The 144179-nt window shown below is 34.6% G+C and overlaps 3 protein-coding genes and 1 long non-coding RNA gene across 6 annotated transcripts in view; 3 read left to right on the top strand and 1 right to left on the bottom strand.

The window, feature by feature from the left end:
• The window catches only part of LOC136035247 (peroxisome biogenesis factor 2-like), a 140630-nt gene extending 120400 nt beyond the window's left edge, over positions 1 to 20230 (top strand). For both annotated transcript variants that reach the window (XM_065716907.1, XM_065716909.1), the window contains 3 exons: positions 6284 to 6676; positions 14630 to 14803; positions 20074 to 20230. In XM_065716907.1, the coding sequence (XP_065572979.1) occupies positions 6284 to 6676; positions 14630 to 14803; positions 20074 to 20133 (627 nt within the window). In that variant the 3' untranslated portion in view covers positions 20134 to 20230. The remainder of the gene's footprint in view (positions 1 to 6283; positions 6677 to 14629; positions 14804 to 20073) is intronic.
• Positions 20231 to 24360: 4130 nt separating this feature from the next.
• Positions 24361 to 91524, bottom strand: LOC136035250 (uncharacterized). 2 transcript variants are annotated; one of them, XR_010619378.1, is made up of 4 exons: positions 91465 to 91524; positions 67941 to 68016; positions 28876 to 29076; positions 24361 to 24518 (listed from the first exon to the last, which is right to left on the bottom strand). It is a non-coding gene; the product is annotated as an uncharacterized LOC136035250 (long non-coding RNA). The 2 variants fall into 2 exon arrangements; XR_010619377.1 differs by lacking the exon at positions 24361 to 24518 and having other exon boundaries at positions 26410 to 29076.
• LOC136035248 (uncharacterized) lies at positions 35618 to 58747 on the top strand. The gene is made up of 4 exons (XM_065716912.1): positions 35618 to 35776; positions 41464 to 41532; positions 54259 to 54432; positions 58482 to 58747. Exons 1-4 carry the CDS (start codon positions 35681 to 35683, stop codon positions 58506 to 58508), a joined length of 366 nt encoding a protein of 121 aa, XP_065572984.1. The 5' UTR covers positions 35618 to 35680; the 3' UTR covers positions 58509 to 58747.
• Positions 91525 to 131166: 39642 nt separating the features above from the next.
• On the top strand, positions 131167 to 132759 carry LOC136035881 (GPI transamidase component PIG-T-like). The gene has a single exon (XM_065717838.1). The coding sequence runs from the start codon at positions 131167 to 131169 to the stop codon at positions 132757 to 132759; it is 1593 nt and encodes a 530-aa protein (XP_065573910.1).
• The last annotated feature ends 11420 nt before the right edge of the window (positions 132760 to 144179 follow it).

Raw genomic sequence — 144179 nt, 5'->3', positions numbered from 1 at the left:
TGTCCCGGTCGTCACTTGTGTCCCGGTATCCCAGTCTGTAATTTATCTTTGAGTGTCCCGGTCGTCATTTATATTCCCTGTGTCCCGGTGTCCCGGTCGTCATTTGTGTCCCGGTGTCCCGGTCTGTAATTTCTCTTTGAGTGTCCCGGTCGTCATTTGTGTCCCGGTTTCCTGGTCTTTAGTGTCATCTTATAATGACGTCATATACAAAGCCTTATATACGTATAATGACGTCATATGCAAACCCACAAACAAACAAACATGCATATATACAACTTTTTTAGTTTTTTCTTTTTATTGATTTGTTTTCTTTTTTAGTTTTTTCTTTTTTACAGGCCATGAAGCCCTCTTGGGTCTTTGTGGCTGAATTTATGTGCGTATTTGTTGTACGACTTTTCTGTTGAAGAACATATTTTACCTTTAGACAGTAAGAGAGTATATATTCTAAAAAAAAAATCTCATTTCAGATTCACGTCCGTAAGACTTTATCAGGCACAGATAGACTAAGAGAAAAATTAAATAAAATAATATAAATAGTTTCATGCATAAAAACAAAAATATATGTCAACAAACTATAAATATGTAAGGTATGTGTAATGTATAATATATGATATACATTAAATTATAGAATATACATAAAATGGGCTACATAAAATATTAATGTAAAATACAAAATTTATAAATGTAAATAAATAGAATAAGTCAAATGTGTGAACAATAAAAAATAATGAAAAAGAACAGAAATGGGACTAAATAGTTAACACATACAAGAAAAAATCAGAAATTGATTTAAAATAGAAGTTCTGGAAAAGGGTGGAAAATGAATAAAAAAAACAAAAAAAAAAAAAACAGAAGAAACTTATCGGGAAATCTATAGTTGTCATAAGAAAACTACAGTTGTCGTATGGTACTAGCTTTAACAATTCCAATGTTGTGAAAATGACTGCAAAAAGCCTTTTTCTTTGCATTGAAAATTTCTCGTGCTGACAACGAACTAAAGACATTGACCGGAAATGTCTGACATGACCTTTTTATGTTATTGCCTTTTCACATTTCTTTGTCTTAAAAGATGTTTCTTAGATGTTTCTTATTAATAAGAGTAGTTCGGCCAAATATTTCTAGGTAAGCGAGGAAAAGATTTCAAATAAAAAAATACTGCAGATGTTGGACAAATATGACGATGAACCGTAGGATGTAGTCTTTTTTCGCTAACTTTGAATTAAAATTAACTTGATGGGAGTGGTTAAAAGCATTGAGAGCTGTGGCTAATCAGAGTGAAACACAGACAGGTAGTTTCTGTGAAAGACAAAGCTGGCATAATTTCTTCAGAATTGTATAAAAATGATTCACTTCACTTCAAAATAACTTTAGAATTAATAGAACTAACACATCTGGGTGGCAACGGGAGCTAGCAACCTAGTAAAAGACGATCCAGTACTAAATATGATAACTCATAACTGCTAAAAATAGAGTCAGATAAAAACAAAAAGTACACAATCGGAACCGCCTTTGCCCAAACCCCTTATATAGAAAACTTACTGTCCCTTGGCTTTGACTGCAAGGCAAAATATATTGGCTTGAAAATCAGAAAAGTGGCTTAAACCCCGATATTCTGCATATATAGCATCTTTTTCTATTTCTTTCTTTTCAGAATCAAAATCAATTTGGTGAAACTGGTAGATAGGCATAACATGAGAGTAATAGAATAGTAGAATACAATAACAAAAACACAATAACAGGTAACAAAATGACAAAAAACAACTAGATCTACGTTGCATGGGCAAAGTGAGGTGTTGCGGCAACCTTTGTTCGGCTTCGCCGAGTAAAGTGTCGCAAGAGAAGCACATTGGTTTTGTTTCCTCACTTCGATCAAACACCGAAGTTGTTCGATCTGTAAGGATCTTAAAATAAATACTAGGTACACCAACTCGCAAAAGTTGAAAAACCCCTCATTGTAACTAGCAAAAGTTGCAAACCCCTTATCGCGTAAGATAGCACTAGTGTAGCCTAACAGCTGATTATTACTTACAAGTCCCCTATATGTCCTACCACTGGAACTAAATTGGTCTTGCCATCAAATACACCAGAAACAAATAATAAGTACACCAACTAGCAAAATTTGTGAACTCGTCATTGCCGAAGATGATTATGAGCTAACAGCCGACTGTTGCTTAAGACCCCCTTATATGTCTCACAATTGGTATCGGCCTATTTTTGGTTTCAGTATGTACCTTACCACTGAAGTTGTCAACCCCTTTAAACTTTCAACCTGGTATATCTCATGAAGGAGTTTTTCTACCAAAAAATGGATGACTTATACTTTGACCAGCTCAACAAGAGCTATCGAGTACCGTCAAAAAATCTATCTGTCTTAGTTCAAAAGTTGACTTTTTGCTGTAGGCCAAGTTTCTAACGTCATCACTTAGAAAGGGGAAAAGGATAAACTCTAATTTCCTTAGCAATGAGAGAACTTTTAAAGTTTGGGAGGTACATCTGATACCATTTTTGTATCAGCCTATTTTTGGTTTCAATGTGTACCTTGCTTCTGAAGTTATCAATCCCTTTGAACTTTCAAACTGATATATCTCATAAAGGAATTTTTCTACCTAAAAATGTATGATATATACTTTGATCAGCTCATCAAGAGATATCGATGTCTGTAAAAAAAAAAAAATCTATCTGTCTTAGTTCAAAAGTTGACTTTTTTCTGTACGCCAAGTTTCTACCGTCATCACTTAGAAAGGAGCAAAGGATAAACTCTAATTTCCTTAGCAATGAGAGAACTTTTAAAGTTTGAGAGGCACATCTGATACCATTTTTATACCGCAATCCCAAGTGCAAAAGCCCGAATGATAAACTCAGCTGAAATCACGAACAGAAATGGGTAGAAACAATAGATTTTTGGCCCCAGACAAGAGCTATACGAAGTTTTCCAAAATGCAAAGTCAGATTCATCAATCTGGCCTAAGATCCACACTTTTCGTAAAAACCGCAGAGGCTAGACCCTTGCCACTTTCTAGAAATAAGCTGAAATCGGGGTGATTTCCATAGGTACAGTGATGACAGTGGTCAAATATGGCACTGAAGCATGGGCGCTCCGACAAGTGGAAGAAAATTTACTAGATGTTTTCCGGAGAACTTGCCTACGGATTGTTCTGGGTACCCGGCTGACTGAACATATTTTAAACAGTAGGCTGTAGAAAATTGTGGTTGAATCCTGCTCTCTAGGTTATAACGAAAGAAATGTTGAGATGGCTAGGACACGTTCTGCGGATGAAGGATGAAAGATTGTCGAAGATTGTCCTTTTCGGCCAACCGTCTCGGGCTAAACGGAAAGCAGGCCGTCCTCATCTGGGGTGGAATGATGTCATAAAGAAAGATTTAAACGAAATCGGAACTTCCTGAGAGGCTGTAAAGAGGGAGGCTTTGAATAGATTCGGATGGAGGATGAGTATGCTTAGCTGTCTTGGCCGCAGGCGGCTCGGTGCTGCGGTGAGTTGTTAGCAGTAGTAGTAGCAGTTTTTTTAAAATGTATCTGAGAACTGGTATCAATATTGCCAATAGTTGATGGTAGGACTTTTCTTGGGATAAACAAATTTGTACCTCATATTAATATTTGTTTTTAATTTGTATTTACTGTTTACAATTTTGTTTACATTTTGAGGTTATTTTTTTGCCACCTAAATTTATATTTATTTGTTTGAGAAATGGGAGTCGTTTTTTGTCAACCGGAATCGTTTTTAGTATTTTTGTGCATTATGAAAACGTTTTGCAAATCATTTGTATAATCAAAGAGCTCTATGAATCTTTGGTAAACATTGAATTTTTTTGGACAATGTTTTGGTATACCAATCACCATACCCAATCCATTTAAGAGCTTTAAGTTCGTATGAAGCTTAAAACTAATTATATAATGCCTCCCAGTCGAACCTTCACTACCTCTTCCACATCCCCTTGTCAAGACGTTTTTGAAAGAAAGGATGGATGGAATGCTGACTGTTGAGTCCTTCAATTGGTTCCAGTGGTTTGTGACTTCTTGAGATAATACATTAACGGTTTCTCATTCCGAAGCCTATCTTAGACAGCTTCTTAGATTGTCTTGTTTTGGAAGAAAGGGGAAAAAGAGGACACCTCTAGCTACTCATACAAACAGTTATTGTACTTGTTGTTCATGCCAGGGGACTGTAGATTTCCTGTGGTTTTTAGCAATAAAGATTTTAATGATGTACTTTTTGTTCCGATCCAACGACAATTTCTTAGTCTATTTCAGTCTACTTCTGGAGATTCTCATAAATTTGTTTTTAAATAACATTTTTCTATTAAGACTTACCGATATAATAGTTACCATTCCTGATGGAGTTGTGGCATTTTCGTTACTAGCCAATTTTGGTAAAACACTTTTTTTTTGTTTTGGTTACTATGGGCCGTGGTTCGTTATTTACTAGGTTGCAGCTGCTGCTTTAAGAATAACGGCTGGTGGTGCTATAACTGCCGCTTAAGATCGTAGAATTTTCTTCTTGAATGTGTTAGGTCAGCATCATATGGCTACGCATGCATCTGCAGACGAGAATAGGTGGTTTAAGTTAGCTCCTAGAATAAAACCAATTATGCAGCCAATCCTGGGGAATTCACGTGCTTAGTTGTTTTCTAGTATACATTTTGTGTATACATATTTGTAGTATACATGTATACATATTACTAGTATACGACGACCCTCATGTTTTGCCGATATGAAGCAGGGCACACGCCAAAAACTATTTAGAGCTTTTTACGATTCTATGAATATTCTTACCTCTCGACTTCTGATAATTCGTTAGCACAGTCCAAAACTGGAATTGACAAATATCAGCTTCAAAATAACAACCACACGGCACACTGATTGTTGAGCTTTTCCTCGATGACAGGATACCCAGCATCAGGAAAAGGCAAGGTGCAAAAAGTATGATAAGGCACAAACGAAAGATATTAGGTGGGCAAAGCCAGAGTGAAACAAGGACGGATTTTTTAAAATATTACGGCTAGAAACTTGTCGTTCTTTCTATTGGCTTAAAATATTACACAGGAGAAGCAATCACCTAAAATTGAAGCTTTTTTCTCTTTATTTGTATATGATATGACACAGAAGAACCAATTATCGTTTTAAAGTTATGCTACTTTACTCCCTGATGTTTCTCTTTCTGATAACCTGGCAGCATCCTTAATCGCTCATATTCTTTCTATACCGAATCCCAGCTTTGTAGCCGAAGCAGCAACTGAACAGACCAGACCCGAACAGGCCAGACAATGGAAAGAAGTGTATCCAGTCATACGCTGCTACTATAGAGTATCTATGGATGGATAAGGGAAAAAGGAAGATGAATAAACTGGCTTAGAATGTTGCGGATGAAAACCAATCAAATTCCGAATGATATTTGACCTCCCTTTCCGACGCTTACGGAATAACATGACTAATGCACGGAAGTACGTCATAATTGTAAATCAAATGAATTCAAGCATACTTTTTACCACAAAACCATTGGTATATAATCTCCCCATTTCTCTTACTATTCTTTAATTATTTTTTAGTTTATTTTTATTTTATCATAAGTTAGTAATTTATTACCTACTTTAAATTTATTAACTGCGCCCTCTACTTTACTTTCAGAAAATAAAATTTTAAAATTGATCATTGATTAGCCTATAACTGTTAAATTATTCATTTGGATTTTTTCGCCCTTAAACTTTCTGTGCCCAAGTCAAGTACCCCCTCTGTTTCCCTTGTAACAGCCACTGTACGTATCCCATCGTACGTATGCCTGTATCCCATCTAACCCGACAGCCATTATCTGGAGCTTCTTGGAAAATTTTCTTATACAATTTGTTTTAAATCTAACTCTAAATAATTTTTAAAGCCAATAGCTATGAAATAACATCCCACATACCCAAATAAAATGTGTAGGTTTCTTTGATTATATGCAAGATTATAATTATTCTAAAATATTATTAGCTTTCATTGAAACAATATCCTCCTGCATAAATTTTTATATCGAGGGAGGGGAAAGAGTACGACCCTGCAGTTTTAAAAAAATGTCATATTTAGCCGAATCTTACAACATTTTTTGTATATCCCGGGAGAAGGCAGGGCGTTCTTACCCGTTGGGCACCATTGATCTTATAATTCTTTTTTTTTATTTACGGATGAAAGTACTTAAGTTACAAATGGAAAGTTACGAATGAAAGTGTCTTTTCATTGAGTTTTATCCTTCTTTGTTGTTCTTCCTTTCTTACTGATCTTTATTTTTAGGGAACGTTATGGAACCGTTTCAGCTCAGTTGGACAAAGTCTGCTTGGAATCCATTATGGAACAAATACTAGAATAGGACCTATTATAGTTGGAGCAATATATACCCTTGGACCGTATGTAATAGAAAGGAGGAACATATTTTGGAAGCTGACCAATTCTTTTGTAAAAGAGCCTAGGGCCAGTAATATAGCATCCAAAATCCCTTGGCGGAAAATAGAAGCAATTATTAACTTTTCAAAACTGTTGAATTTGGTCGTCTTTCTTTATGAAGGTAAATACCCAAGTTTATTGGCGCGAATTTTGAAATGGAGACATTATCCTGATGACGAAGAGGCTGTAAGAGAAGTTAGCTACGAGTATATGGTCAGAGAAATGCTGTGGAATTCTTTTGCAGTTAGTATTAATGTTTCTATATTTGCCTAACCAAAAACCCAACTTTGCAAATCAACCGGTAAATGAGCTCTGCGGTATATACTTATTACAGCTTACAAGGGGCCTTACAGAGGCGATATATAAACAATTGGAAAGACAGGATAAATTACGTTCGATCACAATCTCATCTCCAAAACTTTCGGCAGGTCTCCAAGTGTTTCTGAACTTAAACCAAGACAAGAAGTAAATGTATGAAAGAAATGGGTATTATGTGAATTTTTTGATTAAATGAAACCTGGCGGTAAAAATGACCTGATAGTTACAGAAATCTACTGCCCCCATCCCCAAACGTTTTGGCTAGGGTTTTCTTCTATTACGGCATCTTCGACAAGCAAGTATTCTTATGGTCTCTATATAGAATACATTGTAATATAGCAGTAAGTGACTTTATAATTATAAGATGTAATTATAATCATGATAACTATTACTTTAAAGTAATGTTATGTTTTATTTATAAAAGCGTCGTAAAGGCTCTACAGTTACATCACCTTTTAATAATATCAAAACAAAAATAAACATTACAGATACATTCACAATGAGTCTTAACGCAAATTTGTGCGTCTCGAACGACTGTAAAAAATTTCAACTCTTGATACTTTTTTCAACTTTCCCATGGAAATTTCTTTGAGTCCTCTTCTTACTAAGCTTTAAATCGAGAACTGTAAATAAACAGGGAAGTCCCACATAATGCAGCACAACTTAACCTACTTCGCATGCCAATACTATCTACTATAAATATTTTATAAGAACTATCTATAAATTTCTATCCATAATATTAGAAGTCGAAGGTGCTAGTCGCAATGAAATGATGACAAGAGTACCCAATGTTAGAAATTGCATCCCTATGAATGTTGGCTACCCCTCGAATGGGATGATTATGTTGGGAAGATAAGTAATATCATTGAGAACAAGAGGAAAGAATCACATTGAGAATCACTCCGGAAAATTACTAAAGAAAACGTTAGTAAAAAGTTAATGGAAATCGTGATCTAATTTATGTTTCAGGAAACTCCCAGCCAGCAAGAGACTCCTCCGACATTTTGGTTAGAATATGACATACCTTCTTACACGGACACGAATCTGTCTTTTCCTCTTAGATAAAGTAAATTTTACAGTTATATTAGGGACAATCTTGAACAAGCGTGCCTTATGACTAATAAATTAAAGACAATGATTTGAATCAGCATGTGAAAACAGTGAGATAACTGTTTTATTATTATGTTTTTGAAAATAAATGTGTTCGGGAATATGAAATAGCTGGTGATATAATTGAACATTTTTGGACATTATGGAGCACAGGCAAACACCCAGGCACGCAGACGGAGAGACAATCAGACACACAGGTACACAGACACATGGGCATACACACATGCACAGAAACACAATAGCAGAAAATCCTAGTCGGGTCACAGGTCGTAATGCAGTACTCCGCAAGATTTTATATAGTAAGACATATTATGGTTCACTTTTTAGTGATAACAGTCGATTTCTTCATGTTCCTCATTCAATAATAAAAATGAATATTTAAATATAACTCCACAAGAGGATGAGTTCAAGCCAATAAATTCAGTGTTATATACTCCAATCATCTTGGAAGCTATCGATGTAGTACCTAGAATAAACATAGAATATAGCGTAACTGAATTCTTCAATGTAAGATAAGGCAACTACGTGAGAATATAGAATATAGGATGTAAAATATAGCGGTTGCTTCTGATAACAGGTTTATCACGACTAAGTATTGCCTTGATATCCACTGTGTGAAAAACCTAACCTCGTCTTCAGGACAGTGATAAGCTCCATTAAATTTGGGACATTTAAACTCATCTAAATAGAAAGCAGCTAAAACACTCAAAATTTATGAGTTAGCTCAGTTTGCTGTACTCAAAAGTACTTTTATTAAATTTTTGATACTCAGCAACTAAAATACTTGGAGCTGACCCACTAGCTGAGTTTGTTGTAGTTACAAGTGCTTTTATTAGATTTTCTTATGTGCAGTCAGCACCTAAAAGACATGAAAATTACCCACTAGCTGAGTTTGTTGTATTCAAAATTGGTTTATTTAATTTTAGATATGCGGTTGGTAACTAAAATACTTGGAATTTATCAACTAGCTGAGTTTATTATTCTTGAAAAGTACTTTTACTCGTTCTTTTACTCATTTTTTACTCATTCAGAAACTATTGTGTCTCTCTGCCTGTGTATGTTTGTGGTCGTGTGCCTCTGTGCCTGTACAACTGTGTGCCTCAGTGGCTGTGTGCCTCCGTGTTTGTTTGTTTGTCTGTGTGGAGTTTTGTCTGTGTATCCACTCTACAATGTCCAAAAATGTTCAATCATCACCAACTCTTTTTTTATTTCGAGACACTTTTGTTTTCAGAAATATAATAATAACATAGTTATCTCAGTATTTTCACGCCCTGATTCAATTCATTGTCTTTAATATATTTAACGCTTGTATTTAAAGTATCTTGTAGTCTAAGTATATCTGTAGTCCTGAAGTATATTTGTTCAAGATTGTCCCTAGTATAATTGTGATATTCACTGCATCGAAAAAGAAAAGGTAAACTCGTGTTCATGTAAGAAGGTATATCGTATTCTATTCAAAGTGTCAAAGAGTCTTCCTGGCTGGGATTTTATTGAAATACTTCCCATAGCTAGGCTCCAGAATAGTTCTGTTGCGTAAATCTTATTCGGAATCCCAATAAGTTCCGCATAATTTATTACTAAAATATCGTTCAAATATCTTTTATTATTTTAAAAAATTAATATTTTAAATCACTTGGCTTATTTTTATTAATCATACACTCATATTCTAATTGGTTTAAAAATACGTCCGCTATAAATAGATTGGCATTAACCCCCATGTATCTATATATATATATATATATGTATATATATATAGATATTTCTATATATCTGGCACTCTTTTCTATTATAAGCGTTTATTTTTAAGGAAACCAAATTAGATAACAGGAAAGATTTCTTAATAATAATTTTTAATTTTCCAAATACTAAATTAAGAGGTAAATTTGTACTTAATGTAGGGAAATCAAATGAGTCCACTCTTTTTTAGCTGAAACTACCGCCAGAGATTCAATTACTTGTAATGAATTATAAACTCTCCAATATGGATTAAAATTAGAACTTTTTAATTTCATTACAATAAGTTTTAAATTTATTTCTAATTTCCCCTAAAATAAAAGGCAGGTTAGTCGCCCCAATTCTTGTTGGGCACCTAGCTGCCCCAGCAATCAAGCGTAATTTAGGGGGAATCTGCCAATATAAGAAAGGGAAATTTTTATCATTAACACTAATTTTAATATTAAATGTTTTAAAAATTATATTTTCCATTTCTTCAATTAAACTATTATCCTCTGAATGAATCTTTTCATACATGTTCGTTTTTAGTAGCTCCTTTGATAAAATATCGCAATAGAGTCTCTGACAAATTATGGGAAAATTATAATTAGCATTATCAGCTGATACAGTTACAAATTCATTCTGTGTATTAGAGTTAGCTCGTTTTTATATTAGCGTTATGAAAACTTAAATCTTTATTAAGGTTATTTGCATTAATGTATATCTTATTACTTGCTCTATTTATAATCAAACTCTTCCAATTCCGAGAACTATCTTTATTAAATTTCTCTTTTTTTTACACCACTTCACAATAATTAAATCTAAATCATTATTTAACCCATTAAGAATATTTGATGGCTTTAAATGATTGGAAAGACGGAATTTAGCTTCCATTGTCATTACAATCTGTAGCACAAGTTCCATTTTATTTATTTGTTTTTCATTAATACGATACATAAAGTAAATATGGCGGAGTAAGAATAAATAAAAAACACAAAGAGAAAAACAAATAAACACACAAAATCAACGAAGGAAACGGATAAGACTTTTGTGAGAGGATAGGCGTGCAGAAGCTGTACTGGCAAGTTTTCTGTGTAGAATCTCCAAATTTAAAGTTATACCAGGAAATGAAAAGTTGCTAACAAGAATCCGGTTTTTTGTCAAAAGTGGAAGATAGTTTATCCGGATTCTTTTTCAAATTACCATTATTAAGAACGGGAAAAGATCTGAAGCATAAAGGACAGAATGATCACAGAAAGTAGAATAAAGTTTGGCCAGACACGTCTATTATACTTCCCTCTGTTTGCACCGATCTTTGCACAGCCAATCTGGATCTTCCTACTTATATCCCTAACTGTACGCTGACGTAAGCTCGAAAGATTGTTAGTAATGGAGATACCAAGCCAACGAATACAATCAACAAGAGGGATAATGAAGTTATTACATTGAAGGGTAGTAGCAGTAGTACAATTATAGGGAAGAAACTCACATTTATCTATATTAAGTGAAAGTCAAATATCAGAGAAAGCATCAGAAACTATAGAGACCATTTGGGAAAGACCCTTTTCAGAACGGCTAGTCAGAAGCAAGTCGTCAGCATGCGCAAGATAAGAAACATCCGCAAGACCAGAAGGGTATGTACATGAAATCTTAGCCAACACACTAGAAATCATATCTTAAAAAGTGTTCAGGACAGAACACCGCCCTACCAAACTCCTCTTCGTACCCTTACAATAGTGTTGGGTGCAGATCTTAATTGAAACCTATGAAACAATATAACAGAAAAATTGACCCCAGAATTACACAGAGAAAAAAGGAGCTGAATATGGACCACACAGTGAAGCGCTTTCGAAAGATCCAAAGCACAAATATAAAGACCATTGCCCTTAGAAGAATTATCAGCCAGTAGAGAAGACAGAATCTTATGCGCATGCTGACAACCTACTCCATCTCGAAAACCAAATTGGTTCTCACCCTCATTAATATTTTTAGTCAGAAAAGGTAGAAGGATATACTCAAGAACCTTGCTAACATTACAAGAAACAATAATAGGTCGATAGAAGGAACAATCAGTCTGTGACTTTCCCTTTTTTAAAATTGACGAAACAGAGCCGCACAGAAAACTCTTAGGCACGCTTGAAGCACATAGGCACATTTGAAAAAGAAGCTGGGGTTGAAATATATTCATTGAATCAGATTATCTATTGAATCAGATTTTAAACTTTTCACAGCATCAGTTACGGAAGAAAAAGAAATGGGCACTATATGGCGTTGCGAAAGCGTTGTACTAAAGAGGGGGGTAAGAAGGCGAGTATATACAGAACGCACTGAATAGTTAATCACCAAAAAAATGTAAGCATAATGTTTATACCAAGTTGAAGGTGGAAGGCCGTTACTTGGCAAAGTAAAATCATTTAACTTGTCGGAATTGATTCTTCATTATTATTGCCAAATCTCCTGTTATAATATGTTCATAAGTTGGATAAACAAATCAAAAAAATTTCCTGCAATTTTAAACGGGCTTCCAGCTACTATCCTTGATAAATATTTTAAATATTAAATTATAGTTAATAATCATTTGCCCAATTTTTTTTTAGAACATATGCGTTATGATCGAATTATTCTTATAATTCAAATTACTAGGAAGGGCGAGTTTCATTTCCCGCTGGTTTAAAATCCCAGGTAGATTAATATCTCACATTTTTTTACTACTAAAATTTAATAGATAAATATAGTCTCTTCTTCGTATTAACAATCTTATCAGACTTCTTATAATTTTCAACAACTTTTGTTTTAGCCAAAATACAAATTGCATCGTAAATTAATTTTGTTTTTGAATTGCAAGTTGTATTATTTTTCACGATCCAAAATATTTTTATCAATCCAATCCTTGATAACTTAACTTTTAAACTTTTTATTATACTAGTCACATGATTTGACTCAAATAGCCAAAACTTGTTGGGACAAATCTACCAAATATTTATTTAAATCTATATGATTTTTCTATTATTTTTCCTATTCCCTCTTGATCGATTTTTACGTTTAATGGGATGATTAAAAGAGGGATGATTCATTAAGACATTAATACAATTAATAACAGCATTAGACGTGTCTCCATATTTAGCTCTTCGATCATTCAGCCTAAAAGGATAACCTGTACCAAGAGCATGGATCCAATAATCTTCATTTTTACGCAATTTCTTATTTTTCTCTTCTTTAAATAGGTTATTAAAGTCCAAATTTCCTAAAACTGTAATAAAATAGCTAAAGAGCAATTTACAGGGCCGAACTAGATAATTATAAGTTTTTTTTCCGTTAATTCCGGGTATGTCCAGGAAATCTCATACACAAATTGTTATTACATTCCCCCACATATGTAACGCTATGTCCGATCTCTCTGCAAGAATAACTCCCTGTATGGTGGCATAATCTTCTTCTTATAAGTTATCTGTCTAGTTTAGTCATATTTTTTCTTGCTATTTATGTGTCTTTTGTGTTCTCTCTTTGCTTTTTCTTTCCTCTATAGTGTTATCTTTGTGGGTTAAAAATAAATGATGATCATGATGAATGTGGAACATGAGCGGCGGTCTATACTGTGTTTGTAAATATTTCTAGTTATCAATGCAGCTTTACTTCGTCTGTTCTACTGATCTGTTAGTCTATTTTATTATACTGTTTTTCTTTTGTTATATTAGCTTCGTTGTGCTTGCTATTGTTGAGTTACATGTACTTTTGTTTTGCTTTGTTTGCTAATTTTTTTTTCTCTGTACTCTACTGTTTATACTTTTGTATGTTTGTGGGTAATAAATATTATTATTATCATTATTATTATTATTATTATTATTATTATTATTATTATTATTATTATTATTATTATTATTATTATTATTATTATTATTATTATTATTATTATTATTATTATTATTATTATTATCATATTGTAAATTTAATTGTATACTAAATGCTAAGATAAGACATTTATCCTCATACATCAAATTGGTTTGAAATTTAGTGCGCTAACTTCTTAGGAAATGTTTACTGTGGCTATTCAGCTAGTTGATATTTCTTGATTGTTTTGTTGTTGGAAAAGCAAACAAAGGGAAAGAATATTAGGTAGTGATAACTGTTCTGAATGTTAGGAATCACCATATGTTGGAATTTTAGATGTTAGTTTCATATAGCAATGTTAAATAGCAAAAGTATATTGGATGACAATAATTATCCTAAATATGAGGAATCACCGGTGTTGAATGCAAAGATAGGGATTACTTTATAGGAAATTTTGTTGAAAGATAGTGTGTTTACTTTTAGGTAGTTTTCACTGCAGTTTTCCCACTAGTTGATATTTTTTCGTTATTTCGCTAGTGACAAGCAAACAAAAGCCAAAGAATACTAACCATCAATAATTATACTTGATATGAGGAATCACCGTGTAATGAATGATAAGATAGGAATCCATGTTTTTGATATTTCGTTAAAATATTTTTTTCAATATTAGGAAATTTTGACTGCATTTATGTCAATAGTTGATACTTCTTGGCTGTTTCATTGTTAGAAAAGTGGAAAATTCAAAGATTATTGGATAGCAATTACTAAACTTAACATGAGTTATTACCATATGCTAGAACATTAGATAGCAATTTTCAATAGAAAATTTAGATGACAATATTGGATATTAAATAAATATTTAATTGCAATAGTTGTGATGAATCGGAAGAATATTAGTTTGTTAAATGTCAAATTTTTCGTCGAAGTATAATATGGTTTACTCTTTAGGAACTTTTGACTGTAGTTATTCCATTATTTGATATTTCATGACTTTTTTACTTTTGTAAAAGTCAAGAAAGGCAGATGATAATAGATAGCAGTAGTTGTGCTGATTTTGACGAATCACCGTATGTTGGAATATTGGATAGCAATTTTAGATGATAATATTGAATAGAAAAATAAAGCTGTGAAAAATTGTGTCTAAATGTGAAAAATTTTCTTATGCTGAATGTTAAGATTGGAATCATTGTACATGAAATTTTGTTAAAATTTATTTTCATCTCTTAGGAACTCCTGACTGCGGTTATTCCACTAGTTGACATTTCTTGGTTATTTCGCTGTTGGAAAAGGAAGGAAAGGCAAAGAATATTAGATAGCAATAGTTGTGCTGAATGTGAGGAAGAAATTATCCTCCCAACAAAAGCTGAATGTGGTCACTTCTTCTGCCACTACTGTCTAAGTGTGAGTATGTTTAGAAATAGATTAAAAGTTATAAAATATCTGACTTAAACTTCATGCAGGAAGTACCAGGAAAATTACCGGATGGGAAGAGATTGGCTGCTATGAAAGAAAGAAAAACGACATAAAATAATAACGATTTTGAAAAAAGATACTTATTCATGCAAGTGAATTTTTGTATTTTTTTGTTGTTTGGTGGAATAATTCTTTGGGCTAAAAATATAAGAAACGTGAATAATGTTTTCTTCAAGAGGAGGGATTTTTTGAAATTATCAGACAACCCACTACTAAAATAAAAACTAACATTAATGTAAGAAATATGACATAAACTGGTCAAAAAATGATTTTCGAAAAATTAAACGCAATTATACGAAACATTGTCTCTGGGATGAAACCGAATTCGGGAGAGCTGTGTTCTTCAGTCAAACTTCATACCCTCTGAAATAGTCATACCCTCTGAATTCAGTCATACCCTCTGAAATAGCACCAGCCTACTAAATTTTCTGACTTAAATTTCCTGGTAAATTTTCTGACTTAAATTTCGCGTGAGGGGGCATCAGAAGATTTTCATCAAAAGAAGGGATCGTATGCTCTGAATGAAAGAAGAACGATAAAAACTATATGAAGGTTTTAGGTAAACAAATAACAAACAGACCAAAGGTACGACTTCTGTAAGATTTCGTATTTTATAAGACTTGAATTTTGTCCTAACTCTTTAAAAATGACTCTTGAATCACAAAAGACGTTTAATTAGAATAAATAGTTCTTTTAAAAGTTATGAAAAAAACTTTAGCGTAAAGAACCAGGTACGCAATATTGTCTGTTTGTTTTAAGTTTTAATGTTGCTCCTTACTTTTAGTTAAAAGAATTGCTTTTTTAAATTTAATTTCCGATAGTTTTTGAAATAATGCTGGAAATTTTTGCTCCCCCTACATGGAAAATTCCCTTCCACCGTGAACAATATCTTCACAGAAAGATCCTTCGACGTAACTTGTTTGTTGTTTTTGTAATGCCTAGAGTAAGTCGAGCAAGTAAGCAGGCAGCAATTATAATGCCTAGAGGACAAGTGAAGAACCTAGACAATCAACCGTGACAAGGCCAACAAGATCTGACCGAATCTGACTAATTCAACCAGCTAAGGTAAAGAGTATTGAAAAAAGTCAAAATTAATTATAGACGAAAATGAAAAACAATGAAATATACAGTCAGAATACTTGTTCCAGCAAAAATTACACCGAGTCATACACAAAACTGAACAACAAAGTAATATTCGGCTCTAAGGTAGTTTTTTTGGTCGCCGAAAAAATCGAATCGGTCGAAGGAGATTTTTAGCAGCTCGAAATGTTTTTTGATTCGGTGAGTAAGACTTTGGAGAATGGATCCACAGAATCAGGCTCGCGAAGGCGATTTCAAGCATTCGCCTTTACCCTTCTCTATATGTAATGCTTGAATGACCAGAGCCAGATTTAAAGCTTTAATACTTCTAGGCCGAAACATTTTTGCCGTTCCGTTTTCACGAGATTTTGGGGAAATCCACCAAAAATTGTGGGGTAGTCGAAGCACAGGGTAACAGTCAAAACAAAGTGAATATCAAAGAAATATGCGGTTAAAATACATGGTGTGTGTACATGTCCCATAATTCGCAAATCTTTCCCCAGTAATAGGTTAAATTGTATGTAGAGGCAGAACACCATCATGGGAGGATCTTTAATGGGAGGATAACTGCGACAGCGTATAAGATCCAGATTTATGGACAAAGGCATCTGCAAAGGACTGCCTTGACCCTTTCAGGGTACCTGCAATACTGGGGACCCTGTGGTCAACTCTGCCCCCACTTTAGGAATGGCACCTCTCGAGGAAATTATAGCCTAGTAAATGACACAGCACTCACACAGGATCCTGATTAATGGACAATTCTTCTGGGCTTGTTGTGTTTTGGTGGCATGTTTGGGCTGAAAAATCTCTTCCTAGCTAATGTATCTACTATGGGTACCTCTCTGTAGTAGCACCAGTTCTAAGCCGGATTTAGTGCTTCGGTGTAGACTTGAGAATATGTATTGATCCCCGTTGTACACTGCTATCCGGTACCATTGCTTTTCCTAAGGCCAAAATAGTTCCAATGATTAAAAAAGTATGAAAATTGGAATTTGGAATGTTGCGATGTTAAAAATAATTATTGTATCGAGATTTGGATTGACTAATTCAGACGATTCAAACTCGATTTATAAGATTTTCATAAATTCATATCTCAGGGTTAGGAAGCATGAAATTAGGTGATATAGAATTTATTTACTTAGACTGGAAGGATGGGGCACATAGACCGGGAGTAGGGCTCATGATGAATAGAGAAGCTGTAATTTGTGTTTAAATTGGGAAGGTGTTAATAATTGAATATGTATCGCTCATTTTATGACAAAAAAGTTCAGGGTATCAGTTATAATAGTATATGCCCCTGTAGACCCGACTGACGCAGATACTTGTGACTCAGACCAATTTTTATTTAGAGCTACAGGAGCAAATAGACAGGGTCCCAGGCAGAAATTTTGTGTTTTTATTAGAAGATTTTAACGCCCAGGGAGGTAGAAATAGGGATAGATGGTATCTTTGCGTTGGTGAATTTGATGTAGGAAAAGAAAACATTAGTGTCTACAGACTGCTGCAATTTTGTAGGTATAAAAATCTAGTTATATCCAATGGTTGTTTCGTCTTAAAATGGCCCATTATTTAACATGGAATTTACTTGATGGTAAGACAGCAAATTTTATTGATCATATTATTGTAAACCGAAGACTGACAGGATCAATATAAAATACCAGGGTATATAGGAGTGCTGTTACTCATGTTAAAAGTAAAGATCACCATCTGGTAGTGTTTAGGGTTAATTGAGAGCTGAAATTTCGTAAGGGTAACTATCTCCCGGGAAGTTGTGATATTGGTAGACTCCAGAATGAAAAATTGGGAGAAAGTTTCCAGAAACAGTTGAATACTAAACTGGAGAGTAGAATTTGACAATATGGATGATGGATGGAATAATTTTTGGAAAACAATTTTTGAAGTTGCTGATCGTTTCTTAGGGAAGAAAGCTAGGAGTGCAGCTAGGAATATTAGTGAAAAAGCTTTATAATTAATTGACTGGAGAAGGGGCTCGTACAAGAATTATCCGAGTGATAGATCGTATAAAAACAAAAGAAATGTAAAGAAAGTGGAGAAAGCATTCAAGTATTAACTAAGGAGGTGTGAAATGGAGGACATGGATAAAACTGCAGGGGGTCTGGAAGATACAGGTAGACGGCATAATAGTAAACTATTTTACTGGCATGTTAGTAAATTGAGAGAGAGGAGTCAAGCCGGACTTGTTCCATTTTAAGATAATGACTGGGGTACAAATAGTGATAAGGAAATAGTTAAATAAAGATGGGCAGAATACTAAGAGACTACAAAACCGAGATAGAGTTGCAAAAAAATATAGAAGAAAATTAAAAAGTTTGCAATAGCTTTGATGTGAAGGAAGATTTGTTTTGTGGGGAAGAAATAGTGACAAATCTAAGAACATTAAAAAATAGTAAGGCTCCTAGTGATGATATTGTGGTAAAGGATTTTATTAAATATGGTGGCTCTGAGGTTGTTTGAAGATTATGATTATGACTTTTGAAAAAGGGTAAGTGCCTAGCCATCTTGGAAAACCTTAATTAAACCACTGTATAAGAAAGGTGATACGACTGAGTGTGATAGTTATCGAGGCATTATTCTGGTATCTGTATTTAGCAAATTACTCAGTAATATGATACTTTTTAGAATGAGAGATCGTATAGACAAAGTTATAAGAGAAGAACAGTGCGCTTTTAGAAAAGACAGAGGATTTCTCAAACAATATTTTACTCTTAGGTTAATATTTGAGAAGTGCCTGAGGTATCAAAAACCTTTGGTCCTCAGTTTTATAGATTATGAGCAAGCGTTCGATTCTATTGATATGAGAGCTTTAGCGAAGATATTATCTTTGTATGGTATACCCGACAATGCATTAAAGTGATTAGTGCTATGTAAGTTTTAAGGAGGTTCCTGGTCCGACTACTGCGCCAGCTCAGGTGATTTTCCGAGACGCTGGTTCATTATATACATATGTAAATTCAAAAGACCTTTTCAATGACCTAGGTTTTTGCAAATTTAAATATAGATGATATAGTAGACTAAACAGTCTACAAGAGTAGATGTAATTGACAGATCTTGCGGTGTCAATAAAGTTACTAAAGCTACCCAAAAAATAAGAGGCCCTTTTTTCAGTTGACTTTGTTGACCTTATTGCAGTTTAACATAATCTAACTTTATTTAACTGTTTTAAGACCGTAAGAAAGTGTAGCCAATAGCAGAAGGCTTATGATATATTTTAGATGGGCGGCTAGAAACTAATAGATCGATGGGTAAGTTATGGAACCCACACATATGTAAAATAATTTTAATAGTGTTGACTAGTTTAATATATTGTTGGTTAGAAGAATTAAGATTAGACTTTCAAAATATTGTGGTTAATAGACTATAAAAATCCTTTAAACCCCTTTCATATAAGAAAAGGCACTAAATTAGTAAAAGGAAAAAAAGGAAGATGGCTTTCTCGGTTTCATGTCTGATTAATTCATGCTATTTACTGATGAAATTTCTTTGAAGTCAAACTTAGTACGGGGAAAAAAGAAGGTGAATAATGCAAAGTAGGCAAACTAAACAAAACATAAAGGAAATAACAGTATGAAGTAAAAGTGTATGAAGGGAAAAACGTTTTGCCATGAAATTTTGTCGAAAACTTTAATAATGCCGTGAAGCATAAGTTTACTTGAGAATGACAAAAGCAATGTCCTACTGACTTTAAAAATATTGCCATTTTTTTGAAAATATTGCAGAATAATGCAAATTTATGCTATCGAAAAAAGTATCGTTGATGGACACAATCTGTCCCTATACTTGTTCATCAACATTTTTAATGAACCATTCGTTAATCAGAAATGGTCCAAAGACCTCACCAAAAGAATAGCCTGAAGGTATGCTCCAGTTGATTGGTCGATTTGGACAGCGTTGCATGAATTGTTTTGTTTATACCAAAATGAGTAGCCTGAAGGGATGCTCTAGTTTGGAGGTTAATTCTAACAGTGCTGTGTGGATTGTTTTGTTCAATCTAATTTTTGATGTGATTATTTCAGTTTCTGGAAGTGACAAAAAAATCATACGAGTTGAAAACATGTCTTTTATTTGATATTATTAACTAACCTGCATTTATTTTTCAGGCAAATACAAAGAAAAATCTGGATTACATATGCCCAATATGTAGCAGAAAAACCACTTAAATGTGTACCCGCTCGAACCCCGGAGCAATCCAGTTCAGTTTTATTATTCAAGCTGTTATTTTGTAATTTATTTTTAGAAATAAATTTTACTGATTAATTGGTTAAACATTTTATATTAAAGAAATGCATGATAGACATCAGCATATATTTTTTTAAAGCTAGTTTCGACCCTTTTCAAGTCTAGCATTTTCATTCAAGTGAAAAAAGAATTATTTTTATCGACTAAGAAGTTACTATGCAGAAAAAAAAACATCAGAGCTATAAAGGAATGCATTTTTTTGGTACTTATCAGTTATTCATAAAACACCCAAGAAGTGAAGTTAGTTTAATCCTAATTAAATAAAACAAAACATAATAATAAGTTAATACTTTAGAAACAAAATTATGGAAACCTAACTTAACCCAGCTTAACTTGACCCAACCTAATCTGACTTAAACTGTTCCCCCCCTAATGTAAAAATATATTGCCCAAATTATACAAGTCTAATACATTCTGTGTAAGTCCAATGCATTGGGTCATCTGTCACTTGTTTTTGTAGCTATGAAACCGGTTTTCTGAAGTGCAGCCTGAGTGTAATTCACCCACAAATGTATTTTGGGTGATGCATTAACTTGCATATGTTTTAAGTACTAAAATTTACTGTTCAAATGTTTTAAAAGACAATTGGTAAATATATGCTATTACCAACTTCATTTCTGTATCTTCCTCTTACATAGTATAATTTCCGTTTGTTTGAAGTTTTAACAAGGATCTTTAAATTTATCTGAAAGAAATTCTTTCTCGAAATTCATTTTTTTCAAGTATTATTTAGGTATAAGGGTGAAAATTAGGCAGAAGGGTGAAGATTCTAACAAGCACCCAAATTATTCAGATAGGAAAGTAAACGTCTTAGCAATGGTTTTGAATATTTCGTCAACCAGTTTATTGGCAACAAGCAAGGAGTGGCTCGGTCCAATAGTAAACACAACCCTAAAAAACAGAATAACCGAAACCCTAAATTGATCACAAACAATAACTAAAGCAGTAACTGAACAGTAACCGAAACTCTTAAGTGATGTTAATGAAAATCTGACCATCAGATTTGGCACATTTGAAACCCCCCCCCCCCCAGTGGAGGGTTTAAGCTCCTATCTATCCAATTGTGGGATTATGTATTTTCTACCAGACGAAAAATCACATATGCGTGTTGTAGTTTTCAATGTCTTTTGGTGGCGCCACCGCACGATACAACGGTATCAACGGCATGAAAGAAAACTGTTGTATTTAGAGTCTTCAATTTACTTACTTTTAAAACAACTATTACTACCCCTAACAACTCACCGCAGTACTAAGCCACCTGAGGCCAACACAACTTTTTATATATTATGAAGCAAGTGGAAAAATTTTGATACTGTCTTTTTCCACGGTTGGATTGATAGAACCTTTTACGTCTAAGTTGAGCCCTGTAATACTAGTCAATTTGGGAGAACCGCAACTCTTACGTCGTTTTATAAATTCTGTTAATTTATTGAACACATTTGAGTTAGTTATACTTACTGTAGCACCAGAAGCGACAAGTGCTTTAAAAAATTATTTGCAACACTAAAATCATTGAATATCGGTAGCCTTCCATTATTATGGATGCTTAAAAAATGTAGCATTATTGGGCGGGACATATAAAAAATTTTGCCACCGAATTTTGGTGGCTTGATTTATTTCCCTGCGGATTGATTGGACAATTAGACCCCTATTAGGAATGTCTATTGGTTAGATTTTCCTCCAGTAAGCGTGGCTGCCAATTGCTTTGATTTCGGAGAATTGTATTCTTAGTTCTGACGGCTCGCGTTGCTTGTTCATTTCGTGTCATCGGGTTGAGATTTCTGCTATTATTTGCTATACCAGTATTAAATCTTGTAGTGTGTACTGTCCTTGCACTGTATTAATATACGCTGGGTTGGAAATTTTGGTTAAGGTTGTGATAGTTTCTTTGGGTAGATAGTGGAGGTGGGTATATAAAGAGGTTGGCTAGGGAAACTTTGGGAGTTATAGGGAAGGTTTCTATAGATTCTCATGTCATAGCCACTGTTATCAATCAGACATCCACTTTAACTTTGAATGTATTCCACTTTAACTATGCGATGGAACAGGGAAGGGTTTACATTAGCTCTACTATCGAGAATAAAATGATTAAGTTTAACGATAATCTGATAGATGGTCTTGGCTTTAAACGGAATATAATCAATGGTATAAGTAGTGAAACAATCAGTGGCATAGAACTTGTTATTTTTGCCGACTATCCACCCGGCCTCTCGTCGGACAAGTGTATATTTCTTTATGCATCATTTGTCGAGACGTCGAGAGTCGGTAATACCAATATCCCCCTACTGCATGTTCTCGAACGAAAAACCACTCACGAAAACATCATCACTACAACATCAAGCATCTTCTATACATTCCAGTAAACACTTCGTATTTGAAACTCTGTCAGTTAACAATAAGAAGTGAATTGGGCTATCTTTTAGCATTAACAAAAGGTTCTGTTGTGATCACATGCCATTTTCGACCCATTCAGTGAGATGGCTAATAGAAAAAAATACTTTTGTTTTTTCAGACATTGATTGCTATGTTGTTACTCTTGGACCACGACAATTGGGTCATGGATTGAACTATGTCATTGTCAAGAAATCCAACAATGAAAAACCAAGTGCTCCCGAAGGGTTGTCCTGTGAAAATTCAGTTCAAATCAATTTGTTTAGACAAATAAGTGTCTACATAAATAGAACGTTGGTGAGCACTAGCAATAATGTATCAAACTATGCAATTTATATAGAATTTATTTTGATAACTCTAAAGTCCTATAAGAAATGGAGGGGTTTAGCCATTATATATATATATATATATATATATATATATATATATATATATATATATATATATATATATATATATATATATATATATATATATATATATATATATATATTGTATATATATAACGGACACTGACACTGCCAGAATACTTGGAGAGATTGGAACTAAAGATCTACACTTGGTTGGGAAAATAAATATACGAAAACAACAGGTTTTGAGTTCTGTTGCTTAGGCAATTGAAGAATTAAGGGCTGGTAAAAACAATATCAAACCACTCGTTCCGAATACAATAACTAATCAACGACATATTCCTGTTAGTTCATGGACCTACACCGTTTTGTTATTTATCAATGGTCAAATTCCTTCAAAACTCACTTTGACTTCTGTAAAAAGTTTTAGTGCAATAGAATCATGGGCAAATTCTCCACACAAATTTGAAATGTTTGGTCTTTCATCTCTTGCATGTAAAGTAAATAAATCATACCCCCATCCTTGATACCATTAGAAAGCGACGATGGATGTATTGGGGGCACATGGTGCGAATGGGTGATGGAAGGCTGCCTCATGACATATGGTGTTGGATACCCCTCGGCCTCCGGAAGTCAGGGAGACCCAAAATGACAGTTGGCAGGATGTTAGAGAAGGAGGCGAAGCTGGCGAGGTCTTCGATGGAGGAGCTTTGGTCGAAGGCTCAGGACAGGTCGTCTTGGCGAACCACTGTTGCTGCCTTATGCGCCCTCAGGCGTGGAAGGACCTAAGTCTAAGTAAGTAATAACCGATGCAATGTATACAAAAACTTACTGAATCATTGTATTGGATTTGTTTGGTACTCAAGATACGAGTATTGTCTGACTCGGCACACTACTTTTACAGTGCACCTTTGCTTAGGTGTTGAGTATGAGATAGTAGAGTATAGGATAATCTCGTTAAATAAATTTGAATCCTATTGGAAATTAACCCTGATGGTGTTCAGATTTTATTGACCATATTAAACAGCTAACAATAAAATTAATAGTAGTCAATCATTTGTAAAGACAGGATATTGGCTACGCGTATTTAAACAGTGGAAAATATTGAATTTTTGTTCCTCTTGGCCTGCCGTACGCATTCTAAACGCCTCACATCACAAATTTTGATTAAAGTGGAAAACCTATTATTCAAAATCTGATATGAGCACAAGATTTGTCAACGAGAATCCGTGGTTTCCCTGCGCTATTATATTTTATTTTTCTATGTCATAGATACAGTTATAGTGAATTTCTTAACTTTTACGTAGACTATCCTTGATTGAACGACTTTCTAGTTGAAAATACTCTTTCCTACCTGTATAATATAAATTCCAGTGCCCTAAGAGTGAAATACTTCAAAAATGTTTGTGAATTTGTTTACTAATAAGTCTTTTTTGTACAAAAAAGCTATCATTCTTTAGATTTCTTCTTCTATGTGAATGGATACATCAGTAATGGTAAGTGGTGGTATATCGTCAGGATTCCGCTTGTACTCATCTTGGAATGTAAAATTAGGGTCAAATTTTCTAAAATATATTGTAGCTTCATTTTTATTCTATTTCTATGTAAAGTAAATAATACTATTTTGATTCATATTCTAAAATTCACGGGTTCTAATTTGCTTTTTGAGCAATGTCAAACATGACGTTCTCATATGAAAATCACTTTCTGTAACAAAAATAAAAGTCAATAGGCTTATTATCAGAGTAACCAGTATTTTCACAGAGATTTCGTAAAAGCCAGACTCTCTTATTATTCCAGCAATTATAGCAATCTATTGTAAGAATCACAAACGTCTTCAACAAAAGAATTACAGTCTTTAATTTTCACTGTATATCATCTATATAATTTATATGGATTGCATCATCTAAAATTTTCATCATAGTCATCTACAATAGCACAGTTCTCACAGGATGATCAGCTGCCTAATGTATACAAAAATATTGAACATATGTAAAAAAAATTTTCAGTGTTCACTGTCTCACTTCAAAAATGAAACTGACTTGCAATCCATAAAATGAATTTATTCTAGGAGGAGGAGTAATCGAGTGATACCACGAAACTTATTTGACTTATTTTTTTGGCCATGTGAAATTTCTGTCATAAACGAGTTTTTATGTAGTTTTCACAACCAAATCCACAACATCATTTTGTTTTTCAATTAGTATGTCAGTAAATTGAGTAAATACATCTGGCTCACGACGTAAAAGTTTCATACAATAGTCAAAAGATGAGAAACCATTTTTCATTGTTTCGTTAAGCATTCTTTGAGAAAGTATTTTTTCTGGAGGTAACTCTTGAAAATCATCATTTTTCAAAACATTTTTCCAAAGTCACTAGATTTTGTATGATTTTGTGTTTCTAAAATCCAGTCATTTTTAATCTTGACACTCTCACTACCAATTATAGGCTAACAAAGAATGGATTGTAACAAAGATTTTTCCTGCCTTCTTATCGCTAGTAAAATATTTAACAACAAAAACATTTTCAAAATGTAAGAAACTAACTCTTTTTTTATATTGATCCAGATCATCATCTTCAATATATTACACTAATACATTTAATCCGTCTTGTAATCTTACTATATGCATAATATTCTCTTTTGCGGCAAAACACAACCGTTCTTCCAAATCGGATTCGCACAATGGTATTACACATCTTGCAAACATATCGTCCCATTCTGGGGTTAGCCGACAACCCTTTGTAATTTCTATTGCTACGTCAGGTAATCTAGGTTTCATTTTACCATTGCTAGGGCCTTCAATATCTAATAGAGTAAAAGCATCCACTGTTAAAGAATATGCCAAGAACAATACCCTTAATGTTGACACACTAAACTCTTTTTCAGTACAGAAACAAGTGAGTCATAATATCAAAGAAGTCACTTGTCATTGACCTTTAAAACCTGTCTTTGGTAGATTATAAAGGTCTCCCAGAACAAAAACCAGTCAAGGGAGATTTTGTCATTTTCATGTTTGAATGTTTTACCAAGATATGTTTTCTTACAACCAGGACCTCTCTGTTTGACTAGTGGAACCTGAGCTGTAACAAGTCACGCAATATTACATAAAAAACCCTTACATCTTGAGGAAATTAAAAAAAGTGCCGGGACCAGGACTGGAAGGGATAGTGCTCCGCTTGAGTAGATTGAGATCTAAGTGCTGATAAATGAGGTTCACTAATAAAATCCATCTAATAAATATTTATTCTTCGTTTGAAGCAAATAAAAATTATGCAAGAATTCTAGCTTATTACGGATTATCTAGCCAAATTAATAGAGCAATGGTTCAAGGAAATTGTTTCATTGTTCAGATATTCTCAACATAGAAAAATTTTGATTACAATTATCTTACACAATCTGTTTCATCAGAGCAAATGTATACAAATGTAACTCTACGATTACATTGTGCACAAAGTTGTTCGTAGCTCAAAATTCCTCATAACTTTAAACTGAAAAATTTTATCCGGGCCAATCTAAATTTTGGCTTTGCGCTTACAATCAGGCGACGAGTATAGGAAAAGTATGAGCCTGGCTACGAGTATAGGAAAAGTACAGGTATATTATAATCAACCTGAATCATTACACACCTGAACGACCTGACTTACTACGCTTAGTTAGTAATATGTTTGATCGTGAAATAGCTATATATCCTCCAGAGGTACCTCCAGAGGCGCTCAGGGCGTCCAAGAAGAGTCTTCGGTCGTCTCTGAAACTTGCGGCTGTGAAGATGTCTTCACACTCTGGCTGTATTGAGGCGTGAATATGCCGCAGGTCGTTATTGTGGGTACGACGGAGTGTATTTTTGGGTCTTCCTCTGTGTCAGGTACCTTCGGGTAACCAGAAAAAAAGTAGACTTGGGAATTCTGGAATCGTCCATGCGCAGCACGTGTCCGAGGTAGCTCCACCTGCGCCTTCGTGTGGTCTCGATGAGGGACGGGTGACCTGTGATGTTTCTAATGTGCTCGTTCGTTACCTTATGGGTCCAATGGATGCCGAGAAGTCTACGTAAGCACATGTTTTCAAACGACTGAATTCTCCTCTCTTTTTCTTGGTTGAGATGCCATGTTTCAGATTCATAGATGAGTACGGGCAGGACGTTGCTGTTGAACAGGCGGAGCTTAAGCCGGAGAGAGAAATTATTCAATCTCCAAACTTTTTTGAGTCTGTTTAAGGTGCTGCTGGCCTGTCCAACTAGGGCGATGACTTCTTTGGCTGTGGATCCCGTGTTGTCGATGGTGCTGTCAAGATATTTGAAATGGAGCACTTGTTCCACGTCGTCATCACCACATTTGATGTTCATAGGTGAACCGCTAGTTGCCATGCCTTTGGTTTTATTGGCGTTGATATTGAATCCAAAACCTTCTGCTTTTTGTTGGACGCTCGAGAGCAGTGCTTGAAGCTGTGATTTACAGGTTTCGAGGATGGCAATATCGTCAGCAAAATCTAGGTCACTCAGCAGGCGATTATTTAGGCGTAGCCCAGTTGAGTCGACGCTCCTCAGCACGAAATCGATGACGATTGCGAACAGTAGCGGGGATAGCACACACCCTTATTTCACCTTGGAGAGGATTGGAAATATTCCTGAATTTCCTTCTGCTGTCTTCACACAACAGGATGTATCTTCATATATCGCCATGATGAGATTTACTATGATATCAGGGATACCATAGTAGCGAAGGACCTTCCAGAGTGACTGGCGGTCTAATGAATAACGTGATGAATACGTGAGTAGTGAATTAATTTTTATTAAATATTTTCTAGTAGGAAATGAATATCCCGAAAATATGATTTTCCAAATAATTGAAAGAAGGAAAAAAAGTTAATAGAACCTGTAATATTAAAAGAAAATGGGACAATTCAAAAAACAAATTACATAACTTTGCCTTATATCCCAGTGTTATCGCAGAAATTAAGGAGAGAATTAAATGAAACATAATATAAAAACAGCTTTTAAATCAGGACAAACTGTAAGCTCGTGGCTAAGTAATGGAAAAGATAAGGTTTCAAGAAATATGCAAAAGGGGGTATACACAATTCCATGCTCTTGCGGTAATTTTATGTAGGTAGAACACAGCATATTTTCAAAAATAGGCTACAGCTACACAAAAATGCCATAGATTGTTCGTTAAGACATAATAAAAAACCTGAAACATTTGAATCCGCTGTGGCGGAACACGTGTATATTTTTCTACACGTGTATATTTTTCGACACGTGTATATTTCCTCGTATCAATATTTTATTTAATCAGACAATGATTGTTGATATGTCTGTAGGACTTTTATAAAGTTCCCAAGAAATTATAGAAATAGAAAATGTTATCTATGGGGGTATTAGTATTAAAAGAGATGAAGGGGATTTTGAGATAAATTCAATTTATAATAGTTTAATTAAAGACCGGTTAAAAACTTCAACGAGTAGTGATTTACATAATTATGATAAAAACAAGTGAAAATATTGCGAAACAAAGTCAAAGTAAGGTCAATAACTGTGAGAAGTCAACGGACTGCAGCTAAACTAGCAAATGAAAAAATTCATTCAATTTATAATTAATAAATTTATTCCATTAAACTGTAAAACTTCTTGAGGGGTGGTGGACCTTGGGTTTGGTGACCCTCTTTTGTTTTTTTAAAGTAAATATAATTTTCTCTTTTAATAGATTCCCATTTATACACCAATTTTTGCAGAGGAAAGAAATCATGGTTTCATTATAAACATTTGCTTTGGTGTTTGTAATTTTGTTTCCGTTGATAAAGGCTCCTGGACGTGGGGCTGAAATATTCGGATTATTTTTATTTTCTTAGTTAAAGTATAGTTTTGTCTTTATATTTTATTTTTTGTTCACTGCTTTGTCGAAATTAAAACCTGTTTTCTCTTTGCTTACTTTTTCATTGATCTAATAACTGATTTTGTTTCTATTCGTAAAAAAATCCTTTCTATTGACACAAATCGCATGAAATATTTACAAGCACCAAACTTTCCCAAAGCACTTGACCTTTGGGTGCTACAAAATACTCTGGGTGCTCTTGTCCTTTGGGTGCTCTTGTTGCTCCGTGGAAAGATTCCATCGTTGAGTCTGACAAAACTAAAAAAAGGAAACTTTCATTCATTTTGAATACACAGAATAATACGGATACAGTTTTTACTTTATTGTATTTGCTACATATACTACCATATTTATCTATATAATATTACCCTATATTAATCTATATTAAATATTTAATAATTGAATATATGCTTATTATCAATCCGGTTAATCTAGATTTATTTAGAATAATCTATTTAATATAGATTTACAGAATTGTAACTATGCCAATATTTTATCTACATTTACTCTGTATTAACAATTACTCTATATTACATATCGAGTGATAGCATTACTTTATTGTTTTTACAAGAACAGCTGTTTTTTCTCCATTAAAAATACAGACTAGTACTAGATTTAGTAGTAAGTTTTTTTTTGTATTAGAAAATGTACAAGGTTTCCCAAAGCACAGGTACATTTTAAAAGAATGAATGTAACAGGCAACAGTAAATAATAACCATCAAACAGTTGGTGGTTTAAGAACTGATGTAAGGAGTGACCCGGCTCAATAGTAGCCAAAACTCTGAATTTTGACACCAGTATTTTTGATACCAACAGAATTTTGAGCTACATCAAAAGAATTACGTTTTAGTGCTGATTTTAAACATTTAGGTTTCATCGACTTTAGTCTTACCCATCAAAAGTTAAGAGCCTGTGAAAATTTGCCTTATTTCAGAAAATAGGGGGAAACACCCAATAAAAGTCATAGAGTCTTAAAAAAAATCACACCATCAGATTCAGCGTATCAGAGAACACTAGTGTAGGAGTTTCAAGCTCCTATCTACAAAAATGTGGAATTTTGTATTTTTTGCCAGAAGGCAGAACACGGATGCGTGTTTATTTGTTTGTTTGTTTTTTTTTCCCAGGGGTGGCCGTATTAAGCCAGTGGTCCTGGAATGCTGCGATAGGGCTCATTGTAATGGAAATGAAAAGTTCTAGCGTCCTTTTAAAGTGACTAAAAAATTGGAGGGCACCTAGGCCCCCTCCCACGTTAATTATTTTCCCAACGTCAACGGATCAAAATTCTGAGATACCCATTTTATTCAACATAGTCGAAAAACCTTATAACTATGTCTTTGGGTCATTCTTGGGTGATTCATGGGTCATTCTTGAGGAATTGGGACAAAATTTATGCTTTAGTGTAAAGAGCGAGGTACCGACAAGGGGGTGAACTCCCTCATATACGTAATAAAAAAATAAAAATACAGAAGTTCGTTACATAAGTTAACTCGCAAGTTACGTATATCTTTTACTAATAAAACGTTCGGGAAAAATTAAAAGTCTTAGTTGCCTTTTTAAGTAATCAAAACATTGGAGGGCAACTAGGCCTCCTTCCCCGCTCCTTTTTTCTCAAAATCATTTGGTCAAAAAAATAAATATACAAATTTCGTTTTAATTATTCATCTGCGGAGAGCCAAAATAAAAACACGCATTAATTCAAAAACGTTCAGAAATTAAATTAAAAAAACAAGTTCTTTTTAACTGAAAGCAAGGAGCGACATTAAAACTTAAAACGAACAGAAATTACTTCGTAGCCTATATGAAAGGGGCTGCTCCCTCTTCAACGCCCCGCTCTTTACGCTAAAGTTTTTTACTGTTTCAAAAAGTAGAGTTGAGAGAAAGAGCCAAACTTTAGCGTAAAGAGCGTGGTGCTGAAGAGGGAGCAGCCCGTTCAAACCGCCTGATATTCAGAATAATTTCTTTTCACTTTAAGTTTAAGGCTGATCCTTATTTTTTAGTTTTTTTGTTTGTATGAGGAATAAATTAACATAGCTAGAACTGTGACCTTGATTATGTAGCGGGTATTATGTAGCGGGTATTGATTATGTAGCGGGTATCCAATATCAACAGTGTTTAATTTTAATCGGGTAGTATAATTTTAAAGTCGATTTCGACTAAATCGGGAAGCATTTATATTTCTATCAGAAATACTGAGTCTATTGATTTGAAAAATCTAGTATTACTTAATTCAAAACCAAATACACAGAATTTATACGGAATTTATAATTTGCTTCAAACGAAAAATAAATACTTATCAGCTCAAAATTATTAGTAAACTTCATTTATTCTAGAAATTTCAAAAGTAAATATTTATCTGCTGAAATTTATTTGTAAACCTCATTTATTGTAGAAATTTTCATTAATTTGGTGAGATCATCAATAATAAGCTGGAATTCCAGCGAAATTTCGTATTTGGTTCAAACAAAAAATAAATATTTATGAGCTGAAAGTTATTGGCAAACCTCATTTATTCTAGGAATTTCCTAAGTAAATATTTATCTACTGAAAGTTGCTTGTTTAGGTGCAATTGTTCTAATACAGAAAAATCAAATATTTATCAGCTGAAAGCGACTCGTCAAGCTATCACTTATGACCTATCTTATAAAGTAAATTAATTTAAAAACACATTATCCACAAAATTGGTTTTTTAAAGAAAAGTGACGAGCTCAATGAAACCAAAAATGAGCAAAAATGAAGTCAAATAATAGTCCAAGCATAAAACTACCAAAATTCACCAACAAGAAATATATATAATTCAAAACGAAAGATTAAATAAAAAAACTAGTTTTTTTTAACTGAAAGTAAGGAGCGACATTAAAACTTAAAACCAACAGAAATTACTCCGTGTATGAAAGGGGATGTTCCCTTCTCAACGCCCCGCTCTTTACGCTAAAGTTTGACTCTTTCTCTCAATTCTACTTTATTAAACAGCAAAAAAACTGTCAGAGCAAAAAATATCAGAGTAAAAATCAAAATGATCAGAAATTAATATGAGTAGGGCTGACAACTCCCATGTCTTCTCAAGACCAGAACATAAAATGCAGTTTACGGGAAAAAACTAATTTATGTGGATTCACGGTTTAATAGACAAATACTAACATTTATTCCTTAGAGCTTTAATATTTTTATTTATTAAACGTGAAAAATGAAAACATTAATAAATTTTTTCAGTAAAGTGCAAATTATGTTCTAGTCTAGAGAAGGCATGGGGGTTGTCAGTCCTGCTCATGTCAATTTGTGCTTGTTTGAGTTGGATTTTGGTTGTGTATTGTAATTTTTGTTAGAGATATTATTTATTTATTGATTATGATTTGTGGCATATTCACTCTTGGACGATTACTTTACTTTATGTCTGCTCGCGTTAGGTTTATTTAACCTCTTCATTTTTCTTTAAAAAATAAATTTTGTACGAACTTTTCTATCCTTGTAATTGAGCTCATATCTTTTTCTAAAAACTTATTTTGTGGAAAAGGTTTTTTTAAATTAGTTTCTGTTCGTTTTTTTCACATATTCTATTTCAAGGAAAAAGAAAATAACGCTTTATATTTTCTTGGTTCTCGGACAGCTCATAGTAACGGATCTGGTAAGAAATCTGGTATAGTAACCGAAACTTTACAAAACGAAATTTTGATACCAATAGATACATAAAAAAAATTGGCTTATTATTTTAATTTTAAATATACAAGATTCAAAGGTTTAGTATTGCTTATCAAAAGCTTCTAGGCTCAGAAAAAGGGTAAAATAACCCCCCAAAATCAAGAAATCTTAATGAAAGTCAAACCATTCGATTCAATGTATCAGACAACCCTATTGTAGAAGTTTCAAGCTCTTATTCACAAAATTGTGAAATTTTCCAATTTTTTACTAGAAGGAAAATGACAGATTTGTGTTCATTTGTCTGTTGTTTTCTTCCTACCATAGGCGATCGTTTGGAAAATTGAGGAGAAAATTGGGAAAAGATGCATTCAAACTTAAATTATAATTTCTAGGGCTCTTTTTAAATGACCAAAACGTTGGAGAGTAAGAAGTCCCTCTCCCTCGCCCCCCCATTTTCTCTAAATCTGTTTGATCAAAACTTTGTGATAGCAATTTTGTCCAACATAATTGAAAGATCCGTTAGCTTCACCCTTAGGGGGCAATATGACCTCCCCCCCACAGTCCGTGGAGAAAGGCTTTTAAGCTTTGAAATTTGACCATTGTTTGCATATAGTATTTGTTATCATAAAGTATAAAAACTTTTTTCAAGGGGAGGGGGGAGTGTTTTGGACTTCAAGTGGGTTTCCATGGGAAGAAAAATCTCTATGGTTGAACTTTCCAAGGAAATCTTACACTGGGAGGATTTGACCGAGTTCTTACACGAAATAACTTTATTTGTCTCACTTTCTCTTTACCAACTAAATTTTACATGTGGAGATGTTTAGGAGGAAATGTCTGGGGCAAATTTTCAGCGGCCTCAGAAGCAAAAGTTATAATTATTCCTTAATAGAAACGTACGAAGTGAGGAATAATGAGGAGGGAACGGGAATGATGGTTTTGGTTAAAAACCGCCCTTTATAAAGTAAGCTTAGAACACACGTGGCTTTTTTCGGTGCGCATTTGTAAAGAAAACGGCACCGATTTGAGCTTGAAAAATTTTCTAGTTCTCGGTGTTGATTTACAAAATAGTGCAGAATTTCATCGTGGTCATAAAAGAAGAACTACTCAATTTTTTTCCTCTCTTAAGTAGGAAAATCGAAAGATCTGAATTATAAGAATGATTGTTAAATATTTAATCATGGAAGAACTTCATAATTTAATAATGAAATAATTATGAATTTATCAAAAGTTCTTAATGAAATAAATATTTAGAAATACGAAAACTTTAATAATGAAAAGACTGAAAAATAATACTAAAATAACTAAAAAATAAGTCGAGATGAATCATGCAAACATTGATAACCTGCAACTGACTAGTGATATCCATTATTTTTAATTTAGAAAATTAATTTTAATTTAATTTAGGCTTTTTTTCTATCGCTATCGTTTGACCACTAGGCTATTGAAATCAGCCTCCGGAAAAAGCTACGTGTGTTTTAAGATTTAGCCATTTAAAGTCTGCAGCAGTATCTTTTGGTCTAAAGAAGACAACCTGTTCTGTGGGGCTAGTTTTAGACTGCTAGTTTCTTAGACTTCTTCTGATTGAATGTCAACAGTCATAGCCTTGAATGTAACTTTTAGAGCTTTTTAAAAACAAGTTTTAAAGTTTCCAAAAAATTCACTGCTGCATCATTTTTTAGAAGGTTTTTAGAATGAAACCACTATACCAAATCAGTAATTTTCACTCCAATTTTGAATCTGATTTTTAAAATTAATATACACACTAAACTTAATTTTTAAGAAATTTGGCTTTTATCATATTTACGGTTTTGCTGACGATTAAAGGAAAAATCAATGTCAAATGTCGGATGCTGCGCCAAAAATGCAACATTGAACGTTTTGTTATCATTACTTTTGGTAAAACCATGCACGTGACATTACTGTACCTTGAAAGATGAGTACTAAATGCTTGAAAAATGTATATTATGTAAAAAAAAAAAACATTATCTTGCATACAATGTGTTGAAACGTATATTCTCTAAGACATTGTTGACATCCATTTATATTGGGTCAATTTTTGTTTTCAGTGAGATTTTAGATTTTTTTTCTTTATAGATTTCGGGAAATATCACACCCCTTGATAGTTTTGGCTAGTTTCATAGATAGTTATTGTGTTGTCTTTGGAGCAATAATTATAGTAAATTTGAATTTTAATTTTTGCTCTATTCTTCGGCAAGAAAAGACTTTATTTTTCAATCAATGCTAATTACACTTTATTAAGTTTACCAGACACCCAGGCAATAACAAATAATGCAGAACATCTGACGCATCTTTGTATTGTAGGGACAATATGAAATACTAGCTCATAAAATAAGTTATCACAAGAGTTGCAACCTAAATGCTATTCTGAAATTTTATTTAAGAAAATACCGTATTTTAAAATCCTCCTGTTGAAATAAAAATCATTTGTAGACAATACTTTGAAATATGAGCTATTGTAATAGACATGTTTGAATCTTTACCATCAAAGAGCCTGGCAGGACTAGTAATCTCCAGTCCTCTATCCCCAATTGCTTTATCGTCTCGTGTCCATTTTCTTCTTTAAAGATTTTAATTCTAAAGTTCGTTCCTGGATTGAGTACATGTTTTACTAAGCAAACAAATTTCAGATGAACATAGGTTCTTGGTCCAAATAGCCAATACCTTAGGGTGGGGGAAGAGATGGAATAACAATTTCAGAGGGATGTATAAGATAATTTTCAATCCCAAATGTCCATACATATGCAATTTTCTGTATATCTCAATAGAACTATTTGCAGGGTCTTTAGATGGTTTGATTGAAGGGTGATGGTATAAAAGACACTTTCCAATAACTATTTTAATAGTGACTTTAAAGTCCATATTTTCATACATTTGGAATTTTTCAATGTCTTATTAGCCTTGATAGGGTCTTAAGAGGGGAATCACTTCTATTCCCCTGTGGTTACATAGACTAAAAAGGAATCAAACTCTCATATAGCTATGAACGTTCACATTTACTTTTTATTTTGTAGGGTTTGTTTGCTCATGTATATTGTTTAGTTTGTTTTTAAGAGGCCCATAATTATGTTACATCTCTGTTAGTTTTGGACATAAATTCTTTATCTTCAAATTTATTATCTTTTCCTTATCGAGTTTGTTATCTTTCTTTTAGTATAGAAAGCGACAGCTTTCACTGAAAAAGGTTAATGACTTTCACATCTTAAACATGAAAGGGAAACATTTTGTTGTACTATTTGCTGTTTTTGCATGTGTCTTAGCACATGTAGCAGAATTAAGAAGTGCTGCTCGCATTGAGAAGGAGGTAAATAAGGATTATTTTACTTTTTGTAAACCTGATATTAATTTAGCAAGGATTTGTAAATAAAATTAGGGCATCATAAGTAAAAAAAGCATTTATAGCAAAATTATAACTTTACTAATGTTATCTACAATTACTTTTATAATGTTTGTAATCTATATTAATTTTTTCAATTCCTTTTTTCATTCATGTTACATTTGAACACTCTACCAGGAGAACTTTCTTTTAGTATTTTACACTTAGTTATGTCTATTCTAGATTAAAATTTTGAAGGTAACTTGCGAGATTAATATAAAAATTGAAGGGTTCTAACGAAATGTTCTGCAATTGCTATTTAAAATTAGTTTATATAATTCTTACACGAAGGTCTTCTCAAGAAGAGAGTCTTTTTGCCGTGTGACGTTATAAAATTTAAAAATGTGTTTTTAAAGTTAAGGCTCTGAATAAATATTATCAAACTCATGCCCTGTATAGGGTGTTTTTTCAGGCAGTAAATTCCCAGTTTGCCAAGTTAAAAAATATAGAGCCGTTTAAAAAAATTATGCACATACATAAAATTCATTGAGCCTGGCTGCTTCGCCATCTGGCCCTGGCCATATGGCAGGCTTGTATGTATTGATTTTACTTCTTTATGTCTTCTAACCGCAAACAATGTGTATCATTTTTTACATTCATTTTTTCTCTTGTGTCAAATTATAAGGCATCAAATAAGCATAAACAATTGAGTAAGAAATTATTCTGTAAATTCAATCCCTTTACCCTACTTATTCTTTAGAAACGCTAAAATAGCACTTTCCTTATTCAATTTTAAGGCCGTAATTAAGTGAACTAGAAAACATCGAGGTTCCAAATCAAAGTTAGGGTAGCCTTATGTCTCTCAATTCTCTAAAGACCGTCGATTGTCAAAAACCCTTCAAATAGCACTTAGTCATTGGCCGAAAAAGCAGATTAATTATACCAGCTTGTCAATATGGTCTCTAGGGGTGTTATCGGTGATCTGAAACGATTCTTTCTGGCAAAAAAGCTGAAAATATTCTATGGGACTGTTCGAAAACAGGCAATACATCGAAAAATTATTGCAATCATCTGGCAGGTTACTGTCTTCTGCTCATGATAGTTCCGATTTTGTTCTAAAAGCAATATCCTTCATAGAGTACACTTGTGAAAAAGAGCGAGACATTTTCTAAGTTTTCTAAGCAATTAGAGGAAATAGAGCAAAATCCAAGCAAACATTTTGCAGCATCTTCAAGAAGCTACAGCCTGATATTAAAAGCGGTATCCTCTATCAATGAATACTTGAGTACTTTTTAAATATATATTTTCTATTTTAACATGGGATTTTCGAGTTCCATCGGTTCACTTAATCACGGGCTTAATTTTCTGAAGCGTCTAAAGTCTCTTATAGCATAAATATCGTGTTATTCTTTAGTTTTTAAATCACGTTTTGTTGGCAATTCAATGTGATTTTTGCCGTGTCTTTTTTCATGTCTTTTTCCTTAGCTATTCAGAGTCATCCAACCCCCTCGTATAAAAAATCTTTTAATTAATTCTTTCCAGAGAATTTCTTCCCTGTGGAAAAAACCTCTCAGATGACAATATTCCCTTCACTCCCCTATAAAAATTCCTGTAAATATCCCAATAACGAACAAAATATGAGAACAGAGGAAAAATTACATAGTTTGCGGCTTTTTTCTCGAGAAATACGGGTGGTAAAGTTATCCCCAAAAGTATCTTAAATACGCTGAATCAAATGCTCAAAATTGTTGGCGCCTCCTAGCAAAAGCCTAGGAAGGAGCTATTTGACATTCTGTGTTTTTGTCACTTGAAAACGGCAATAGTTGTAAAGTTATCACCCATTTAAAAAAAAGAAAAAAGGAGAAAACATATCAAATTAAGACACATCCGTGATCTTTGTTTGGCTGAAAAATGTAAATTCTACACGTTTGTAGATATTAACTTTAATATTTAACTGTGGGGTTCAGTAATACACTGAATTAAACGGTGTGATTTTCCTTAAAATCAGTTGACTTTTTGGGGTGTTTTTGCCTCTTGTCCAAATCTATCGAATTTTCTTAGGCTCGTAACTTCTGATTGGCAATTAAATAAAAAACAAGTTTTTTGAAATGAAAGTAAGGAGCGACATTAAAACTTAAAATGAACAGAAATTACTCCGTATATGAAAGGGGCTTTTCCTCCTCGACACCCCGCTCTTTACGCTAATGTTTTTTATTGTTTTAAAAAGTAGAGTTAGGAGAAAGAATCAAACTTTAGCGCAAGGAACGGGGTGTTGAGGAGGAAAAGCCCCTTTCATATACGGAGTAATTTCTGTTCGTTTTAAGTTTTAATGTCGCTCCTTACTTTCATTTCAAAAGACTTGTTTTTTTATTTAATTTCTGAAAGTTTTGAATTAATGCATGTCTGACTTTGGCTCAAGGGGTGGGGAAGGAGGCCTAGTTGCCCTCCAATTTTTCGGTTACTTAAAAAGGTAACTAGAACTTTTAATTTTTAACGAACGTTTTTATTAGTAAAAAATATACGTAACTTAAGAATTAACTTCCGTAACAAACTTTTATATTCTTATATTTTTGATTATATATATGAGGGAGTTTGTCTCCTCGTTAATACCTAGCTCTTCACACTAAATCTTAAGTTTTGTCCCAATTCTTTAAGAATGACCCCTGAATCAGAAAGGCCGTAGAATAAATAGTTGAAATTACTAAAAATAATTTAGCATAAAGAGCGAAGTATTTATCTTCTCCTAAATACCTCGCTCTTTATGCTAAAGTATTTTTTGAACCCCTCATATGCGTAATAATCTCTGTTCGTTTTAAGTTTTAATGCTTCTCCTTACTTTCAATTTAAAAAACTTTTTCATGTTTATATTTTCATTGTTTTTTTTAATAGTAATGCTAGAAAATCCTGCGCCCTTTCATTGAATTTCTCTTCCCCCATGAAATATTCCTCCAAGGAAAGATCCTCTCATATAGCCCCCTCCCCTGAACCCCACATCCAAACCAAAAAAATCCCCCTGAAAACGTCGGTACACTTCCCAATAACCATTACTGTATGTAAACATTGGTCAAAGTTTGTAACTTGCAGATCTCCCCCAGGGACTGTGGGGGGGGGTAAGTCATCCCCAAAGACATAGTTATTATGGTTTTCGACTATGCGGAACAAAATGGCTATCTCAAAAATTTTATCCGTTGACTTTGGGAAAAAAATGAGCGTGGGAGGGGGCCTAGGTGCCCTCCAATTTTTTTGGTCACTTAAAAAGGGCACTAGAACTTTTCATTTCCGTTAGAATGAGCCCTCTTGTAACACTCTAGGACCACTTGGTTGATAAGATAACCCCTGGAAAAAAAAAATAAAAATAAACACGCACCCGTGATTTGTCTTCTGGCAAAAAATACGAAATCCCACGTTTTTTTAGATTGGACCTTGAAATTTTTTCTATAGGGTTCTCTGATACGCTGAATGCGATGGTGTGATCCTATGACTTTTAGGGGGTGTTTCCCCCTATTTTCCAAAATAAGGCAAATTTTCTCAGGCTCGTAACTTTTGATGACAAAGACTAAATTTGATGAAACTTATATATTTAAAATCAGCATAAAAATCCGATTCTTTTGAATCGGATTTTTAGAGTTTCGTTTTTTAGAGTTTCGTTTACTATTGAGCCGGGTCGCTCCTTACTACAGTTTGTTACCAGGAACTGTTTGATATTAAACTTAATGAATTTTATCATATTTAGATTCAGCTCAAAAAGCTAGTTCATTTCACGTATTTAATGTTCTCTATTCTCTTTCGTTGTGAGTGGTAGCTGTATGAAGATTAAATAAAAAAAAAATAATTTTTTTTAGCTGAAAGTAAGGAGCGACATTAAAACTTAAAACGAACAGAAATTACTCCGTATATGAAATGAGTTGTCCCCTCCGCAATCCCTCGCTCTTTACGCTAAAGCTTTTAATTTTTTTTTAAAAGTAGAATTGTGGCAAAGAGTCAAACTTTAGCGTAAAGAGCGAGGGATTGCGGAGGGGACAACTCATTTCATATACGGAGTAATTTCTGTTCGTTTTAAGTTTTAATGTCGCTCCTTACTTTCAGCTAAAAAAATTAATTTTTTTTTATTTAATTTCTGAACGTTTTTGAATTAATGGATGTTTGGTTTTGGCTCTCCGCACATAAATTATTAAAATGAAATTTGTATAATAATTCTTTTTTCTTTGCTAAATGGCTTTCTCTTAGTTTTGATCAGACGATTTTGAGAAATAAGGGGTGGAGAAGGAGGCCTAGTTGCCCTCCAATTTTTCGGTTACTTAAAAAGGCAACTAGAACTTTTAATATTTAACGAACGTTTTTATTAGTAAAAAATATACGTAACTTAACAATTAACTTACGTAACAAACTTTCATAAACTTATATTTTTAATATGTATACGAGGGGGTTTGTACCCTCGTTAATACCTCGCTCTTTACACTAAATCGTAAGTTTTGTCCTAATTCTTTAAGAATGACCCCTGAATCAGAAAGGCCGTAGAATAAATAGTTTAAATTACTAAAAATACTTTAGCATAAAGAGCAAGGTATTTATCTCCTCCTAAATACCTCACTCTTTATGCTAAAGTATTTTTAGAACCCCTCATATGCGGAATAATCTCTGTTCGTTTTAAGTTTCAATGCTACTTCTTCCTTTCATTTGAAAAAACGTTTTCATGTTTATTTTTCATTGTTTTCTTATAGTAATGCTTGAGAATCCTGCGCCCTTTTCATTGAATTTTTCTTTCCCCATGACAGATTCCTCCAAGGAAAGATCCTCCAACATAGCCCCCTCTCCTCAGCCCCACCCCCAAGCAAAATAAAATCCCCCTGAAAACGTCTGTACACTTCCCAATAACCATTACTATATGTAAACACTGGTCAAAGTTTGTAACTTGCAGCCCCTCCCCCAGGGATTGTGGGGGAGTAAGTCATCCCCAAAGACATAGTTTTTATGGTTTTCGACTATGTTGAACAAAATGGCTGTCTCAAAATTTTGATCCGTTGACTTTGGGAAAAAATGAGCGTGGGAGGGGGCCTAGATGCCCTCCAATTTTTTTGGTCACTTAAAAAGGGCACTAGAACTTTTCATTTCCGTTAGAATGAGCCCTCTTGCAACATTCTAGGACCACTTGGTCGATACGATGACCCCTGGGGAAAAGAAAAAAAAACAAAAAAAAAAAAAAAAAAAAAAACAAACAAATAAACACGCACCCGTGATTTGTCTTTTGGCAAAAAATAGAAAATTCCACATTTTTGTAGATAAGAGCTTGAAACTTCTACAGTAGGGTTCTCTGATACGCTGAATCTGATGGTGTCATTTTCATTAAGATCCTACTACTTTTAGGGGGTGTTTCCCCCTATTTTCCTAAATAAGGCAAATTTTCTCAGGCTCGTAACTTCTGATGGGTAACACTAAACTTTTTAAAACTTATATATTTAAAATCAGCATTAAAATGCGATTCTTTTGATGTAGCTATTGATATCAAAATTCAATTTTTTAGAGTTTTGGTTACTATTGAGCCGGGTCGCTCCTTACTACAGTTCGTTACCACGAACTGTTTGATTGCAAACCATAAATTTAATAGGAGTATAAGGCTTATATACAATTTTATTCAGGCTGAATTCTGAACTAAACTAAATAATTTTTATTTTTAGAATGATCCTGATTTGCTGAATGAGGAATTGGCGCCTTCTTCTGGTAAATACGGTTGCAGTTGGTGTGCGGTATTATCTTTTTTCTTATAGACTTTTACGCTTCATTTTATCCAGCAAAACGAGAAAGAACAATTTTTTTAATATTTTAAAACAGGCAAAAATGAGTAGCATGGGACCTCTATTGTCACCAAACGATATGAAGTTAATTGAATATCGGTCCCTATGGGTAGCGTCTTGGTATCAAGGGTATGAGTAGCGACGTTACAAGGAGGCGAATAGCCTGCTGAGTTTTAGAAAGGGAGAATGATGTTTGTTATTGATTATATTTATTGGTTCTAAGAACACAGCGAGAATAAAACTCGACTAATGGGTTTCAGGCACACGTAATGGATGAATAGGATCTATCAAACCACGTCATGATACATACACATTTCTTCTCAAACCAATCTCACATATTTATGCATCCAATATTTAGCCAGTGCTAAAGATATGAACTATGAATATTAAGAGAGTCCTATTTTTACTATGCTAATTGAACACCGCAAGTCTCTTAAGTTTCTTAATTTAATATACGACCTATCAAAATTTGTCAGGCACGTAGCATCAACACGTAATGGATAAATAGGAGCTATCAAAGCAAATAATAATACATACACACTTATTCTCAAACCAACCTGACATAACCATACATTCAATATTTAGCCAGTGCTAGAGATAAGAGCTATGAATATTAAGAGACCCGTTTTTACTATACTAATTGAACACCGCACGTTTCTTTAGATCTGACGTCTTTGTTTACCACAATCTATCGGGAATTTTGGCTTTAGTTGTGTTTATCTGAAATTCCTCCCTTTATTATATATAGTATAGTATAGTACAGTACCAAAGACACAAAAAAACCTACATGGACACAAAAAAAAAATTAAAAAAACAAATAAAACGAGATATACAAATATAATTAACAAAATACAAATGCAACTAAAGGATCCAATTTAAGCTTTTCATAAAAAATTCAAGCACAGAAAACCATTCAAAAACACTAGTACAGCCCAACATAAACGAAGTCGTCACATAATACTCACGATGTGTAATATTTTCACGAACAAACCAAGCCATATTCTTTTTATTAAGATAACACCCATTTTCTCGGTGTTTTGTCCACCCAAGGGTAATCCCCCTTATCCACTCGAAAAATTTCCTAGTAATTCACAATTTTTGATAGCCTCCTACTTCTTAAGGAATAATTTCCCAAATCACCTTTAATAACTAAGATATTAAACCTCACACTTAAACTTAGCGTCCTTCTATAATGACCCCCAAACTTATCACTTATCAGACCCCCAAACTTCTGCTGCATACTCCATTACCGACCTAATCTTAGTCTTAAACACCAAATTCCGTAACTTAATATTTTCAAGACCTACTGGCCTGAAGGGACTTCTTAGAACCATTCCTATTACCCTATCCCCCTTTTTTCATATAATTTTACACGCTTACCCCATTTACCCTCCTTTGTTAACCTACATCCCAAATCAATAAACTTATTTTTAACAGCTAAATTGACTATATATCAAATCCAACTGTTGGGTTTTAAAGAACTAAGGGGCTGTTGGCTTATTTTTGTTAGGGACTATTGACTATTTGAAACGATTATTCATAAAACAAGACAATGCACCCATTACACCATTTTCTATAGCATTGAACATTTTTATCAACGCCAAAAGATTGGAGAATTGTGTTTTCATTTGACAAAAATTGGAAATATGCAAGAAATTCATGGTGAAAAATCTAAATAATTTGAATATGTTTGCAACAAAATTGAAAAGAATTACCCTATTTACTTAAAAGAACTGAAAAGAACTAATTTACACGAACAAAACTTTGAAAATTTTGCCGATGTTTTTCGCTATTAAAATACAGAAAACATTAGGAAAACTCGGCTTAATTTGAATAAAGCTACTCACTCAAAGATCGTCTAAACTAACTAATGCTTTCACTAAGGATTCCCAGATTTTTAAATTGTTGAGTGCAGACAAATATTTAGAATATTTTATGTGCACAATTTTGTCTTTTCCAAATTTAGTTCTCGTAGCTAAGCTTTGTTCCTTTCTTTTCCTGAGTTTATATTTTTTTTTCGTAAGGTTTTTTACACTTTCTGTAAAGTTATTTTTGCAGATATCCCTTTTTCTAAGGTAAAACACACTCATATAATTTTGCAAATGCTGTTAAATAGCTTTCTATTTTATTATTACAGTTTTAAACTGTCGACCTATTTTTTCATCATTGGAAGCTTCCCTCATTGTCAAGTTTTGTGAAGAGATAACAGAAAATTACAGCTTTAATTGATTTCATTGCTATTATTTGGTTTTGCTATAGAACTTGAGTGAATATCTATTTTCGTTGATGTCTTCCCACTAGGTTCAGTCTTGTCAAAAGTCTTCAAAGTTACCTGTGTTTCCAGTAAGAATTTCATTATATTTCACATTTGTTTGACGAAAACATAAAATTTAAAAGTTGCCCAAGTTTGTTGCTGCTGTTTCATTTGTGCTGTAAACTTTCAAATTTATTGTTTTTAAATGTAAAATATTTCTTTATTTACAAGTTTTCTTGTATGAAAACAGTTTTCCATTGTTTTCAGTCTTCTGTTGTTTTTATTTACAAATGCTGAGTTCTAAGGGATTTTTGGTCTTGTGGAGTGTTTTTTTCCAGTTTCAGATAGGCCCTAGAGTTTTAAAAATAATAAAAAATAACTTCATTGTATCAAATTTTGTCCAACGAAATTACATATTTGGATTTTCACTGAGACTTTCCCCTTTTTTAATATTTGTTGTAAATCTTTGAAATGTATTATTTTCAGATGAAATTTTTTTACCATTTTAAATTTTCGTTAAGGAAAAATATAATTCGCTAATTTTAGCCAATGTTTCTTAATGCTTTTCCAATTCTGGTCTAGGGACTTAAATGCTTTTAATTGAAGTTTTCCAAGTTTAACGGTAAAATCTTGCAATATATAAAATTTCCTCAGCCCAAAATATTTCTAAATTTTAACAGAATTTTCACTTTTTTGCAGTTTTGTCATAAAGTTTAAGAACTTACTGTTTTTAGACGGGAAAATGTTCAAGATTTTCGAATTTCCTCAACCCATAACTCAGTTTCCCTATTTTCATAAATGGTTTTTGCTTTAATTTAGTATTTTGGGGCTAGTTTTATATCCGCAAGATTCTTTCAGTTAAAAGCCATTTTCTAGAATCTGTAATCTGCTGTATTCATAAACACTAATTTTCAATTCCCGTCCTTCCCTTCTGAATAAATAAATAAAGATAAAAGAAATATTAAAATAAGTAACATTACAAAAAAAAGTTATGGGCGCTTTTCCAAAGTGAGATTTTTATGTGGAAACGTTTCAAAATGATTTTTTGTATAGGAGTAAATTTGAATAATGTAAGAATGTTAAGTTTATCAATTATTTTACTAGTAATTATTCAATTTCATATGAATAGAAATAGTACTATTCACCCTTTTAGTACTTTAAGAAAGTAATTTTTATTGATATGCAGACTTTCTAAGCCTTAGGTGGGCATCATGATCATTCCCAGCTGACAGATATACTCTGACGTCAAAAGCTTAGAATGGTTTACTTACTAGGGAGAAGGGTATATTTGAGACTAAAATTCCTAAAAATAAAGACTCGCCCAGTTAAAAGCTATTTTCGAGAATATTTAATCTGCTGTATCCATAAACACTAACTTACAATTCCAGTCCCTCCTCTCTGCATAAAAAAGGCCTCTTTGTTATATTAATACCAAAAAGAAAGTAAAACAATCATACAAGAAAGGCTTTTTACATAAATCAATACAAGAAAAGCTTTTCCATATATTTAGGGGGAAAGTAACTACTACTACTTCTAGCAATTCACTGCAGTACCAAGCCACCTGTGGCCAACACAGCTACGCACGATCCTCCTCTATCCAAGCCTATTCGAAGCCTCCCCATTTACACCCTCCCAAGAAGTTTCAATATCCTTTAAATCTTTCTTTATGACATCCTCCCACCCAAACCGCAGAGGAAGTGCTTTCCGTTTAACCCTAAACAATCTGCCGAAACGGACAATATTCGGCAGTCTGACATCCTTCATCCTCTGAACGTGCCCTAGCCATCTCAACCTTTCTCTCATTATAGCGCTAGAAAGCAAGACTGAACCACACTTTTCGTGCTGTTATTTTTTAAAATATGGTCAGTCAGCCGGGTATCCAGAGCAATCCGTAAGCAATTTCTCTGGAAAACATCTAGCAAATTTTCATCCACTTTTCGGAGCACCTAGAAAGCAATAGCGCTAGAAAGCAAGACTGAACCACACTTTTCGTACAGCCTACTTTTTAAAATACGGTCAGTCAGCCGAGTATCCAGAACAATTCGTAAGCGATTTCTCTGGAAAACATCTAGTAAATTTTCATCCGCTTTTTGGAGGACCCATGCTTCAGAGCAATATTTGACCAGTATCATCGCTGTAGCTTCCAAAATTCTAATTGTGTTTCGAGAGCAACACTTTGGTTTTGTCGCAGTTTTTTTTTCTATGCCGCCGATGTCGGCTTATTCCTGGAAACTGGTAAGGGTCTAACCTCTGCGGTTTTTACGGAAAGTATGGACCTCAGGCCGGATTGATGAATATGGCATTACATTTTGAAAAGCTCCGCAGAACTCTTGCCTGGGGCAAAAAAGGATGGTTTTTGCTTGTCCACGAGCCAGAACCTATGTTGTGCGAAGTGAAGTGGAGTTATATAGCCTATGTCAGAGAGGAGTATCTGAAGCTGTGCAGCCGAGCTTTCGTTTCATCAAACCATGTTTCTGCTTTCGAGTGGAAAGCTCCGATCTAGCAGGCAAGCAGGCAGGCACCACTTTCAAATTGAAGATGGACTAAAATCCATAAGTATTAAATATATGCGGCAGTTACCTGGCCCCACAGACAATATATCTTCTTTGAGTGATAAATAGAAAAAATTACAGAAGCAAAAAAGCGGTATTTTCCCACGGGTCTGAAAGTGCTGCCGTGATTTTCGCTGGGTTTTGAACTAAGACGGATAGAATTTTTTCTGACGGCAATAGATAGCTCTTGATGAGCTGAACAAAGTATATGTCATCCATTTTTTGAAACAAAAATTCCTTTATGAGATATACTAGTTTGAAAGTTTCAAGGGGTTGACAACTTCAGTAGTAGGGTACACACTGAAACCAAAAATAAGCTGATACCTATTGTGAGACATGTATGGGACTTGTAAGGAAAGGTCAGCTGTTAGCTCATAATCATCTTCGGCAGTTAGGGGTTTGCAAATTTTGCTATTTGATGTACCTATTATTTGTTTCCAGTGTATTTGATGATAAGACCGAGTTGGTTCCAGTAATAAGACATGTAGGGGACTTGTAAGTAATAATCGTCTGTTAGGCTACAATCATCTTTAGTGAAGCGGGGTTTGTAACTTTTGCTAGTTGGTGTAGCCTACCCATGCTCACTGTAACCTAAAATTAAGTGTTTACGCAACGGGTACAAACGATAACGTAAAACAACAAGGCAGTTTCATAATAATTAATAGAGTGTCATCTATGGTATTTTGATCCTGAAAAGTTACGGATAGCTTTATAATACCAACTAGATTATATAAGATATTGTTCCAAGTCTTGCCGTCACGATGTCTACGATTGAAAAGAATAAAGTTCAACTGGCTGCAAAGTCAATTTAGTCCCTTCTTTCGATATTCTTTTGTTATTGTTGTTTTTTCAACGCTGAGGAATAGCCTTTGATCATGTGATTACTGATCGCGCTCTTCTTTGAACATAACGTTTTAAAACCTTCGATAGGCCTTGATAGACAACTTCAGCGTTTAACTGATAGCAAAGAAACAAAACCAAAGTGTTGCTCTCGCAACACTTTATTCGGCAAAGCCGGACAAAGGTTGCCGCAATGCTTCACGTTGCTCAGGCAACGTAGGTCTAGTCTTATCTTGGTTTGAAGACATATCTTTCTGTTCTTACAAACTTTTTTTAGCTGTAAAAAATCAGCCTGAGACTCGGCTATCCTACTTTTAACATCATCATTGGTCCCGCAATGATGCTCCCAAGAGACGTGAAGCTGTCCACCTAATAAATCTCTTCGTTACCGAACGTCACCTTTTCATCTTCATTAATTCTTAGCTCCTTAGTTACTTCATTTTCTTAACATTTATCTTTTACCTGTGAAAAACACCCTGAGCAATCTTTTCGTTACCCAACGTCGCTTTTTCATCTTCACTTATTCCCTTCCTTATTGACTTAGTCTTCTTAACATTTATTTTCAAACCTTATTTTCAACTTACAGAACGTCTAAAAGTTCATTCATTTTGCTCACACTTTTATCTAAGAGGCTTAAATCCTCACCATAATCTAATTCTAGGCCTTTTGAGAGGAAATAGAGGGTAAGGACCCTATAATGAAGATAATAAAATAGTAAAAATTTAGTAATTCAATGGGTAACAATCAGGCACACAGGACCTTACAGCTAAAAGATGCAGCTGTAATTTTGGAAACTCTGACACAATGACAACATTTCCCTTCTTTTTTACACAATTGAATTAGGGAAAAAGAAATAGGAAAATCTATAATATTAAATACAAAATTAGACAAAACAAGTTTTTTAACTTAAAGTAAGGAACAACATTAAAACTTAAACTGAACACAAATTTTTACGCATCGGAAGGAGTTGCCTCCTCCTTAATACCTTGTTCTTTACACTAAAATCTATTAGTTCTTTAAAAAGAGCTTATCATTGTTCTAATTAAACGACCTTTGTATTTCAGGGGTTCCAGTGGCTCAAATGGGAAATTTTCACAAGCTGAACTTAACGGGAAGAATTTTTAAAAATATATTTTCTGGGGGGACTACATATATTCTCACAGATATAGTTTGGAATATTCGGTATTGCACAGACGAAACAACTGTTAAAAAGGTCACTATAGCTATGTCTTGAACAATGTCAGAAAAATTAATAAATTAAACTATATATCTGATATATAAAGATATTAATTGCTAAAAGTTTATTAGTTCAAGATTTTATTTCTCTGTATTTTTGTTTTATTTTCACGTTCTAATAAGTGCAAAGCAAAAAATTTGTAATATAACTCGATTTCATTAAATCTCCAATAATGCAGTAGGCTCAAAACTTTTACAGTTAGCGAAGGGGGGTAGTGGCAAAACTCTCTCACATGACAGTCATACTTAAAATGAGGTTAAAATACTTACATCGCACAACATACTTAATTAGTTTTGGCAACATACAAATCAAAGTTATCCTCTTCCTCTTAAGTCCCAAATGAAATGATTTAAAGAATCAAGGAGGCACACTCGTGCCTCTATAAAGAGGCGACACACGACAATGTTAAGCGATCTTCGGTTCCAGTGGTCGCAGAGGGATGGGGAGGGATGCATTTCGTAGCCCGAGCTCCAACTAAGAAACCTGCAAAATTTCATCCCCCTCCAACTTTTCCTTCATGGGGAAAATCTGGCCGAAAGTTTCGACTCGTCAACCCCAGCCCCCCTTTAACGTTGTCCGATCGGGCTGAAATTCACAAGTTAAGGTCCCCTAGGGCCCAGGAGCTTCTCCGCGAAATTTCAGCTCGATCCGATAACTCCTTCCCTGTTTTCCAGAAACCACGCATAGCCACTTAAAATTCATTTACTTTTTTTTCCTAGACGCCTACAGGTCACATCCGACATCGGATCTGGGTGTACGAAGACTCATTCGATGCGGAATTCTCCGAGTAATTTTCCTGGAAAGTTTCGTAGGAAAATCTTAACCCCCCGAAAGTTTCGACCCTCCAACCCCCCCCCCTTTTAACGTTGTCCGATCGGGCAACTTGTGAAATTCACAAGTTAAGGTCCCCTACGGCCCAGGAGCTTATCCGAGAAATTTCAGCTCGATCCGATAACTCGTTCCCTGTTTTCCAGAAACCACGCATTAGCTACTTAATTAACGGATTTCTCTCCATAAGAGCCCATGTTAATTTGAAATTTTTAAAAGTTATTGAGAAGTTATATTTACACACATGCAAGTGTTTAGCTTAGTCGGTAGAGCGTGGGACTCTTAATCCTCGGGTCAAGGGTTCAAGTCCCTTACGGGCGGTTTTTTTTCACAACATCAAAAAAATTTTGATAACACCTGGACATCTTATCATTTGAGAGATAACAGAATATTAGCATCTTATGAGCAAAAGAAACATTTCGGTCATTCTATCTATTTTTTTTCTATTTTATACAATGATTTAAAAGCGGGGGGGGGGGGTTCCTCTCCTAATTCCTGTACGAGGAGTACAGGAATTATTAAATTACATCCACCATGGATTGTAGAAAAACGTACAGAATTAATATGAAAAAAAATTAAACCTGTACAAAAGAGTCTTTAAAAGCGGGGGGTTTGCCTCTCCTAATAGTCTTCTTATAGTCCTAACGGCAGCCACCCAAGTTCCTCTCCTAATTCCTGTACGAGGAGTACAGGAATTATTAAATTACATCCACCATGGATTGTAGAAAAACGTACAGAAATAATATGAAAAAAACTTCGTTTTCTTAAAGAGTTAAAGAGGCTGCGTCCCAAAGTCGAACCTTAAAACGTACAGGAATTAGAAGAGGCAGTTGGGGGGCTGCCGCCCCCCAAACCCCCAGCTTTTAAAGACTCTTTTGTACAGTTTTTTTTTGTGGGGGGACTTCATTGTTACTAATTACTAGTTTCGGCGCAATGGTTCTCCTGTCCTCTTGTGTTTAACATTTTTCGAAGTTATTCCATTATTCATTCATTTCAATTATTTTTTAATTAAAAGAGGGCCCTTCCGAAGCCAAGAGCGGGGGGTTAGCAAAAAAACAAAAAACCTGTACAAAAGAGTCTTTAAAAGCTGGGGGTTTGGGGGGCGGCAGCCCCCCAACTGCCTCTTCTAATTCCTGTACGTTTTAAGGTTCGACTTTGGGACGCAGCCTCTTTAACTCTTTAAGAAAACGAAGTTTTTTTCATATTATTTCACACTTAGGAACACCTCTGTTATATATATTGAATCTTTTTTTCTCGGTTAATTCAATCGCTGTAAACGATCCAATTTTGTCCATTTGTGCCGGATTGTTCGAAAAGACCAAGGGTATTAACTTTTTGTGCAATGCTAGGGTATTAAGCTTTTATGCAAAATATAACATAACTGGAATACTATAAGAGATTTTTAAATATTTAAATGAATATATATATATATATATATATATATATATATATATATATATATATATATATATATATATATATATATATATATATATATATATATATATATATTTTGAAATACGGAATTTTAATAAGCTTGCAACTACGGCAATCAAAAACAAACACAAATTCATAAAAAAAAATTCATGAAAAAAAAAGTTTTTCAGGAAAAAGCATAGGCCATATTAAACGTAAGATAAGATAAGATTTTATTTCAAAAAAGCGGCAATCACCTTCCCAAAAGGGCCAAATTCGCACTTTAGTGTCAGTACAAAATTATAGAATTGCAATAAATAAAAAGTCAATCGATAAAAACTCGTAAAGTTAAAACAAGAAAAAACAAAATTAAACAAAAGTCTATCTGACAAGCGTTACAAAGTACGCAATTGAAAAATAAACACTAAAACTCTAAGATAAAGGTAGAGTGAGAAGGGGGGGGGGTATTGATTTAAAATTTCAACTATGTGAGGGATGAACGTTCTTCTTTATCTTTCAGTGGAAACTCTTATTGGGGCAAGAAGGGGGATTTTTCTTAAACCAAAGTGTGGGGGTCGAGTTTGGTGGGTAAATGATCACTAGGGAAAAGAGAAGTAGTACGAGGGCTATGCACGACATTATGGGCAAAACGTAAGGAAATTTGTGCTCTCCTTTCCTTAAGGGTGACTAGATTTGTTCTCCAAAGAAGGGCACTTTATGTAAGGCACTTTACCCTCATCGAAGATAATTCTTGGGCACCTTTTCTTAACTGCCTCTATTATTTCTGACAATTCATTGGAGATGCCAGGAGGCCAAGAAAAAGAAACAAAACGTATAATAATTCAAATTTAAAACGACCAGAAATTACTATTAAAAAATAAATGGAACCAGAAACGAAGAAATACAAAATGAATAATAATAGCAAAAAGACATACCACAGGTACTAATATTAAAGAATAAATAGATTTTGAAACGAGTAAAACTTAAATTAAATAAGCAAATCGAGATTAAAACTAAAGAAAGTCTTTTTACTATTGAAGTATAAATGAAACCAAAAACGAACAGAAACTAGATAAAGGATCATAGCAAACAAATGTACAACATGTACTAATATGAATGAATTAATCTATATTAAAACGAGTAAACTTTAACTTGTATGCTAATCTAGCTTAAATCGAACAAAAATCACTACAAACAACAGTTTGGGCACTGCCTCCTTCCCTAAGTGTAAAAGTCTAAAACCTAATTTGTCATTGGTACTTCACTGAAAAGAAATTAAATAACAAATATTTTACTTTCATACTTATTACAACATTATGAATAAAAATAAAGTTACAGTAGAAGCAAAATTTTGAACTAATCAGCTTTCAGCAGTTAATGACATAAAAAAAAAAAATCTGCTTGATTTTATTAGTCCTTTTCAAGACCGTTCAAGACTAATATCCTCTTCACTACAAACAAAAGTCAGGCTAATCCCCTATTCCCTAATTTTAAGAGTCTAAAACCTACTGCGATATTGACACTTCACCTAAAACTAATTATATTACAAACATTTCCTTTTCCCGATATTACAGCATAGGAAATGAAAAAAAAAATACAGAAAAATCCTATTTGAACTGATGATCTTTCAATAATTAATATCATAATATGTCAAAAATTGAGTTTGATTTTATTAATTCTTTTCAAGACTAATATTGTCTTCACTGCAAACAAGAGTCAGGCCACTGCCCCCTTTTCTAACTATATGAGTCTAAAACCTAGTGCATCATTGGCACTTCATTGAAAACGAACTATACTACAAATATTTTTTTTCCAGGTATTGCAGCATTGGAAATGGAAATAAAATTATAGAGAAATAGTACTGTGAACTGAGTATATTTAAAGCATGAATAGCATTATGTATCAAATGTTCAGTTTGGTATTATTAGCTCTTTCCAAGTCTGTTCAAGACACATATAGCTTTAAGTAAAGAACAGATGACGACCCCTCGTCTACGTAATATTTGCTTATCGTTTTAAGATTTAATATTGATCGTTATACTTGTATGGTATACCAGACAAACACAATAAAATGATTAGGGGTATGTACGAGATTCACACTGCTGGGGTTAACTTTGAAATTGAGGATAGTAAATAGTTCTGCATCAAATTTGGAGTGAGGTACGGTTGTGTTCTATTCTTTTTAATACGGATAGTTTTGACAGACTCCATTTTAAGTAGAACAGGAGAGGTAATGGGGAAAACCAGAATCAAATAGGGAGGACAAAATTCATGAACTTAGATTATGCTAATGATTTATGCATTTTATATGAAAATGTGAGCCAAATTACTGAACTCTTAGATAATATGCAAGTTTAGGATGCTGCAATAGGCTTGGAAATTAATGTTAAGAAGACTAAGTTCCTAAGGCTAAGAATAAGTGAAGATGAAAAGATGGTGTAGGATAACGAAAACATCGATTAAGTTAAAATTGTTTTACTGCCAATTATTTTTGATCTCGAATGTCCAAGGACTCTTCTGAAATTATTCATTATAATGAAACTAATAAAACAGTGACATATATTCATTGATCGAAATATTACATTTTTTTAGTGTTTAGCCAAATTTACGCAATTTCACTTCTCTTACAGCTAGACCCGAGAAAAAAACACAAAAATATCGTTCTCACAAATTAGGATAAAAAAATAAATTAACTTTTCAGGCGGTGTCACTTAACTACCTATGACTAAAAAAAAGTTAAATAGTCGAGTTTGGAGTCATTTGAATTCTGGTTGGAAAAGATTGATTTTGGTAGTATAGAGAAAAAGGATAGTTTGATTTTATATACGTTAAAAGTAGTGGAAGGCAAATTTTCCAGAAGACTTTCTGATTTGTATTTCAATTCCTGTCTGTTTTTACATCTTTTGGTAAATTATAGACTTGATTATTGAAAGTTGATTTTCGATGAAATTACATAAAAAGGAAATCTAAACATTCTGCAATACATTCGGTATGATTCTGTATGACAGGAAAGTAGTTACGAGACTCAGCAATTTATTGTGATATTCGGGAGCCGACTTTGTTGGAGTCGTTATAATTAGTTTATTATTTATCACGCTTAAAAGATAAGCAACTTACGTCTCTTCACAAAGCAATTCTTTCCACTTTTTGCTTTGGAAAACGAATTTTCCTTTGACGTGTCCTTTTCATCTACACTGCATCGTAAGCATAAACATGAATAAAAATTACTTTTTAGGATAATTACACTTCTTAAGCTTTGTCTACAATGTGCTCATGAGATATTGAAGATTTTGAAGATATTGAAGATATTGAAGATATTCACATTGAAGATTTCTGCTCAATTGGTAGAAACACTATAAGATAAAAGGAAGCAAAGATATGAAACTATCACACTTTGTCTACTATTTAAACGTTAGAAAATTTTTCAGAAGAATCCACAATAGCAGCAGATCTACCATTTATTTTTTGTTTATCAGGGCCTGGAACGGCCCATTTTTCTAACGGAAAACTATGAAATGACCTATTCCTATTTAATAATCTGTCTCTTTTCAGGGAGTGTGTTGTTTTAACCGATTTTGCTGTGGGATCAGTTGTACTTGCCGCAGTAATCCAGATGGATGTAATTGCCCAACATGGCCAAAACAGCTTATCCAAATGGTTTCAGATCAAAATGGATTGTCCAGCAAGAATTCACAAGTGTTGGTTGAACCCGAAAGCCCTTTCAAAGTAAAAAATAAAGTTTTCTAAAATATATTTTAAAATCAAATTTAGAGTTTTGACAGCTACATTTTGATATTTATATTTCTTTACTGCTACAACTACTAGCAATTGGCCGCATTACCAAACTGCCTAAATCCAGCAAACCTACGCACGCTCCTTTGCAATCCTGATTCATTAAAAGTCTCCCTCTTTATGCCCTCCAAGGAAGCTCCTATTTCTCTTAAACTTTTCTTTACCCTATGTTTCCAGCCCAATCTCAGACGACCTGCTTTCCACTTAGCCTTAGATGGTTGGCCGAAAGGACAATCTTCGACAATCTGTCATCCTTGATCCGCAGAATGTGTTTTAATCATTTCAACCTTTCTCTCTTTCTCGCTTCAACCTTTGCACTTTATTAAAAAAAAAAATCAATTAAATGTGCATTGTCAGTTTAACATCCATGTACTGATATTTATTCCTTAAAATGTTAATAATATTTTATTTATTAAAGTAATTAAAGTAAAAAAGTTTAAATTTTTTTTTTCAGTATAGTGCGAATTATATTCTTGCCTTGGGAAGGGATAGGGGTTTTGAGCCCTTCTAATTTGAATTCCTGTTTGTTTTGAGTTTATCTTGGTTGTTTATTGTAATTTTTTTCGTTCTGGTTTTTATTTATTCATAATTACTGACTTGTGGTAGTTTTACGCTTGGTAGATTATTTGATTTTATTTTAACTTATTTAAAACTTAATTTGCGGAAAAAGTTTTTTTTAACTAATTTATGTTCGTTTGATATTTACATAGTCTTTTCAGGTAAAAAGAACAGATTAGATTAAATCTTTTTTTATTTTCTTTGAAAATTTATAGTTTGACCTGCTATTTGTAGGCTGGAGAAAATTTTTCAACAACTTTTAACAACATAAATAATTTTTTTAGACCACACTGCTTTTCCATTTACGAAAATTAAGTAAATAGAAAATGGGTTTTAATTACGACAAAGCAGTGAACAAAAAATTAAATATTAAAACAAAACTACACTTTAACTAAAAACTAAAAATAATCCAAATATTTCAGCCCCATATCTGGAAGCCTTTCTCAACGGAAAAGAATTACAAACGAAAAAAAGAAAAAAAACATAACACAAAAAAACCAAGACAACTACACACGAAAAAACAAATAAAAAACCATAAATAAATAAGATAATTTTGTTTATAATGTTTGTTCTTATTTATTTATTGTTTTTTTCGTGTGTTTAGTTTTTTTGTGCTATGTTTTTAAAAAACATTTTTTCTTATTTTTTGTCGTTTGTAATTTTTTTTTATTGTAAAATAAAAGTTCCTGGACGTGGGGCTGAAATATTCGGATAATTTTTATTTTTTTAGTTAAAGTGTAGTTTTGTTTTATATTTTATTCACTGCTTTGTCGAAATTAAAACCCGTTTTCTCTTTGCTTAGTTTTTTAACAACATACACCCTTTGAAAAGTGCAAATACAAGTAGCAGTTTTTAATTTAGTTTTTATGCCTCCTCTAGTTGACCTGAAAAAAAACTTGATGCCGTTTGCAAAAAAATGTATGTCTGCTCTTTGAGAGCTTGAATACACTTACATTTTTTTGATTTAGTTAAAGTAAGAGCAAAACTAGTAATAGAAGTATCCTCAAAATTGGAACACAATACCCTCAGTCGTTCTTGGGATTTTGTTGATATGTCTTGTTGGCAATCAGCATGTAAACGTAAATTTGATTTCATTTTACGGCAATATTTAGTTTTTAAACATAATGGGTAAATTGCATAGCTATGGGGGGTTAACCCACGCAATAGCTCTAGAGATACAGCTACAAGACCGTTCAGCTGACCAGGATATCTTAAGATATCTTAAATTTTGATGGGAAGTGCTTAGAAAATTATGAGACAAAGAGGAAGGCTGATTGCCTTACAATCATTTTTTAATCTTAAAAAGGGTGCTAGAACTTCGAATTTCCAATCAAATTACGTGCTTTAAAATATCAATGATATTACTTGCTATGATAAAGCAGCACCGCCAATAATGTTGCTTATATGCCCTGTTAATATTTGTATGGGTATACTTTTTCGTTTCATTGACCCCCCCCCAATCGTCTCAACTTAATGCCGTGAGTGTCATTAGTTACAGTAAACGTAGAAATAATATCAAAAGTTTATAAATATTGACTTCTGGCTCGGTCGAAATCTGTCACAACTTAACCTGAAAGGTCTAACTTAGTAATTTAAATCTTTATTGTGATAAAGGTTTAGTAACAATCTACATGATCATAGTTCGTTTTGATTTAGTTCAGCATCCGCCTAAATATTTCTCGAAATTTTCACCTTAATGTCCTTGCCTTTTGTAGTAGCAATAGTTGTAGTAAGATTAGTAGCAGTATGCAAACAGCATCTTGTTTTTTTTTTTTTTTTTTTTTTTTTTTTTTTTTTTTTTTTTTTTTTTTTTTTTTTTTTTTTTTTTTTTTTAATATCCCTTTCAACCTGATGAGACTTTCCAACATCTTTGATGAAATCTTTAACTTAATACTATCAACCGGTCCAAAAGCATTATTGATACGTCCTCTTGACAACCTATATAGGCATAGTGTATTCGAATTCGATAGTGTATTTTAACGCCGTTATAATATTGCCCAAAACTTTCGCCTTGTTAGATTTATTAGTAGTAGTAGTAGCACCAGTAGTTATAAAAGCAGTAGTGGGAATAAAGTTAACAGTAGTAGTCTTATCTTTAGTAGCAGTAATAGTAGTAGCAGTAATATTAATAGTTGCAGTAGTAGTAATTGTACTAATAGAAGCAGTAGTACTATGATGTAAATATTGTCTTTTGGTTAGTTCAACATCACCCACAGCATGATTCTAAATTTTGTTTTAACACATGAAACTGTACCTAAGATGTTGCTTCTTCAAAAATGTGTAGTGTCATTTGCGTTTGTTAAATACAATTTGTATTTCAAGAGCTCGCTTTAATTTTTTTGAAAATCGAAAAAAAAACACTCCAATATTCATCAAGATTACTGGAAAGAACTAATCAAAAAGTAAACAAACGTTTAATATGTAATGATATTAATTTATGGAAATCTCAGCGATTTAAATTTTAACCATTTTGTTTCAATGCCATAACTATAAAGTTTTGGTTAAAACACATCTTTTTTTAGTGGAGCACGAATATCACAACATATTTTTGAATGTTTAGAGTTAGGAGGGGGTATCAAAGCTCCTGTTTGTACCAATTTCTGTTCATTTTAAGTTTAATTTGAGTAACTGTTTTAATTTTTTTTCTCTATTTTAGATTTACTTTTCATCTATGTCAATACCTTTTGCCTGTGCATATAGAAAAACTATATGCCTTACAATATTTTGTGAATTAGGGCCTCCTGTGATTTTTAAAATCTCTAATTGGGAATTCAACCTACTTAACAGCAAACAATCATCTAAGTTTCACCCGCCTATTATATTTCTCCATCAGCCTAATGCCTAAGTAAACTCTTCATGCAGAACAGGAGGGAAGAACTAGCCATTACTGAAAACGTATAATTACACTTGGAAAAACGCTCAAGTATAATAATGTAGACAATTTCAAACAAAAAATTACTGTTTTTTCATAATGTTTCTCTTGGGCTTATATTTCCACAATCTGGCTGTGCGACCAAGCGCACTTGTCTCTCCTCCTTCAGTTCCTAGGTCCAGTTCTAAAAGTTGATATGGACACCATAGACTGTTCCTAGTCTAATAATGTTAATTCCGGAGTTTTAACCGCACTTTTTTAATTTTGGCAGTAACTAAAAAGAGAAAAACAAACAGAAAAGTGCGGTGAACAGGAATCAAAAATTAATTGTTCATTGTTGATGACTCAGCAATATTTAGAAAAGAATTTGGGTTTTATGAGGTCAATTCTAGAATTCCAATACAAATTTTGAGTAAAACATCCATTCTCTTATTTTTTGACGCGATTTGTTGAGACTAATTGTGAGTAAAACAGGTTTTCAGTTCTTTTGGCTTTCGAGGGTTGTTAAAAGGATCCAAGATTTTGCGGATTTTAATAATTTTTTTTTTTTCAGATTGAGGAATTATCTAAACCCAATTAAAATTTCATCCTCTAGAGCTTCTGTCAAGAATGGTGACAATTCTTTCATTTGTTCATCAATGTAGTCAATGTTTTCGTGTTCCTGTCTACTGATATATTTCGCAGTTTTCAACCGTAAAAAAAATTAGGTGAGAATGAGGATATTTGTGGTCAACTACTTATTCTTTGTTTGTCTTTGAAGCGTATATGATTTTTTACTTTTGGTTAGTGTCTTTGAAATTAAATAAACTATCTACATCACTCGCGTTTTTTTATACTTTTTGTGGCTATTAAAACCTATATTTTCTTTTCCCTAGCATAATTTGAAATGACTCTTTCCCAAAATATTCTTTAAATCTATTATAAAGTTAAGTACTAATAAAATGCCATGCATGGGCTAGTACCCAACCAAGATAGGGAACCAATTATTAATTCGTGTTGACAAAAAAAAAATATATATAAAATATCTCAATGGATGGACATTCGTGGGGTCTGGCTTATTCTCTGGCTTAATCCCCTCTCCAAACATCTCCCTCCTTAAAAATTTAACCGGGAAAAACCCTTCTAGGAAAAAATTCGCGGGGGTAACCCTAATAAAAATTCTCCTCAATGAAAACTTCCAGCAGAAAACTTTCCCCGCGGAAAATTAACCCCAAGAAATTCTCGCTAAATATAAAATTGAGCAGCCATAGGAAAAATAAGATGATAAAGAGAACAAATAAAATGTTGAATTATCATAGGCAGCGCAATTGCGCTGCCTAAGTAAAGAGCGATGTGGGCACAATATGTTATTATTATTTTACTTTTTTTTTGATTTTAGACCAGGGCACTTTATATCGAAGGTGTTGTCGTAAAAGCTTCGAAAAATGCTTTTTCGATTAGGAATTGAAAGGGCTGGTACCATTTTCAATAGTTAAAAGTGATTGGAAGGAAACTATACCCATCCCACGCCAACCATTTCCCCAAACACATCCAATCCAAATTTTTAGATAGTAATTCTGTTCAACATAGTTGAAAGGTCCGGAAATTATGTATTCGAGGATGACAACCACCCTATAATCATCAGGTCAACGGTTGTAAGTTATGTCCTGGGGCATATAAGCCCTATATAGAAAGGGTGATCATATAAACTTTGGAGGGGACCTAATGGATTGATAATCAGAAGTTTAGTGCCCCTTTTTGAGATTCAAAGTGATGGAAGGGTTGATAACCCCCCACACCTTGTATTTTCCGAAATACATATGAAATAAATTTTGAGATGGCCACTTGTCGTAAAAACTTTGAAAAAGTTCATTCTATTGGAAATTAAAGGGCCAGTGCCCTTTTTAATAGTCCAAAGTGATTGGAGGGCAACTAACCTCCCTTCCACACCCACCATTTTCCCAGACATATCCAACCAAAATTTTAAGATTATCATGTTGTAAAAAGTAAATGAAACGTCGAGAAATTATGTCTTTGAGGATGACAACATTCCCTCGAAGATCCCTTAGGGCATGGGTTGTAAGTTATACCCTGGGGACATATAAGGTATATGAAGAAAAAGCTATCGGGTAAACTTCGGAAGGGACTACTTGGATTGGCAATTAGAGGCTCTAGTGCCATCCTTAAGACACAGAGTGATCGTTGAGTGTATACCCCCCTCTTCCCATATACATCTCTTAATTTCCCGAAATATATCTGAGAGAAATTTTGAAATTCTTGTAGAATCTTCGAAAAGAGCTCATTCAATAGGAAATTGAAAGGGATAATACCCTTTTTAATAGTCAAAAGTGGCTAGAGGGACAGTAAACTCTCCTCCCACGCTCACAATCTCCCCAAAAGCATAGATTCAAAAATTTGGATGGGAATTTTGTTCAATGTAATTGAAAGGTCCGGAAATTATGTCTTTGAAGATGACAACCGCCCAAAGCCCTCACGGCCAGGGTTGTAAGTTACGCCCTGAGGGCATATAAGGTATATATATATATATATATATATATATATATATATATATATATATATATATATATATATATATATATATATATATAGAAAGGGTGATCGTATAATTCCCTTATATAAAGTTACAGTGCTCTTTTTAATAGTCTAAAGTGGTTAGAGGGACACTAACATCTCCTCCCACACTCACAATTTCTCCAAAAACATCCAATCAAAAAGTTGAGGAAGCCATTTTGTTCAACGTAACCGAAAGGTTCGAAAATTATGTCTTTGAAGAGGACAACCGCCCAAAGCCCTCACAGCCAGGGTTGTAAGTTACGCCCTGAGGGCATATAAGCTATATATATATATATAGAAATGGTGATCGTATAATCCCCTCATAGAAAGGTACAGTGCTCTTTTTAATAGTCTAAAGTGGTTAGAGGGACACTAACATCTCCTCCCACGCTCACAATTTCTCCAAAAGCATCCAATCAAAAAGTTGAGAAAGCCATTTTGTTCAACGTAATTGAAAGGTCCGAAAATTATGTCTTTGCAGATGACAACCGCCCAAAGCCCTCACAGCCAGGGTTGTAAGTTACGCCCTGAGGGCGTATAAGCTATATATATATATATATATATATATATATATATATATATATATATATATATATATATATATATATATATATATATATATATATATAGAAAGGGTGATCGTATAATCCCGTTATAGAAAGGTACAGTGCTCTTTTTAATAGTCTAAAGTGGTTCCGGACACTAACATATCCTCCCACGCTCACAATTTCTCCAAAAACATCCAATCAAAAAGTTGAGAAAGCCATTTTGTTCAACGTAATTGAAAGGTCCGAAAATTATGTCTTTGAAGAGGACAACCGCCCAAAGCCCTCACAGCCAGGGTTGTAAGTTACGCCCTGAGGGCATATAAGCTATATATATATATATATATAGAAAGGGTGATCGTATAATCCCCTTATAGAAAGGTACAGTGCTCTTTTTAATAGTCTAAAGTGGTTAGAGGGACACTAACATCTCCTCCCACACTCACAATTTCTCCAAAAACATCCAATCAAAAAGTTGAGGAAGCCATTTTGTTCAACGTAACCGAAAGGTTCGAAAATTATGTCTTTGAAGAGGACAACCGCCCAAAGCCCTCACAGCCAGGGTTGTAAGTTACGCCCTGAGGGCATATAAGCTATATATATATATATATATAGAAATGGTGATCGTATAATCCCCTCATAGAAAGGTACAGTGCTCTTTTTAATAGTCTAAAGTGGTTAGAGGGACACTAACATCTCCTCCCACGCTCACAATTTCTCCAAAAGCATCCAATCAAAAAGTTGAGAAAGCCATTTTGTTCAACGTAATTGAAAGGTCCGAAAATTATGTCTTTGCAGATGACAACCGCCCAAGGCCCTCACAGCCAGGGTTGTAAGTTACCCCCTGAGGGCATATAAGCTATATATATATATATATATATATATATATATATATATATATATATATATATATATATATATATACATATAGAAAGGGTGATCGTATAATCCCCTTATAGAAAGGTATAGAAAGGCCCAAAGCCCTCACAGCCAGGGTTGTAAGTTACGCCCTGAGGGCATATAAGCTATATATATATATATATAGAAAGGGTGATCGTATAATCCCCTTATAGAAAGGTACAGTGCTCTTTTTAATAGTCTAAAGTGGTTAGAGGGACACTAACATCTCCTCCCACGCTCACAATTTCTCCAAAAACATCCAATCAAAAAGTTGAGAAAGCCATTTTGTTCAACGTAATTGAAAGGTCCGAAAATTATGTCTTTGAAGAGGACAACCGCCCAAAGCCCTCACAGCCAGGGTTGTAAGTTACGCCCTGAGGGCATATAAGCTATATATTTATATATATATATATAGAAAGGGTGATTGTATAATCCCCTTATAGAAAGGTACAGTGCTCTTTTTAATAGTCTAAAGTGGTTAGAGGGACACTAACATCTCCTCCCACGCTCACAATTTCTCCAAAAAGATCCAATCAAAAAGTTGAGAAAGCCATTTTGTTCAACGTAATTGAAAGGTCCGAAAATTATGTCTTCGAAGAGGACAACCGCCCAAAGCCCTCGGAGCAAGGGTTGTAAGTTATGATCTGCTGGCATTTAAGGTATATATAGAAATGGCGATTGTATAGACTTCAGAGGGGGCTCATTAGATTGCTAATCCGAAGTTCTAGTGCCCTTTTTAAGATTCGTAGTAATTCATAGTAATTCCTCTCCAACATGCCTCGTGTTTCCCTGAAATGTATCTGATAGAAAATTTGATACGACAATTTATTGTCGTAGTGACTTCGAAAAGAGCTCATTCGATTGAAACTTGAAAGGCTAGTACTATTTTCAATAGTCGAAAAGGATTGGAGGGCAAGTAACCCCCTTCTCTCGCCCACCATTTCTCCAAACGTATCCAATCAAAATTTGGGGATGGGTACTTTGTTCAATGTAATTGAAAGGTCCAGAAATAAAGATCCTGGATATAGGTCCAGTATGACAACCCTCCACAACCCTCAGGGGAAAACTTGTAAGTCATACCCTGGGGCTTAGTAATGTTTATATATAAAGGGTCATCACATAAACTTTGAATGGGGATCACTGTATTGATAAACAGTAATTCTAGTGTCTTTTTTATATTGAAAATAATCAAAGGGTTGATACCCCCCACCCCTAAAAAACCTCTCATTTTCCCGATATGCATCTCATAGAAATTTTGAGATGACCATTTGTTATCTTAGAAACTTTGAAAAAGGTTCATTCGATTTGAAATTGAAAGCGCTAGTGCTCGTTTTATTAGTCAAAGGTGATTGGAGGGCAACAAACTTTCCCACACCCACCAATTCCCAAAACATATCTAATCAAAATTTTGAGAGAGATATTTTGTTCCGCATAGTTGAAAGATCTGGAAAGTATAGCTTTGGCAATCCCCATAACTTCTCAAGACCAGAACATAATTTGCACTTTACTGAAAAAATGGCTGTGGATTGTCAGTTTAGTGTGCATATACTGATATAATTCCTTGAAGCTTTAATAATTTTATTTCTTAAAATTAAAATGTCAAAACATTTTAAATGTATTTTCTCGTTTAATGTCGTAGGATGAACGTATTGGAAGAGCTTTTGAGTTTTCAACGGGAGAGTGAACGTAAAACAGATATTTTTGTTTATAAGAAAACAAGACACAAAAGTTTGTTCTGAAATAAGATTAATAACTGATAAATATACATTATAGCTATTATAGATATCAAGCTATTATATTAAGAAATTGGTTCTTTGATGATCTATATTACTGATATTTTGAGATAGTCATTTGTTCGTAAGCAGTCCGAAGATCACATAGCAAGGCCTTTGGGGTTGACAAAATCCCAAAGTCTGGGGGCCAGGGATGTTTGTTATGCCCAGGGGGCATATAAGCTTTTTTTTATGGAAGGCGTGGCTATTTGAACTTCACAGGAAGCTTTTTTAATTGGAAATGTGAAGTTCCACTTCCCCTTTCAGAGTCAATATTTGATGTAGGACGACTATCGCCCCTCTCCCTTACAACTTTTTTTCCCAAACACATCCAATCAAAATTGTGAGATAGTTATTTTGTTCACACTAGTCCAAAGAGTTTTAACAATTGCTTCAAGATGTACACAGGTAGTATGGCATTAATTACTCCTATTAGAACATCATTTGCAAAACCATATTAGAACATTATTTGCATAGCTGGTTCACCGAGCAATTAGATCTGGTCATAGACCTTCCCCATTAGCAAAGTACAAGAGATACATATTTTGTATACTTATAGGAGTACATATTCTGCTCGTGCTCGTTAAGGCAGGACGGACTCGCAAAGAATCTTCCTATACCTCCCATGTTAAACATTTGGAGTTTGCCTGACGTTCCTGAATTAGTGATTTTGGCGGTTTTTATGTCAATAGAAGTAAAAAAATCTGGTGAATATTTTGGCATCATCAAATTTTAAAGCCGACAATTATTTTTTTTGTAATTCCAAAATAATTATAAAACCTGTTTCGGGTTTGCTATGCTTGACATTGTTGTTGTGGGGTATCAAAAAATAGAGCAAAAAATTTTCTATTCATCAATAAGAAACTTTTTTCTATAATATATACCTCCTGGCTGCAGTCCCTTCAAATACTTTACATATTTTTGTTCCGAAATCAAAATTTCCCCTCAAAAGGTTAGATTGAGCTGTAATCGGAACATCTAAGACTGCAAAAATTACACCAAGGGGCTAACCACTCGGATTGTTCAGGAGCGATTCAGTCAAGCATTATTTAGTTGTAACCTGTTTAAACAGTCTAGAGAAGAAGTAAGGTGCAGACACCAAACTGCCGGTTAATAAATATATAAAAAAATTGTATTGTATAGACAATTAAGGATAAGCTGCGTCTAACCCTAGAGATAAATTGAACACAGCACAAGGGCCGAATAAGAAGCAAAGATTTTATTTTAAAAAGATTGATCTATCGTTTTGGTTTAATTAAAATAAATTCAGGACAAATTTATGTATTGTAGTATAAGTAAAATTTTGCATAATCTTCGTACTGAAATAAGAATTAAAAATATATAAAACAAGCTAATTAATAACTAATGAATGAAACAAAATAACTAATGAACGAAACAAAATGTCCCCAGAATATTTAAATTTGTTATAGCAAGACCCGAGTCTTGCTGTAGAACTACCAAAGCAAACTACAAAAGCAGTCAATGACCAGTCTCAAGTCCAAGGCCTTTCCAAGAAACAATGCAACCCCTTGGTAAATAAACCCCAATAAAAATTACCCATACTAAAGCAGTCAAATGACCAGTCTCAAGTCCAAGGCCTTTCCAAAAAACAATTCAACCCCTTAGTAAGTGAATCCCGATAAAAATGGTCAAAGCCCTAATAAAATTCTTATATAGTTCTTATTATTGACCACAGTAACATGGGAAAAAAAGAAATATGCGAGGGCTCCATTTGCCAAATGTGAAAAGTTGAAATTTAATTATCGGGCTAGAGGCAGACCGCGTTTACCAAAATATTTGTTAGAAGACTTAACGGAAGCTTCGGTTCACGACGAATCAAGTTCCGAAGGATTTGGAACAAATTCCCCTTTTGTGTTGAAAGTTATCACTTCTGGAAGAAATTTGGGTTCAGACCATCTAAAAGGCTCACGCTGGATTGTGGATCTGCCTTAACTTTTTGAGAATTATGAAAAGCTCGTGATTCGCCACATGTAAGTTTTTTCTTTGTCTTTCATTTTACGTCATTGATTTACTGCTATCAAAATTATTAGGATGGGGAATTATCCTGGGTTGCAATTAATACAACTTGTACCTTATTAATTCTTGACAATTGTCTTTTCTGCTATAGAGAAAGAATGTTCGATAACTTTTAAAGATATTTTCATCCCAAAACAACAGAACGCTCCGACGGTATCTACTTAGGTTGGTTTAATTTCACTATTGTTGGTTTTACCAACAATTTAAAGCTTATATAGAACAATCGGCAGTTGTTTCGCTATTTCTTTAGCAATCTCATCTTCGTACTCAAGTTCTGGCTCTTCTCTTGTCATATTTCACGGGTTATCTATCACATTTTTTTCAAATTACGGTTTAGACAAGACAAGATTTATTTCTACAAAACGGCTATCACAAGCCCAAAAGGGCCAAATTCACACTTTAGTGTCAATAAAAAAAAAAATGGTGAATGCCAATCAGTAATAAATATCAAACCAGTTTAAACTCATAAAATTGCAATCAGTAAAAAAGTCAAACCATAAAAAGTCGTAAATTAAAACCGGGAAAACAAATTTAAACAAAATGACAATTTAGTTTACCTTGCAAGAATTGTAAAGTTTGCAGTTGCAAAATAAGCATTAAAACTACAAGTTACAAGTGGAGTGATAAGAGGGTTAGTAATTTAAAACTTCAAATATGTGAAGGATGAACGTTCTTCTATATCTTTTAGTGGAAACTCTTATTGGGGCAAGAAGGGGGATTTTTGTTGAATTAGAACGTGGGGCAGTGGCGAATGCAGGAGGCACCCTCCCCCTGATATAGTAGTAGATTTGTGGTTGGGACCGCTTGCTCTGGTTCTCTTAGGGACGAATTTTTTTTTATTTGGTTTTTAATAGTCGAGATTTTAGTAAGTTTTTAATTATTAAGGCTGTTTCTTTTTGCAAACAAGTTTGAAACAAGGTTTCAGTTACTTTTTACAGTCTCTATTAGATTTTTATTAATGACACATATCCCCAAAAAGTATTTAATTAAATTTAAGACTATCAAGGGGATCTGTCCGTATTACCACAAATGCCAACTGGGAGATTTCATTCGCAAGAAGGGGAGATTTAAAATTCAGACCAATCCGCTGCTAATAGCAACAATAAGAAAGCATTATATTTCTATTTCTTTGTTCTATTTTTCCTGCTACACCATCAAACGAACTGTTACTTAATGTTTAATCAACAATTAGTTCCAAAGAATGTATGATACCAAAATATGGTACTAATTTTTTTTTTTTGACAATACAAAGTTTAAGTAACTCGCTATAGTCGCCAGAAGTGCGAATGCTAAAAATTATGCAGAAAAGATTAAATATACTATTTTTTTGTAGAGGGTGAACAACCTTTTAATTATGTTTTATGGCGAGGTGTTTCTTATAAACTTACTTTTTTTGTATCAATATTTCTAATTGACTTTAATTTCAATAGAACTCATCAGATTTTATATTAAATTAAAGTCCATGTCCACTACCCACCCACGACTTAGAAATTGTTGCAGTTCCCTTTAAATTGCTGGTATTTGTTTGTCCACAAGTTTATCGGATTAATCTTTCATGTACACCCCCCCAAAAAAAAAAAAAATCCTAGATCCGCCCCTGACGTGGTGGGTGGGTAAATATTGATTAGGGAAAAGAGAAGTAGTACAAGGGTTATGCACGATATTGTTGGCAAAATAATAAGGAAATTTTTACTTTCATTTTCTTAACGGTGACTAGATTTGCTCTCCGAAGAAGGGAAATGTAAGGCCCTTTACCCTGTTTGAAAATAATTCTTAGACACGTTTTTTGAACTGCCTCTATTCTGTCCCACAATTCATTGGACATGCCAGAATGGCAAACAGAAAAACAGAAAAAAACACGAAAAAAAATGTATTAATCCAAAAACGTTCAGAAATAAAATGAAAAAAAACAAGTTTTTTAACTGAAAGTAAGGAGCGACATTAAAACTTAGAACAAGCAGAAATTACTCTGTATATTAAAAGGTTTTCTCCCTTCTCAACGCTCTGCTCCTTACGCTAAAGTTTTTTACTGTTTTAAAAAGCAAACTTGAGAAAAAGAGTCAAACTTTAGCGTAAAGAGCAAGGTGTTGAGGGAGGAAAAGCCCCTTTGATATACGGATTAATTTCTGTTCGTTAATTTTGCTCCTTACTTTCAGTTAAAAAACTTCTTTTTATCATTTTATTTCCAACATAAAGTGAACTTACCAGTAGAGGTAATTTCGAACAGTTCGTGGCAACGAAATGTAGTAAGGAGCGACCCGGCTCAATAGTAACCAAAGCTCTAAAAAACAGAATTTTGATATCAAGAGTTACATCTCAAGAATCGCACTTTTATGCCGATTTTAAATATGTGAGTTTCATCATCAAGTTTAGTCTTACCCATCAAAAGTTACGAGCCTGAGAAAATTTACCTTATTTTTGAAAATGGGGGAACCCCCCTAAAAGTCATTTAATCTTAAAGAAAATAACACCATCAGATTCAGCGTATCACAGAACCTGATTGTACAAGTTTCAAGCTCCTATCTACAAGAATGTAGAATTTTGTATATTTTGCCAAAACACAAATCCCAGATGCGTGTTTATTTATTTAATTCTTTTTTCCAAGGGTGATTGTACCGACCCAGTGGTCCAAGAATCTTGCGAGAGGGCTCATTCGAACGGAAATGAAAAGTTCTAGCGCCCTTTCTAAAAGACCAAACAAATTGGAGGGCACCTAGGCCCCCTCCCATGCTCATTTTTTCCAAACGTCGTCCGATCAAAATCCTGATATAGCCATTTTATTCAGCATAGTTGAAAAACCTTATAACTATGTCTTTCAGGACAACTTACTCCCCCAAAGTCCCCATGGGAGAAGCTGCAAGTTAAAAACTTTGACCAGTATTTGCACATAGTAATGATTGTTGGGAAGTGTACAGACGTTTTAGTGGGATTTTTTGGTTGGAAGGAGGGGTTGAGAAGAGGGGGTTATGTGGGGGAAATTTTCCACGGAGGAATTTGTCATGGGGAGGAAACATTTCCATGAATGGGAGGGGGCAGGATTTTCTAGCATCATTTAAAAAACAATGAAAAAATAAATATGAAAAAGTGTTTTCAACTGAAAGTAAGGACCAGCGGTAAAACTTAAAACGAACAAAAAATATTACACATATAAGGGGTTCATTTCCTCCTAATCTCTCACTCTTTACGCTAAAGTATTTTTTAGTAATTTCAACTATTTATTCTACGGTCTTTGTGATTCAGGGGTCATTCTTAAGGATTTAGGACAAAATTTAAGCTTTGGTGTAATGAGCGAGGTATTGACAAGTGGGCGAGCCCCCCTTATATACGTAATAGATACCTGCGAATATAGAAGTTCGTTAGGTAAGCTACTTCGTAAGTTACGTATATCTTTACTAATGAAAACCATCGTAAAATACTAAGCTCTAGTTGCCTTTTTAAGAACAAAAATTGGAGAGCAGCTGGGCCTCCTTCCCCGCTCATTTTTCTCAAAATCGTTCGATCAAAACTATGAGAAAGCCGTTTAACCAAAAAAATAAAAATTCAAATTTCGTTTTAATTATTCATCTGCACAGAGCCGAAATCAAAACATGGATTAACTAAAAAACGTCCAGAAATTAAATAAAAAACGAATTTTTTTAAATGAAAGGAAGGAGTAACATTAAAACTTAAAACGAACAGAAATTACCCAGTATATGAAAGGGCTGTTCCCTCCTCAACGCCCCGCTCTTTACGCTAAAGTTTTTACAGTATTAAACAGTAGAGTTGAGAGAAAGAGTCAAACTTTAGGGTAAAGAGTGGGGTGTTTAGGAGGAAACAGCCTCTTTCACATACGGGATAATTTCTGTTCGTTCTAAGTTTTATTGTTGCTTCTTACTTTCATTAAAAATACTTGTTTGTTTATCTAATCATTAAAAAGTACGGATAAAGGTTCTGAAAGAATGTCTGCAAAGGTTTTAAAGGATTTGAGATACAAACTAGCCAATTTGATCCTCCTAACTCATAAAAGCATATTGGTATTTTTAATCGTACTAATAAGAACTTAGTGGATTACTCGAATAAAAATCTAAATGATAGTTGAGATGCAACTGAACTTGGGGCACGGATTTTTACTTTGAATTTGATTTTAGGGAGTCAAGTGAGACTTAATTTTTCTTGGAATTTGGTTAGTAATTTCCCTTGGAATTTGGTAAATCGACACGGGTCTATTTATAGGGCATTTCCTGTCATGCCCCAAAAGATTTTGTAAGGTTTTGAAATACTTGGCTTTCCTGATTGGTAGTTCCAGGACAGTTTTTGGCTTGGTTACATACATAAATAAAATTGGGTGGTTTAATCTACAATGAAATACAACAAACTTTCGGTTAGATCGTATAATTTCCACTTCTCACCCATTTCTAGCTATATTTTATATTTTCTTCCATATTTTAATTACCCTATATCGCTCACTGCTCTACATACTACCTATCCTTTTTGAAGCTATAGCACTTTCCTTTCTACCAAAACAATAAAATCGCTACTTTACTATTTTACTTCCTCACAACCAATTAGCATTTTATTTACAGGCCAAGACATCAGTTTGGTTTCAAATATGATGTTTTCTAAAGAATATAGAGCTGGATTGCGCTCAAGACTCATCTTCAAATGCGAATCATGTCATGAGGAAGCCAAAATTCACACAGAAAAACCCCTTGCTCCTCGAAGGCTTACAAAAAAAGACTCAACAAAAACCGTAGTCAAAAAACGGAAAGGGACTGATTTTGATAGTGTGAATACTATCAATAAGAAACAAAAAACAGAAACAGGAACAGTAAGTGTCAACAAAGAGGTAGTGGTTGGTGCAATAAATGGTGGAATGACTCACGCCCAGGTTCAAGAACTTTTCTCTACCATTGGAATAAATACCCCGTCTTAAAAAGTCTTTACGAAATTTGAGAAAGAAATTTGCGTAGAATTGGAAAAAGTTCTCCATGACTATCTTATCGAAAATGGGAAAACCGAGCGAAGGATGGCACTGGAAGCAGGTGAGAAAATTCACCCAAATGGAGCTGTAGAGACATGTGTTATAGCCGATGGAAGCTGGTGTACACGAAGTTATGGGAATAGGTATCGTGCACTCTCAGGCTGTGGAGTGGTGATAGGTTTCTATTCGAAGAATCTCTTAAATCTAGGAATTAGGAACAAATATTGCTGTAATTGCGAGAAATACAGGCATCAAGTAAATAGATCTGTTCCTGAGCATACATGTTTTATGAACTGGCAGGGGCCCAGTACAGGTATGGAGTCAGATATATTAGTTGACGCATTCCGAATAGCAACATCCATGCACAATCTAAGATATACTCGATTTGTTGCCGACGGCAATTCAATTACCCATTCTGAAACTGTAGCAAGGGCACCATATGGCAGAAATATAGAAAAAATTGAGTGTGCTAATCATGCGTGTAAATGCTTGAAAAACAGACTATATAAGAAGCAGCATGAAAATGCCGAATGCAGAAGATTTCTTGTTGCCGCAAGAATAAAGAAAATGTGTGATTTTGCCAGAAATGCAATTGCATGTGCCACCACAGAGAAGAAAAGCGTGAAGGATCTCATCAGTGCACTGAATGCAATTCCTCTGCATTTTTTCCGTGGCGACCATAGATTTTGTTCCCCGGGAAAGTTCTACAGGTCAATCCTGAAGACATCCCTAGCAACATCTTTCTCAGCCATGTGTATTCAGCCTTTGATAGGCTGACCAGAAGGGCTCGTCTACTGATAGGAAATAACATGAGCAACCTGGCAGAATATTTTATGAGCATAGTTGCAAGGCTTGTAGGTGGCAAAAACATCATGGTTAGCCAAAGTGCGCGATATACCACCCGTGTTAAAGCAGCAGGAATCCGATTTACGAAAGGTCGCTCAGCTCGCCTTGAAATATTTCGAAGAACTGTAGGATCTACACCAAGTAGGCAGTTGAAAAAACTTGCACAACAGCGGGCCATGACTACTGCTGGACGTAAAAAATTGTCTTCTAGAAAGCACCTTTTCACTAATGCTTCCACAAAACTCCCTTCAAAAGAAATCAGGGAGCCAACCGGAGCAGACAAAAACTACGGCTCGAACGCAACTGCTCTGGATCTTGATTGCAGTGCGCTCGAAATTGCAAAAACATATTTTTTGACTCTTCTCCAATGTACTGCAACAGAAATCCTCAGTATCGAAAAAGCCACTAGGCTTCAGAGAAATTCTATCAATAATAACTGGATAGAATACAGAAAAAACAGAATTACAGCTTCCGTAGCTGGAGCTGTTGGTAAAAGGCGGTTGAAGACTGTGGGTTCATTAGTTCAGCAGCTGCTGTATCCCAGAAACCGCCAAACAAAGGCAATGGAGCATGGTCAGATGTATGAGCCTGTAGCTATTGCAGCTTTGGTAAAGAAAATGGGTTGCATTGTGAACTCTGCTGGGCTTTTCATTCACAAGGAATATGGGTTTCTAGGGGCCAGTCCGGACGGGATAGCCAATTTTTCCTTCGGGTGAGAAGGCTCTTTTGGAGATGAGGTGCCCTTTGACAGCCAAAGGGCTTACATTGGAGGAGTGAATAGCGCTTAACAAGAATAAATGTCTTGAAAAGAAAGTTAATAGTGAAATAAAGCTGAAAAGAACACATGACTACTATTACCGCATTCAAATGCAATTGGAATGTTGTGACAATAATTTTGTATACTTTGTAATATTTTTAGGGGAAGAGGAATTATATTATGAAAAGATTGGTCGTGACCGTGAATTCTGGTCGAACAAAATGCTGCCAAATCAACAAAAAATTCATTTTAAGGCACTGTTACCAGAAATTGTCGACGGAAGGTTGCCAGGAAGTATGGAGATACGAGAACCGTTTATATAAATCCAACTGTGCTAGGTATGGGTAGTTATCATGTGTCATTACAGTCTTATCCGAATACAAATTTAGATATACAAATACACAAGCAACACGCGAGCTTTAGAATATTTTTTAATGAGCCCGTATGGATAAGCTAAATAAAAAAAAAACAAGTTTTTTTTAACTGAAAGTAAGGAGCGACATTAAAACTTAAACGAATAGAAATTACTTCGTATATGAAAGGGGCTGCTCCGTCCTCTACGCCCCGCTTTTTACGCTAAAGTTTTTTACTGTTTTAAAAAGTAGAGTTGAGAGAAAGAGTCAAACTTTAGCGTAAAGAGCGGGGCGTTGAGGAGGGAGCAGACCCTTTCATATACGAAGTAATTTAAGTTCGTTTTAAGTTTTAATGTTGCTCCTTTCAGTTAAAAACATGTCTTTTTTTATTTAATTTCTTAACGTTTTTGAACTAATGCATGTTTGATTTTGGCTCTCCACAGATGAATAATTAAGACGAAATTTGCATATTTATATGGCTTTCTCATAGTTTTGATCGAATCACTTTGAGAAAGAAGGAGTGGGGGAGGAGGCTTAGTTGCCCTCCAATGTTTTGGTTACTTAAAAAGGCAACTAGAACTTAATTTTTTACGAACGTTTTTGCTAGTAAAAGATATACGTAACTTACGAGTTAGCTTACGCAACGAACTTCTGTATTCTGCTAGTTTTAAATTTTAATACTGCTCCTTACTTTCAGTTGAAAAAACTGTTTCATATTTATTTTTGTATTGTTTTATTTTTAAATGATGCTAGAAGATCCTGCACTCCCTTAATGGAAATTTTCTTCCCCCATGACAATTTACTCCATGGAAAGTTCCCCCAACATAACCCCCTGTTCTCGGCCCCTCCCCCAACTAGAAATCCCCCTGAAAACGTCTGTACACTTCCCAATAACCATTACTATATAAACACTGATCAAAGTTTGTAACTTGTAGCCCCTTCCAAGGGATTCTAGTGGAGTAAGTCGTCCCCAAAGACATAGTTATATGGTTTTTCGACTATGCTGAATAAAATGGCTACCTTAGAGTTTTGATCCGGTGACTGTGGGAAAATAATTAGCATGGGAGGGGGCCTAGGCACCCTCCAATTTTTTTGGATCACTTAAAAAGGGTACTATATACTTCATTTTTTATACATAATTCACTTATATATAACTTCATTTCCATTGGAATGAACCCGCTCGCAGCATTCCAGGACAACTGGTTCGATAACATCACCCCTGGACAAAAAAATCAACATTTTTGCAGATAGGAGCTTGAAACTTCCACGGTAGGGTTCCCTGATATGCTGAATCGGATGGGTGTAAATTTGGTTTTCTTACTTTTACCGGGTGTTTCCCTCTATTTTCTAAAATAAGGCAATTTTTCTTAGACTCGTATTTTTACGTTACGAGTCTATTCGTTATTAAAACTTATATATTTAAAGTTAGCATTAAAATGCGATTTCGTTCATGTAGCTATTGGTATCAAAATCCGTTTTTCAGAGTTTTGGTTACTATTGAGCCGGGTCGCTCCTTACTACAGTTCGTTACCACGAGTTGTTTGATAAAATGAAGTAAATTGGTCACTTCGCTACGAGCAATTATTTAAATTTTATTTTTGTAAATAGGTCTACATGAAGTAAAAACCCGAAAATATGTACTTTTATTTGTAATTTCCACAATTTTATACCTCACCCTGGCAAATAATAATGACCAGACCACATGCACACACGCAGGGGAGGGTTTCGCCCACCTTAACTTTGTAAAATGCTTAATTTTCTCAGTGAAATGTTCAATTTTTCCCGTGTTTTCTAGGTATTTCATTCGAAAGAGTTGAACACCCCTCCTCCCCCCAAAAAATTTCGAATAATAATTTCTCTAATTTTCTCCTCGAATAATAGTTCTTTTGCAAATAAACATTCCTATTTACTTGCCAAATTACGAAGAATGACAATGTAATAATCGTAATTTTCAGTGAGAAACCCCTTGAGTTTAATGACGGCAGTGAAATCTGATAACCTTGAGTGTTAGTGTTATTTGCCGCGATTGAAAAAGAATTGAACAGGCAGTATAATTTCTGGACGTGCGTCCGGCCTTAAGAAAACCAGTGCAAAGAAAGTTGAAATACGTGTTTTATTTACAAGATTTTGTATAAAAGTGGCTTGAGTATGGGACATTTTTAACAGAATTGAACCAGATTTTGGATAATTAGTAAAAGAATTCAAGAAATGCTGTCTTCTTCACATGTAAGTTATTTCGAATTTTTATATCATGTATATTGGATTCTGCGATAGAATACATAACGCAATTGCTCTCACACTACACGCTCATCCTTTACTTCAACCTACTGAGAGCTTCACTACTTTGTTTATTTGGGGGGCTATAAAAAAAGCTCTGTAGCTGCTATTTAAATAAGTAATTTCCAACCTCGTCATTTTAATGCCTATATTATACACATTTGCCTTAAACATTTTAGTTATAATAAGGCTATTGTTGAAAATTGTTAAATTTCTATTCATATTTTGGTCAAAACCAATGTAATCCAAAGTGTCAGATATCAGGTATACAGAGAGAGTTCATGATGAGCTTAGTAATAGTCATTGCACGTGTATCCTCGTTTTAATATTTTAAAGGACATTTCACTAAAATATGTTTCGTTGGTCTCTTGAAACCTGCTTATATGGGTATTGGGTTTTAACATGCGAGTAGAAAAGATGTTTTCTTTTTTTGACGAAGCTTGTACAGAAGATAATCAAACAGTTTGTGGTAACGAACTGTAGTAAGGAGCGACCCGGCTCAATAGTAACCAAAACTCTAAACAATGGAAGTTTGATGCTAATAGTTACATCAAAAGAATTGCATTTTAATGCTGATTTTAAATATATTAATTTCATCAAGATTAGTCTTACCCGTCAAAAGTTACGAGCCTGAGAAATTTGCCTCATTTTAGAAAATAGGGGGAAATACCCCCTAAAAGTCTTAACGAAAATCACACTATCAGATTCAGTATCAGAGAACCTTATTGTAGAAGTTTCAAGCCCTTATCGAGAAAAATGTGGAATTTCGCATTTTTCGCCAGAAGACAAATCACGGATGCGTGTTTATTTGTTTTGTTTTTTTTTCTCAGGTTGATCGTATCGACTCAGTGGCCCTAGAATGTCGCGAAAGGGCTCATTCTAACGGAAATTGAAAGTTTTAGTGCCCTTTTTAAGTGACCAAAAATTGGAGGGCACCTAGGCCGCCCTCCCACGCTCATGTTTTTCCCAAAGTCACTGGATCAAAATTTTGAGATAGCCATTTTATTCACAGTAGTCGAAAAACCTAATAACTATGTCTTTAGGGACGACTTACTCCCCCGCAGTCCCCGTGGGAGGGGCTGCAAGTTACAAACTTTGGCCTGTGTTTACATATAGTAATGGTTACTGGGAAGTGTACAGACGTTTTCAGGGGGATATTTTTGGTTTGGAGGGAGAGTTGAGGGGGGGGTACGTGAGAGGATCTTTCTATGGAGGAACTTCTCATGGGGGAAGAAACTTTAAATGGAGGGGGCGCAGGATTTTTTGCATTATTTAAAAAACAATGAAAAAATAAATATGAAAAGTTTTTTCTACTGAAAGTGAGGAGCAGCATTAATACTTAAAACGAACAGAAACTATTACGCATATGAGGGGTTTGCCTCCTCGTAATACCTCTCTCTTTACGCTAAATTATTTTTAGTAATTTCGACGAGGGGTGAACTCTTTTAAAAGAGTTTTTAAAAAATTTTAAGAAGTCGAGTTAAGAGAAGGAGTCAAACTTTAGCGAAAAGAGCGAGGCGTTGAGGACGAAAAGCCCCTTTCACATACGGAGTAATTTCTGTTGGTTTTAAGTTTTAATGTCGCTCCTTACTTTCATTTAAAAAAACTTGTTTTTTTTGTTTAATAATATTAAAGTCAATATGAAAAGAAAAGTAGACACACACTAGTTAACAGTGAAATATGCTTAATCTAACAACATTGAAAGAAATAAAAGAAAAAAAATTCCATTCACTCAAACAAACGAGGCAGCAATTGAATAAATTTGAGAACTAGGTCACCTGATTTCTGATTTTAACCATTGCATTTCCTGCGGATACCCTTTGAGACTTAAGGGGCAGATGATGTATTTGATTATGTGATTGGGGAAGTAGTTCCACATTTATTTCAGGGATTACTAAAGTATCAGCTTCTCTTTTGAGAAAACCGAAATAAGACTCATTTATTTTTAAATCACCTGAATCTCTGTTCAAAGCTAGACCTAAATGCTGGTATTTATAAATTTCAACAGCTTCTCTGTAGTTCTGGACAACACCTTTGTCATGCGAAATTAGGCTAGCTTGGTTAAATAAAACAGTATGATCTGGATTATTAAATATGTGTTCTTAGAGGGTAGAGTCAAATTTTTCTGTTTTTTTTCCGCTTTTTAAGGGTGTTATTGGCAAATAACTCACCTTTTTGTTTGTTAGGATTTTATTTTAATTCTTTTAATTTCTGGTCTTTTATTTAATTTTATTTAATTTTTTTAGCAGTTTTCATTGGTTTTGTTGCACTTTCAGTACTTGTTTTTTGTTTTTGTTTTTTTTTTGTTCGAGTGAAAGGAATTTTTTTTTTATTTTGTTTTTTGGTATCCGTCGTTGGCAGTTCAATTTTGTTTTGATTTTTTTTTGCAAATTGCGGATATTGGCGAATAAATCACTTTTTGTTTTGTTAGGTATTTGATTTTAATTATTTTTGGTCTCTTATTGAATTTTATTTAATTTTTTAAGTTTTTTTCGTTGGTTTTGTTATATTTTTTGCACTTGTTTTTAGGTTTTTGTTTCTTCCTTGATCTTATTATTTTGTTCGCGCCGAAGAAGAGAGGCAGTTGTTCTTTCGAAATATTCACTTTCTGTGTTTTCTTCATTATTGCATTTGGCCTTTAAAATTATGTTATGGCAGGCCATTGTGGTTCAAGAAATTATCTTCGTGATGTAGACTTTGTCTTTGTACAATTTTCTACGCCTTAAAATAGTTTACAGAAGGAGTAGAGATATTCAAAACTCATCCTGCCTGCATAAGTACCACGTTTTGATTTTATAAGGTCTTGTAAAATGTACCTCTTTCAAAAAAGAACAATTCTCCCCCTCGATATCACATTGTTTATATATTCAGACATTAAAAAAATACAACAGCAAAAGAAAAACCTAATTTAAACTTTCTATCCAGTTGTCAAATTAACCCTCTTTCTTTTTACTGTCCTAATCGACTAAATAAAATGAACAGGTTCAGAAAAACTGGAAGAAAAAAGTGATTTGTACCAATATTCACCAAAACTAAAAATGGGAGTCTCACGAAAATTGCTATACCGGCAGCATTGGTTTTTTATGCTGATTCTAAATATTTGAAATTCTTTCAGTTTATTGTTACCCACCTAAAATCAAAATCCGAGAAAATTTGTCTGGTTTTTGAAAAAATTGGGAGCACCCTAAAAACATAATTTATCTTATTGAAAATCCCCCTATTAGATACACCATAACAGAAAACCCTAACATAGAGGTTTCAAGCTCCAATCTTCAAAATGTGGAATTTCACTTTTATTTTATCAAACAGTTCGTGGTAACGAACTGTAGTAAGGAGCGATCCGGCTCAATAGTAACCAAAACTCTAAAAAATTGAATTTTGATATCAATAGCTACATCAAAAGAATTGCATTTTAATGCTGATTTTAAATATATAAGCTTCATCAAGTTTAGTCTTACCTATCAAAAGTTACGAGCCTGAGAAAATTTGCCTTATTTAGGAAAATAGGAGAAAACATCCCCTAAAAGTCATAGGATCTTAACGAAAATGACACCATCAGATTCAGCGTATTAGAGAACCCTACTGTAAAAGTTGCAAGCTCCTATCTACAAAAATGTGGAATTTTGTATTTTTTGCCAGAAGACAAATCACGGGTGCGTGTTTATTTGTTTGTTTTTTTTCCCCAGGGGTCATCGTATCGACCAAGTGGTCCTAGAATGCCGCAAAAGGGCTCATTCTAATGGAAATAAAAAGTTCTAGTGCCCTTTTTAAGTGACCAAAAAAATTGGAGGGCATCTAGGCCCCCTCCCACGCTCTTTTTTTCCCAAAGTCAACGGATCAAAATTTTGAGCTAGCCATTTTGTCCAACATAGTCGAAAACCATAATAACTATGTCTTTGGGGATGACTTACTCCCCCACAATCCCTGGGGGAGGGGCTGCAAGTTACAAGCTTTGACCAGTGCTTACATATAGTAATGGTTATTGGGAAGTGTACAGACGTTTTCAGGGGGATTTTATTTTGCTTGGGGGTGGGGCTGAATAGAGGGGGCTTTGTTGGAGGATCTTTCCTTGGAGGAATCTGTCATGGGGGAAGAAAAATTCAATGAAAAGGGCGCAGGATTCTCTAGCATTACTATAAGAAAACAATGAAAAATAAACATGAAAACGTTTTTTCAAATGAAAGGAAGAAGTAGCGTTGAAACTTAAAGCGAACAGAGATTATTACGCATATGAGGGGTTCTAAAAATACTTTAGCATAAAGAGTTTAAAACGAACAGAGATAATTACGCATATGAGGGGTTCTAAAAATACTTTAGCATAAAGAGCGAGGTATTTAGGAGGAGATAAATACCTCGCTCTTTATGCTAACGTATGTTTAGTAATTTGAACTATTTACTCTATGGCCTTTGCGATTCAGGGGTCATTATTAAAGAATTGGGACAAAACTTAAGATTTAATGTAAAGAGCGAGGTATTAACGAGGATACAAACCCCCTTGCATACATAATAAAAATATAAGATTATGAAAGTTTGTTACGTAAGTTGTTAATTTATAAGTTACGTATATTTTTTACTAATAACAACTTTCTTTAAAAATAAAAGTTCTAGTTGCCTTTTTAAGCAACCAAAAAATTGGAGGGTAACTAGGCCTCCTTCTCCACCCCTTATTTCTCAAAATCGTCAGATCAAAACTAAGAGAAAGCCATTTAGCAAAAAAAAAGAATTAATACACGAATTTCATTTTAATAATTTATTGGCGGAGAGCCAAAACCAAACATGTATTAATTCAAAAACGTTCAGAAATTAAATAAAAAAAACTAATTTTTTTAGCTGAAAGTAAGGAGTGACATTGAAACTTAAAACGAACAGAAATTACTCCATATATAAAATGGATTGTATCCTCCGCAATCCCTCGCTCTTTACGCTAAAGTTTGACTCTTTGCCACAATTCTACTTTTTAAAACAATTAAAAGCTTTAGCGTAAAGAGCGAGGGATTGCGGAGGGTACAACCCATTTTATATATGGAGTAATTTCTGTTCGTTTTAAGTTTTAATGTCGCTCCTTACTTTCAACTAAAAAAATTAGTTTTTTTATTTAATTTTCAGAAGATACATCGTCGACGCATGTTTATTTGGTTTGCTTTTTCCCATGGCTGATTGTATGAAACCGAAGGTCAAGGATAATTGGGAGGGAGATCATTCAAACGTAAATCTAAAGCACTTTATAAGTGACCATACAGATTGGGTCAGGGGACCCAAGTCTTGTTTTCTGTCTTTTTAGGGCACCAAACTAAGACTTTACCCCTGAAGAGGACGAATTTGTAATAAATTTAAAATTCTGAGAAGCTAATTGATTTAAAAGTATCAATAACGTTATTTTAGGCTTCCCAATTGCAAAAGAAGTAATGCCACACGGTGGCAGTACTGGATTCAACAAAGTTTATTCACTTTGTATGTACTGAAATTATACTACTTTAGACTGAAATTAGAGTTGAAATTAGACTACTTAGACTTGAAATTAGACTACCGCATATCTACCAGCACAGAGGTGGAAAAGGCAAGGCAGGTCATCATGAGCCCCGCCACGAAACATCTTTGAGATGGCAAATACTGCTAGGAACATAGTTTTCAGCAATTTGAAATGGCATTATTTTCCATTTGTATGAGGTAATTTAATGAGTTTTACTGCTGATGATGAACACTGTATATGTGTTTAAAATATCCAGTTAATAGAAAATTATATATGCTCACTGTCGATTAAAAGGTTTCATCGCTATTTTGAACTGTTATACTTTCGTAGTGTAATTAAAGAAATGTATTTAATGCATATATTCATGAGAAAATCCTATTGTAGGCCTAGAGGTTGTGATAGCTTTAGTTATGTACAAGACGAAAAGTCTCACAGACTTTCCATCCATACAACCAATAATACTCCTTTTCATTCAACCGTAATTTTTAGTAATAATATTAACATGACTTTTTGCCAAAATTACTATTCACCACTAATTTTTCAAGTATATTCAAATTTTATCAGAAATTGGTATTGCAAATTTAAACGTAGGAGGGTTCTAATCAACCTGCAATATTGATTTAAAGATATTAAAATCAATTAATCAGAGATTTAAGGGACCGGTACCTCAAATTATATCTTCTTTAGGCCTGGGTACGATTTGGAGAACAACTAGAAATTAAACAAAAACAGAGTTTTTCAAATGAAAACAAGGAACAGATTTGAAACCCATTTGAACAGATTTTCCTTTATATGAAGGCCTCTCTCCTTCTTAGCTTCTTACTCTTTAATGGGAAATTTGGCTTTTTTCAAATAAAAAAAAAATGTGCTTTTGGAAAAATAAGATTTTTCAAAGTACTAAAAAACTTTTGTTTAATGAACAAGGTGTTGAGAAGGGGACAGTCCCCCTTATATACAGAGTAATTTATATTTGTTTTAAGTTCTAAACTTACTCCTTACTTTAGTTGAAAAACCTTCCCTATTTGTTTAACTACATTTCATGAAACTGTAAATTCTTATGAATGCAATACTTTTGGTAACACGATCAATATTTCAAGAATCTCTGTTTGGATTTTACTGGGTAGTCAAACAGATCGTGGTAATGAACTCTAAGTAAGGAGACCCGGCTCAATAGTATACGAAACTCTAAAAACCGTATTTTGATACCACTAGATGTATCAGAGGAATTGGCTTATTATGATGATTCCAAATATATAAGTTTCATTAAGGTTATACCTACCCATCAAAAGCTCAGAACATGAAAAAAGTTTTCTCTGATTTTCGAAAAAGGGGGAAAGACCCTCTAGAAGTCATGGAATTTTAATGGAAATAAAACCATCAGATTCAGCGTATTACAGAATCCTACTGAAAAGGTTTCAAGCTCATATCTTCGTAAATGTGGAATTTTGCTATTTTTGCCAGAAGAAAGATCACGAATGCTTGTTTTTTTGTTGTTGTTTTTTTTTGTTCATTTCCCCAGGGGTGATCGTATTGACCCATTGGGCCTAGAACGTAGGGAGAGGGCTCATTTTAACGGAAATGAAAAGTTCTAGTGCCCTTCTCAATTGATTGAAAAACTGGAGGGCAATTAGGCCCCCTCCCACGTCATATTTTCCCCCGAAATCGTCCGATCAAAATTTTGAGATAACTTTTATCTCTAGCATAGCTCTTTACCGATTCAACTTTAGGCATGGATATATTAATGGGAATTGTCCGGGGAAAATTTTCGATAGGATTGAATTGCCCAGAGGATATTTCTGTGGGGAGGGGATTTTTTCGTGAAGGTATAGCCTCCAGTAGGTCTTCGTCCCCACTGTTTCACCTTCAAATATCCTTGAATTAAAGAAAAACTAAACGCTCATGGAACGCTGAACTATTTCAATAAACTGACTGAGAAAGTACAAAGATTTACATGATCATGCTTATCTTGAATTATAGTGTGAACAGATAAAAGTTACTTTATATGCCCATAATCGAGAAATTTTACTGCTAGCTGTTCTCAAAAAGTTTTGTTTCACCCAAGGGCGTTGGTAAGGTGGTATGTGAAGGCTAAGGCCCCCTGGAAATTCGGGACTATAAAATAATTATAAGAAAACCAAAGCACAAAGACAGAATAAAAAAGAGCATGGAAAAATGTGTGTAGCCCCATTGTTGGCTGTCTGCCAGTAGATTATGACCCTTAACAAGGAAAATATAAGATCCGCTTTGTGACTGAGTGACCTCTTTCTAGTTTTCCACAAACAGTCTTTTCTATATGATTTGGTTGGAGTAACACAAAAATTCAAATTGCTCTTAGTGATGAAAGGTAAGTAAATGAAGATCATGGTTAGTAACGAAAGTATAAGAGCCTGACTATTGATATCATTCCATCTAAGAATCAGCTTCTAATGGTGATCCTAAATATATATTTGTTTATTAGTAATTAGTGCAGTTATCAGTACACAAGAAATTTCGTATAATTATAGAAAACACAAGGAAAACAAATTAATAAAGGGCAAAGTCGGTAAAAGTATGCCTTCAACTTTTGTCTCTATTATCAGAAATGTTTTCCCTTGACGGAATGCTGGGAATTTTTGTATTTTGCCCTGAACAGATATATTTGTTTTATTTTTATCATCTTTTTTTTTCGGGAGTGATTGCGTTTATCTAGATGTCACTTTGAAAAAGATTTAAATTTTTATAGTTATGAAGCATAAAGGTACCAATTATAATGGTTTTTGGTATTCAAAATTACATTAAAAATATTATTATTACATTAAATATTATTACATTAAAAATTCGTCCATGGAATTCTTAGACTCGAGGCTTTTGAAATCAAAGAACATGTGTTCAGACGTAGGATCAAAGTTGGACGATTTAATTGTAACTGCTGCTATTTTAGATGAAAGCAAAATAAAAAAGACAAAGGGGCCATTTCACAGCCGAGCCCCCGAGGCAAATCTTAATATGTTAGTATTCCTTACAGTTTTAGTTTTCCCTCCAAATTTACACCTTCCAACAGAGTTGCCGCCTCTCCATACCCTTGCGAAAGCTATAGCCCTATACAAATAAAGCCACTTTCCCATGCCCTATCTCCCTAATAAGGGATAAATTGCTTTAATATGTCACTAAATATTATATTTTCTTTATTTATCTCTTTAGAAACCTATTTTGAAGCAAGATTATAACATAAAAATTACCTTAAGCTACGTGGCAGCTAAGTATTTTGAACTTTTATGGTTATTCAAGACAATACTTTTCACTGAAAACCTTCTTTTTTTTCTTGTCACCTAGTTTTAATGAACGCGGCTTTCAGCTAATTCTTAGTGCATTGACATTGTAATACACAACAAAAAATTCACTAGTAACAGAAAACTCAATGAGATCTCTTCAATAAGCAAAACAGAATCATGACCAAAATATCAAAACTAGAAATACACAGGCTTAATTACTTCTTTGGATAGAGTGGTAAAAGGCAAAAAAAGAAAATAATTGAAGCTTGAAATTCTGTATCACAACGGAAAAAAACTTCAAGAGAATCAACGTAATGATTGAAAAGCTCTCAATACTTTTGGTAGATTTTCTTAATACCTCAAGCAAGGTAAATTAAAAATAATTTCTAAGACATGAAATGTAATGTACAGTTTTCGACAAAAAAAAAATGCTACAACAACTAAAAAGCTAATTGCAATTTAAAAATTCAGTTTCATCACCTTAGGAAAAATACGCATATTAAAAGGTGACTATTTTGTAATACAGCATTTTGGTTTTTAGATGCAGCTTATCAATCGGTTACTTTTACCAATCAGGCTCCAGTCCGAAGACTCCTAGTTTTCACAGAGTCTGAAGAATTCCGACATTTGTTTTTCTTTTTTTTTAAATTCCTATTTAAAAAATTCCTATTTTAATTCCTATTTTAAATTCCTATTTTTTTTTTTCGATTCCTATTCGTACCTTGAGGTGCAAACTGAAAAAAAAAAATCCTATTAAAAAATAATGTCGTATCTTATTTTCCACATTATTTGCTAGAATAATCAGGAAAACGTAGAATATTAAGCTTTTTCGTTGAATTTTCAACCTTTTTTTTGGAAAGTGCTTGGGGGTTATGAAGTGTATCTCCATCTGTTTCAAACACAATATCGTATTTGGCGTCTTACCTCTTGTAGATGATTAAATAAAAGAAAAACTAGTTTTTTTTAACTGAAAGTAAGGAGCGACATTGAAACTTTAAACAAACAGAAGTTACTCCGTATATGAAATGAGTTGTCCCCTCCGCAATCCCTCTCTCTTTACGCTAAAGTTTTTAATTGTTTTAAATAGTGGAATTGTGGCGAAAAGTCAAACTTTAGCGTAAAGACCGAGGGATTGCGGAGGGGACAACTCATTTCTTATACGGAGTAATTTCTGTTCGTTTTAAGTTTCAATGTCGCTCCTTACTTTCAGTTAAAAAAAACTAGTTTTTTTTGTTTAATTTCTGAACGTTTTTGAATTAATACATGTTTGATTGTGGCTCTCCGCACATTAGTTATTAAAATGAAATTGGCATATTAATTCTTTTTTTGGCTAAATGGTTTTCTCTTAGTTTTGATCAGACGATTTTGAGAAATAAGAGGTGGGGAAGGAGGCCTAGTTGCCCTCCAATTTTTTGGCTACTTAAAAAGGCAACTAGAACTTTTAATTTTAACGAACGTTTTGCTAGTAAAAATTATACGTAACTTAAGAATTAACTTAAGTAACAAACTTTTATATTCTTATATTTTTATTATGTATATGAAGGGGTTTGTCCCCTCGTAAATACCTCGCTCTTTAAACTAAATCTTATCTTGTGTCCCAATTCTTTAAGAATGACCCCTGAATCAGAAAGGCCATAGAATAAATATTTGAAATTACTAAAAATACTTTGGAATAAAGAGCGAGATATTTATCTCCTACTAAATACCCCGCTCTTTATGCTAGAGTATTTTAAAACCCCTCATATGCGTAATAATATCTGTTCGTTTTAAGTTTTAATGTTACTCCTTACTTTCAATTGAAAAATTTTTTCATGTTTATTTTTTCATTGTCTTTTTTATAGTAATGCTAGAAAATCCTGCGCCCTTTTCATTGAATTACTCTTCCCCCATGACATATTTCTCCAAGGAAAGATCCTCCCACATAGCTCCTTCCCCTCAACACCACCCTCCAAACCAAAAAAAATCCTCCTGAAAACGTATGTACACTTCCCAATAACCATTACTGTACGTAAACAATGGTCAAAGTTTGTAACTTGTAACCACTCCCCCAGGGACTGTGGGGGAGTAAGTCATCCCCAAAGACATAGTTTTACGGTTTTGGACTATGCGGAACAAAATGGCAATCTCAAAATTTTGATCCGTTGACCTTGGGGAAAAAATGAGTGTGGGAGGGGGCCTAAGTGCCCTCCAATTTTTCTTGTCACTTAAAAAGGGCACTAGTACTTTTCATTTCCGTTAGAATGAGCCCTCTTGCGACATTCTAGGACCACATGGTCAATACGATGGCCCCTGAAAAAAAAAAACAAAAAAAAAAAACAGATAAACACGCACCCATGATCTGTCTTCTGGCAAAAAATACGAAATTCCATATTTTTGTAGATAGGAGCTTGAAATTTTTGCTGTAGGATTCCCTAATACGCTGAATGCGATGGTGTGATTTTCGTTAAGATTCTTTGACTTTTAGAGGGTATTTCTCCTATATCCAAAATAAGGCAAATTTTCTCAGGCTCGTAACTTTTGATGACAAACATTAAATTTGATGAAACTTATATATTTAAAATCAGCATGAAAATTCGGTTCTTTTGATGTATCTTTTAGCATCAAAATTCCGTTTTTTAGAGTTTCGTCTACTATTTAGCCGGGTCGCTTCTTACTACAGTTCGTTACCATGAACTGTTTGAGATGTCTCTATTCGATAGTTGTAACTAGTAATCTGCCGTAATAAATAGTCTTTTTTGACTCACTTCACTTAGCTTCTTCTTGTTTTTTAGTGAATTGTAGGGTATGGTTAAACTTTTCTTTAAATCCGTTCGCTTTCTTTCCTCGGAAGTTTTGTAAAAGAATGAACTTGAAAAAAATCTAAAAAAAACATTATTCTTTTGAGTAGAAAAAGCCCAAAACAAGCCAAATAAAACAAACAATAAGCCCAGTTTCCCGCCCCAAGCCCGCGAAAAAAAACGCCCGCCCCAGCCCAGAGAAATAAGCCACCGGGGGCTTGAAACAAGCCAATCTGGCAACAGTGCATAGCATTAAAACGATAATTACACGTGACCAATGTTGTTATTATTCGCAATTAATCTTGCTGTTTTAGGTGACACGTGGCCAGACAAGTATTTGTTGCTATCGTTTAGGGGTTAAACCTCGATTAGTAAAAATCCCATTGGACAAGTAAACAAACGCACCCTACAATTTTGAATTGTTCAGTGAACGTTGCCGTACACTGTTCTAAGAAGATGAAAAAAAACTATGCCAGACCCTTTGAAAAACACGCTGAAAATACGCCAGAGCCTTGAAAACAAGGGTTGCTGCAACGGTCAGTTCCTAAAGTACTAAAATTGTCCGGCTTTTTGTGTGCTGCACAAGGGTTTTTGGTGCTAAGTCAAAATTTTGAACATGCTACAGCTGCCGATGTGACACGCCCATGCTCAGTTTAAATGTAGTTGGATTACTTTTAGGGTAATTTGTTAATCTTTTATCTCTGGTTATATAAACCCTACTGCCAATCTTTCGAAACGATCAAGACAAAAATAAGGTCCTGGCTATATTAAACTTTATACCTATTTTTCGAAACAAATATGGGGAAAAGGCGGTCCACGCTTTTGTTAATTATTGCGACTTTTTTTCAAAATCCTCATTATTTCGTCCAAGACAAAAAGAAAAAAATAGCACAGAAGTCATGTAAATTGTAGCAGGAAAGTACTACTGTTTAGCCATTCAATATAGCCCCCACTCTCGTCCTACAAATGATCAAATAGTGCCAAAATAGTAATTTTGAGCTTTAAACTGTAATCATGCATAGTTGAATACTTAATTTTGATTCTCAGCCCAAAAAAATGACCTTTGATCTGGAGAGGAAACAAAACCTTAAAAGAATGAGTTCATCTTAGAGCATAAATTGACAGCAGTCTCTATTTCCCACAATTTTTGTACTTGCTACAGCAATTAAATATCTCTTGTGCCTAAGCTGGAGGAAAAGAAAACCTCTGAAATATCTGAAAATGTGGCAGGTATAGTTTTTGTGTAACAATTATAACTTGATGAATTTATCTTAATTACTAAATGAGGAAGACAGTTTTTTTTATGTTCTTTTGTTACCAAATAGCTACCTGTAACATATAATAAGACTTGATGAAGCTTAGAATTTTGTTAACAGAGGCAGTTTATTTTTGTATTATTAGGTATAATGCAAGAAACTACCGACAAAAACATTTTTTTTCAAGCCATTTTGTAATAAAATGCTCGATTGCTTTTGAACAATCGAAGACCTGATCACCAAAAACCCACGGAAGCAATTTTTGACTACGGTCTGGTTATTTGCGGGATAACTTTTCCACAGAGGAAGTGGTTTCTGGCATGATTTTGAAAACAAACAGAAATTCAAGTCTTTCTCAAATGAAATTGAGCTATGAAAATTTTCACCTGAAATTGTCCGCGAGAATTTTTGCTTATGGAAGTTTTAGAAAGAAAATAATTGTTTGGGGGGAAATTTTCCTGGCGCAATGGGGGAGGGTATTTTACCTACAAAAAATTTTTCATGAAGAGGTTTTCAACTGAGGGGGAGTTGCCATGAAGGGGGAGCCAAATTTCTGGTATTAGTTAAAAACAATAACAAATTATATAAAAAAACAAGGTTTTTCAGATAAAATTAAGGAACTATATCAAAACTGAAAACGAACAGAGTTACGCATATGAAGGATGGGGGTTTGCCAATTGCTTAATACCTTACTCCTTATGCTATGTTTTTAACTTTTGTCTAAATTCTTTAAGAACGACTTCAAAACACAAAAGTCGTTTAGTTAGAATGGCAAAGCCTTTCTAAAAATTAAAAAAAAAATACTTTAGCGTAAAGAGTGATGTGTTGAGGAGGGGAAGATCCCTCTTATATAGTTAATAATTTCTGTTTATTTTGAGCTTTGATGGGGCTCCTTACTTTTCGTTGAAGAAACTTGTTTTTATTTAATTTAAAAGTGCAGATGCGTACACTTTGAACAGCAGGATATACGGCTGCCAAAATACTGAGGCCGTTGAATTGGAATAAGAAGCTTTTTTAAGGCACAAAGAAGCTTGAGCAGAACGAGTAAAGGATTGAGGAGGGAACAACCCCCCTCAAATACACAATTATTTATTTTGTTTTAAGATTCAATGTTATTCCTTACTTTCTGCTGAAAAAAATGTTAATTTTTTATTTTTGATTAAACAGTTTATGGTAACAAACTGTAAATAAGGAGCAATGTGGCTCAATAGTACCAAAAACTCTAAAAACTAGAATTTTTTATATCTGTAGATACATCAAAAGAATCAGTGCATTATGCTAATTCCAAATACATAATATTCATTGTGCTTAGTACCCGTCAAAAGCTACGAACCTCAAAAAATTTGCCCGACTGTTGAAAAAGGGAGAGAACAGCCCCTAATAAACGAAGAATCTAAATGATCAGAATCAGCGTATTCGACATCTTATTGTACAAGTTTCAAGCTCTCATCTGCAAAATGTAGAATTTTGTATTTTTGCCAGAAGAAAGATCATGGTTGCGTGTTTTTTTTTTCTGTTTTTTTTTCCAGGGTTGATTGCATCGAACCAATAGTCCTAGAACATCGATAAAAAGTTCCTTCAAACGAAAATTATAAGCTCTAGTGCCCTTTTTAACTGACCTCAATCATTGAGGAACAATTAACCGCCCTCCCATCCTCTTTTATCTTCAAGGTCGTCCGATCACAATTTTGAGACGGGATAGTTGAACAGCCCAGTGCCGTGCCTCGTGGGGATGGATGAAATCTCCCATTGTTTAAATATATAATTTGTTATACGGAAACAAAGAGACATTTTTCGGGGGGGGGGGTCTGCTCGGGGGATTTTCCACGGGGATAATTTTCCTTTGGGAGGGAAGTTTCCACGTGGTGAACTTCCCAAGAAACATTTTACACTGGCGTAATATGCTAAAATCCCCATCAATTTTTTTTTATTGATCTTACTTTCTCTTCTGACTCGATTTTAATGTGGACTTTTTAAGAAGAATTGTCCAAAGGAAGTTTTTACCGGGATGGAATTGTCAAGAGTATCTTTCTGTATGAAGAGATTTTATTCGGTAAAAGTTCTCCATGCTACAGTTTTGCACATGATAAATTCTTCAGAGGAAATTTTTTTGCAGGAGCAACTTTCTATCGGGGTGCAGGTATTTACGGAAATAATTTTTCTCTGGGGGTGGGGGTTCTGGCGTGATTAAAAAAATAAAATCAGATAAAAGTCTTTTCCAATGGAAAATGTGCTAAGAAAAAAACTTGAGGTCTTTTTTATACGACCTGCCTAGGCTAAGAAATTTTAGTAGCTGTAAAGGCTATAAGAAATAATAATGATGAGCCTACTCGTATCAGTGCACAAGAGAAGATGGGATCGTTTCTGATTTTTTTTTGTGAAGCTCCAGCTAGAATACAAATTATGACCTGTTTTAAGAGAGTAGTACTTTAAACCAACATTTTAATGATTGTTAGGAGTTGAATTAATTTACAAATATTATCCAACAAGTCCTCTCTTTTATTTAACACAAAAAATTGCCTACTCAAAACTCCCTTGTCCAAATGACTAATAGCCCTGTTCATCTCGACTTGACTCGATAGAGGTTTGTTGCACATCATAAAACTGTAATTACGATTGTGATAGTATTGTATATCAGAGGTGAAAATTACATGTGTAAATTTTCCTTTGTCTGTTCTGGTTTCTAGTGGATAGTAATGAAATTGTTATGAAAGGAAAGAATATTCTGATGCTGTTGGCTGGAATGCGGAAATTACAGCTTCGTTATAGGACGCAAAATTATTAGATTCAAATGAGGAAAATAATTTATTCCTAATAAAGTTGTTGACGCCAAAAAACTGCCAGATCAAATAAAATAAGCCAAGCTTACGCCTGGCGGTATAACTAAAAAATTTCCCTCCTGCTACAATCAAAATCCGCAAATCTAGTAGAATATAAACCAATTTGGCAATACTTCGGTCATATGAGGAGATTTTACTGTGGTCAAAATATGTCAGAAATTGGAAGTAAAAAAAAAAATTCTTTAAAAAGGGTAGATTGCATTGACCAAGTATTTTTATGTTTTCTCTATATAAAAAGGTGTAAAGAGGAGAAAAGTATGATGTTTTTAATTGGTGAGGCTGTCGTGGGCCACGGCAGAATGGATAAAATTGTCCAGTTTCTTTTGTATTTTCAACATAAAGATAAGGGAATTTTAATAGTTTTTGCCTTCAAGGTTCAAATGCCAAAGTATGAATTTTTTAATAAATCAAAGCCCTGGAGTCAATTGCCTGTGTTTTCCATTTTTAAAGTACTAGAAATTTGGCATTGCAATGATAATGGTGAGAAAAGGGTTGGGAGGAGGCTATACAAAAAGGTACAGATCATGAGCTTTTGCTACCGTGGCAAGGGTCAAGGGCTGGAGAGAGATGAAAACAAATTTTCACCTACCTATATACTTCTAAAGTAATTTCAGGTAAGATGATGAGGTTCAAAGTACTTGGACCCAATGTGTGGTGTCAAAACCGAAAGAATTTTTTTTTTCTATAGGTCAGAAACCCTTATCTAGTACTACTAATACAAATAACCCACCGCAGCACCAAGTCACCTGAAGCCGGCACAGCTACGCGTGCTTTTCCTCAATCCCAATCTATTCAAAGCCTACCTATTTGCGCCCTCCCATGAAGTACTCATTTTCCTTAAATCTTTGTTTATAACCTTATCCCGCCCGATCGCTGTCAACCTGCTTTTTTTTAGGCCACAGAAGAAATACATATAACGAACAGTAGCAAAAATTCCTATACTCTCCGTTAACGATTTTTGGAACTCATTAAACTAAGCCACTGTTCATGACTATCCTCGCGTGCTATGATCCAATTAGATGGAAAGTCAAGTAGCAACTGAACCTATTGCTCTGACAGCATAGGAACCTTCCCAAACTAAGGCGCTTTGATGTATCATTTTTGAAGAAACTTTTCGCAACTGTTCGTTATATATATACTAGGTATTTCTGCTGTGGTTAAGCCCTAGACAGTTAGTCGAAAAGGGCAATCTTCGGCAATATGTCATCCTTTATCTATAGATAGTGGCCTAGTTATCTCAGGCTTTTTCTCATTATAGCCCTAGAAAGTGGGACTGAACCACATTTTTCGTAGAGCCTACTGTTTGCAATACAGTCAGTCAGCCGAGTACCCAGAACAGTCTGTAGGTAATTTCTCTGGGAAAGACCTAGAAAATCTTCGTCTGTTATTTAGAGCGCCCATGCTTCTAAAATATTTGACGACTTTCATCACTCTAGCTTCCAATAATCTAATCTTGGCTTGTAGACTTATCTTCCTATTATTCCAAATTTTTTAACATTTAAAAATAAATCCATAGCCATGGCTTTTCTACTTATAAGATATTCACTGCTCCCACCGTCTTTAATAATAATTCTACCAAGGTAAATGAAGCTGTCTAAATGATCAATGTTTTCGTTACTCAAAGTCCCCTTTTCATCGTCTCTTATTCCTAACCTTAGGAACTTAGTCTTCTTAACGATATTATCAAATCTGTTCTAACTGGCAAAATCTCTTAAAGTTAATTTATTTTGCTCATACTTTCATTTAGAATACTTAAATCCTCAGCATAATCTAAGTCTAGGAGAGTTTTACATTCCCATTCCAGAAAATATTTTCCTTCCCATTTGATTCCGAGTTCTCTGATTACCTTTCCTCTGCAGCCTAAGACAAAGTTCATCAAAATGACCAATATAAAGGGGGATAGAACACAACTCTGCTTAAGCCCTGATTTAATACGATACGATCTACCAACCTCATTTCCTACCTTAACCACAGCAGTGTTATTCTCGTACACAGGGCTAATTACTTTCATGCATTCGCCCGGTATACTATAAGATCTTATACTGTAATATACTATAAGATATACTGTTATATATTATATACTGTTATATACTGTAATATACTGTAATATATATACTGTAATATACTTATACTGTAATATACTATAAGGTATATTATGAGATCGGTATACTTTACGGTAAAATCTTCGCTAAATCTGTTCTATCAACAGAGTTGAACGTTTGCTGATAATCTGTAAATCTGACAACTAAAGGTGTTTGATAGCTCAGGCACTTCTCAATTATAAAGCTATGAGTGAAAATTTGGTCGACACTTCCTCTACCCTTTCTTAAACCGCAATGTTCTTCTCTTATAACTTTGTCCATAGCATCTTTCAGTCTAAAAAGTATTATATTAGTTAGAAATTTACTATCTACAGAGACTAGGCTAAAGGCTCGATGACTTAAAAACTCACTCGTATCATGTTTCTTTTACAGTGATTTAATTAGGGATTTCCTAAAATCCCTAGGTACTTTCCTTTTCTCAAAAATCATGTTAATAACCTTCACTAGCTTATATCTAACCTTAGAGCCACCATATTTAAGAAAATCATTTACCCTACTATTAGAACCTGGGGCTTCATTATTTTTTTTATACTTTTTGTCCTCTATAGCTTTTCCAGTAGCTCTATCTAGGTTAAGCAAATTCTTAAAATGTTTTCCGCATCTCTCTTTAACTCTTTCCTACTCACTAATTGTGGCCCCATTCCTGTCTTCAAACGGGACAAGCACGTATTGACTACTCCCTCTCAATTTATTAACGTGCCAGTACAATATTTTACTATTATGTGGCCTACATGCATATGTCCATACATATAGATCTTATACCCTGTCACAGTTACCCTTCTAGATCATTTTCCCACGATGGTGCTCTGCGTTACCATGCAAATTAACCCATTGCTGGGATGTCTTCAACAAGACCAGAACATACTTTGCACTTTTACTGAAAATAAAATACATTTTAAATGTTTTCACTTTTTGACTTTAACAAATAAAAAAAATCAGGAGAACTTTAAGGAATAATATCAGTATGAGTATATTAGACTGACAATCCAATTTTTTGTTTGAAGTGAAGTACAAACTTTGTCCTGGACTTTAGATGGCATGGAGGTTGTCAGCCCTACTAATTTTGATTTTGCTTTGTTTTGAATTTGACTTAGCTGTTTATTGTAAAAAAAAAAGATTTCCACAAAACAAGTTTTTCAAAGAAAACTAAGGATCTACATTAAGCCAAAAATTGAGCGGAATTAAATTTAAATAGTTTTCTAATCGCAAAAACACCACAAATTACCAAAACAAATAAATGAAACCAAAAACGAACAGAGAATACAATAAATAACCGTGTCAAATACAAGACAGGCAAAAATTAATATAAGTAGAACTGACATCCCTCATGCCTTCTCAAGACCAGAACAAAAAATGGAATTTATTGCAAAAAAAAACAAAACAAAACAAATGACCTTGGATTGTCATTTAAATATACATATATATATATATATATATATATATATATATATATATATATATATATATATATATATATATATATATATATATATATATATATATATATATATATATATATATATATATATATATATATATATATATATATATATATATGTTTAAATTATAATCTAAATAATATAAAACATGTTTTGTCAAATAATAAAAGATATTTAGATGATATTTTGGTTTTAAATTGTAAGGAATTCATTGATATTTCTAAAAATATATATCCATCAGAGCTTACTCTTGAACCTAGACATGGCACTGGTCTAGAAGATCATTTCTTAGATTTAAATATTAATATTTTTGATAATAATAAATTAAGTTTTAAAATGTATAATAAAACGGATGATTTCGATTTTGAAATGATTAATTTCCCGTTCCCTGAAAGTAATATACACTCAAATATCACATATTCGGCATTTTTCTCACAGTTACTTAGATATGCAAGGATTTGTAGTAATTATTTTGATTTTAAAAATAGATGTAAAACTTTAAGGCAAAAATTGATTTTAAGAGGGTTTTCTGCAAATAAATTAACTTGGCAATTTAAAATATTTAGTTTTCATTATAACGAACTTTTAAATAAATTCCAAAAGAATTATCTTGAAATACTTAGCGAAATCATTGGCTCATTTTGATTTTCCTTGTTATTGAGTTTGGCGTGTCCCTAGCTTTTGACAGTGGATTTCCGGAATATTTATCCTTTAAGGATTTGATAATTTTCCATTTATTAAAGTAAAAAAGGGAAAACATTGAAAATGTATCCTTTTTTCAGTAAAGTGCAAATTATATTCTAGCCTTGAGAAGACATAAAGGTTGTCAGCCCTATTCGTTTTAAATTTTTATTAATTTCAATTTTACTCGGTTATTTATTCTAAAACTAATATATAAAACGTTTTCCATGAAACAAGTTTTTCAAACAAAAGTAAAGAGCCCCATTAAGCCAAAAAACATTAGAAATAAAGTCAACTAATCTTCCAAGCATAAAGCTATTGCAAATCACTACCCATAAATAAATAAAACTAAAAAAGAAAAGAAATTACCATAAATAGACCAGTCAAACTCAAAACGAGCAAAAATTGAAATGAGCAGGGCCGATAATCCCCATCTTTTCTCAAGACCAGAACAAGATTTGCACTTTACTGAAAAAAATACCAACAAATGACCATGGATTGTCAGTTTAATTTAAATATAATGACACTTATTCGTTTAATAAGTTAATAATGACATTTATAAGTTTCAATGAGTTTTTATTTATTATAGTAAAAACGAAGTGGACACATTTACAATATATGGCAGACATACAGACAGACAGACAGACATACAGACAGACAGACCAGACAGACAGACAGACATACAGACAGACAGACCAGACAGACAGAAAGACAGACAGACAGACAGACAGAAGAAACAGACCAGACAAAACAGGCAGACTAGACAGAGGGACAGACAAGACAGACAGACAGACAGACAGACAGACAGACAGACAGATGGACAGAAAGACATACAGACAGACAGAGAGACAAGCAGAAAGAAAGACAGACAGAAAGACAGATAAACACCCAAACAGACAGATAGACAGATATACTGACAGAAAGAGAGACAGAAAGACGAGACAGACCAGACAAACAGACAGACAAGACAGACAGACAGACACAAAGACAAGACAGACAGACCAGAAAGACCAGTCTGTCTGTCTGTCTGTCTTTCTAGTGTGTCTGTCTGTCTGTCTGGTCCATATGACTGGTCTGTATTTCTGGTCTGTCTTGTCTGTCTGGTCCGTCTGTCTCTCTGTCTGTCTATCTGGTTTGTCTCTCTGTCTGTCTGTCTGGTTTGTCTCTCTGTCTGTCTGTCTGGTCTGTCTGTCTATCTGTCTGAATGTCTGGTCTGTCTGTCTATCTGTCTGTCTGTCTGGTCTGTCTGTCTCTCTGTCTGTCTAACTCTCTGGTCTGTCTTGTCTGTCTAGTCTGTCTGGTTTGTCTGTCTGTCTGTCTGTCTGTCTATCTCTCTGTCTGTCTGGGCTGGTCTGTCCGTCTAGTCTGTCTGTCTGTCTGTCAATCTATCTGTCTGGTCTGTCGGTCTATCTCTCTGTCTTTTCTATCTGGTCTGTCTGGTCTGTCAGTCTTTCTGTCTTTCTGTCTGTCTGACTGTCTGTCTGTCTGTCTGTCATGTCTGTCTGTCTATCGGTCTGTCTGGTCTTTCTGTCTAATCTGTCTTTCTGTCTGTCTATCTATCTGTCTTGTCTATCTGGTCTGTCTTGTCTATCTGTCTATCTGTCTGGTCAATCTGGTTGGTCTCTCTGTCTGTCTAGTCTATCTGTCTGTCTGGTCTTTCTGTCTAATCTGTCTTTCTGTCTGTCGGTCTGTCTGCCTGTCGGTCTGTCTGTCTGTCTGTTTTTCTGTCGGTCTAGTCTGTCTGGTGTGTCTTAGCTGTCTCTCTGCCTGTCTGTCTGGTCTGCCTGTCCTTTCTGGTCTGTCTGTCTTTCTGGTCTGTTCTGTCTGTCAAATTGTCTGTCTGTCTGTCAAGTCTCTCTATCTGTCTGTCTTTTCTGTCTGTCACTCTGTCTTTTTGTTTGTCTGTCTGTCTGTCGTTCTGTCTGTCTGTTATATCTGTCTTGTCTGTCTTTCTGGTCTGTCTTTTCTGTCTGTCTGTTTTACTGTGTTGTCATTCTGTCTGTCTATTGTGTCTGATTTGTCTGTCTGTATGGTCTGTCTGTCTCTCTGTCTGTCTGGTCTTTTCTGTCTGTCTGTCTGGTCTTTCTGTTGTCTGGTCAGTCTGTCTTTCTGGTCTGTGTTTCTATGTGGTCTGTCTGTCTGTCTCTCTGTATCGTTTGTCTGTCTGTATGTTTGTCTTGTCTGTCTTCTGTCCGTCTGTCTGACTGTCTATCTGTCTGTCTTTCTGTCTGTCTGTCTGACAGTCTGTCTGGTCTGTGTGGTCTGTCTGGTCTGTCTCTTTGTCTGGTCTGTCTCTCTGTCTCTCTGTCTGTCTTTCTCGTCTGTCTCTCTGTCTGTCTTTCTGGTCTGTTTCTCTGTCTGTCTGTCTGTCTGTCTGGTCTGGTCTGTCTGGTCTGCTCTGTCAGGTCTGTCTGTTTGCCTGTCTGTCTGTGTTGCCTGTGTGTCTTTTCCGTATGTTTAGTCTGTCTGTCTGTCTGTCTGGTCTGTCTATCAGTTTGTCTGTCTGTCTGTCTGTCTGGTCTGTCTATCAGTTTGTCTGTCTGTCTGTCTGTTCTATCTTGTCTGTCTGTCTTTTTGTATGTCTGTCTGTCTGTCTGTTCTATCTTGTCTGTCTGTCTTTTTGTGTGTCTATCTGTCTGGTCTGTCCGTCTGGTCTTTCTGTCTCTTGGTCTAGTCTGTCTGGTCTTTCTGGTCTGTCTGTCTGTCTAGTCTGTCTGTCTGTCTGTCTTGTCTGTCTGTCACTCTGTCTTTTTGTTTGTCTGTCTATCTGTTATATCTGTCTTGTCTGTCTATCTCTCTGTCTGTCTGGTCTTTCTGTTGTTTGGTCTGTCTGTGTTTCTGGTCTGTGTTTCTATGTGGTCTGTCTGTCTGTCTTTCTGTCTGTCTGTCTGGTCTGTCTTGTCTGTCTGTTTATCTGGTCTGCCTGTTAGTCTGTCTGGTCAGTCTGATCTTTCTGCCTTGTGTGTCTGTCTGTCTGGTCTGTCTGACTGGTCTGTATTTCTGTCTGTTATTCTGTCTGGTCAGTCTGATCTGTCTGCCTTGTGTGTCTGTCTGTCTTGTCTGTCTGACTGGTCTGTATTTCTGTCTGTCTGGTCTGTCTGACTGTTCTGTCTTTATGTCTGTCTATCCGGTCTGTCTTGTCTGTCTTGTCTGTCTTGTCTGTTTTGTCTTGTTTTGTCTTCTTGTCTCTGTTTTGTCTTGTCTGTATGTTTGGTATTTCTGTCTGTCTGTCTTTCTTTCTTTTTTTCTATCTGTCTGGTCTGTCTGGTCTGTCTGTCTGATCTGTTTGTCTTGCCTGTACGTCTTGTCTGTGTTTGGTCTGTCTGTCTGGTTTGTCTTTCTGTCTGTCTTTCTGTCTGTCTATCTTTCTGTCTGTCTGTCTGTCTGTCGGTTTGTCTGTCTGTCTGTCTATCTATTCTGTCTTGTCTGTCTGTCTTTCTGTATGTCTATCTATTCTGTCTTGTCTGTCTGTCTTTCTGTATGTCTATCTGTCTGGTCTGTCTAGTTTGTCTGTCTAGTCTTTCTGTCTGTCTGTCTAGTCTGTATGTCTATCTGTCTGTTTGTCTGTCTGTCTAGTTTGTCGGGTCTGTCTGGTTTGTCGGGTCTGTCTGGTCTGCCTGGTGTGTCTGGTCTGTCTGTTTCGTCTTTCTGTCTCTCTGTCTGTCTGTATGTCTGTCTGTATGTCTGTTTGTCTGTCGGTCTGTCTGTTTGTCTGTCTGTCTGTCTATCTGTCTGTCTGTCTGTCTGTCTGTCTGTCTGTTTGTCTTTCTAGCCTGTCTGTCCGTCTGTCTGGTCTTTTTAGGGAGGGGGGGTTTCTTCAGAAGAAGAGTTAAGGGACGTACAAATCTAAACATGGGAGCAGGGTAGCTAAGGGATATAGAATAAGATGGCTCTATAAACAAATCCCTATAACCATGGAGACAGAGTCATTACTGTGATTTTCAGGTCTCCTGAGTTGTGCAGATTCCCCTGGAAATGATCCAACAGACAAGAGGAACTGTACCTGATACCTGGACTCATTGACATAAGATAATTATTTGACAATAATTTTTATTTTCTTACTTCAATACAACTTCAGATAATATGACTTCAATATGTATTAGCTGTGTGTTGTACATCAAAGACAGAACTTTTTGAATACTCTCCTGACTTCCAGGGCTGCTTTATATCCAGAATCAATCCGGGTTTCTAAATTGAGCACTGGGTAGATTGACCTCAGAAATGTCGCAATGCAACTGTTATTTTTATTATCCAACATATGGTCTAACCTCCTCACAAAAGATTTATTTTTATAACGAGGATTTCACCTCTAGCTCGTTGACCAAACTAGTAATAGAAATCTGGTTTCTAATTGGCTTATTCAAAAGTTACATTTTTGAATCTAATTTGATAGTTTAAAAAGTATCATATTTTGCTTGCTGTAAAACTTGTGCCAAAAGCATGAATCCTATGGAATGATGAATTTTAACTTTAAAATCCTTAGACGTTTAAAAGATTCTTATTTTAAAACTTTCTAAAGTGGACAAATGAGGGATTTGGTTCTGAGTTCTGTAGAGGGGAGGGGGATTGTATGTCACATATCCCCTTTCCCGCTGCAGATTGACGCCCTCGTCAATCAGATCATCCCCTTTCCTTAAATTTTACCTTTCTTAAAATTCTTTATTGTCAAATAAATATGTTTATTTTAATTCTTTCACCTCAAAATGATTATTTAAAGAAAATTTTGATTTACATATTCCTACACCTTGTATTGACCCTACACCTTACACTTAAATTACATTAATACATCACTTGACATCAGCAAGGTTTACACGTGAATACCTGATTCCAATTGTTGTTTTTTTTATTTGAATTTTTATCGATTGTATTTAGTATTCCATTGATCCCAGGTATTCTAACCTTAAGGCGGACAAATACATTAAAATTATATAATGAAGATCACACTGACACATTTACTTAATTTAAATTTCAATTTAATATTGGCATCTTCTTGTATTTTTCATCACTTATTGTTAGAATGTTAGATTCCCACCTATTCACAATTTTTGAAAGGTCTTCAAAAGTAAAGTAAAGTAAAAAAGTAAAGTAAAGACCAGACAGACAGACTAGACAGACCAGACAGACAGACAGACAAGAAAGACAGACAGACAAGACAGACAAACTAGACTGACCATACTAACTGACAGACAGAGAGACAGACAGACAGACAGACAGACACACAGACAGACAGAAAGACGGACAAGCAGACAGACCAGACATACAGACATACAGACAGAAAGACCAGACAGACAGACAGACCAAAAAGGACTGGCAGACCAGATGGATAAGCAGAGAGACAGACTAGACAGACAGACCGACAGAGATACAGACAGACCGGACAAACAGAAGGACAGACCGACCAGACAGACTAGACAGACAGACAGACAGACCAGACAACCAAGACACACCAGACAGGTCACACAGACCACACAGACAGAAAGACAGACAAGACAGACAGACAGACAAGACAGACAGACAAACCAGACAGACCAGATAGACAAGACACACCAGACAGAACAGACCGACAGAAAAACAGACAGACAGACAGACAGATAGATAACCAGACGGCCAGACTAAAAGACCAGACAGACAGACTAGACAAACTAGACAGACCAGACATATAGACATACAGAAAGACAGACAGACAAGACAGAACAGACATACAGAAAGAAAGACAGACAAAAAAACAGACGGACAGACGGACATACATACAGAAAGACAGAGAGACCAGACTGACAGACAAAGAGACAAAACATACAGACAAGACATGCAGGCAAGACAGGCAGACAAACAGACAGACCAGACAGACAAACCAGATAGACCATACAGACAGACAGACAGACTGACAGATAGATAGACAGAAAGAAAGAAAGACAGACAGACAGTCAGACAGACAGAGAGACAGACTGACAGACAGATAGACCAGACAGACAGACCAGACAAATGGACGGAGCGAACACAGAGAGAGAGAGACAAAAAGACAGACAGTCCGACAGACAGACAGAAAGATGGAACGACAGACCAGAAAGACGGACAGAAAGAGAGACAGGCACACCAGACAGCCAGAAAGACTAGACAGACCAGACAGAACATACAGACAGACCGACAGACAAAAAAGATCAGACAGACAAGACAGAAAGACAAACAGACAGACAGACAGACAGACAGACAGATAGACAAACAGACAGACAGAAAGACAGACCAGACCAGACAGACAGACAGACCAAACATACAGACGAGACACGCAGACAAGAAAGACAAACAGACAGACATACCAGACAGACAGACCAGACAAACCAGACAGACAGACAAACAGACAGACAGAAAGACCAGACAGACAGAAAAGAAAGAGAAAGACAAGAAAGACAGACAGACAGACAGACAGAGATACCAGACAGACAGACTGTGACATACAACCCCCCTCCCCCCTACAGAACTCAGAACCAAATCCCTCATTTGTTCACTTTATAAAGTTTAAAAAAAAGAATCTTTTAGACTTCTAAAGATTTAAAAAAATAAAATTCATGATTCCATAGGATTCGTGCTTTTGGCACAAGTTTTACAGCAAGCAAAAAATGATGCTTTTTAAACTATCAAATTAGATTCAAAAATGTAACTTTTGAATAAGCCGATTAGAAACCAGATTTTCATTACTGGTTTGGTCAACGAACTAGAGGTGAAAATCCTCGTTATAAAAATAAATCTTTTGTGAGGAGGTTAGACCATATGTTGGATAATAAAAAATACAGTTGTATTGTGACATTTCTGAGGTCAATCTACCCAGTGCTCAATTCAGAAAACCGGATTGACTCTGGATATAAAGCAGCCCTGGAAGCCAGGAGGGTATTCAAAAAGTTCTCTCATTGATGTACAACACACAGCTAATACATATTGAAGTCATATTATCTGAAGTTGTATTGAAGTAAGAAAATAAAAAATATTTTCCAATAACTGTCTTATGTCTATGAGTCCAAGTATCAGGTACAGTTCCTCTTGTCTGTTGGATCGTTCCCAGGGGAATCTTCACAACTCAGGAGACCTGAACATCACAGTAATGACTCTATCTCCATGGTTATAGGGATTTGTTTATAGAGCCCTCTTAGTCTATATCCCTTAGCTACCCTGCTCCCATGTTTAGATGTTAACGTCGCTTAACTCCTCTTCCGAAGAAACCCCCCCGTAACCTTGGCGCAGCCTTCAATAAAGACACTAAAAGGAACTGTATGTGCCTGACAATACTACCTACTACCTTAGACAAGTATGCTTATTTATAAATTATTTTTTGATTTTTAAGTGCAGTATAATTTCATTTCTACTTATGTGTTTTTTTTAATGTGTATACCCCATCCAAAAATAATTAGAATCTTTAATAATTAAAATGAAATACCAGTAAAATTAAAAAAAAATTATATACCGAAAACCATCAATAATTCTTTAAAGAGGAACTAAACTAAAATAACATATATGGCCCAGGAACAAGATGAATTATTAAAAGCGCAACAAATTATTGCAACTTCGGTAGAAATTGCTAAATCATTACCTGAGTATGAAGGGGATACAGATGTGGATCAATTCAACATCCATTTCGGACAATTTGTGGAAATGACTAAAATTGACTTAAAGTATTAAAAAACATGCCACTCTTAAGACTAAAAGGACAGGCATTGACTTTTTTAAAACAAATTGAAAATACCGTAGGAACAGAAGCCACCTCGACAATTAACTCAATAGAGTTATTACAACAAGCTTTTCGGAAGAGATTCATTGACACTAGTTCATTGAACAAACTAAAACACGGAATGGTAACATTCGAACAGACCCAAAACGTAAGAGAATAATTACATAAAATTAGAATCGCAACAGAAGCGCGATACGGTCCAGGCGAAGGGGGGCTATATGAAAAAAATAATACTTAATGTATTTAAACAGGGACTCAACCCAAAACTATATCGTCTATTAATTGCCAAATATATCGATGATATGAACTGGCAGTTCGGGAAAATGAAAGAGCCGTAGAAATAGACTCAATTGCCCTAAAGCATCAAAAATTGTCAATAAATGCAGTAGAAAGCAAAACAGCTATAAAATCAAGAGATCCCTCTCCACGATATTTTTCCAGAAAATCATCACCAAAACCACTTCGAAATGAAATTTGAACCACGACATCTCCATGACAAGTAAGCTTTGCCCCTAATAATCAATTGCGATCACAAGCCGATAACCAACGAATCAGGTGTTACACCTGCAACCGATTAGGCCATATAGCCGGGAATTGTTTTGTAAATAATAATTTTCGTCCTAATTTTAGAGGGACGAGTATGCGTTTGTCCAGGGGGACAAATTATAGTGGGTATGCCACCAGAGGTAACCGGGGAAACACCTTTCTACCAGGAGGTAACTCCCAAATTCCAAATCAAAGATTCCAACGCAGTACGTATCAGTATCGCGGAAGGACAAACCAACCTAAATGGTTGGAATAGAAATACAAGAGGTAGTTATATCAGCCGACGGAACCAATATAACAACTCGATTTCAATTAATAATCAAGAAAACCAAAGCAGAACAAATGAAAGTTCTACACCTGACATCTGGGAACCCCAGGGAAACGAAACAAGCCTCCAAAATTCTTAGGACCAAAATTTGGCGGCAGATGTATCTTTAGGTCCACACCAGTGATTATACCATTTTTGAGTGCTGACAATAATAAAATGTTACCAATATTTTGGTTACCAATATTTAATGTTTAATATTTGTTTTCAGCCCTTATAGATTCAGGGGCGACGGTAAATGTGATAAATACTTACGTATTTAACAAATTCCCCAATTATATTAAACGACGAATGAATAATACGTGTCCCAACTTATCAAGCGTAACCGGACATGACCTGAACGTAAGGGAATCTGTGTATCTAAACTTGCGCAAGGACAACAAAAATTTCAACACTTGATTTGTAATATGTAAAAATTTTCCGTACGAGGCAATAATAGGTGCCAATTTTCAAAAAGCCCATAAAATTTACTCAAAATTTATCTACCCGACTGAGACCATAACAATAATAAATAGCATAAAAGCAAATAAGGTAAAGGAGAGCATAGGCAATATGAAAGAATATAGAAAGAAACAAATTCAAGGAATTTCCAATCTGTGGAAAAAACTTGTAAGTACAGAGCCTGCCAGGAGAGAACCAAAAGATAATAGGTTGAATTTAATAAATGACGAGCAAAATGAAAAATATTATGGATTTATTAGTCCGAAAGACTAAAATTCCCCCAAAATCAATGCAGAGAATCCAAATATCGCAAATGTTAGAACCGACTAATGATAAAAATGATATCTGGGTAGCCTCACCGTTGGAAGATATACCAAAAAATATAACCTGCGAAGAACAAATTATAAAGGGTGAAGGTTACATTTAGGTAACGAACACTCACGCAAATGAACTGATTACCCTAAGCAAAGGAACGTGCTTAGTAGAAATACAAACAATATCGGAAACGGATATAAACAATTGGGAAAAAACTGAAAAAAACTTAGTCAGTAATATATATATTCAAATTAACAAGGAAAGTCCTCTGACAAGAACTCAATTTCTTGAAAAATTCGAACTAAATCACATAACTGACATTCCATTGAAACAAAAATTATGCGACTTACTATGGGAATATAAAGATATTTTTTCGACATCTGAAGACGATATAGGACTTATCCCATTTTATGAACAAGCAATCCAAACTACGGGACTACCAATGGCAAAACAGCCCTACCGTATCCCATTTAAGCATAAGGAATGGCTAATAAATAAAATCTATGACATCGAAAGAAACCAAGTCATAAGACCAATTATAAGTCCATATTCTGTGCCCATTATACTTGTGCGAAAGAAAAATAATGATCTTAGGTTAGTAGTAGATTAAAGAGCCCTGAATGAACAAGTAGTTAGTGACAAATTTCCCCTACCTAGAATAGATGAAATTCTAGATTCCATATCAAATAAAAATAAATATTTACTTCCCTAGATTTGACACAAGGCTATCATCAAGTAAAAATAGCAGAGGGGGGTGTACACAAAACTGTGTTTTCTACGACAGAGTGTGGCTATTATGAATATTTAAGAGTACCTTTTGGACTAAAAACTAGCTCAAGTGCATTGTGTAGACAATCACTTCATTTGTTAAGAGGTCTAAATAACATAATTCACCTTGTTGATGACGTTACCGCGATGGAAAGAGATCCTGAAGACCATTTAGTAACCCTAGCTAAAGTATTTGAGAAATTTAGAGAAGGTAATTTAAAATGTAGACCAGAAAAAGTAAACCTTCTTCAAATAAAAATAAATTATTTAGGAGTAGTTGTAACACAAGTACAAATTTCTCCAGACCCTGAAAAAATAAAATCTGTTAAAAATATAACCCCCCCCCCAAACTATTAAGCAATTACAAGGAATCTTAGGATTAATGAGTTATTTTCGAAAATTTACAAGGAATTACGCACAAGTTGTGAAACCCCTAACTGACCATACTAGAGGAAACCCACAAAAAATTATTTGGTCTAAATAGCCCAGGATTCCTTAGACTATTTAAAAAAGGCTCTTATTTCAGAACCCATATTATCATTAACAGATTTCCAATCAGGACAATTCGTTGTTACAACGGATGCCTCAACCAAGGGAATCGGGGCGATTCTCTCCCAAATAATAAACGAAGAAGAAAAAGTTATAGCGTACGCTTCTCGTACCCTCACACCCGGAGAAAGTAATTACTTTGCTACACAGCTTGAATTATTATCAATTATACACCATCTCGACAAGTTTAAACATTATTTGGTAGGAAGAAAATTTAAACTACGTTCCGACCATAAAAGCCTACAATATCTACAAACTTTCAAAAAGCCAACAGGAATACTCGCGAGATGAATACTGAAAATCCAAGATTTAGACTATGAATTTGAATACCTTAAGGGAGAAACAAAACGCCCCATGCGAGTATCTTAGTATATTTCCAGATAATGCTCCCATAGAAAACGAAAATGAAGAAGTTGAACATGATGAACACGATAAAAGCAAAATGAACACGATAAAAGCAAAATACGCTCCAAAAGGTAAAAATTTAAAAATAAAAACCAATAATCCAGTTAAGGAAAAACACAAAGACAGCCCGCTTTCATTAAATAACATAAAGATATTTCAAAAGAAAGACAATATCTGTGCTGCTCTAATAGATTATTTCTTGCATGATAAAGAACTACCTGATACCATAAAATCTTTTAAAAAAGGAATTGATAATTTTTTATTATGATTTAGATGAGAAAATATTATGTAGAATAATGACTGATAATAATAATAGAAATCAAACTTCCATCGTACCAGTTTTACCCAAAATTCCTGAAATACCCACTTTTGAATTTTTTCATTCGAAGACAGGGGGACATTTTGGCATTGATGAAACCTTTCATAGAATAAAACAATACTTTTTCGTCATTTCAGCCTTAACAAAGTTGAAGAATTCTGTTAATAGTTGTGAAACATGTAATTTAAGAAAAAATCCTCAAATCTACCCTAATCCAATATTACGAAAAACACCTACGGCCTAGTTTCCATTCGATATAGTTTCTTTCGATTTGTATGGTACAAGTGGCGGATCACCCATATCCAACAAAGGGTATACCTGCGTACTTTCAGTAATCGATCATTTTTCTGGTTTCACATTTGTTAAGCCATAAAAAAACCACAGCGCTTACGCTACATCAAAAGCCCTTGTTAAAATATTTCTTAATTTCCGTGTCCCTAATACAGTATTAAGCGACAATGGCCCTAATTTTGTTTCAAAAGCTACCAAGGATTTATTGTCTTTCCTTCAAATAAATAAATTGGTACCGACCCCCTACCACCCCCAGGCCAATGGAAAAAGCGAGAACAGACACAAGCTATTCTCTAATATTTTAGGGATTTACACTAAGGGTGATAGAAGAGATTGGCACGAAACTTTACCCTATTTAACAAATGTGATTAATACAGCTTTCTCCCCAGTAATACGTGATAACCCATTTTATATATTATTCGGACGAGATTTTCGAATCCCGCATAAGGAAATTAGAGTCAAGACAATACTATAATGATTCCGAAGATTATAAACGAATTTATTAACAGAATGAGAAAAACTTATAAACTTGTGAAACAAGAAATCGAAAAATCAAAAATAAAACAAGAAGCCAAAAATATTCAAAATGTTAAGGGGGAACTCAATTTTCAAATAGGGGATTGCGTTTACTTAAAAAATGAAAACAAAGCGGACGGTAAAAAGCTCGCTGATCGATATTCCGGACCCTACAGAATAATTAAAAAATATGATAATAACGCTACATTTAAACTCTTAAAATCGAAATCGGGAAAAATCTACAAGACTCATATTAGTCGTATAAAAAGGGCAAAATTCACAAGAACATGGACCCCGCACCCGTCAACATCGAATACCTTGGAAGACAAAAATGAACCACCTCGATCTAGACTAAGTGAGCTTAACCCTTTCAATTTTAAACAAGGATATTTTGAAAATTGTAGTGACGAGGAAAAATTTAATGAATTTTTAACGATGACAAATAGGATCACCCCCCAAAAAGTACCCTCGTCACGTGGCGACGCAAGGAAACTGACTCATCTTCAAGTGAAGAATCAGAAGAATTAGACTATACGATTTCTCCACAAACACAATTTTTCCCAGATAGAATCTGAACTCTTTACCCCCCAAAGCACTTCCCCGACGATATGGTAAACCCTGTTACACAAAAAAGCAGACCTCTTACGTTATACGATGAATTAAATAAGGCTATATAGACTCCTGGTGACAAAGAGCCAGAACAAGTCAATCAGCCCCAAAAACAAACATTGCGTGAAGCAATGGATTTTATTAATTATCCGATAAAACCAGACAAAGTATATTTGAAGCAAACCCAATTACCAGCGAACAACAATATCACAACATGACAGTGTCAAAAGCAAAACCAAAGGACTGGGTATCTTGGAAGGAAACCATGATGCAATCAATTCCCCATCCTCCTGCAGAAATTCCTTTTAAACAATGGAGGCATCCTAAGAAAACGTTTGACTCCTCCCAAATCTCCCAAGAATCCTTCAACTCTCCCGAGCCAAGAAATCAACAAGACGAATCAATTAGCGAACCCTCTACTTCACGAGGAGAAGAGATTTATGAAGGTCAAGCAGGATCAACACCAAAATCTCAGACTTCTTCTTCAAAAGAACCAGACACTAAATACAAGACACTAAGTACAAGCACTAGCTCCTCAGATACTGACAGTGAATCAGACGCAGATAAACTCAAGGACTCAGAAAGAACAAGACCACACAGTGCTATTGCTCAAGCCAAAAAAGCACAACTGAAAGGTCAAAAGCTCCTAAAGAAACAATATAAGAAATTCGATTTAATATCACTAGCAAAACCAAAGAAAAAAGATACTGAGCCTAAAGAACAAAAGGTAACTACAAGATCAGGTCGAGTTGTCGAAAAGCCAGATAAATTTGATTATTAATAAGCAATCTATCAGCCAAGGGTAAAATTAATAAATCATCTACCGATAAAACAAAAGAAATGCCTCTTCAAAAATTTGTTTCGCCAAGGTACGAACCTGTGATAAAAGATCCCTAAAAAATGAATTTATTAGGACAAGGGTGCAAAAGTTCAGGTCAAGAAAATTGACCAACCTTGTCAACTGACATAGTCAATATTTTAAGTAAGTTATATCGATACTAATAACTCACAAAGAGGGAACTTTGGATCATTTCGTTCTAACAAGAATTTAATTATAAAATACTCCTGGCCTACACTAACATATTCTGCAAAAAAATTTCTTAACATTAAAGCTTATTAACACCTTTATAATTAACACTTGCACAACAGGAATTTCTGTCTTGTTATCTAAGGGAAGATTAAAAATTTTTTTAAACATAAAGGCTATTTTCTTCAATGTAAATCCTAGGTGTCTGTGAGATTATTTAATATTGACAAACAAATTAACTTTTAACAATAAGACTCATTAATACTGCTGTAACTTGCGAATACCCAAAAGGCATTTAAATTTGGCATCTAATCTACTTTGTTCGAGTAGAGTTATAAGTAAGGTTTATAATTCTACTCAAATAAAAGACCTATTGAAATCATTGACGGATAAATTACCCGACGAAATAAGAATAATTTATTATTCGAACTAAAAAATACTTAAGACCAACAAACGACCAACGCCCTCGCGGGTGGTGGTGGGAAGGCTAGGCGCGTTTCAACTCTCCTTCCCACAAACTACACGGGAGGACATTATTATTCTACAAATAGGAGCAGCCTGTTATACACACGACCTGAGATCAAACGACAACGGACGCCCTTGCGGGTTCTGGTGGAAGGGCTAGGCATGTTTCAGCTGACCTTTCCACATTTAGCTTGGGAGGACTCCTTGAATCGCAACTTCTTCGTTACTCCAACAAGTCATAAAGTGAGCAAGTGAAAATTCATTATATGTGACGAAAACAAGAAAATTTTGTGATAGACTGAAAAAGCCAATCCAATTTCTCAGATATAAAATTTTAATTTACTAAAATTCGGATATTACCCCATCCAATCCTCCCCATGGTATTAAATTCGAGCCCAAAACTTTTTGAAAGTATTGTATTTTCTTAGTTACTAATTCCACCTCTATTAATTAATTACCGAGTTTACTACCAAAATATGTCCAAAGCAATTATAGACATGGAATTTATTTCAATTATTCATGCTAAAGAAAATCATCAAAAAATTATCTTAAAACGAAAAAAAAGTAAAAAGAGACACGTACAAAAATAAATTAAATTCGAAAAAATTCAAGTGATAAAAAAAATATAGCATTTCTAGAAGAATCCCCAGAAGGACTTCAAACTGAAAAGGTAATAACTCCTTAGCTAATTAACCTACTTGTATGCGTAACTAGCGCTAACCAATAAATATGCCGTGGAAAAGAACTTTAAGTAACACTGATGCTTTAAAACCCAACCAAAATCAAGTGCCTACAAGACGAGACTTTTGGATTCCAAGTAAAACCAAAAGTTCTCCAAACCTTTCAGAAATAGACCATTAACTAAACAAAACTGTTCGAAAATTCTTCAAACAAACAAAATCTCCCTTAATTTTCTGAAAAATTCAAAGTTGACAGGGAGTGGTTATCGCATATATATATATATATATATATATATATATATATATATATATATATATATATATATATATATATATATCCTTGATATAAGCTTAAATAACTCTTATGACGTCACTAATAGCATAGTAACTAACCTATTTTTGTCTCTTAATGCTGTCAAAATTATGCTTACAAACACAAAACTAAATATTTTGCAAACCAAATACGTCTGTAAATAAGACTGATTACCCTAATTGTTATAAAATCCTGCCATAAAAATCTTCGACTATCTTTTAAATTGAACTCCTTTTATATAAATATATAAAAATTTTATTTGATAAAAAAATATATACGAAAACATATTGAAATTCAATCTATAGTTTATCGCCAAATGAGATGCGAGTTTTAAAAAAGAAACACGAAATAATAAAAATTGCAAAAAAGTTAGCCTTACCATATTTTATGGTAAGGTAAAAGGCATTTACCCAACAAATGCCTTTTGTATAAGAAGAGTGTAAAGAAACATTTACACTTGACAGATATATACTCGTTGAGAAAAAAAGGGAATAAATAAAAGAAAAAATGATATTCGTAAACATTTATGACTAAAAACCTAAAGAGATTTTGAAAGAGTGTCAGATTATATCTGAGGATCGCCATGTCGAATTCCAGACTCATGAACAGTTGCCACTCATTTTATGAAATAACAAATCAAAATGCAGGATCTTGGCCAAACATTTTAAGAGATAACCAATCACTATGCAGGATATCGACGCTAAGTGATAAATATATAATTATTACAAGCTCGATTATTTTGTCAAATAACGTTCTGAAAACTAAAACGCTATAATTTAACTTTTTTTTCTTTTTCAAAATTATAATAGAAAATTATACAGGACAAAGAGTTACAAATTCATTTACCAACCAAATGTGTTTCTATTCAAAGAAGAGATGTGATCTTTTTTAATTCATTAAGTTGAAACTAACATGTTTACATATTTGTTTATCTAACCTAAAATTTCAAGGTAATCTAGTTAATACTTAAAAATGTTAACTAGTTGTTCATAAACAACTTCAAGACATCGCTATTAATGTAACAAATAAATTGGTTACGGTGCGCTGCATGGGATGATACTTAACATACTGCCCCGTGCGCAGCATGGGAAAACACTCAATGCACTTTTCCGTGCGCCGTGTTGTGCCGTACTGTGCGCCACATCATAAAAACTTAATGCGCTGCACGAAAAATACTTAATTCGCTGTATAAAAAAAGTGCCACATGAAAAATACTTAATGCGCCGCATAAACACAATTTTTTTTACTTACCGACTTGCACCATGCGCTGGATAAGAAAAGCAATGCATATAGAAATAAAATAACTTAAATTCATAATACCATAAATACCATAATATTTCCACATCATCCTCAAGCGAATCCCAAGCCAAACAGGTAATCTTAGACTTATATCCTGCTTGATAGTAACACCAATTAACAACATGCTCTTATAGAGAACACTAAGTAATCCAAATTAAAAAAAATAATAATAATTCAAAAAGAAAATTCAGTATTGGTACGCAGTGTTGCGAGGAGCGATCTGATCGTGCTGGGCAATGCTAAGCATTAATGCTATCCTTTTGTTGTTCGATCCATTGTCTGATCAATCGAGTTTTACAGCTGGAGAAGTGAGTCAGATGACAAATTGGTACAAACACTTCAAAATTCAAAAAAAGTAAAAATTTTAAGAAAATGAATCTGACGGAAATCAGAAAGTGGGAAAATGCAAAAAATTGCCAAAAGCCAAAAGAAAACCAAGAAAGTCAATCTTTAGATTTTACGATTGCCATATAATGTGCTAGCTCAACAATATCTTGAAACAATGCCTTATTTGTACTAAAAGTGTATCGAAGAAAATTTAAAACGGCCAATTAGAAAACAAAGACTTTTAAACCAATTCAAAGTGTCAAACGCAGATATTGTGTGCTTACAGGAGGTGGAAGCTGACTATTATTATAATACCTACCTATCTTACTTTCAATCTCAGGGATATTATGGTGTCTTTAAACAAAAAACCAAGGAAAGTTTGATGGATGTGCTACCTTTTTAAAGAAATGTAAATTCAGCCTAAAAAAAGATTATTCCTAAGAAATGTAAAAAAATGGAATAAATATTCTTAATAGAGATAACATTGCACTTATTTCTATCCTCACCCAGAGGCGCCATTCGGGCCAAATCTTGGGGTGGGCATGAACTCCGTCTGCGCCCCCCCCCCTGATTCACTTTGTGTCGCGTAAGAAAAATCCGGGTTTTGGCAGCACATTGATCGAACATTCTAAGTAAAAATGCATTTTCAGCACCCGTGTGTTGCTTGGAAATCTACTGTAACCAAATGTGGAACTCAGCCACACTGACCTCTAAGATTAATTGTAACAACGAAGAATACAATCAACGAGGTTAAGTGATTAAACTGAAAGTGGAAAATTCAACCAGACTACAGGCTGGCATTCCTCAGCGAGAAACTTTCTTATTTAAGTAAACAATATGTCGGTGAAAGTAACCTTCATTGTTATGCTGAGGGTTGTAACCAAAATCTCAGTGTCCCTGCAGCAGAAACTTTCCAGATCAAATATATTTACAAAAAGGAAAAACATAACAAGAAAAAAAAATTATAACAACATTCAAGGTAACAAGGGGAGCCGCCGAGCTTTCATCTTTGCAAAATCGTCAACAAGCTGGTTGTAGTCCAAATTTTTTACTAATTCCTTCTCTGCAAATATCAAAAGGAGGTGACTGAGACAATCATCTCCTGTTGTAGACCGCAGGTAGTTTTTCGCTATTTCTAGGCTAGAAAACAAACGCTTATTGCTCGCTGTTGTCTCAGGAAGTGTGGCAGCAATGCGAAGTACTTTAATTACTTCTAAGTAAGCCACTGGTAATGCCTGAAATGGTTGACAGTGTCTAGGAAGTTTTCCGGCTTTTTCTCCTCATTGAGCAAGAAACGCTTGGCAATACTAGCTTGAGATTCGAGAAGAATGCTGTCGATATCCAGCTAGCCATAAAGAGAAGAGAAAAGCTTGAGCAGCTCTGTGTCCATAAACTTGGTTGAGCTTGGATCCAAGGCTTCGAGCGTACTCAGCACTGGCAAGTTATCTGTGAACCTTCTGTCAAATTCGGCTAGTAGACGGTCAAAAGTTTTGAAGTATTCTTGCTTCATTTCATCCACCAAAGTAGTAGTCCAATTACCAGATTCGATGAAATTCTATCCTAGCGTCAGAGTTGTCACAAATTATTTCCGATGTTTGGTGATCCTTTGAATTCTTCAAGGTCGTCCTTTCTGACCAACAGAGGAGGGTTTAGTCGCGGGTCCATTCACAGCAGGTACTTCAATTTCAAGTTCTGTTGCAAACTCTTTAGCCTTCTTGAAAAGCGATACAAATGAACCATCTGAACGCAGGTCGGTGAGTTTGCTTCTTGTGGCCTGAATCAGGGTGCGCGATCGAGAAATAACCAAGTCGACGATGACGGCATGGAGTTGCTGAGACAGCGATTTCGTCGCTCGCGTATTTGCTTCTATGTAGTGCAATTGGAAGATAACAAGGAACGATTCCATCAAGAAATGATAGGCCAGGAACGATTTTAGTCTATCAACTAAGAGGAATTGCTGCAAATATTCAGAATTTATAATATTAATATAATCATCTAGGAAATGGGCATTTGACAGAACTTGAGAATTAAATTATGTATCTAACCTGCTTTCAAAGTTTACAATGGTTAATAGCAAATAGTGTTATTATTATGGCTGACAAAGGACCCTTTTTGGTGGAAGCTTGGGCCCCCTGGAAAATCTGGGGTGGGCATTTGCCCACCCCTCCCCCCCCAAAATGGTGCCTCTGTCCTCACCCCATTTAAGAACCCTAATAAAAAGATATGTATTGTAAACACGCATTTGTTATACAATCGTAAAAGAGAGGATATACGTTTAGCTCAGCTCCAAATACTTCTTGCAGAAATTAATCGCGTTGCTTGCAAAAATGCTACCTACTTTCCAGTTATTCTTTGTGGTGATTTAAATTTGACCCCTTCAAGCAATTTTTACTCCTTTTTAAGCCAAGGGAGGCTTAAGTATGAACATTTAGATATAAAAAAACTAACTAACTATGGTTCAAAGAAAATAGGGAAGACCTTTCTTATATAATTTCTATATGGTCTGTCTTTCTCTCTGTCTGTTTGTCTATCTGTCTGTCTGTCTGTCTGTCTGTCTGTCTGTTTGTCTTTCTGTCCGGTCTGTCTGATCTGTTTTGTCTGTTGGTCTGTCTGTATAGTCTGTCTGGTCTGTCTGGTCTTTCTGTCTGTCTGGTCTGCCTGTCTCTCTTTCTGTCCGTCTTTCTGGTCTGCCATTCTATCTTTCTGTCAATCTGTCGGACTGTCTGTCTTTTTGTCTCTCTCTCTGTCTGTTCGCTGTGTCCATCTGTCTGTCAGTCTGTCTGGTCTGTCTCTCTGTCTGTCTGACTGTCTCTCTGTCTTTCTTTCTATCTATGTGTCAGTCTGTCTGTCCGTCTGTATAGTCTATCTGGTTTGTCTGTCTGGTCTGTCTGTTTGTCTGCCTGTCTTGCCTGTATGTCTTGTCTGTATGTTTTGTCTGTTTGTCTGTCAGTCTGGTCTGTCTGTCTTTCTGTATGCATGTCCGTCTGTCTGTCTGTCTTTTTGTCTGTCTTTCGTTCTGTATGTTTGTTTTGTCTTGTCTGTCTGTCTTTCTGTATGTCTATATGTCTGGTCTGTCTAGTTTGTCTAGTCTGTCTGTCTGGTCTTTCAGTCTGATTGTCTGGTTATCTATCTGTCTGTCTGTCTGTCTGTTTGTCTGTCGCTCTGTTCTGTCTGGTGTGTCTTGTCTATCTGGTCTGTCTGGTTTGTCTGTCTGTCTTGTCTGTCTGTCTGTCTTGTCTGTCTTACTGTCTGTGTGTTCTGTGTGACCTGTCTGGTGTGTCTTGGTTGTCTTGTCTGTCTGTCTGTCTGTCTGTCTGTGTGGTCTGTCTGGTGTGTCTTGGTTGTCTGGTCTGTCTGTCTGTCTGTCTGTCTAGTCTGTCTGTCCGGTCTGTCTGTATCTCTGTTGGTCTGTCTGTCTAGTTTGTCTCTCTGCTTATCCGTCTGGTCTGCCAGTCCTTTTTGGTCTGTCTGTCTTGTCTGTCTGTCTGTCTGGTCTTTCTGTCTGTATGTCTGTATGTCTGGTCTGTCTTTCTGGTCTGTCTGCTTGTCCGTCTTTCTGTCTGTCTGTGTGTCTGTCTGTCTGTCTGTCTGTCCGTCTCTCTGTCTGTCCGTTAGTATGGTCAGTCTAGTTTGTCTGTCTTGTCTGTCTGTCTTTCTTGTCTGTCTGTCTGTCTGGTCTGTCCTGTCTGTCTAGTCTGTCTGTCTGGTCTGTCTGGTCTGTCTGTCTTTCTGTTCGTGTCTGTCTTTCTGGTCTGTCTGGTCTGTCTGTCTTTCTGTCTGTCTGGTCTGTCTGTCTGTCTATCTTTCTGGTCTGTATGTCTGTCTTTCTGTCTGGTCTCTCTAGTCTTTCTGCCTTTCTTTCTGTCTATCTGTCTGGTCCTTCTGTCTCTCTGTCTTGTCTGTCTATCTGTCTTGTCTGCCTGTCCTTTTGGTCTTTCTGTCTGTCTGTCTGGTCTGTCAAACTATCTGTCTGTCACTCTGTCCTTCTGTTTGTCAGTCTGTCTGTCTTTCTTTCTGTCTGTTATATCTGTCTTGTCTTTCTATCTGTCTGTCTTTCTGGTCTGTCTTGTCTGTCTGTCTGTTTGACTGTCTTGTCAGTCTGTCTGTTCTGCGTATCTCGTCTGTATGTTTTGTCCGTCTGTCTCTCTGTCTGTCTGGTCTGTCTCTCTGTTTGTCTATCTGTCTGTCTGTCTGGTCTGTCTGTTTTTCTGGTCTGTCTGGTCCGTCTTGTCTGTCGGTCTGTCTGTCTTTCTGTTTGTCTCTCTGTCTGAATGTCTGTCTATCTGCCTGTCCGTTTGTCTGTCTGTCTCTCGTCTGGTGTGTCTGTCTGGTCTATCTGTCTTGTCTGTCTATCTGTCTGTCTGCCTGTCTGTCTTGTCTGTCTGTCTAGTCTGTTTGTCTGTTTGGTCTGTATGTCTTGTCTGTATGTTTTGTCTGTTTGTCTGTCTGTCTGGTCTGTCTGTCTTTCTGTATGTATGTCCGTCTGTCTGTCTGTCTTTTTGTCTGTCTTTCTTTCTTTATGCCTGTTCTGTCTTGTCTGTCTGTCTTTCTGTATGTCTATCTGTCTGGTCTGTCTAGTTTGTCTGGTCTGTCTGTCTGATCTTTCAGTCTGGCTGTCTAGTCTGGTTATCTATCTATCTGTCTGTCTGTTTGTCCGTTTGTCTGTCGGTCTGACGTAATTCCATCTTTTGGGAACAAAAAACTACGATTGTGGTTTTTCTCAAAGAGTCTCCTATATATATATATATATATATATATATATATATATATATATATATATATATATATATATATATATATATATATATTTCTGTCTGGTGTGTCTTGTCTATCTGGTCTGTCTGGTTTGTCTGTCTGTCTTGCGTGTGTGTTTGTCTGTCTTGTCTGTCTTTCTGTCTGTGTGGTCTGTGTGACCTGTCTGGTGTGTCTTGGTTGTCTGGTCTGTCTGTCTGTCTGTCTGTACGGTCTGTGTGGTCTGTCTTGTGTGTCTTGGTTGTCTGGTCTATCTGTCTGTCTGTCTGTCTGTCTAGTCTGTCTGGTCGGTCTGTATCTCCGTCGGTCTGTCTGTCTAGTCTGTCTCTCTGCCTATCCGTCTGGTCTGCCAGTCCTTTTTGGTCTGTCTGTCTTGTCTATCTGTCTGTCTGTCCTGTCTTTCTAGTCTGTCTGTCTGGTCTGGTCTGTCTGGTCTGTCTGTCTTTCTGTCTGTCTGGTCTGTCTGTCTGTCTATCTTTCTGGTCTTTATGTCTGTCTTTCTGTCTGGTCTCTCTAGTCTTTCTGCCTTTCTTTCTGTCTATCTGTCTGGTCCTTCTGTCTCTCTGTCTTGTCTGTCTGTCTGTCTTGTCTGCCTGTCTTTTTGTCTATCTGTCTGTCTGGTCTGTCAAACTATCTGTCTGTCTGTCTAGTCTGTCTGTCTTCTCTGTCTGTCACTCTGTCCTTCTGTTTGTCTGTCTGTCTGTCTTTCTTTCTGTCTGTTATATCTGTCTTGTCTTTCTATCTGTCTGTCTTTCTGGTCTGTCTTGTCTGTCTGTCTGTTTGACTGTCTTGTCAGTCTGTCTTTTCTGCGTGTCTCGTCTGTATGTTTGGTCTTTCTGTCTCTCTGTCTGTCTGGTCTGTCTTTCTTTCTGTCTGTCTGTTTGTCTATCTGTCTGTCTGTCTGGTCTGTCTGTTTTTCTGGTCTGTCTGGTCCGTCTTGTCTGTCGGTCTGTCTGTCTTTCTGTTTGTCTCTCTGTCTGAATGTCTGTCTATCTGCCTTTCCGTTTGTCTGTCTGTCTCTCGTCTGGTCTGTCTGTCTGGTCTGTCTGTCTTGTCTGTCTATCTGTCTGTCTATCTGTCTGCCTGTCTGTCTTGTTTGTCTTTCTGGTCTGTCTGTCTGTCTAGTCTGTTTGTCTGTTTGGTCTGTATGTCTGGTTTGTATGTCTGTCTGTCTGTCTTTCTGTCTGTCTCTCTGGTCCGTCTATCTGTCTGGTCTGTTTGTCTGTCTGTCTGTCTTGTCTGTCTATCTGTCTGTCTGTCTTTCTTGTTTGTCTGTCTGGTTTGTCTGTCTTTCTGTGTTGTTTGTCTGTCTGGTCTGTCTGTCTGTCTAGTCTGTTTGTCTGTCTGGTCTGTATGTTTGTCCGTCTGTCTTTCTGTCTGTGTGTCTGTCTCTCTGGTCTGTCTATCTGTCTGGTCTGTTTGTCTGTCTGTCTGTCTGTCTGTATGAAATGGAAATTCTGAGACAGCAAGTAAATTTTTCATTATCTAAAACCAGAAAAACCACAATCCCCCCTAGGCCTTTGATGAAACCCTCAAGTTTTTGTGTATAATTTGGCACTGTACTCTTGATTTTTGAGACTGCCTTATATCTATTTTACATCATTTACGATTGTAACCTACCTTTCTGATGTTGTTTATCATCTTTAATGTGAATATATATAATTCTGCAAAAAAAATATTGCGTTTTAAACAATATATTAGGGATGGTTATTAAATATTTCTGGACGGGGGTTTAAACCTCTGTGTAAGATCTATCTATAACTCTTAAAAACTACCATCAAATCGAAACAAAGTGTACATTATTAGAATTAACGTGAACGTTAACCAATTCCGGGAAACTTACAGTTCATTTTCTCTTTCAATATCGAAATAGGCCACCGTCATGTAAAGATTTTAAAATTTAAAATATGACAATAGAATGAAAAATATGCAGAATATGCTAAAAAATATGCTATAGAAAAATATGCAAATTCACAATTATTGAAAATGATACGTCATTAATAGAACAACGACTTGAACAATCTAATGTCTAGAATCTTAACAGGACAAAATTCTAGGACAATCAACATCGAATTTAAAGTCAACATACAAAATCCAACACAAAATTTTTTGGTCTAACAACCTGTCCAATCCAACGCGACAAAACCAATCCGTAGACGTCGTTACCGCAAAGCGGCTTGAACTCAAATCGTCACTTAGAGTTTCCTATCCACTGTACTGCGGTACAGTGTGTTACACATAATGTAACATTAAATGTGATTAGTATGTAGCGTTAGAGAAATTTGAGAAAAACTGAAATGTATAATCCCTTTTCTGCAGATAGTCCTTGAAATTTCCATAATTTCAGCGTAGATTTTGCATAGTTAAATTTAGTAAAAACCGAATTCTAAAGTTCTCAATAGGACTGTAATTTTTTAATTTGTTTTGATAATTGTATCTTTTCCTACAAGGCTGGCAAGTCCGACTGGTTAAAACGTAACAAAAGGCACATCGACATACTTTTGAAGTTTTTTCAAACGTTATTTTTCGCACTTATTTCTATTTTTAGAAATTCTATTTCTATTCAATCCTAATTGAAATGTGCAATATGACGTCACTCACATTAATTTTTTTTTTATTCAAGGCTCTAAACGAATTTTGTCAAACTCATGACTTTAAATTGTTTTTTCAGACAATAAAATGCCATGGTTTTAATTCTTAAACATAATATTAAGCTATGTGTAAAAAAAAAAGTGCACCCAAAAATAAATACACAATTGCCCGTTTAAAGCTAGGTCAAATAGTGTATTGATGGTTTTTATACAGCTTCCAGAAATAGCAAAATTAAGAGTTAATTTTACGAAAATAATCGCAAAAATTTTCTTGGAGTTGAAAAATATGCTGATACAAACCAGATAATATTTACATTGTTTAGTTTTTTTTATATCAAATTCAACATAATAATATGCTTACACGGTTTACATTACGATTCTGTCTTACGGATTGGAATGTTCAAATGCCGTTTATTCAATTAAACATAATAGATGCTGAATTTGTTCAGCATGAACGAGTTCCGTCATTTTTTGAAAAGAAATTGAATCCAATATTTTATGTTAAAATGTCATGCAATAAGAAGGTCTACCCTACTGCGGAGGTAAAGAATGGCATGAACCCCGGCTGGAACCAAACATTTCTTTTCCAAGAAGGCGATGATACTTTTTTAACGTTCCGATTGAAAGAGAAAGGAAAGATACTAGGAATAATAAAAAGAGGTAAGCAAGTTGGCCATGGAGAAAAGATTATTAAGGGGACACTAAGAGGAGGTAATTTTAATGTTCCTATCAGGAATAGTGGGCGAAATCCAGAAATTCTTGTCGGTTATCTTCGTATTAAAGTGGTGAAGGTTGATTCTAATTCCCAAAACAAGGTAGAGGTACTTCAAAATCAGAAGGAAGAACAATTGCAGCCTTTAAAGAAGGATAAAATTGAAGAATGTAAAAAAAATGGGAATAAATTTGGAGAAACTGTAGAATTGATAAAACCTGAGAAAGATGATGAGAAAAATTACAAAAACAAAAAAATGAAATCGAGCAAGAAATTAAGATTGAAAAGGAAAAGAAAGTTGAAGAAACTCAATGGATAGTTAGAATTAACGGAGATGAAGGAAAATGCAAGGAAAAAATTAAACAAGAAACAAAGGCTGAGACAAAGCAGAAAATAACAAAAGATACTGTTGAAACTATAGTGAAGAAGACAGACACAAAAGAAGAAGAACATCACACAGAAACGATGGTTGAAACGATAGAAACTCTAGTGAGAGAGACTTCTTCATTAGAAGTTAAAGAAACCCCAGGAGAAATAAATAAAGAGCCAGAGAATCAAAAATTTAAGAAAGACATTAAAGAATCATCAGGTATCATAATTTATGCTGACCATAGCAGACACAGGCCAAAAGAACTTGTCAGAAGATTTTTTATGAAGATTAAAGGAGAAGAAAATTCTGCAGAAATAATAATAAGAAGAAACATCCCAGAAGAAGTGGTAGTCGGAAAAACTTCTTCTGGGAGAGCGGAAGAATCTCCAGGAGATGTAAAAAAAGAGCCTGGGAAAGAAAAAAGCAGGAAAGAAATTAAACAAGCAGCAGGTAAGTTAATACAACAAGGAAGTATTGAGGAGAAAGCACAAGAAAAGGTAGAGGTGCTTAAAAATGATGAGCAAGAAAAATTGCTGCCCGTGAAGAATGAGAAAAGAAAAGAAAGCAAAGAAAATGGGAATAAATTTGTAGAAACTATATTTAAGGTAAGATCCAAGAAAGGTGAAGAGAAACATCAGGAAGACGATAAAGTTAAAATCAACCAAGAAAATATCAATCCTGAAAAAGAATCAACAGTCCCATGGAATTTCGATTTTCTTCGATTTTCATAAATAATTTCTTAGACCACACTACCTTTCCATTTGATATTGGAACAAAAATATAGTTAAAACAGGTAAATATGACAGTGAAAATGAAATATAAATACAAAGATAATAACAAAAGTCCTAATAAATGTGGATAAACCTAGAAACCTTTATCAACAGAAACAAAAAAAAACTATTCAAAGAAAGACGTACCCTAAAAACAAAGACTAAACACTATGTAAAACAGAAAAAAGAATGCGTGTTTTTCTTTGTTTTTTTTTCTATATGTTTGTTTCGGGAAGTTTTTTCTCCCATTTCCTTTGATAATGGTCTCCAAATATGAAGTCAAAATATTCGAATTTCTATTATTACGGTTTTTTTTATAATAAAAAGCTAGTTTCCAAATTTTCAAGGTCTTAATAAAAATATCAGTGTTAAAATAATGTCCTTGCAATTGTTATTATTTTAAGACGATAATGAAAAAAGAAAAGAACACTGACAGAAAATAATCTAATAAATACAATTATTGACAGCTTAAAGTTCAAGCCCTTATTCGACAATAGGCTTATGACTAAAATAAAAATATGTTTTATATCACAATTAAATTTTGAAAATTAATCCTATTCTCGTTTAGGCCTAGTCTAGCCTCTCTATTTCACTCTATATGAATAATCTATACTGTGTTTTGTTTCTGATGCTTAAATTGAAAGATGTGGCCCATGTTTTTTATTATTGATTTCGGAAAAAGCGTTGAAATGGAAAAACATTGCGAGAAAAATATAGGTTTTATACTGTTTTTGTTTAGGATAATCGAACTGCCATCTAATTCCTTCATTGTAATTAATGACCTCAAAAACTCTTAGATATCAAAAACACTTAGATGGGTGCTAACTCTTTTGGGTGACTTTAAGCTAAGGTTCCACGTAAAAAAGGAATTTCTGACAAATCTTAAGCATGCTGGGTGTCGAAAAGTTGAAAAGAATAAATAGTTGAGAATATCTATATATATAAAAATGAGTTGTCTGTTTGTCGAGTGACGTCATGTTTGTGTGTCGAGTGACGTCATATTTGTCGACTGACGAAATTACAAACCGGGACATCGGGACACAAATGACGACCGGGACACCGAGACATAGGGAATATATATAAAAATAAGTTTCTGTGTGTGTGTGTCGAGTGACCTCATGTTTGTGTGTCGACTGACGTCATGTTTGTCGACTGACGAAATTACAGACCGGGGCATCGGGACATAGGGAATATAAATGACGACCGGGACACTCAAAGAGAAAGCGACCGGGACACAAGGAATGTTCGATTAGCAATCACCATCAACAAAGCACTGGGACACAAATGACGACCAGGACACAGGGAATATAAATGCAGACCAGGACGCTCAAAGAGAAATTACAGACCGGGACACAGGAACACAAGTGACGACCGGGACAAAAATGACGACCGGGACACCGGGACACAGGGAATAATAATGACGACCGCGACACTAAAAGAGAAATTACAGACTGGGACACCGGGACACAAATGACGACTGGGACACAGGGAAACAACAACAACGGGGACGCCAGGGAGCACAGGGGGATGTATAAATGACGACGGGGACACAGGGAATGTTCAATTAGCAATCACCATCAACAAAGCTCAAGGGCAATCATTAGAATAATGAGGTATAGATCTGAATACAGATTGTTTTCCCATGGACAATTATATGTTGCATGTTCAAGAGTCAGTAAACATGACAATCTATTATATGCACAGACAATGGGACAGCCAAGAATGTTGTATATTCGCAAGTTTTACGTAGATATATATATATATATATATATATATATATATATATATATATATATATATATATATATATATATATATATATATATATATATATATATATATATATATATATATATATATATATATATATATATATATATATATATATATATATATATATATATATATATATATATATATATATATATATATATATATATATATTCACAGGTGGGACACAGGGACACAACTTTAATGGCGCGTAACTAATATGGCACGTAACAACTTACGCGCACGAGGGGGCTTGGGGGGCGCGAAGCATCCCCACCAACTAGGTATTGGGGTGGCGCTTCGTATGGAGTATGGAATAAATGACGACCGGGACACTCAAAGAGAAAGCGACCGGGACACAAGGAATGTTCGATTAGCAATCACCATCAACAAAACACCGGGACACAAATGATGACCGGGACACAGGGAATATAAATGACGACCAGGACACTCAAAGAGAAATTACAGACCGGGGCACCGGAACACAAATGACGACCGGGACACAGGGAAACAACAACAACGGGGACGCGGGGGGCACAGGGGGATATATAAATGATGACAGGGACACAGGGAATGTTTGATTACCAATCACCATCAACAAAGCTCAAGGGCAATCATTAGAATAATGAGGTATAGATCTGAATACAGATTGTTTTTCCCATGGACAATTATATGTTGCATGTTCAAGAGTCGGTAAACATGACAATCTATTTATATGCACAGACAATGAGACAGGCAAGAATGTTGTATATTCGCAAGTTTTACGTAGTTAAAAAAATATATATATATATATATATATATCTATCTATATTCACAGGTGGGACACAGGGACAGAACTACAATGGCGCGTAACTAATATGGTGCGTAACGACTTACGCGCGCGGGGGGCTTGGGGGGCGAAACACCCCCAACAGCTAGTAGGGAATATAAATGACGACCGGGACACTCAAAGAGAAAGCGACCGGGACACAAGGAATGTTCGATTAGCAATTACCATCAACAAAGCACCGGGACACTAAGGACGACCGGGACACAGGGAATATAAATGACGACCACGACACTCAAAGAGAAATTACAGACTGGGACACAAGAACAAAAATAACGACCGTGACAAAAATGACGACTGGGACACCGGGACACAGGGAATATAAATGACGACCGCGACACTCAAAGAGAAATTACAGACTGGGACACAAGAACAAAAATGACGACCGGGACACAGGGAAACAACAACAACGGGGACGCCGGGGGCACAGTGGGATATATAAATGACGACGGGGACACAGGGAATGTTCGTTTAGCAATCACCATCAACACAGCTCAAGGGCAATCATTAGAATAATGAGGTATAGATCTGAATACATTGTTTTTCCCATGGACAATTATATATTGCATGTTCAAGAGTCGGTAAACCTGACAATCTATTTATATGCACAGACAATGTGACAGCCAAGAATGTTGTATATTCGCAAGTTTTACGTAGTATATATATATATATATATATATATATATATATATATATATATATATATATATATATATATATATATATATATATATATATATATATATATATCTATCTATATTCACAGGTGGGACACAGGGACACAACTACAATGGCGCGTAATGACTTACACGCGCGGGGGGGGGGGCTTGGGAGGCGAGAAGCACCCCCACCAACTAGGTGTAGTAAAAGAATATATACTTTTCAACTATAAGTTGAAAAGAATAACTATTAGAACACTTTGTTAGTACTTGTGAAGGCGCCATTTTTTGTGCCACTTTAAACTAAAACTCTATGTGCAAAAATACAAATTTTATTAAATTCCGGAAAATCTATCAGCGATTCACAAAGATGTAGGTAGGGGGGCGAGGATTGTTGGGGCGGCAAAACTGACCTATTATCAATTATCCAATAGAGAATAACTACGCAATAGAAATAAGAAGGTATTTGTCCATACCTACAATGAAACATAATTTATTATGGCATGACCACAATTTAGAGCCATGATTCTCGATGTAGGGTAGATGCTCAGGGACAGGACACGGCATGGTCGTGTGCAGCACCTGCAAATTTTGTTTACTGTATTCTAGAGTAGAGGCTCCCAACCAATTTTGGGCCATTCCCGACTTATGTATTTCAAAAATATATATTGATGCTCCTTTTGAGGTATTTATGTTTTCCTATTTAAAACGTTATGCTCATTCACGTTATTGCTATGCTATCGTGTATTTTTGGGCTCTTTAACTGCCTTTCAGTTTGAAATGATTCACATGAAACGGTTTTTAAAATTAAAGCGTAATCAAATGAAGGATGAACGTCCTGCATTTGTCCCATCGAAATATTGTCATGACCCAACAGTGAGCCCTGTGCCCCGCGTTGGGAATCACGGTCAATGGCTACCAATTGAATTTGGTCATGCGCCGTTTGCGTATTTATAAAATCCCGCGGCCTCTTTTCTGATATCATATATGGTTACAACCTACAATTATGATGTCACTCATCAAGCTTGCACTTGAATATGCAGTTTTTTCGTAAAAATTGATTCTATTTTAAAAAGTATTTTCTTATTTACAAATTCGCCAATCATATTTTTCTTAAAACTTAAGGAATTACTGCATTTTATATGACGATATCTACAAGCTTTTGAGTATGCAGCAACTTCTGAAACCATGATTTGGTTATTATTGGCCTTGTTCATCCTTTAGTCTGCTGCATCTACCACTAATTTTACTGTGGTCTAGAGTTCGTTCTTTATTATAATTTCGGTATATCCGAAGAAACGTATATGGTCTGCATTTCCGTGCTCATTTTTTACCAGGTTGCCGCTACCGCAGCTATCACTATTAACATTTCAGTTACTATGGACTAGAGTTCGTTCTTCACTATAATAATTAGGTTGCTAGATACCGCTGTAACCCGAATGTCATCATTTTTGTTACTATGCACTAACATTCGTCCTTTACTGTAAAAAAAGCTCTTTACGGTGCTCCAGCGCCCTGCTATCCGAGGAAAAGAAATAAAAAAATAAAAAGACACAGTATATGCAGAAAATCGTTGTTTCAACCACTAGTCCTGATTTTCAAGCCAAGATATGCTTGTTGTTCAAGCCAAGGGCGGTGTTGTTAAAGCGGGAGCAAGAGAGTACCACGTCAAATAGTAGAAAATAAAACTCCCCATAATTCCTCAGAAAACAGTCAGATCAAAACACAAAGTACACTATTAGGAACAACTTGTTTGAAAACTCTATACGGAAAACTTACCGTCTCTTGGCTTAGATGACAAGGAATATCTATTCGCTCGAAAAACATAGTTCTTTAAGAGCGAAAAGGGAAGCACAAGGGTCGTTTAATTTTAATAAGATATTTTTTTTCAAGCACTAAGAAACTTTAGCGTGAAGAGCGGGGTATACCTAAAAGGTACCAGCCTCTTCATATATGGAGTAATTTACATTAATTGTGTTGCGGAGCAACACTACTGCTTTCGTAGTTTTTTTTTTCACCGTGATCAGCGACCTGTAGCTCCGAAGTGGTAAGAGTTAAAAATTTGAGATTTTTCAGAGGGAAGGGAAACGTGAAACAGAGTAAAAAAGTTCCAGAGAAGTTCCTAAAATTTCTAACAGTTTTCCATAAAAAAAAATAAAACCGTTTTTTTCTTAGAAACTCTGCGTTCGATGTTTGGCGTCAAGTTAAGACGACCCTAGCTTCGGAAATAAACTTGTTAGAAATACAGTTATGATGAACTCATGTAGAACTTTCGTTTGTCTCTTCGAGAACCGGAGCACAAAATTCAGTAGCTCTTACAGATTTCCCGGAAATAATTCCGGAAAAGTCTATCTCGTTCCGATTTTTTTTGGAATTTTCTCAAATTTTCGATTTTGATGTTTCTTATATTTTTATCGAGTAGTGCTATGAAAAGTATGGAAGAAGAAGTGAAGTGTTCTATATACCAAGTTGCTTCGTTCTCTAAGAAATAATTTCCGAAGTTTCGACGTTCTAGAGGTAACTTCTGTTCTGGACCAGCTAGAATTTTTTTTCCAACGCGGTTCGACAGGTCTCGATCTCCTAACAACTGGAGCTTACAATAGTTTCTCCGAAATAAAATTTCTTCTTTGGGTTTTTCGATTTGGAAGTTTTGTCATGCCCTCGGGGCAATTTAAATTTTTTGGTGAATTTGGTTTGTTTTATATTTTCCTAGCTTAGACCATCAAAAGTTAAGCAGAAAAACTATAAGACGTTATTTCCGTATCTCTTTCAGATTTCCCGGAAATAATTCCCGAAATGTGCGTCTCGAAACATAATACTTCGAATTGGCGTCAAGTTAAGACGACCCTAGTTTCGGAAGTAAACGTTTTAGAGATAAAATAATTATGAACTCATATAGAACTTTTATTGATCTTTTTGAGAACTGAAGCATGAAATTCCGTAGCTCTTACAGATTTCCCGGAAATAATTCCGGAAAAGTCCATCTCGTTCCGATTTTTTGGAATTTTCTTAAATTTTCGATTTTGATGTCTATTTTATTTTATCGAGTAGTTCTATGAAAGTTATGCAAGAAAAGTGAAGTGTTCTTTATACCAAGTTGCTTCGTTCTCTTAGAAATAATTTCCGAAGTTTCGACGTTCTAGAGGTAACTTCGGTTCTGGGCCAGCTAGAATTTTTTTTTTCTCGTTTATTTGTGGACCAGATGAACATTTTACCAAACTCAGTTTAGTAGGAGCTCGAAATAAAACCATATCAAAGATGCTTCAAGACAACAATCGAAGCCCCATTAGGAAAATATCCTCTGAAGGACATAATGGAGACTGTTGCTCCGCAACTGTGCCCTAAGGAATAGGGCACAGTGCTGCAACACTTCCCGTTGCACAGGCAACGGAGGTCTAGTTTTAGTTTGGATGTTGCCCCTTACGTTCAGTTAAAAACTTTTTTTAAATTTAATTTCCAGTAAAGTGAAAAGCTTGAGTTAATTCTATATGGGGTTTTCGACTTTACTCATCCAAAGCTCGTCCGACTATGGTTTTCTTATATAATCTCCGTCATGTTCCTAAGGACAAAAACTATCACAGGGATATGATATATTCCTGCCTAGCTCCAGATTCCACACTGAACCAATTGCTAACATCACTTCTGTTAAATCAAATGAAGCTGTATTGTTCTCCTGCAAAGCACTAATTACTTTAATGGACTTGAGGGGTGTATATCTTAGTTGCAGTTTCAAATGCATCATGTTTGCAGCGTCTTATTTAGTCAAGAAAAGAGCAAACTCAAGCCCATACTGACTTTTAATTTAACTTGTTTTGAAAAACCTACCAATTGAGAAAAAACTACCATTAGAAGCTGGTTAAAGAATGGTAAGTGTTATTTCCATCAATCTTAATGAAAAACGTTTTGTTGCAAATGATATAGTCATGGAAAATCCAAAACACAGCACAATATTTTTAAAAAATGCTCTTGGATAAAAATCACACACATTTACAATCCCACATATTACAAATTTTCCATTTTTCAATCACAAATGCACGAAAGCCCAGTCTTTGAAAAATACTAATTGACTAAAAGAAGTCCAGGGTAGCTACATTTTGTGGGGCAGAGCCAAGAGGATCGTGGATCCCTTAGATTTCAAAATTTATGAAAATTCCGAAAAGGGTAAAAAATTCTGAAAATTTTAAAAGACTAGTCAAAGTCGTTTTTCAATTTACTATGTTTTTTTCTATTCTTGTTTTTGTTTTCTGTGTTTTTTTTATCTATTTTTAAATTCATTGCAATAAAAACACAGGACCTTCGATCTAACCTCCCAAAAAATATAACTTTCGATTGAAAAGAAAAGCAAATTTTGGGACACCTTGTCCTTGTCCTGACTATGAATAGGCAGAAATAAAAAATAATAACAATAATTGTCATATCCCCAGCGTCACTAATCTATACAGGTAACTGGAACTTAACGTCAATCTAAGAATACATATTAGGATAAACATAGTTGGATAAATGTTAGATAAACAAAGTCAAAAACCCCATATAGAAACATTACTTTTTAAAATCGTTAGCAAAACAAATTGAATGTTTGCTGTGGAAGGAAATACATTTCTCCACTTTTCTTTTCGTGGCTTATTGTCCCGAGCAGGTGGTTGTATAAGATTAAAAAAGGGTTCATTTGAAAGACAACCGCAACATCTAACTTTAAAAAAATTATGTTTCGAGGACATGATGACATATTTGAGTTTATGGTGCCCGATGTTACCATGTTCGTAAAAATCGAGTCATCAACTCATTCTCAGAGTAGTCTGTGTACTATGAATTAAAAAAAAATATATAAAAAAACTACATTTCAAAAGCCAATCATTTATCATCAACAGCAAAAATCAACAAGCTAATGTAAATTCTTTAAAATTAAAGTCTATTAAGTAGTAATTTTTATAGAAAGTGACTAATTTTGCAGCAAGGTCATTGGACAATTGGACATTGGACAATGTTGACAATATTGTTCTCTTCTTTATTTGAGTTTGAAAAGAACTTTTTTCCGTGTGAGACATATCTTCATAATTATTGCACCAACAGGTGCAATCTAATGAGGAACACCCTTGACTCTTAGTTTAAAAAAAATGCTGAACATAGCAAAGCATTCACCAGGGATATTCTTTCAGCTATATCAAATGTCAGGTTGCAATCAATGAAAATAAGAAAACCTAAAAGAAACATTCGTTTGTAGAAAATTACGGGGAGGGCATGACCCCATACAAAATAGCATCCCTGTTACAAATTGTGTTTCTTGATTTATTTAGAACTAGCTGTCGGGGTGGCGCAAAACGCCACCCCAACACCTGGTTTGTGGGGGCACTTCGCGCCCCCACCAAGCCCCCCGTGCGCGTAACTCGTTACGCGCCATTGTAGTTATGTCCCTGTGTCCCACCTGTGAATATACATAGATATATATATGTTTTTAGCTACGTTAAACTTGCGAATATACAACATTCTTCGCTGTCCCATTGTCTGTGCATATAAATATATTGCCAGGTTTACCGACTCTTGAACATGCAACATATAATTGTCCATGGGAAAAACAATCAGCATTAAGATCTATACCTTATTATTCTTTTGATTGCCCTTGAGCTTTGTTGATGGTGATTGCTAATTGAACATTCCCTATGTCCCCGTCGTCATTTATATATCCCCCCTGTGCCCCCTGGCGTCCCCGTTGTAGTTTTTCTATTTTTTAGTTTTGTAGCGTTTTTAGTTTTTCTTAGCTTTTTTTTCTTTTTTGTTTTCACCTTTTTTTTTTTCTTTTTTTTAGTTTTTTTCTTTTAAGTTTTTTTTTTAAGACGTCATATGCAAACCCTAAAACATACAAAAAAACAAACATGCCTTAATTTTTTGTGTTCTTTAGTTTTTTCTATTTTTTAATTTTGTAGCTTTTTTTGTTTTTTTAGTTTTTTTTCTTTTTTTACCTTTTTTCTTTTTTTCTTTTTTAGTTTTTTCTTTTTTTGTTTTTTAGTTTTTTTCTTCTTTTTTTAACTTTTTTAGCTTTTTAGTTTTTTAGTTTTTTTTTCTTTTTTTAGTCTTCTTTTTCTTCTTCATTTTTCAGACGTCATATGCGTCATATGACAAACAAACACACACAGTCTGGTTACGCGTTGCTCTGATGATTCCTCGACACACCTTCTTTTTTTACTTTCTCTGTCAACTGCAAGTCTGGTTTCGCGTTGCTCTGGTAGTTCCTTGACACGCCTTTGTTGACGGAATTTGCAGATTCCTAATCTGGCCCTTTCTCTTTGAACCGCAAGCCTGGTTTTGCTTTGTAGTGCTTTAGTTATAGTTTTTTCAATTTTTCTGTTATTTTAGTTTAAATTTTTTAGTTTCTTCTTTTTTTTAATTTGTAATGTTTCCTCTTCTTTTCTAATTTTTTCTTTTTTTGTTTTTTTTTTTAGCTTTTTTTAGCTTTTTTTTCTTTTTAGTTTTTTACCTTTTTTATTTATTTTTTTTATATTTTTTATTTTTAGGTTTTTTATTTTTTTATTTTTTTTTTTTTTCTTTTTTTAGTTTTTTTTTAGTTTTTTAACTTTTTTGTTTTTTCAGTTTTCTTTTTCTTCTTTATTTTTCAGACGTCATATCCAAACCCTCAACAGAAAAATACATACAACTTATTTTTTTTTATATAGAAGATAGTGTAACAGACGTACAACTTATTTTATATATATAGAAGATGTTATAAGCGAAGTACTTTCTTTCAGAACCTTTTTTGGACGAAATGATACCTAGCTCATTTTATCTGTAGCTTAAGACAAAGTGACAAAAAAGGCAACTGCAAATTTTTTTTTGAAGTCAATCTAAATCATAAAATTTATCAGTGGTACGTAGTCTAGTAGATATAAAGTCTAGTAAATATAAAACAACCTAAAATTTGCATTCACATTGCAAAATTTAGCTCGCCCAGTTACTTATTACATGTATGATGTTCATTTTGATTTTGTTTACTATCCTGGAATCGGTGAGTTGCCACGAAAGTTTTTCAGAAGAGCTAATAGTAAAACCTCTTGATTCTGGGCATATAATGAGCCACTTCAGATTTGTCCACACTGTAAAGCAAGATGATGGTGACTATACTAATTTTCGTACCTTTCCCCGTCATTTTTGGGAAATAGTTAATCGTTATGAAGCGCAAGAGTTACATTTATCTTTGACTCAAGGATACTGGAAGACAAAACAATGGGGATTCCCACAACGATCTGCACCTACTGGAGCTGAGATCCATGCATGGTTTCACCATAATGTATCAAATGTGGATGAGAAATGGGAACTATTGACCAACAGTGTATCGGAAATATTCTGTTCCTCATTAAACTTTGTGAACGGTGACAGTACAATTCAGCCTTTTTTTAGTTTTGGACCAGATGGGTTGATAGACGATCGGTTTAATACTAGTTTTGGGCGTTACGCAGCATTGCCAAGTGAAACATTTTGTACAGAAAATTTGGCCCTATTGGTGAATTTTTTTCCTTGTGGCAAAAGAAAAGGACTCGCTTCGTTATTAAATTCATCGAAAATTTTCAATTCAAATTACCATAGCATGGCTGTTGATTGGAGGCCAATTTGTTCGACGATTGAATGTATTGGTGTGGCATGGGAGCTAACTCTGTCTCTAACAATGGTTACTGAGCCATCTGTGATGAATTATGAGTCACTAGGAAGGCAAGACTGGTCATTAGTATCAACTTTTGGGGGTAGTCTCGACTCACATTGTCCATTGGCACAAGTTAGCAAGATTTATGTAGACGTGACTCAGAATCAGACCGGAAAGGGTTTCCAGTTGCTGCCAATTACTCAAATATTAACTAGTATTAGAAATGGAATAAAATCTTATTTTGCTGTCTATGACGTTCGAGCCTTCACTTATAATGAGTCGTTGAATGTCAGAGCCATCTATGAAAAGCCTATTTTGTATGCAAATACTTTACCACCTCCATTACATACTACTCGGTTTTTGGCTGGCTATGGAAATGAAAGAGGCACAATCATTACACAAATAACAAACACGCTCGTTTCAGAGTCCATAAAAGTTGTCTATCTAGAAACCTTACCCTGGTACATTCGTGTTTATGGCCACACCTTGTATGCTATTTCTTTAAGTACAAAAAAAAAGTTACTTCCTGACTATTTCCATTTTGTTCCCGGACGAGATCGTATAAGACCCCATCATCTTGAAGTAGTTCTTGAAATTCCTTCAAATTCGACTATCGAAATTCAATTTGAGTTTGAAAAGGCCTTTTTGAAACGCCATGAATATCCTGCAGATGCGAATCGTGGATTTGATATTCCAGCTGCAGTCGTAAGCGCTTATCTTTTCAATCCTCGTAATTACACTGCCTTATCTCAAGGATCAAGTACCTTTGAACATACCTTGAATATGAATTTTGCCATAAAATATGCTGTAAGAATATACACTGAAACTCTGGTTGTAACAATGGCAACTCCTGACTTCAGTATGCCCTATAATGTTATTTGTTGTACTTTAATGTTGGTATTCGGACCAATTTTGGTATATGCCAAACTACTCTCTTCAAAGCGCTTGGTTGAAGAGAGTAGAGCAAAGAGGCTTATGAACTTTCTCCTTGATAATCTGAAATGGAGGAAAGGCAAGTTATAAGGAAAAAAACAAAAAGAAAGTTCTAGAATCAGATCGAGGGTACTCCCAGACGAGTCAGTGGGAATGTCCACAATCTGATTAAGAGAAAGACTGGAGGCTAGCCAAGCTTTCTTTGTCAGATTTAAATAACTAGTAATTGTAATAGTAAGACTGCTATAACGGCTTCTAAGTGCATCAACCGTTGTTTGGAGGTTGAGAACTAGGTCACGCCTCTTTTGTGCACTTTTAGGGTAACATATAGATACCGTGAGAACGCATGAAAAACGACGAGACAAGCTTGCGATTTTGTACATTACCCATATAACATCATGATCTGGATTTGTAAGTTAAGGTAGGAGTTTACAGGAAATGTCTTTCCGCACATAGATTCCTATACCACCACAGAGGCTGTTGTCCCCTCGGCTATTTCGAGTACTTAGAAATGAGTTGTATCCAGCAATTCATCCTGTAGCCTCATCGAGGTTCCAAATTTCCTTCACAGTAGCAACGACTATGTTGCTGCTGCGGAGCAGGACTTCAAAGTCTTTCATCTTGTTAAAAAGGGATCGACCTTTAGCCAAGAGGAAATTAGGCATGGTGGGCCATTGGGACACTATCGGCCTAAGGACGGGCTAGGCTTTGTTTTGGTAAAATTCTAAATCTGTAAAGCTATTCAAGTTTACAGGGTGTTGCTCCCAAACGGCTCCCTGCTTTGTTGGAAGGCAGCATTTTAACCTCATTCTGATTCTGTTTTTATTCTAGTGTTACTTTTACCAACATTACAGTGATGTCAAACATGTCCAGTTTTTTCCATTTACTTTTTCTTACGATTGATTTTCCTTTTCTTTACGTTTTGTGTTCTTTTTCCTGTTCTCTGTAATTGGATAAAAAGTTTTCTTCTTTGCGCCGTTATTGTATCTTTTTCACTGATAAAGATTGAGCCAAAAGGAATCAAGCTGGGAGATCACTCAAATATGAAGCCATATTCCAGCAAAGTAACTTCTTCAAAAGATACATGCGTTATATCATAAAGCCATTACTCATAATAATTTTTAGTCTAAAAAGGCTCGAGACTTCTTTATCGACACAGATTACTGTTCATAAGGACTATAAATAAGCTTTTCATTTTAATTGTATGAAGTACAAATTGTCACAATTCTACACCTTTAATTATTAGGGATTTTATACGTGATGATTTTATTTAGTGACTCTGTTTATATATTCGTATCATTTTGTGATTTTAACCAGTCATAATCACAATTCTGTGTTTTTCGTGACAATTTTTTTTTATTTATGGTGTAAACTAATATTTCAACAATAAATACTGCGTGAAAAGAAGCCAAATAGTAGTAGCTGTAGTTTCGTATTAACAATGCTTGTTGACTACTAAGGAGTTTGTAACTGCCCTGTTGTTTATGATTACAGATCACTTTAACCTTAGGTCCCATATTACGAATTTGAGATCAAACCCACGAAGCCACCACAAGATGTAAGCCCCAATGCGTTCTTCCCATTGCTTTTTTGAAAGGTAAATTTTCGTAGTCGCGAAAAAGTCTTAGAATAAAAGTTTATAAAAGAAAAAACTTGCATGTTTTTCATTGAAGAGAATACAGCATCATCTATTTTGATGGTACAATAGATGTATAATAGAAGTATAATTCTGCTTTTTAAGGGTGTTATTGGCAAATAACTTACTTCTTTGTTTGTTAGGTATTTGATTTCATTTATTTTAATTTTTTGTCTTTTACTGAATTTTATTTAATTTTTAGGGCTTTTTTTCATTGGTTTTGTTGTATTTTTCACACTTGTTTTTGTTTTTTTCCTCGATCTTATTATTATGTTCACGCTGAAGAAGAGAGGCGGTTGTTCTCTCGAAATATTCGCTTTTTGTGTTTTCTTCAATTTTTAATTTGGCCTTTGAAAACCCCATTTTTGATCGTTTTCTTTTTTTATGTTATGGCAGACCATTGGGGTTCGACGCCCTATGGGCCAGCAATGGCTCTGGAGGATCTTTATCCTATCCTTTTATTGGGGTTTAAGAAATTATCTTTGTGATGTCGACTTAATTCTATTTAATTTAATTTTGAATTTTATTTAAGTTTTTAAGTTTTTTTCATAGGTTTTGTTGTATTTTTTGCACTTGTTTTTAGGTCTTTTGTTTTTTCCTTGATCTTATTATTTTGTTCGCGCCAAAGAAGAGAGGCAGTTGTTCTTTCGAAATATTCACTTTCTGTGTTTTCTTCATTATTGCATTTGGCCTTTAAAAATTATGTTATGGCAGGCCATTGTGGTTTAAGAAATTATATTCGTGATGTAGACTTTGTCTTTATACAATTTTTTACGCCTTAAAATAGTTTACAGAAGTAGTAGAGATATTCAAAAATCATCCTGCCTGCATAGATACCAAGCTTTGGTATTATAACGGCCATGTAAAATGTGCCTGTTTCAAAAAAGAAGAATTCTCCCCCTGGAACTTAAATATATATATGTAATTTAGACATTAAGAAAATAGAACAGCAAGAGATAAACAAAATTTAAACTTTCTATCCAGCTGTCAAATTAATCCTCTTTCTTTTTACTGTCCTAATCAACTAAATAAAATGAACAGGTTCAGAAAAACTGGGAGAAAAAAGTGACTTGGACCAATATTCACCAAAACTAAGAATGGAAGTCTCATGAAAATTGCTATACCAGCAGCATTGGCTTTCTATGCTGATTCTAAATATATGACATTCTTTCAGTTTATTGTTACCAAAAATTTATTGTAAAATCAAAAACCTGAGAAAAATAGCCTGATTTTTGGAAAAATTGGGAAGACCCCCAAAAAAGCGATTGATCTTATTGAAAATCCTTCTATTAGATGCACCATATCAGAAAACCTTACCATAGAAGTTTCAAGCTCCAGTCTTCAAAATATGGAATTTCACTTTTTTTATATTGAGAAGAGACATCGTCAACGCTTGTTTATTTAATTTGCTTTTTCCCAGGGCTGATTTTACCAAACCGAAGGTCCAAGATCATTTTAGGGCACCAAACTAAGACTTTATCCCGAAGAGGACGAATTTGCAATAAATTTAAAATTCTGAGAAGCTAATTGATTTTAAAGTATCAATGACGTTATTTTAGGCTTCCCAGTAGCAAAAGAATTAATGCCACACGTTGGCAGTACTGAATTCAACAAAGTTTTTTCACTTTATTTGTAGTGAAATTAGGCTACTTTAGGTGATCTATGATTGCGTATCAGCTATAATGAGGGAGGTGAGTCATTGTTTAGGTGTGGGAAGGGTAGATTCCTAAAAAAGAACATTTTAATGAGCAAAGTGTTTACTCTTCATGAGGCTTAAGATAAATGTTGAAATTGGTACGGCGGGAGTAGGAATTAGTTAAGATATTTCTCTATACAGCTAAAATGTTATATTCTCATATCTACCAGGACATAGGTTGAAAAGGCAGGGCAGGTCATCATCATCATGAGCCCCGCCAGGAAACATCTTTGAGATGGCAATTACTGCTAGGAACATAGTTTTCAGCAATTTTAAATGGTATTATTTTCTATTTGTATGAAGTAACTTCGTGAGTTTTACTGCTGATGATGAACACTGTATATGTGTTCGAAATATCCAGTTAATAAAAAAATATATCTGCTAACTGTCGATTAAAAGGTTTCATCCCTATTTTGAACTGTTATACTTTCGTAGTGCATTTAAAGAAATATATTTAATTTATTTATTGATGAGAAAATTCTATTGTAGGCCTAGAGGTTGTGATAGCTTTAGTTATGTAGAAGATGAAAAGTCTCACAGACTTCCCATCTATACAACCAATAATACTCCTTTTCATTCAACCGGAATTTCTTAGTAATAATATTAACATGACTTTTTCCCGCTAATTTATCAAATATATTCAAATTTTATCAGAAATTGAAATTGCAAATTTAAACGTAGGATGGTTCTAATCAACCTGCAATACTGATTTACAGATATTCAAAGCAAATTAATCCGGGATTTAAGAGATATTAATCCGGGATTTAAGAGATATTAATCCGGGATTTAAGAGACTGGTACCTCAAATTATATCTTGGTTAGGCCTGGGTACAATTTGGGGAAAAATTAGAAATTAAATAAAGAAAGAGTTTTTCAAATGAAAACAAGGAACAGATTTGAAACCCATTTGACCAGATTTTCCCTTATATCAAGGCGGTTGTCTCCATCTTAGCTTCTTACTCTTTAATGTGAAATTTGGCTTTTTTCAAAATTTAAAAGAAAATTTGCTTTTAGAAAAATAAGATTTTTCAAAGCACAAAAAACCTTTTGTTTAATGAACAAGGTGTTGAGAATGGGACACTCCCCCTTATATATTGGAATAATTTATATTTGTTTTAAGTTCTAAACTTGCTCCTTACTTATGCCGAAAAACCTTCTCTATTTGTTTAATTACATTTCATGAAACTCTAAATTTCTATGAATGCAATACTTTTGGTAACACGATCAATATTTCAAGAATCTCTGTTTGGATTTTCCTGGGTAGTCAAACATATTGTAGTAATGAACTGTGAGTAAGGAGACCCGGCTCAATAGTATAAGAAACTCTAAAAGCCGTATTTTCATACCAATAGATGTATGAAAGGAATGGGCTTTTTATGCTGATTCCAAATATATAAGTTTCGTTAAGGTTTGTCCTACCCATCAAAAGCTAAGAGCCTGAAAAAATTTTCTCTGATTTTCGAAAAAAAGGGGGAAAGACGCTCTAGAAGTCATAGAATTTTAATGAAAATAACACCATCAGATCCAGCGTATCAAAGAATCCTGTTGAGATTCAAGCTGATAGCTTCTGTTGAAGATTCATAAATGTAGAATTTTGCTATTTCTGCCAGGAGAAAGATCACGAATGCTTGTTTTTTTTTGTTCTTTTCCCCACGGGTGATCGTATTGACCCAATGGGCCTAGAACATAGGGAGATGGCTCATTTTAACTGAAATGAAAAGTTCTAGTGCCCTTCTTAAGTGACTGAAAAACTGGAGGGCAATTAGACCCCCTCCCACGTCATATTTTCCCCCAAAATCGTCCGATCAAAATTTTGAAATAGTTTTTATCTCTAGCATAGTTGAAAGGCCTGCTAACTATGTCTTTGGAGATAAAATATATAAAATGTTCATTAAAAATGTGGAATTTGTATTTTTTTTTTGCTAGAAGAAAGATCATGAATACATGTGTATTTGTTTCTTCTTTTTTTCTTTTTTTTTTGAGTGATCGTATCAACCTAGTGGGCTTAAAACGTCTAGAGAGGGCTCATTTTAAAGGAAATAAAAAGTACTATTGTCCTTTTTAAGTGACCAAAAAACTGGAGGGCAAGGGCATCCCCTTCCACGCAACTTGCTTCCCAAAATCGTCTGATCAAAATTTCGAGATGGTTTTTTTCTTTAGCATAGTTGAAAGACCCAATAGCTATGTCTTTAGAGATAAAATAACCCCCTGTAGCCCCTGGGGAAGGGTTTTTAAGTTGAAAAATGTACCCATTGTTATTGATTGTTATTGCTTTTGATGTAAATTGTTATTGAGAAGCATGCATACATTTTTCGATTGGGAAAGGGATGATAAATTTTCTGTTGGGAAGATTTTCACGGGGACAATTTTCCATGGAGAGGAAAGTTTCCAGGAGTGAACTTTTCAGGGGAAGTTTTACACTAGGTGGATTTCCAAGAATTCCAATACAAAATTTCTTTATATGTCTTGCTTTCATTTTACCGATTCAACTTTAGGCGTGGAGATGTTAATGGGACTTGTCTGGGGCAAATTTTCGACAGGATTGGATAGCCCAGAGGATATTTCTGTGGGGAGGGTTTTTTTCCGTGAAGGTGTAGCCATGTATCCTGGCGTTAACTGAAAAATGATCAGAAATCAAATTTTTAAAATGAGCTTTCTCAACTGAAAGTAACAAGCAATATTAGAACTTAAAACAAACAGAAATTATAACGTATATGAAAAGGGTTGTCCCTTGTAACACCTCGCTCTTTCCGCTAAAGTTTAAATTTTGTACCGATTATCTAAAAACAACTCTTGAAACACAAGGGTCGTTTAATTAGAACAATAAGGAACCTATTTAATTTGCCAAAAATCGGTCACGTGAAGAGCGAGGTGCTGATGAGAGGGGCAGCCTCCCCCATATATGTAATCATTTTTGTTTGTTTTAAATTTTAATGTTTCTCCCTACTTTCAGTTGAAAACACTTGTTTTTTTTTTTATTTAATTAAGCTTAGAGACAAACATTTTCTAAAGGCAATGTAAAAAGTTTGTCAATTAATGTAAAAGTATACACAAATGAAAAAAATAATTAATCACAAAACATACACAAAACAATAACTTATTTACAAAACTATAGATACAAATTTCCAGCATTCAGTTCTGTTGAGCAACGCTGAAGCGTTGGACGAATATCAAACAGTTCGTGGTAACGAACTGTACGAACTGTGTGGTAAGGAGTGACCCGGCTCAATAGTAAACGAAACTCTAAAAAACGGAATTTCGATGCTAAAAGATATATCAAAAGAATCGTGTTTTTATGCTAATTTTGAATATATAAGTTTCATCAAATTTAGTCTTTGTCATCAAAAGTTACGAGCCTGAGAAAATTTGCCTTATTTTGGAAAATAGGGGGAAACACCCCCTTCAAGTCATGAGATCTTAACGAAAATCACACCATTCGCATTCAGCGTATCAGAGAACCCTATAGAAAAATTTTCAAGGTCCAATCTACAAAAATGTGGGATTTCGTATTTTTTGCCAGAAGACAAATCACGTGCGTGTTTATTTGTTTGTTTGTCTGTTTTTGTTTTTTTTTCCCCAGGGGCCAACGTATCCACCAAGTGGTCCTAGAGTGTTGCAAGAGGGCTCATTCTAACGGAAATTAAAAGTTCTAGTGCCCTTTTTAAGTGACCAAAAAATTGGAGGGCACCTAGGCCCCCTCCCACGCTAACTTTTTCCCAAAGTCAACGGATCAAAATTTTGAGATAGCCATTTTGTTCCGCATAGTCGAAAACCATAATAGCTATGTCCTTGGGGATGACTTACCCTCCCCCCACTGTCCCTGGGGGAGGGGCTGCAAGTTACAAACTTTGACCAATGTTTACATACAGTAATGGTTATTGGGAAGTGTACAGACGTTTTCAGGGGGATATTTTTGGTTTGGGTGTGGGGTTGAGGAGAGGGGGCTATGTGGGAGGATCTTTTCTTGGAGGAATATTTCATGGGGGAAGAGAAATTTAATGAAAAGGGCACAGGATTTTCTAACATTACTATTTAAAAAAATGAAAATATAAACATGAAAAAGTTTTTTCTAATTGAAAGTAAGGAGAAGCATTAAAACTTAAAACGAACAGAGATTATAACGCATATGAGGGGTTCTAAAAATACTTTAGCATGAAGAACGAGGTATTTAGGAGGAGATAAATACTTCGCTCTTTATGCTGAAGTATTTTTAGTAATTTCAACTATTTATTCTATGGACTTTCTGATTCAGGGGTCATTCTTAAAGAATTGGGACAAAACTTAAGATTTAGAATGAAAAGCGAGGTATTAACGAGGGGAAAAACACCCTCATATATATAATCAAAAATATAAGAACATAAAAGTTTATTACGTAAGTTAATTCTCAAGTTATGTTTATTTTTTGCTAATTAAAACGTTCGTTAAAAATTAAAAGTTCTAGTTGCCTTTTTAAGTAACCGAAAAATTGGAGGGCAACAAGGCCTCCTTCCCCACCCCTACAACGCCCCGCTCTTTACGCTAAAGTTTTTTACGTTTTAAAAAGAAGAGTTGAGAGAAATAGTCAAACTTTAGCGTAAAGAGCGAGGCGTTGAGGAGGAAGCAGCCTCTTTCATATACGAAGTAATTTCTGTTCGTTTTAAGTTTTAAAGTCACTCTTTACTTTCATTTAAAAAAAACTTGTTTTTTATATTTAATTTTTTAACAAAATCGACAGTTTTGAACTTGGTTATCAAACACCAAAATAATTAATGCCTTTAGGCTCAACTGTTTATAAAAAGTAACACATTATCAAAGTATTTTATTTCAAAGTGGAATATTAAACTATAATCAAGAAAACCAAATAGAAATTTTAAATCTAATATTTTTAATGTAATTTTGAATACCAAAAACCAATATATTTGGCACCTTTATGTTTCAAAACTAAAAAATTTAATTCTTTTTCAGAAAGACATCGAGATAAACACAATCACTCCCTGAAAAAAAAAATTCATGATAAAAATAAAACAAACATATCCGTTCAGGCAAAATACAAAAATTCCCAGCATTCCGTCAAGGGAAAACATTTCTGATAATATTGGTTTCATATATCAGCTCATGGGTACTCTTGCAATGAAAGCAAAAGTTGAAGGCATACTTTTACCGACATTGCCCTTTATTAAGTTGTTTTTCTTGTGTTTTCTATAATTATACGAAATTTCTTGTGTACTAATAACTGCACTAATTACTAATAAACAAATATATATTTAGGATCATCATAAGAAGCTGATTCTTTGATGGAATGATATCAATAGTCAGGCTCTTATACTTTCGCTGCTGACCAAGATCTTCATTCACTTACCTTTCATTACTAAGAGGAATTTGATTTTTTGTGTTACTCCAACCAAATCATGTAGAAAAGACTGTTTGTCGAAAACTAGAAAGAGGTCACTCAGTCACAAAGCAGATCTTATATTTTCCTTGTTAAGGGTCATAATCTATTGGCAAACAGCCAACAATAGGGCAACACACATTTTTGCATGCTTTTTCCTATTCTGTCTTTGTCCTTTGGTTTTCTTATAATTATCTTATAGTCCCGAATTTCCAGGGGGCCTTGGCCTTCACATGCCAACCTACCAACGCCTTTGGGTGCAACAAAACTTTTTGAGAAGAGCTAGCAGTAAAACCCACTCGATTATCATACTATGATTTTCATACTATAATGCAAGATAAGCATGATCATGTAAATCTTTGTACTTTCTCAGTCAGTTTATTGAAATAGTTCAGCGTTCCATGAGCGTTTAGTTTTTCTTTGATTCAAGGATATTTGAAGGTGAAACAGTGGGGACGAAGACCTACTGGAGCAGATATCTATACATTGTTTCAATATAAGATATCAAATATGGTGGAGAAGTGGGAATTTTAACTACTAATTTATCAAGACCATTTTCCTCCTCACTAACCTTGGTAAACGGTGGCAGTACTATGCTATGCTATGATAGACGGTTGGCTCAATTCCAGTTCTGGGAACTATGTATTGCTGCCAAGTATATATTTTTTTACAGAAAATTTAAACCCATGGATGAAGATGTTGGCTTGTGGTATTAAAGAAACCCTAACATCGCCATAGAGTCTGTCTTGTAGAATACAACTGTCTGGAGTACTAAAACATTAGACAAGTTTAATGTGGAGGCACTTCTTTAACTGTTGACAAACGATCGGCTTAATACCAGTTTTGGGAGCTATCTAGTGCCATCAAGCAAATATTTTTTTTCAGAAAATCTAACCAAATTGATAAATTGTTTATTTGTAGTTTTCTAAAAACACTCGCTGCACCCTAAAGCCCTCTTTATGGAATAAAACTCACTGAGAAACTAAAAAATCAGACAATTCTATAAAATTAATGGGAAACCAACTTTTCCAACTTGTTGGGGAAGCAAAATTTTCAATTGAAACTGAAATATCATGGGTGTTGACTTGAGGTCTATTTCCTCGATAATTCAATGCACTACCCTGGCATTGGAGTTAATCTATCCCTAACTTTGGTTATTAAACTATTTATAATTACTTCATCGTCACTTTGAAAACAGAACGGGTGACTAATATCAACTATTGGAGGTGGTCTCTACTAATATTGACCATTGGCAAAAATAAGTAAGATTTACTTGAATTTGACAAAGAATCAGACAGTAAAGCGTTTCCATTTGCTGCAAAGTACTCTAATTTTAATTACTTCTAGAAATGGACTGAACTCAAAGGATTTTGTCAACAAAGTTATAGTTTTCAGTAATGATAGGCTGCCGATTATCAGAGCCATCTCTTAACAAAAAATATGAAAACAATTTAAAACTTCTGTTGCCCAATACTCAGTTTTGGCTGGCTACTGAAAGAAAAAAAAATCGTTGCACAAGTAATAAACAGACGCTTTGGAGTCCATTAAAGTTGTCTATTTAGAATTTTTATCCCGGTACCTTTGTGCATATGGTCACACCTTAAATATTATTTCTTTAAGCATAATAAGATGCTGCAAGATTATCCCCATTTCATTCCTCGACGGGATCGTATAAGACCTCATCACCTTTGAGTAGCTACTTCAAATTCGACTGGTGAGATCCAATTTTAGCTTGAGAAGGCCTTTTTAAATTGCTATGAATGTTTTATATGTTTATAGGGATTTTTGTTTGTTTTAAGACTGATTTGCTTGTTAAATTTAGGTTTTAATCGTTTTACGATTTATATATTCATTTATATTAGCACCTATTGTATGTATGTTTCCTGTGTTTATTTATTTAGTTTCTTTTGGTTTTTGTTTTCATTTATTTTTCAATAGTAACTTCTGGAGGTTTTGAGTATGAACTATAATAAAATTTCATTTCTGTTGATATAAAGTTTAATGTAGCCTTTGTTTTTTTTATTTCTTTTTGGAATTATTTCTTAATTAATCTTATTTCGAAAAAAAATACCATAAGATTACTTATTTTACCCTAGTCCCAAATATTTTGGTTACTTCTGACAATGCATTACCATCCGAACCTAAAATACAGCCTTAAAATACAAAAAATTAAAAGTATTTTATTTTAAAGGTTTAGGCACTAAGCTTCATTCGCAGGGTTTTTAAACGCGGCAACTTCAACGGTGTACTTTTCGTTTCGACCCAAATATATTTTCGGGATATTCTCAGGATCTTTTTCAAATTTCTCTAAATTTGCCTTCAAATAACAATTTTACTGTTAACAGTCATCATAGTAATAGTCAAACTTCCTTAATTAGCAAAACATTACAAGTTTTCTCATTAGACTGTTTTGTTTTTTTTAACACAATATTAATCTTTTGACTCCACCAGAAATGACACCAAGATTTGTCATTTGATTTCAAAACAGTATTTTACTGCTGTAGGCTAATCGTAATTATGGTCATCATTCCTCAATCAGCTAGAAATGACAATTTTTTCTTTCATTACAGTTTTTTTAGAAGTATTTTTAAATTTTTTGTCCCTAGATATGGCACCCAGAATTAAAATTTTTTTAAGATGGCATTAATAAATTTTTATACCAAAAAAATTACAAAATGTACACAGACATAAGACATAGCTTTTAACTAAATCCTTAAACAGCTCTCTTTAAAGGTACAGTAGCCTACTAGTTCGGTTAGTCAATGGACGTTTTATGAAAAATATTATGGAGGTTGGGAGAGGGATTATAC

The sequence above is a fragment of the Artemia franciscana genome, chromosome 14 (assembly GCF_032884065.1).
Source record: "Artemia franciscana chromosome 14, ASM3288406v1, whole genome shotgun sequence".
In the NCBI taxonomy this organism is placed as follows: domain Eukaryota; kingdom Metazoa; phylum Arthropoda; class Branchiopoda; order Anostraca; family Artemiidae; genus Artemia; species Artemia franciscana.
Note: the sequence above shows the minus strand (reverse complement) of the source record. Positions and strands in the feature narration are given on the sequence as shown.

Bases quoted from the DNA above. Each gene is read 5' to 3' on its own strand.
- LOC136035248 (XM_065716912.1), top strand. From the start codon at position 35,681: ATGAAAGGGAAACATTTTGTTGTACTATTTGCTGTTTTTGCATGTGTC. The intron at 35,777-41,463 runs GTAAATAAGGAT...TTTTATTTTTAG, and splicing joins CTGCTCGCATTGAGAAGGAG to AATGATCCTGATTTGCTGAA. The intron at 41,533-54,258 runs GTATTATCTTTT...GTCTCTTTTCAG, and splicing joins ACGGTTGCAGTTGGTGTGCG to GGAGTGTGTTGTTTTAACCG.
- LOC136035881 (XM_065717838.1), top strand. From the start codon at position 131,167: ATGAGCCACTTCAGATTTGTCCACACTGTAAAGCAAGATGATGGTGAC.